This window comes from Athene noctua, chromosome 7 (genome assembly GCF_965140245.1).
Source record: "Athene noctua chromosome 7, bAthNoc1.hap1.1, whole genome shotgun sequence".
Lineage (NCBI taxonomy): Eukaryota > Metazoa > Chordata > Aves > Strigiformes > Strigidae > Athene > Athene noctua.
Window position 1 is genome coordinate 34,856,083 of NC_134043.1, and position 124,228 is coordinate 34,980,310.

At 37.1% G+C, this 124,228-nt stretch overlaps 1 protein-coding gene across 2 annotated transcripts; it reads left to right on the forward strand.

Moving 5' to 3' along the window:
• Nucleotides 1-67,596: 67,596 nt before the first annotated feature.
• On the forward strand, nucleotides 67,597-120,512 carry COL3A1 (collagen type III alpha 1 chain). Of its 2 annotated transcripts, XM_074910862.1 has the most exons (52): nucleotides 67,623-67,701; nucleotides 67,825-67,827; nucleotides 85,354-85,559; nucleotides 87,367-87,405; nucleotides 88,015-88,131; nucleotides 90,226-90,297; nucleotides 93,784-93,849; nucleotides 94,477-94,530; nucleotides 95,072-95,125; nucleotides 95,910-95,963; nucleotides 96,111-96,164; nucleotides 96,597-96,650; nucleotides 97,148-97,192; nucleotides 97,396-97,449; nucleotides 98,453-98,497; nucleotides 99,197-99,250; nucleotides 99,753-99,851; nucleotides 99,975-100,019; nucleotides 100,142-100,240; nucleotides 101,033-101,086; nucleotides 101,227-101,334; nucleotides 102,442-102,495; nucleotides 102,618-102,716; nucleotides 103,857-103,910; nucleotides 104,265-104,363; nucleotides 104,519-104,572; nucleotides 104,705-104,758; nucleotides 105,227-105,280; nucleotides 105,658-105,711; nucleotides 105,916-105,960; nucleotides 106,052-106,150; nucleotides 106,248-106,355; nucleotides 106,901-106,954; nucleotides 107,949-108,002; nucleotides 108,107-108,160; nucleotides 108,769-108,822; nucleotides 109,159-109,266; nucleotides 109,449-109,502; nucleotides 110,019-110,072; nucleotides 111,472-111,633; nucleotides 111,760-111,867; nucleotides 112,661-112,768; nucleotides 113,161-113,214; nucleotides 113,387-113,494; nucleotides 114,130-114,183; nucleotides 114,294-114,401; nucleotides 115,665-115,718; nucleotides 115,954-116,061; nucleotides 116,963-117,233; nucleotides 117,708-117,895; nucleotides 118,082-118,324; nucleotides 119,345-120,512. In XM_074910862.1, exons 1-52 carry the CDS (start codon nucleotides 67,623-67,625, stop codon nucleotides 119,489-119,491), a joined length of 4,374 nt encoding a protein of 1,457 aa, XP_074766963.1. In that variant the 3' UTR covers nucleotides 119,492-120,512. The 2 variants fall into 2 exon arrangements, with proteins under 2 accessions (XP_074766962.1, XP_074766963.1); XM_074910861.1 differs by lacking the exon at nucleotides 67,825-67,827 and having other exon boundaries at nucleotides 67,597-67,701.
• The last annotated feature ends 3,716 nt before the right edge of the window (nucleotides 120,513-124,228 follow it).

The following is a 124,228-nucleotide window of genomic DNA, read 5'->3' on the forward strand; positions in this document are numbered from 1 at the left end:
AACCTTTAAAAGTTTTTAAAATAGTCTATTCATATTAAATTAATATTGATGTGAATTATAATAGCAGACAATCATAGCATTTTGTAGCAAATGACAAGGTGGTTTCTTCAGAGATTTCACTGCTTACTGAAGGCTGCCTCATTAGACAGACATCCTACTGCCTGATTAACCCTGAGTGCTGAGCTGCTTTAGTAGGTGCAGAAGAGCTGAAATTGTCACTTGGCCTTGAGAGGGAGTCAGCCTTTGGTTATGGTGGAAATCCCTTATGCTTTGAAGCCTTCCTTATATGCATAATCAAATACCTATTTAAAAAAGAAAGTAAAATCCCGTTTTCGATTTTAATATAAGCAGAATGACTGTACAGCTTGAGTAAGAGTTTGTTTTATAAAATTTGATTGCTTACCTCACTTGAAGCCAGTTGTGCTGATGTCTTCCATGGTGTTAGTATTGACTGATGCACCTGTGAGATCAGGGTTTGTCCCTATGTCAAAACAGTTTTGAGGCCCAACAATGAAATGCCATGGCCACAAGGTGGCCTTCAAAACTGCCAGGAAAAGAATTCCGTTCAGAAAGCTAACACCTGTGTGCAAATTTTGGTTTTAGAAAAATAATAAATGAAAAATTAACAATCATATACAGTGTCCCATTGTAATGACTGGTATGCTTGTTTACTTCAGAGCACCAGACACCTTTCTCAAGGTCACCTTTTTTTTCCTTCTTCCCCTTTAATTTTTTTAAAGGACTACTCTATACACGATGAGCAGTACTGAGTCCTGGTACAAATGGTTTTTGGAAGGACTCTTAGGAACATAAAGTGTTATTTAACCTGAATAAATCCATCTGACTTGGGCCCACAGAGATAAAAAATGATGTCATGATAAATATATGATGTATTTCTATTGCATTTGAAAAAAGTCGCTTCAGTAACTCTAAAAAATAAATCAGATAGTATGAGTCATTACATTGCCAGGTGCCAATCTACCATCATATTTAATGCCATCTTTGTGTCATCTTCTGCAGTTGTATTCATCTCTGATTTGCACTGTCCCATTGCTGAGGTGCCTTTCCTTTTTCCACAAGTCAAATAGCAGAGGAAAAGAGAAATCAGCCACATTGCTTCAAAATTCAGCTTTTCTCTCTTTCCCAAGAGTTTTAACAGTATTGTATTATTTGATATTAGCATGTTATAAATCATTCGTAAGTTCAAAGGCTTTGTTAACAGAAGTAACTAAAACTCTTTTCAGATGCTTCTAGTCGGTTTTGCTGTCTGGCTTTAAAACCTTTATACTTCATATTCAGCAAATAGTCTGAGCAGGAAAATTCATCTTTGATCTCAGAAATCACGGAGAAAAACATTTTTTACAGTACTTAGCTTGATTCACACTGGAAAAAAAACCTGCCTGTTCACTTTTTTCTCTCAAGCAAACTGAACTTAAATTTAAGCTGTGAAAAAGATTACATTGTAAAGTTTTCTCGTAATTCGGTAATGTGAAATGTATCCTTACACTTCTGTTCAGGTAGCATTTGTGTGGAACAGGTAGTCTACAGACAGTAGACAGACTTCCAAAATAAGAAATACTATGAATTCCAAGGCATTACAGCATCAAATTAACCTAGAAATTAGCAAAATGAACTAATTTATTTTGAAAGATCCATTCTAAGAGCATCAACAGCATTAATCCAACTTATTCAGCATTTATGAATGTTGACATGTGAGTAATAAGGAATACATGACTAAATATCATCATGCATGAACACCTGATGTGATGTGAGCTCTTCTTAATGCATACATTTCTCTGAACTTACTTATGTGAGCTACTCTTGGAAATACAATATGAATTCTTCCACTGCAGCTAATCACAGCATAGAATATGTGTGGTTTAACTGTTAACTGGGACATCCAGAAATATTTCAGTGAATCTTATAAGTATTTGTTTAACTTCAGTATTTAGCTTGTTAGCTTCAGAGTTTTCTTTGTGGATGTCAGTGCTAGGTTGATACATGTTTTCAGAGGAATCAGGTGCATCACTATGGCTCAATAAGTTTATTTTTCTCATGCTTTCAGGGGAAAGAAAAGCCAAAGAAATCAGTAGGAATGAAGTGATGAGAACAAAATATAGAATTACTTATTTTTTAAATTAACCCTTGTAAAAATACGTATTATAGAGAAAATGTATCCTTCTATTTTATCTAACTTAGTGAACTTCTGGATGGTAATAGTAAACATGAAGATGTTACTATTGAACTCACTGAATTCTGAGATCATATATATATTATGTTTGTATAATTGGTATGTGAATTGCTTAGTTTATCCCTAATAATGTCTAATATTTAATATTTTTATATCCTTTTCTTAATGACATTATTATTATTTATACTGAATGTGAAGTACCTTACTTAGTTTTCAGTACAAAATAATATTTATGGGTTTTGTGACATATTGATAAACTGCAATACTACTGTGTTAACTCAATTCGCTTGTCCTCTAAATTATCTTTTCTCTCCCCATATAATCTCAAATACTTGCTTATTCTGTTTATTATCACAGTTCTTTTCCTTATATTTGACAAAATAATGTCAGCTACACTTATGGTTCAAAAAAAACAACCAAAGAACAAAAAAAAGGAGATAATAATTCTAGCTTGTCTTGTACATTATTTGCTGCATTAAAGATAATGATGTCTTAATAACCTCAAATTATTTAGGATTTACACTGGTACAAAGTAAATCAGACTCAAATTTCAAGCATATGTCTTCAAATCAAACTTTAAAGAGATTTAGTAATTTGAGATTTAGTAATTTAGAAATGTAGTAGAGAATCAAGTCACGGGATTCTCTTTTAATAGAAAATGACCCAATCTTTCACTAGTAACTGTTCAGGAGACTAGTCTTGAACCCCCAAGTCCACCAAACCAAACCAAAACCTGTATAATATTGCATAAATAGTGAGGTGTAAAACTGGAACGCCAGTTTTGTCCAGGTCGCTTTCTAAATATACAGAAATAATTTATTTTTTAAAAAAAATGTTTTAAAGCATGTAATAAGAGAAATCTAGTTTGAGTGCACTTGTAAATCAAAACTGCTCATACAAATAACACTGATTCCTCCAGCAACTTTATAGCTGAAAAGGTAGAGGTTTAGTCCCACACATTGAAGAAGGAAAACCTGCCTGCATATCGCCTGATTTTATTCTTGGTTTTACTCTTCCATTTTTATATATATATCAATTATAGTTCTAAGTTTTTAGATAATAATTTATTCTTTCCTTGTCACCCACTCTGTTCAGTAGTTCAAAACTTAATTTTTCTTTTAATGCATTAGCAAGCTCCTTGTCCCTTCGATTATTTTTTCTCCATGCGTTAAGATTACCTTTCTTGTCCTTGAGGAAAATATGTCTTTTAATTAAAAAGGGTTATTCAAACTGGCAACACCTCAGTAATATTAGATTTTGTGAGTAATTTTGGATGCATGATATAATAATGTATATTAAAACTGATAAAAGTGGAAAAAAATGTGACAAGGAGGCAACCCATTAATCAACAAACTTTTTAGTTCAGGGCAGAAATCTCCACACTAAGGGAAAAAACAATCAGTGTTTTAATGTGAAACCCCTCTCTCCTGAAACCAAATATCTGGTATTCCAGATGTCATCTCGTTGGGCATGGAGTCTGTTTATTTATTTCTGATGAAGTTTTGACTGATGAAAGCTCTAAAAAGGAAAGAACAGATCTGCAGCATTTGCACACTATTAATGTGTCCAACACAGCCAACTCCAAGGTCAGATTGTTGTATTGTTAGAGCTGACTGTGCTCCAGCAAGCTCTCTGTTCCACCCCAAGGTCGATTCAAGACTGGATTATGGTTATGTCAGCTTTGTAACTGCATTGCACAACCACTGAAGTTGGAGTAATGCAACCATATATCTGCTTTCCCTTCGTGGGTAGTCTTTCCTACCGAGATACTGAATCTCGAGAATTTCAATGTGTGCTACGCGTGCACTTCCCACTCTGCTGTAGGAGCAGAGCTTCAACTTCAATAGAGGTGCAAGACAATTTTGAAAAGAGGTGTACATAAGCCATGAGGATACTCATGAAATACAGTTCATCTTACATTGCAAATACATTCTGCAAGGACTGTAAAAGTATTGTGTTGCACAAATTTCATTCTGTTCAGAAAAGCCAAGATTAAAAAATTTACAGTATTAAGCAGAGGCTTGCACTCTATGAAGAATATGATGCGATATACCACCATATATTCAATATGTTTGTGTTGGGTGTTTATGCAGAAGGGATTCTGTGTACAGGAGTTCTTCCTCCTCTGCATAAGGCAGAAGCTGAACCATATAATCTTGTCATCTCGCCTTGCTTTGGTGTTCATTGTCTATGCTCCTCTGCCTATGTGGGAGAAAGGGTAAAAACTGGAAGAAGGCAAGGGAGAAACATCTTGCAGCAAATACTTACCACCTAAACCTTAGCTTACCTGCCTTAGCATTTTGGTGAAGTATTTTATTCTGAGAGGCCTGGCACAACTGAGGTTTTGTGCTACAGTGGCCCCAGTGCAGTTATGAAATAATGGTCAGGGAAGTCAAAGTCAGAGAAGTGGGTTTAGCTTCCTGAGTGCAAGAGATACTACACTTTTTTTTTTTTTTTTTTTTTTTACACAAGTAAAAATAAGAGGTCAAGGAGAAAAATACTTAAGAAGTGTTATCTATATTTCTTTGAAGATAAATCTGTGATAGCCAAAGAGTACCTTGGTAACTTAGAAAGTTATGATAAATAATCAATATCATTCTACAGAATAAGGTGAATTCTAATGTAAATAACTGGGATCATATTTTTGTGCAAACATAGAAGTTGACAGAGGTAAAAATAAAACAAAATATTCTATACAGAGAAGTAATTATGCCCTATTTGGCATATTTAACACAAAGTTATGCTGTAAAAATACAGAAGGTTTAAAGAAAACAAATATAGGAAGATGTGATGTTTCTGGAAAATACTGGATTTTTAAACTCTGATTAAAAAATAGAGAATAGAAGAAATTTTCTGTTTATTTCATTAACATTTTGTTTACTGTTTTGGAAGCCACTAGAAGAAGGTATGCAGAATTTTTTTTTTTTAACAATTGATTATAGATGACACTTAATTTTCAGTGGACTGCAGTGCAGGACTTGACGGTCAGAAAGCTTTCTAATACTGTTCACGGGCAATCCTCTGGGATGTGAGGCTCCACACTGGTATACTGTAGTACTTTACAACTTTTTACAGGAAGGATTTTCTTTTTCTTTGGAGGGGTTATCAGCAAACTATTCTTTGTCCATTGCAGATAATGGAGAATGACTGTTACGGTGACTAACATAAGTAAGTCTTGAGAATACATCCTTGTTTTCACAGTTACATTTTAATGCCAGAATTTTAATTTCAGATACTAACTCAGCAGGAAACTTGTTTCTGAAGTAGCAGTGTAATTCTTGTGTCTATTAGGACTCAGCACCTTGATTAATGGAATTGAATGATCATATGAGCAGTATTACCAAAAATGTAACACACATAAACTCTGTGAATCCTGTTTAGGCTTCAGTTTATCCATGTTAATATTCTAGTCTCTCATGTGTTCAGAATTGCATAATAGTATCCTAGTCCACCCTATTGGCAACATTCAAGAAACATTTATTAGTAGTCTTAGAGAAACCCCAAAAGATTGTGCAATATAGACAATAGTCTATATAATAAAGGAACCTACTATTCTAGTTAAGACATTGTATGAAAGTGAGTAGCCAAAGATTTTTCTTTGCTTAGAAAATTACGCTTAAGCTCATACACAGCTGCCTAAGCAGCCCAGAAGTATACAGCTGTCTTTTAACCTACTAAGGATGAGTTCTTAAGCCTCACTCCTCTCCCTGTTCTAAGGCAAACATTTTCTAATGTTTCAGATCTTTAGTCATGTTGTTGTTGATGTGGCGTTTTATTGTGCATCCACCAACAGCTGCAGGATAGTATTAATGCAGTCATTTCCATTAATGGCTCAAAAATACATAAATTATGAGTGCTGTCCTCACATGAAGTAGTTAATGACTCACTGTTTATAGAAGTAACTAACTGCATATTACTAGTTCAGAGAGAGATAATAAATAAATAAACAAAAAATGGGGCAATCATTTTGAATGTACTGCCTTCCACCACATTAAACATTTGGTTTCTTTCATGTCATGTAACCCTGATTTGGAAACAAACCACAGACTAAACTCCAGAGGTCCTAAAATCTTTATAGTTGCTTTCTCTCATGTTTTACACTTTAGTAGAGTTCACTGGTGTTGACTGAAGCAAAACATAGGTGCTAGTCTGTCTAAAATTCCTTCATGTATGCCCTGCAAGACTGAAAGCATGACTAGCATAAATCAAGGTATCCATTTCTGGCTTTGAGTTTTGCCCCTTAAATTGACCATCATGGCAAATGCTCATCTTCCATTCCTTATAGTGTTTTCATCCCCAAGTGGAATTTTGAGGCTCTTGCACAAAATTTACATGAAGTCCCCAAATCAGGAGAGTTCTGAAGGCATGAACCAGGTCAATTAGCCTTAAGAACAGTATACTGGAAGTATTTGCTAGGTTGGGCGAGTACTATCACTTCTTGGCTGTCACTTCTCTGGTAGTTACACAGAAGTCCTCTGGCTGTGCTGTCCTCAGGCTCAGTACCAAAATAACCTCTCACTCCCATTACAAACAAGTCAAAGATGCTGCTTTCATGAGTACTAAATGTTAGTATGCTTTTCCAATTGCTTTAGGAATTTCACTTTCCAGTAGTATTGATCATTATCAAATGTAATTTGTTTAGTGTACTCAAATTATTTTAGAGTAGTCAGAAGATTAGACTGAGGAGAAGGAATACTTTTGAATTAAGTGAATGCGGTTGTAGTTTTCACACCTCATGTGACTGGAAAAAACAATAAATTAAGTCATTGCTATGAGTGAGTAGTGCCACCAGTCACGTACCACTCTGGGAGATGCCTGCATCATTGATACCCTTTTCTTAAGACACTGACTGATTATTAATGTAAATACACTCTTTTAAAAAAAAGATCCAAATACTTGGTGATACAGTCCAGTGCAGAAATAGTCATTGATCTATTCCTTCACTTCAGTGTTATCTGACTTCAGAATAGCTTCTATTAATTGGTAGAACTGGCATACCTCCCAAGAGGAAGGGGTTGAGAAGTAGGAGCACATTATTAAAGACTATTGTTATGCTTTCTAACTGCAAAAATAATAAAAATTAAATAATTGTGTGGTTACTGGGCTTATATAGAGACGATTGGAGAAAATTTGTTACCTCTTGAAGACTACATATCTGTGAAATAGTATAGGATCACATTATTTGTTAGAAAAGAAAAAAGTACTATGCATGTTTGTAGGACAGACAGTAAAGTGATACCTCCAGTTCCTAGGAAAAGCTGGCCTAAAAACTGCTCAGTTGATGCCAGCATTATTGGGAAAAGCTGACCATTATGGAATCAGATAGCAGCTGCATTTTTAAAAATATTTATTTTTGAAATAGGACAGCATCTGAGTTTCTCTGGACTACCTAAGAAACAGTAACTGGACTAATGTAATGTCAGTCATTGAGTTCTAAGTAATGAAAATACATCTTGAGGTGTGGAGAAGTAGTTGATCTTAAAAAAAAAAAAAAAAAATAGCCTTAATGAGAAAAAGAACAGGTAAACAAACAGAAAACAGTTGCCAATGGCACAGGATAAACAGAGAAAGAATAGACTTTCTATTATAAGACTCACCTTTGTGTTATTCAGTATAGTCTTATAATAGAAGCACTTGCTGTGGGCTTAGTTTGATTTTTGACGAAGTCATTGTCTTCCAGTGACTTCTGATGGGAGAAGAATTAAGTCAACACTAAGAGCTTGGGGAATTGCTGCTTTGTTAATTGTTATGCTTAGGCACTTTGATTTCCATTTATGGCTTTGCAGGATTCTGCCTCAAAATAAAATTGTGCTTGGTTTTCTGCCTCATAATAAAATTGTGTTTGGTTTTCACCCATCATCCAAGACAGAAAATCTTCAGATTTTCCATGTAAACATAGATGAAAATAATAGAAGGCTAAAAATAAAGAGGATATGCAATTAACACTTTAAGACAGAAAGTGGGAAGATATTTTAGTCGGGAATAGAGAACAAATGTGAATGGTTTACTCTGAAAAAGTAGCTTGATGTTCTATAATTATACATATTAATCTTTCTTATGATGATTGGATCTTTAGTCAGAGTAAGTTAAGAGTGATTTATTGACTTCATCATAACAAGGGTCATATATAATAACAAAGAATCTGGCAAGTAATATTCAGCATAATGACTCAGTTTCTTCAGCCTCCCAAATCCAAAATGAAGTGTTTGCTTTCCTATATGCATTGCCCTTCTGAGTTAATTAACCCAATATGCTGTGGTCACTTTGTGAACCAGCAGTAATATAATCTTGTTATTTAGTTAGTCAAATAATTTTTTCAGCTGAAATCAGTAAAAATTAATATTCTGTAAATTAACAAGTTTAGCTTCTTACGACTACAGTGATCAATACAATAACCTCAATTTTGTCATCTCACTAATCCAAATGTAGAAGAGATTCATTGTGTGAAAGTTGGTTAAACTGTTTGCAAGGTGTCATTTCATGGTTTGATCCTGACCGTCATCATAAATCCTGAGATGTGTTTGGCCTTTTTATTTAGAGGTTTGCCTAGTAAAGCTAAAGCTAGCCAAAATATCTTCAATATACTTTCACTTTAGTAAAATACTCTGCTTTTGTCAAATCTGTGTTCTGCAAAGAAAACTGTTTACATTAATAATTCATTTTAGAAGATACTTAGTCTGGGAGGTACAAAATTCCTCTGGAGATTTATGATTTAGCATGTATAAAAAGTGATCTGGAACACAAGAGTCACAGACTTAAGCATCTGCCAACACTGGAATAAGACTAAAAGGAACTTTCCTGATCAACCAAACCAGAAAACTTACCTTTACCTTCCTCATTCCTGTTCTCAGGACCTCTTCCTAATTTGAAAACTCACATATTTGTTATAAAACTGTGCAGTCCTTTGTGCTGCTGTTCACATGTAGCAGAGGACTAGAAAAGCACTCCAGTCAGTGAGTTCAACTGCCATGAATAAAATGGAATGAATGGTTCCCAAATGGATGAAATTTCGCCTCCCTCTCCCTTAATGATTATAAATCTTCAGGAATTGATAGGTAACATTTTTTCATGGCAATTTCCACCTATTTCCTCTTGTTAGAGCTTTAACCTGTACTTTATATCTAAAGAGATCTTTGGTTTTTAATAATTTCCACCCCCTGCTAAGTAATCCCTTTGATAAACTTCTAGATGGCAATTACAGCCTTTGTAATCTTTATTTTATCAGGCTGAACAAGCAAAATTTTGTTTCATTTTGTAAGATAGTGGACTGCTTTCCTATAATTCTAAAATCTTTCAATCTATCCTTATTTGAATTCATCCTTCTTAAACAAGAACAATCCACACTTGTCTAATATTATGAGGAAGTTTCCAACACTGCATCAACTGGTGTTGATGGATGTTCCTACTGTGATTGACTATTGCATCCAGGTTTTAATCCTCCACTGGTTTTAATTAATAAGATCATTCTTGTTATGGCTGAAGTGCATGGGTTTACATTTTCTTATATTTAGATTAGTCCCATTTCTATTGTACCTATTGTTGAGATATCAGATTTGATAGGTCACTTTGCATATTTGCTGGCAATGTTCCCAGCTTTAACTCATTGAGTTCCATAGTTTACTTAGTGCTAACATTACAAAAATGTGCCTCATAACTAACTATTTTAGGGAGTCCAGTTTCCTTGTTTAACAGTACTGCTATTTACTTCCCATTTAGCCAAACTTCCCTCCTCCTAACTACTTTTGTATATGAAATCAAGGACAACTGGCAATATACTATATGATGCAATATTAAATATTTCAGTAGAATCTAGAAAGAGTAGATCTATTTATTTTCATTTCTTTTGAATAGCATTTTTCTTATGAAAGATAACCGCTTAATTTGGTGCAATATATCTTTGTGAGGTCTATGTTTCATTCTACCTCATTTGGCATTCATGCCAGCATATTAAAATATTATCTTAAAATGTGTCCCGAGTCCTGCATATTGCTGATGTCAGTCTAATAAGACTGTAGGTGTCTGTTGGAGCAATCTTTTTTCCATTCTAAATGGAAGAATAATATTCTAGGTTTGGAAATTTATTATTCTTGTATGTCTGGTGCAAAACTCTGGAAAGTTTAGTCATGCTGTTTAAAAAAAAAAAACAAAAAAAAAACAAAAAAAAACCAAACAAAAAAAACACCCCAAACAACCAAAACAGCAACAAAACCCACGTTTTGTGGCATTACCATGTTGGGAAAAACCAAGCAGTGGCTCTTGGAAAAAATGGGGGAGTTTCATCATCTTTATTGGGTTTTGTGTCAAATATTTTATTCTCTAGTCAGTTTGCTGGTACACCCCATATCATCCTATATGGAGACACAACGTTGCTCATTGTTGCTTTAACTTTTTCTACGTCAGGTTAGTCAAACTATTGCTGACAGAACACACATTTCTTTTGCTAGAAAGAATAAGCATGTATTTTGAAGATCCCATTCCGTTTAGAGAGGTAGACCTGAGTGGCTTATTTATCTTTCTTCTTTTCTCAAACTTTAGTATAGTTATATGAAGCACAGGCTTTGACACGAGTTTTCATGAAAATAGTACAAGCAATTAAGCCATTAAATGCAGAAATGAAAATTACATAGACTGAGAGGACAATAGAAAGAAATGGAAGAAAACTGATAACTGGAGTCAAACAAGTTCTCTACGTTTATTTTTCATGGATAGTGAGTTGTTGAAGCCACCACACTTCTTTTTTCTGAACCCAAGTCTATCCCCTGTAAGAGGTATTTTATTTATTAGGACTGTAACTTCTTTTACATTTTATGGAACTTGCTTATCTCTATAAAGCCAAAATTTATTTTTTAATCAGATAAAAAATGTTCCACTGCTGTATATCACTATGATACTGCTGCCTTCTGGTTTTCTTTCTGTCCCTGTAAAAACACAAGACTTTTTAACAGAATTAAATAATTAAATTAATATTCTATTTCAGTGGAGCTTGTTGAGATTGCTGTGCTGAGAAAAACATGACAAGAAAAATGTCCTTAAAGCAATAAAAATGCAGGCCAAAAATCTTGGTGGTTGAGTGGGTTTGGGTACATATTTTTCTTTTGTTAAATAGTTGCTTTATATAAGTAAAGACTGTTCTAGTCCTTGTTTTGGAAGTTTACTTTTGCTGGAGAAAATGAAAAATGGTTTTGATGTGGGTCGCAACTAGATATAGTAGTGCAACAATAAAAAATGTCTTGTTACTCACTTTCTGGTAGTATTATACAGACTCGGTGAGTCATCTTTCATTTACAAAAGAGGGGAGAGTAAGTCTTTCCAGTGTAAACAGTGAAATTCTGTGGTTTGAGTAGTGCAGTTGATGAGACTTTAGCTTGTTTTATGGAAATCAGTAGAATCCAGAGGGGGAATAAAAGATTCTTCTTAATGTAGCTAGCTTTGTGTGGAAATATTTAGGACAGCTATGGATGACTCAGTGATTGGTGGAGGATTAGTGGTCATGAACTGCAACATCTTAAATCCTCTTGCAGATGATCCTATTTGGAACTTGAATATGCTTTAACTTATGCTCATTAGCTTCACGCAGCTAATTGTGTGTTTCCTGAACATCTCTGCATAAGCAAGCCCAGATGTTCTTTCAAAAGATCATGAGAAAAGTCTTTTAAAAGACCATGAGAAAATCTTTATAGTACTTGACATGTTTGACACTATTATGCAGCAGTCATCCAATGTTTGTCCTAACCGCAGTCTTAACATACAGAACAAAATGAGGCTATTTTGCAAATAACACCTCTGCCAATAACAAACAAAGAGTTTGTGTCACTTTCTATATATTTGTAAAAGCCATCACATTTAATATTTCATTTTACCTGATTTTCACTCTTGCTCTGCACTATTAAGTAGAGATGTAACTGAGTCTTAGGAGTTCTGTATAAGCTTTGGTACATATTTGGGGAGAAAAAATTATTTTGGTAGTATTGTTGAAAGAAAATAAGTCATAAACATGCTGCCCAATGTAAATGTGGGTCATACATCAGAGGTGGGACAAAGGTAGAGAGAAAAGGAAGAAAATAGAAGAAAAGAGATTCAGTATGGACATATCTTGAAGTGAATATTGACATTCTTATTTCCATAATACTTTAGGTCTCCTTACCGAGAAGCAGCCCAGCATGGTTTTAAGGTACCCATTCAAATAACATTTCACATATTCTGAGCTTTCTTTGAAAATTCTGCACAGAGATAGGAGGATAGAAGTATTCCACAGGTTAAAAAAGTGTTAGAAGACTTGTTATGCCAGGCACAGGGATGTCAGCGCTAGCAAATACAGGCATGAATTCCTTTGTCCTTACTCAAATTGGCTGTCAGAGCTTGTCTTTGGCCAGAAGCCTGTCTGGTGTTGTGTGATGCTCCTGGCAGGTGACCTTAACTCAAATATAGCATTATGCTAATGCAGCTATAGAGCTTCTGGATTGGGGTTCCTTGCAGAGCATCAGCCAGCTTGCTGTGTGGATTAACATACACATATAGGACAAGAATCTAATCCTGTGCCAGATACTGTCTTTCCTGGCAGTGCTTACCAAAGATAATGTGATTGTGATACTACTGTACCATACCAGCAATTTCCTGCAAACAGCCCCAACATGGCACAATGCGAGGATAACAATTAATTGGAGTGAGGATAACACCATTTAAACAGATTTACAATAAGATTTCTGATATAGAATTTCTCCTGCATGAGGCAGAATTGAGATCAATGTAAAGATAGTACCAAGGTTGTTGCATAGATCATATTGCACAACTTTTCTAATACTTGTTGATTCAGGAGAACAGGTTCTCTGTATCTTTTTTGCTAATGACTTAGATCATAGGCACCTCTTATTATTAATGTAGGCTTTGAGGACTTTTATAAATTCCATCACTGAGACTTTGCACTGAATGTTTGCTTGGAATGGTTGAATAAGTTGTAGTTTGGTTTGTTAGTTCCATGCTGAAAGTTGCCAAGTGCAACTTGGAAGTTCCTCCTCTTCCTATGTTTCTCGGGAAAGCAAAGGGGCAGCTGCCTAGCTGAGAGTTTTGCTGATGATGTTCAATTTACTTTTCTGTAGAAGCATTGTCTTTAACATCAAGCAAACTATGGCTTTTGTCAAGAAAGAAAACAGCTACAAACTACAAGTTAGTTGAAGTATTGGGGAAAGAGCAACTTTGCCATCAGGTTTTTTTAATGCATCTAAATTTAAAGTCACCCATTATGGTAATAACTGTTCAGAAGGAATGGCTGCCAAGACTGTAAACAATTTAGACTTTCTTTGTGAAAACCTGAAATGGTGTTCTGCATCACTAAAATAAGACCCAAGTTCAAGACTTCAAGGCTCAGGATTTTGCTGGGAAAATATGCCAGCTATTCCTGTAGGCTTCCTGCAGAGATGAAAACACAATGGGCTCAATAGATATAGGACTTAACACTGTAGTTCAAGAGGATTTATAGATTTAATTGACCTTTTCTAAATAACAAATATAACTGTCCCTTGTCCCCAAAAGATGACAACATAAATAGAATGAAAAGCCAGTCTTCCTCATGGGATTGAACATGGAAATTAATGTTACAAAACCTCATCATGAGGAAAAGAAACATAAACAGAAGACAAGCATGATACCTTTTTCTGTGTACTTTCAGTATTTGTCAGACAGGTAGTTTTCAGCAGTCAAAAATAAAGACTAAGGGAAGAATAATTAGGATTTGGTAAAAGAATAAAGTGTTGTTTGGTAAAGTGAAGTATGCTTGAGAGAGGTGTAGCTGATCATCACTACTGCAGTAATTCCTATGTATGTGTCCAAATGAATGCTGAATTCTACAGAGTCAAATTATATCTCACAGTACCCTGGCAAGGAATTTTTATAGAAAAGCTGCCAAATAAAGAACAGATTAACCAAAACAATAGACTTCTAAAGCAAATATGAAATGAGATGGTTAATGCAAAATATGAACAACTTGAAATTGTAAACTGATAGATTAATGTTAATATTTCAGAAGTGCGGTAATGAATGCTGTAATGAGAAAGTGGCATGTTCCACATGCTCTGTATACAAGCATAAGAAGCTTAACTCTGGAGTCGAAATACATAAGGTAATGGATTTAGAAAAAGACAAATGTTAACAATGTTGAGACAGAAAAATGAATTTTAGTAGTTTCCTCTTGGACATTCTGCAGAGGCTTAGTTTGCAATGAGACTGAAAAGCTATTTGTAATCAGAGGAAAAGGTGGCTTACAAACTGGCAGAGATTTAGAGAGTGAAGACAGTGAGAAATGCATGAAGATTAAAGAATATGTTCGGTTTACAAGGAAAGAGAAAGGGAGAAGACTCCTCGGTTCCACCAAAATTATGGTCCTGGGAACAAGGAAAAGTAGGGAAGGGGGTGGGGGTTTTGAGGTCAGGGGGTGGAGTGTGTTTGTTTAGTTTTAAAAATCTCTAGTTTCTAAAAAGGTGGGTGTGGATTTACTGAAATATTGGAAACTCATTTTCTCTCTACAAATTTTCTCTCTCTACAAATGAGCTCTAAATTAGCTAGGAACTGAACTGCTAGATAGAAATATAAGAAAGTCAGTAACAGACATCAGAAACACTAGTACTAAAAGGTGTTCCTGAAATTACTAAAGATTTTAAGGTGAGAAAGACCCGGTGGTTCCTAAATTCGGTGGCAAAACTCTCACTAAAACCACTAGGGCCAAGTCATATTCTGGGGGCAGAAAAGGAAAGGAACAGCAAGGAAATGGTGAGGATGGTGATAAGAGGATTACCCATATACAACAGGGGTAGTGTCATGTGTATAAAACATTAAATTTGTATTAGCAATTTATGCCTTCTGAAGGCAGCAGTTTGTTCTGTTCAAACCATGCTATAGAAATATTTTTGTCCAGTCAAGATTGCTTTTAACATCTCTTTGCAAGCTTTCGGACTCTTTTTTTCTAAATCTAGTACTTCTGATGTTTTTCTGTGAAGTTGCTACACAATTGCTCAAGTAACATCTGTGGTACAAACTTAGATTTACACAGAATTATTGTGCTTGTTTCCCTGAAAACCAACTGTATTCCAAATAGCAAACCACTATTAGTGTTATCAGTTGGACATTTTAAAACCACATTGCTCTTTCATAGTCAGGAAAATATTTTAGTGACTAATTGTGGTTGTCTTTTCTAGGGAACACCTCATTCGTTCTGTCAGATAGTCCCTTTCTGGCAGTGGAAAGGACTGCAAACCCTTTCATATCCCAAATGGGTATATGGCTAGCTCCTGTGTTTTCCAATAACTCTTTGGGGAGTACAGCTTCTTGCTTCAGACTCTCTCATTTGATGTAATGGGTTGTCTGCAATTTGGTAACTACATTGTATATTTATTATTTAAAAAAATGAATTTAACAGTTTTCCAACAGTTCTTGAAAGCACCTTCTAATTACAAAGTTACTGTAGGGGTTGTGTTCTCCAAAAAAATAAAAAATAGAAAAAGTGTAAAAGGAAAAATATATTTAAGCATTTGGGGAGATTTGAGTTGTTTCTCTGCCTTGGATTTGTGCAGAATGGACATTGCAGTATTTTGTCTAAAACTGAAATTGTTCACTTACACTCAAATTCTCAGTTACGTGAATCCATGCTGTGAGCTTTTCAGGATGGTATTTTAGGGCTTGTCTAGTGCTTGGCATAAGACACTAATCTTACCTGGGGTTCTACACTGTAACCATTCAGCAGCATCTAAAGGGATTTGTAAGTGAGATAATGCCTTCTTATATTGTTATTCCTCTTGTGTTCTCTCTGTGCCAGCACAACTTTTACTTATGTTAAGGTTCTGTGCATAAAATTTTTCTCTTTTTTTTTTTTTAAAAAAAAAAAAGGGTTTAAAATATCCTGTAGCATTACCCAGTCTTCTATGTCGTCACTATTTTTTTTTCTCCCATGATCTGTACTTGTCCTAACTAATCTAGTGACCTGGAGTCCCAAATACAGATAAAGTTGAAGAGGAAAAAGCATATATTCATTAATTTATTTTCTAAATGAATGTGTAATTCCTTTTTATTCTTATTTTTAAACATCTAATTTTGGAACTAAATGATAGACTTTCCATATTTCTGAATTTCTGAAATCTTGAGGGACTAATTTAAATTTAAAACCCCTTATTCCAAAAACCCCTCAGTTCTTCCTAAGCCATGAAATCTGCATCCCTACATAAAAAACGCGAATAGAACTTTTATCTATTTCTTCACTGGGATAGGCATTGGATGACAGGAGAAGGCAGTTATATTCACCAGAATGAACCCAATGCTTCATCCCGTAAACAGAATAACATCATTAAGAGTTCATTGTGTCCAGCTGTGGTGATAACAATCTGATGATGGTGATTTTGCCTAAAATGGATACAGACCAATAAATGAAAGTCTGCAAAATTTCATTGCTTTGGAAATTATAAGCACAAATAGTGAACAAATAGACTAGTGTGTGATTTCTTATGCTCAACTAAAATGAGCAGATTTAAACACTGTTGATAACCATTACAAATATATTAAAAGCAGGAAAATTTAGATTCTTTTTCCAATATTCTCATATAATAGAGAGGTCATTGTCTGAAAACTAATGTGATTGCATAGCCTTTGTGTCTTACTGCAGGCACTAAGTAATGGTGGTCATATGCTTGCTGAGAACCCAGTGGGACACATCTTGTGGGACGTGCTCAGGGTGGGACTAGGCACATTATCCATAAGAATACCCTGCCCAGAGAGGACATTTGCCATTTAATTACCTGGTCCAATTTTGAAACACATTCTGAATCCTCTGAAGACCATTTTGTGAATCTCTTGTTTCAAACCGTTGCAGATTTGTCAAATTGGGCAAATACTTGCCTGAGGCCTTAGGATTTATGCCTGTGGCATTAAGCACAGGCTCTGTAGTAGAACTGTTCTTAAGACAGTGCCACAAAACATTGCAGACTATCTGCTGGTAAGACGCTTGCAGCTAGTAAAACATACTGTCTTCCCTTTAATGTTGCAGAATACATCTATAGCTCCAGAATGACAGTGATCTTTCATGATTACACTGATAACTCCTGATTCCACTGAGCTATAGTTTTTCCTCTTGGGAGCTATTCAGTGATGAATCATTACCAGGAAAGAATGCAGCTGTATTTTGCATTTCAGATGAACAAGACTTTGTGGTCGTAATCATCAGGAATATACAGAGAGAGGCACTAAATTATCATTACTTATTATGACTTAAATTATTTAGTACAGTTTTATGAAAAAGTACGTGTGTTGGTACTTAATAAAATTACTGCTTTTATGCTGGCTGGCCAGTCAGATGGAGTGATGGTATTTTCCTGAGTCAAAAAGTGAACAGAGAATCACTGAAACCCTTTAATATAGCTCTTGCTCAAAGGCCAAAGGAAATTCTCCTTCTTTGTGGAACCACCGTGAGTCAAAAACATTTCTCTTGTATGTACATATGAAATATTTTACTACTCTATCTGGCATGAGTAAACAAAGCGAGCCTCAATTTTCTTGTTTACCTACCTTTAAAATCAATAGTGTGTAGTTATATAAATCTCATCTGTCTAATCCTTTCAAAACCTGTTTGAAACTAACATTTTCTAAAAAGGAAAAAAATTACCTCACTGTAACACTTGATGTCAAAAATTTCTGACAAATATTCCTTACAAAGCAGCCAAAAGCAGGGAAAACAATTTTAAAAAAAAAAAAAGTTTACATATAACTTGTACAATTTTGAAAAGAAAATGTAAGCATGGCTCATTTAAAATTATGCTTAAATTTCAGAGTTTGTAAGCATGACAAATCTAATCACAATCTTTCTACAGTACAATAGTACACGTAATAAAGAAGCTCTCCAAAATGGGGGGGAAAAAAAAAAGTGTTTAGTTTGGAGAGAAAAGTCAGAAGTAGGGAAGATGAGTTATGGAAACTGGGAGAAAACAAAATAATTCATCTCTCCTTGTGCGTTGTCCACTTGGCCACCATTGTGACTAAAAAACCCTATCTATTCATACTTTTCACTACACAGGTAGCTGAAATTTGTATCTTCTGATAATGCCTAAGATGAATTCTGTGTACTTATAAATACACATGCAGCATGTCCGTGACTGCATAACATGTGTCCCAACACAGCGAGGCCTCAGTTGGATCCTGTGTACAAATAGAATTGCATGACATTTATGTTTTTGCCCGACCAAATTTGTACATTTCTAAACAAAATTTGTAAAAGCCAATCACAAATTTTTATTCAAGCAAGGGAAATTATCTGGAACCAAAGTTTTATAGGCATCAGCCAAGCTGAGGACAATTTTCCTTCTCTGTGATTGCAGTAAAAGATGTGTTCTCAGGCCAGCTGTGGTGTGCTAGGCCAGAGTATTTGAATTAAAAAAATGTGTGCTGTGACCTGGGCAGAGTCATCACGCAGCTGATAAAGAATAACAAGTAATTCATAGAAACAGCTGCTATGCTGAGTGAGGGCTCTAACCTCTCCAGTTGCATCGTTAGGCCCCATTGATTTAAAGAGACCTTATCGTCATGAAAACTGCAACACTTCTCCCTTACTCAGGGCTTCATCCAGACAGATTTTGAAAACTTCCAATGATAGAGACTGTGTAACCAGTCTAGACACCATGTTCCAATGTTTCCATCCTCATGATGAAAAAGCTTTTCCTTTTACCCAATCTGACCTCTCTCTCAACTTATACCCATTGCCCTTCATCCTCCCACCATATACCACTGCTAAAGAGCATGGCTCCATTTTCTGAATTATCTGAAACTGCTCCTTCTCCAGGCTAAACAAACCCAATTCCCTCGGCCTCTCCTGACAGGGCAAGTGGTTCTGTTCCTGACCATTGTGTTGGCCCTCTGCTGAACTCACTCAATTTTACCAATGTCTTTCCTAAATGGAAGGGCCCAAAACCGAATGTAGTTTTCTAGATGTGGTCTAATAAAAGCTGAATAAAGGGAAATAATCACCTCCCTTGACCTACTGGCTATGCGTCCTGATCCAGTGTCAGGGGAGGTTTCGATACGATCCCAAGAGCAAGATTAAGACACAAATAAGGTCAAAGGCTGTACAACCTTTCAAACTTTATTCCTGTAAAAAGAGGTAATAGAGATAGGACAGAGGGAAGCAGAAAAGGTCAGAACAGCTAAGAAAGGAAATGGAAGAGATGCAGCAAGCTCAGTTACCACCACCACAAATCCAGCCGTGTCTCATTGGTTCAGTCTCGGTGCGGGTGATGGGGGAATCCCCCCGAGAGAAGAGTATGCAGTCCTTTTATCATCCCAGTCCTCACAATTAGTCTGCCCATTTCCACAGAGCTCATTATCATATTTGCCCCTCCATGTTCCTCCATGCGTGCATGCCCAGATGTTCATGGTGGTCGTATGAGGATGGGGGGGTTGGCCAGCAATGCCTTTAGCCTCCACATGTCCTCCTCGTTCTGACTTCTTCCCCAGCCCTGCATGCAAGCACAGCTTGGTAGATGTTACAAAAGATGTAGTTGTTCCAGCTTTGGGCAGACACTGTGTTTTTCTCAAGGAAATTTCAGGGCATAATTCTTCATGGCAATGGAAGATTAAGGCCTGGTTTAGGCAGTGGTGCAGTGTCAAAACAGGCAGTTGACACTGTCCAACAGTCTTACACCACCCCATGGCTCAGGAGATGGTAATAGTGCAACAGCAGTGCCGAGACAAAACAACTGACACAGTCCCTTACTCTATGCTTTTGTTGATACAGAGCAGTGAGCCCATTCTCCAGCCTGTCTAGATCTGTTTCTTTGTTATTCAGACCAACAGCTTTGCCCTTAAGTGTGTCAGCAGGCCCCCTCAGTTTGCACTGGAATCTGCTGGATGGCACAGGTGCAAGTTATGGCAGATCAAGACTCTTATTTTTAACTTTAATAGTTAGAACTGGAGCTACTGTGTTCTCACACATTCAGCAAAATGGGAAATGCTACATTTCTAGAGGATATAAGCAAGTGTTGCCAAGTAATTTGTGAATAAAAGCTTCATGATTTAACAACTTTTAGCAAACTCTTCTTACCAAAACTACCAAGCCACTTTCTGTACAAAGATGTTAATTTTCAAACTCTCTGATTTAAGTAGCTTGGCTTAGTTCTAATTTTCTCCAAAACAGTTCCACTACTGCTGCAGAGTATACAGGGTTTTTTGTGGTGTTTTGTGTGTATGTGTTAAAATATATCTCCATGGGAAAATCAAGACAAGTTAGATATAAGAGATTAGACTGGAATGGAAATCTTAGTGTCATGACTCTGATTCCACACTGAGGGATTAGGGTAGAAATAGAGCCTAAGTACTGTGAGGCTTTAGCATGCATGGAGTCTCTTTTCTCTGGTGATAATACCAGGAAGTTCTGCACTGTCCCTGAAAGTGGCCTATCAGGTGTTTTGTCTGTAGATGTTCTAACTGCAGCAGAAAACATGATGAAAGAGTCTTGCTTAGATGTTAGGTGAGTGTTTCAGATGTAAGGAGCATCTATGTTGTTAGTATTCTGCAAGGATACTGTTCTTGCTAAACAGCATGTCACTTGAAAAAGCTATGTGCTCCATTCAAGGGAATTTGAACTGGAAAAAGATTACATATTAAATACTTAGCAGAAAATTAAGATGGAGAGTAAGAGGAATAAACTGTAAAAAGGTAAGAAGAGAATACTGGGAATATTTAGAAGGACTATAGAGTTCATCTACTGTTTGGAAGGCAAGTAATATATGTTACTGCTACAAATACATTCATAAAGGATAAACCTTGATAATGTATTGTACAGATATGTTATCTGATTCAGTTATATCAGACATGTCTGGGCTACATCACCTACCTTTGTCTTGAACCAGAGGAATCTGCCTGATTCTTGTCAATAAAATGTTAAGATTTAAGATATCAATATTTGTTTATCAACTCTCATAAAGACCAATTGTTGCAAACAGAACAAAAGTTCAGAATATGGTTACTATTGCAAGTATTTCTAAGCCCAAAATACAGAAAAAAGAAAATTAAGTTAATGTCTTATGCAAGCTGACCTTCAAGGAGGCAGTATCTCCTGTAAACATGTCAGCTTTGGCACCTAACATGATCAGTTAGTTTGGAATATCTTGGCAATGTAGCATTGACTTATGTGTTTTCTCTAAAGCTTGAAAAGAAAAATCTTGTACTATATCCAATGTGCTTTTTATTAATTATTTTTAAAATGCAAATAATGCATGTTTTGGATCAACAATTCAGCTATATAGGATTACTCACCCTGCTTCCTCTGTAGCTTGCTGCTGTATAAAAAATATTCAAACATTTCATCCCTAGCCATCTGTAACTACCAGGCTATATAATGTGAATGGAGCTACACAGATATATCTTGTATACCCCTCTATTGAGAATGGTACATCCCGTCTCTGCATGTGAATGACCCAATTTTCATGGCAAACCAAAGTCTGTAGCTATATGCTGATATGTTGTAGGAATGAGTTGATTTCTTGACCTGTCAGTAAGCAAATTTTTAAGTACCTCAAACTTTCCTTCTTTTGCAATGTCCTGCATAATGGTAGTTGACATCAATAACTATTATTTATAGTTTTCAGTAACATTTGGTACGGAAATTTTGCTACCTAGAATGTTAGTCTGTTGCTTTCTAGCCCATTATGTATGTGATACTACATAAATTTCTCTTTTTTTTTTTTTTTTTTGGTCATCTATTTACTGTGATTATTACACAAAATACTTTATTAACTGGGGAGATGTATGAGCATTTCAAAGCAAGTGAAGGCTGATGATCCATCAGATGGTGAGCCATTTTGACTCTTGCTGTGTATGAGGATAGCAGTTTCTCCACTACACAGTATTTGGTATTTTCTACTGAGCAAATGTCTTCTAACTTTAACTTGGTCACTTTCTAGTTAAATTTTATTCTTTTTCCCTTCCTGTGCATTTCTATCCAAAACCTTTATTCCTGTGATTCTCATCAAGTGTAACCTCATCAAGGTGATGAAATTTCAGGTTTTATCCATTTCTTTTTCCTAATGAATTTTCCCTTCCCCCCATGCTCCCCCTGCACCACCACCACCCCCCCCCCCCTCAAGAAAAAAGGTTCTAAGGTGTAGTCTATTTTACTTAGTTTTGCTTTACCCATTTCTGTTCTTGAACAATGTCTCTGGATTTTGAAAACTGGGCAAATACTATTTAAAAGAACTAAACGAAGGCATTTTGCAATACCCATTATTAAACCAGTGAGGTTTTTTGCATGAAACACACAAATCTGGAGATGCCATTAAGCTTTTCCCTCCCCCCGTTGCCCCACCCTCCCATTGATGTACTGCTCAATGGAAACTCATTCTGGCAAAGACAAAAAACTGTGGCTAAACATTAGTGGATGAGTCACTTAAAGAGAACTGGAAAGAAATGGGGTAAAAAACCTCTGCTGCTTGATAAGAACCAATATAGGTTCAGATGCTCTAGGTAAATCTTTTCATACTTGCATGAAGAACAGCGGACAGAAACATCCAGGGCTAAGCTTACACTTTCAGTAGTTCTTATTATCTTATTTTACTTTTAAGCACATGGGAACCCTCTTTATCAGGCTTCTGCACAGACTAAGATCAGTTAGGTGAAGCTGAGCACCACCTTACTTGCAGAGGTGTTGATAACAGTGTAATAGGATTATAACTATAATTATTAGGAATAACAGGTCAATGACTAGAGACTAATACTAATAACTGAAAATACAGGAGTGAGGGAACTTCCTTCCAGTGCCACGACTTTGAAGAGACCAGTGCAACCCAGGACTCCTGTTCCAGAATCGCTGTTGAATGCTTGGCCAGATTCCAGGACAGATGGAGTCTCTGGAGTAATGACGATGAGACAAATCCCAGTAAGAATGTGCAGGCTTAGTATTTCAGATGTTTATGTGTTCAGCAGGTTTTGGTGTATTTTCACAAGAAAAGCTTCACAAGTTTCTAACATATTTTTCAAGAAATATATTACGCCATGACCTGTCCAATTTCAGCACTTTGCCTCCCTTGCTTGGAGATGCAAAAGGTTTTCAAACAAAAAGTGTTATTCTTCTCCTTTGCACTGTTTTCAGAAGCGACAGAACTGTTCTGGAGAAGATAATTCTAATTCCACTGCTTCCATATCAGCGTAAGAGAGAGAGTTTTGTCTTGGATAATTTCAGTGTAAGGAACTAGAGCTGTACAAAGCTCCAGAAGTGGAATTTTGTGATGACACACTTGGGGCAAATGTGATAAAGATTATGCTACCGTTATGGTGTACAGTGTGTGTATGTTTGTGAGTCTGTGTTCAGACAGTATGTATACATCTGCATCAGCATCGTAAATGCATTATGCTTTTCACTGCTTATTTACTACTATTATATTGTCAGGAAAATATCCTTGAACAAAGGAGATAAGAATGTTCACCAAACTGTGTGGTGTTACATATATAATTCTAATGTACATAAATAGGAGCTTCTGAAAGCTGTTGACTGATGATTAAAACTCTGTCAAACAAGACCCTTCAAGTTTAACTTGCCACTCTGCATAGCCATTGGCTGCTGTGGTCGTCAGGCATCACTTACCATTTACTTATCTGTCCATTGAAATTCAGTACAAAAGCAAAGTGAGCTGGAATACATTTTCAAAGAACAATAGCATTAAGGAACATAACTTTCTTTCAGAAGCCATTGTGTAAACACAAGCGTAAATCACCTTTGAAGTAGCTCAAGGCAAGAGGTCTGGGCCTGAATTTCTTGGCTGGAATATTTCTTGCAGATTGGTATGAAAAAGTGATTATGATTAGGTGTGGGCCAGAATGAAATAAAACTGCTGGCAGCTGGTCTTTGAATTCATCCTACTGAGGCTGGATGATGAAAACTGATATTGCAAGACACTGTTTCAGCTCATCGGGGGGGGGGGGGGGGGGGGAACAACTGAAAAAGAAGCCCTACTATTAACTGGGGAAGGTGTCTATATGAGCACAGCTGCCTAACCTTTGCAAGGCAAAACACATAAAACTTCTTTGATTTGTCCCATTGTGGTGAACTCTGGATTCTAACCTTTGGCCGCCCACTTTCTCCTTGCCACTCACACAAGAAACTGACCCCGCCACAGCTCTGCCAGGGAGGTGGGAAGATCTGTGACATGGGCGACACTGTATGAGGGGTTGCAGTGAGACGCTGGCACTCTCCTGCATTTTGTCCTCACTGTGCTGAGGCTGGGGGTGGGAGCAGTGAAGTCGAACTTGCTTCCCCATCACAGAGATCTGCCAGCTAATATTCTCTAGTGGTCAGCACAGCCAGCTTCAGTTTTTCAAAGGGCAGCACAGTAATGGTGTGCCTTGTTGGAACAGTTATTCTGATAGATTTTTCTTTTGATTTAGTCAGACATTTTGATTTCAAAATACAAAGAAATTTCCCATAGACGTAGTGTGAAATAGGAGAAAAATAGTTCCAGACAGCCTTTAGAAACTGGAGCATAAGTATTTCATTCAACTTGTGTTGTGAGGAGCATCACAGAGGGAAACGGGTACTAAATTGACCTTTAAACCTGACTTTAGGTGTGGACATCTGGGGTTTTTTGTTGTTGTTTGGGGGTTTTGTTTTAACTTGATATAGGAGAAAAACTTAGATGCAAAAGAGGCTTTTGCTTAAAAAAAACCTTCCTTGTTCTAGGAGAAAATCTTGTAGGGGAAAAAACAAATGGAAGGCTGTCAACAAAATGCCATATACATGTTTGACATTAATCAAGTTCATTTTATATGTTTATGGTGTTTATGTTTAGATTTGAGATGTTTGTCAAAACTGGTGTTTATGCACAATTATTTTTTTATAACAGTAGAGAAGCACATCAATTAACACTTATGATATTCTACTATAACTCAGCTGCATGAAATAAAAGTTTCTTTAGTATGAACTTCATTTCCAGGTTAGTTGTTTTTTGCTTGTTTTGAAAAATTCTACTATGCTTTCTTGATTGCTTCCTTAGTTATCACAGTATTGCTATGCTTCTTGGAATGTAGTTTGTCAAAGGAAAGACAAGAGTAGAAATAGGCTAAACTTTAATCTTCACAAGGCCAGCCAAAACCATATTCTGTAAGTTCTTTTCTGGTTGCTGCAAGGGTAAAATGAGTGCTATGGAAGTGTGGTGAGCATTCATGCTCAATCAATGATTCAGTCTCAGGAATCAAATACAAATGTTACAAACGACAAACTGATTTTTATACCTTTTTAAAGCACACTTTGGGTTGTTTTTGTGATGGTGGAATAGTCATCAGAAAGTGATGGAATGATCATGATTTGGGATATTTAAAGAATGAAAAAAAAGCTGATTAATGTACTGATGAGAATAATCCAGCCCTGGATTTGGCTACCTATAGTATTCCATCAACAGTATTTGTTCCCTGATCAAGAGAAAGTACTTTTTGTGTCCATTGACTGCTTGTAATAGATTCCAACAAGGAAGCATGAGACGCAGAAATGCATTCTTTACATAACTCAAATGCTGCTAAGAAACAACGCTGTCATTAAAGTCAGTGTAGATTGCAAATACCACAAGCAGCAAAATCTTCCCTTGCTTAACATTTTTTCTGAAGAGTATTGTTGCGACACATTATAAATGGTAAGAGAAATATCTATGAGATACAGGGCAAATTAGGTTAAGAAATATAAATTAAAAACCATGAGTGACTTATTTAAACTGAGCCACTCTAATTTTATACAGAGGTAGACATGGAGCACCTGCAAGATGTTCTCACATTGTGGATAGATGATGGTTTACTTCTAGCTGACAGTCAACATACTGCTGACCTCATACAGCCTCTCCACATGTAAAATGCAAGTTTTTTAAAGCTAGGTCAGTCTGACTGCTGGCTGCTGTGCTTCTGCTCTTATCCCTATTTCCAAGAAATCCATCCTCTGAGATTTCTCACAAGCTAGTTGGATTTTGTACTTAGTGAAGAAAGACTTGCACCTTGTCAGCAAGGATCCAGAGAGCTGAGAGGTAGCAGGACCGTGAAGCCACGAGCAGGACAGCAGTCAGAAAATAGATACAAGTGCCTGTAGACTTATTCTTCTGTATGTGTCTGTGTCACTCAGCAAAGCACTTTGATCCTGTCTCAGAATTCATCAGATGGGATTAAAATAAACCAAAATTTTTACCTTTCCCAAAGAACTTTAAAATGAGATAATGTCGTTGCCCTGTGTTTAAGAACTTTTATCACACAAGAGATTGGCAGGCATCACAACCTCTCTACGGGTGTAGCCTGCAGACAGTGCTGAGGAGGAGAGACAAATACAGAGGGAAGGGAGAATAGATGTAAAACTCAGTAAATAATACTAGAATGACAACCTGTAGAAACCTGTTATGCAGGTTCATCAAAAGATAGGTGGCAAGAGTGGAGGAATGAGTCAAGTTTTCAAAACTTACCACTATTTAAGTTTTTAAAAATGGTCAAAAAAATGCACAACAACATGGTTTTCTAAAGAGGATAATCAAACGGGCACAGCTTCTGCAATAACGAAAGTTATGATACATTGATCTGAAGGAAAGTCTAATGAAAGTTTAGAAGGAAATAATTATTTAAAAGAAAACATATACAGATCTTCTGAGAAGGTTTCATGAAAGACAGCTGGGGAGGGTATTATGTAAAGATGAGTCAGAAATTCCATTTATTTGGCACCCAAGAAAGGACAAATAATACAAATGTGATGGGACTGTGGCATCCATGCAAAGAAGCAGAGCATAGCTGTTTCCAACATTAGAAGAGTTCGTCTTGCACCTAACAATGGCTGGAAGCCATTAAATCCAACTAAGAACAAAGCATTGGTGCTGCTGCTAATTAGTTCTGAAAAGATGACAGTATCTTAACTAAGCCATGTATTAGTCAGTGCTCTGGCTCATTTCTGCCTAAGCCAAAAGCAGCTGAAGTAGTTTTGTGATGAGCTCATTTCAGATAATCAACCATTAGGAATTTTGAGTATTTCCAAACAACTGGTCTTACACATACATATGCATTGGCATGGTTTATGTTACCATCATACACAAGTGCTGTGCAAGCATAAAATGAAGAAAATGAGATGTTTAAAATCCCTGCCTCCACTTTATTTGTTGTGGTACACATCTTTGGAATTCAGGGCTTCATCCTCCTCAGACAGTCATGGCTGTCTATCTACAGGTGTTTGGATATACAACAACCTTCTCATGCTCACAATTACACATTGCTACCCAAAAAAAAAATTAAAAAAATCACAAAATTAGTAAAAGAAAATTATAGTAACAATGACAAACCATTAAATTTTTCATAATGAAACTAGAATATAACAATGTAGAATCTAAATAGTCTATAACAGCCTTGAATGGAAAGAGTGGACCAAAACAGTCATATGTATGCAAAGAAAGCAGAGTACTTCAGCAAAACTGAATACTCATCCTAGTCTCTTTAAAAACAAAAGCTTATGAGAATGCAGCCAGTGATGCTTAGAAACTAAATGAAAGAAAAATTAAATCCCAACCATCTACTGGGCAGCATGAATCACATCAATATCTACAAGTACAATAAGCAACCACCACTCTACATAAGTATAAATCCAGAATGCAAAAGATCTAATAGACAGTTGTTTGTTTTTATCCTACCTGGTATGATTCTTATTGCTCAGATGGAATGGAGACTTTTATTTGTGTATGAGAAGGTACACTGATATGATTCTCCAGCACAAAAGTTCAAATTTGGAAAAGAAAAACCAACTGTGCAGATGTTGATATGTCAGTGTTACACATTTAAATCCAAATTGTCCAGACTTTTTAATTATTATTCTTTTATTCTGGGTTACTTTATTTCTCTCTATCATAGAAAACAAGCAGCGTTTATTTTTAAGCAGCTATAAAAATAGATAAGTCCTAAAATAGGCAGAGCATAAATTTAACAATGTCTCATACTGATAGGAAAATGCTACTGTACCAAACATGCAACTCTTCTGCAATATAAACATTTATCTTTTCCTGGGGACTCTGTTTTTGCTTTTACATCAAATCTAGTGCTTCTGTGGCACCATAATTTATTAATAAAAATATATTCAAACTTTCAAAAAAAAAAATCATATGCAAAGGACAATATCTACCTTTTTAGAAGAGGAAATTAATCTTCTCATATTGTATTCCCTTGAAGTCAATGGAATTAGCCCATCAGCCAGTGTGGGTGACTGATTCCATTTATATGTTCCAGTTCAACTCTGAAAGTGGTATTATGTAACTATTGGATAAAATTCACTTTCAAGAGGTCTATCAGTGTCTCCATTTTTTTGTTAGTTAAATTTGGAGACTGTTAAGAATGTTTAAAATTGATAAAAAAGCCTCTGCAAATTTTTCTGCTTTAATCATAAAAACAATTTCCTAGAATAGTTGAGAAAAACAATTTGTTTCACATGGCAAAGCAGAAACACTATTCAGAATTCATCTTCTTTCCTTGAAGAGATGAAAGTTCTCATGATCTCCATGACTTAACATTTAACTGTGCATACTGTAGCAGCAATCATAGTTCACTGCAATATATGTGGATAAATACATAATCTCTGGATTCTAAGAAGAACAAGTCCACTAAAGAAAAAAAGGAAGCACTGATCACCAAAATATTGTGAGTGGGGATCCAAAACCACTTAGATTAGAAGCTTTCTGACAGGCCGGACCGTTGAGTGAGTGCTGTTTACACTCCTGTACTACAAGCAATGAGATGTTTCATTCCGAAGAACAGGGAAACAAGGGCAAAAACACAAGATCCAGCTGAAAACTTTAACATAAATTTTTAGGGAGAAGTGCAGAAGAGTTTTGTATTAAGAAAGAGTGTTTTGAGAGATTTAGAAGAGAGTGTGAATATTAAACCATAGGAAATAAGTGAAGAAGCATCTTGGATTTAATATCCCTAAGAATTACGAGGGGAGGAAGAATGGAGCCTGTTTCTCTCCAGTCACTACATGATGCATACTGGCTGCCTCTCAAGGATACTGTGATAAAAGCATAGACTGGATGACCTGTCATTGGGACACTTCCCTTCTGGTGAGCTTCTATGTGTATTCCCTGCTTCTCCAGACACTTTCCTTACAACTCCATTTTAGCCTAAACAGTTTGGCAAAGAAAGAAGCGTTGGAATATCTAGGGCCGAGGTTAGAGCATCGGTAGAGAGGATGTTTATAGCATTTTTGCATTAATGAGAAAAATACTGAATTTGATAGAAAAAAAATGAAGAAAAAGGACCCAATCAAAGAAAAGAAAGGCCACAACATGTGAACAAAGAAAGATGACACTGTATAGAAAAATATTTTTAAAGAGAGAATCAGTGACTTCACAAGAGTAAAACCAAACTTTTTATATTTTATCCCATAAGTTTATGTTGAAAGAAAAACAAAGTACCACTCAGATTTCTATCACTAAGAGCTTCTGAGTTTCAAAATTACTGTAGCTAACCATTATGCCATTGCAGTGAGTCATCCTTTTTCCCTGAATACCTATCTCTTAACTACTGCAGATTATTCAGATTTCTTTCTGAATGAAGGAATACCCATTAGAAATGTCATGATTTTTTTACTTTAAAAGATCTCAGTGTGCTGTGCAGCTTTAGTAATATAAATCTATCCATATATTTCTGTAGCTTTCAACTATTTTAAGCAGTAGGGTACCTGTGGTACTGATTCGGACCAGACCCAGAATGAGTATCTGGAACTCAGGGTGGCTCATCTTTGAGGTCTGCAGTTTTGTGAGAAGATATTCTGCAGTGAATATTACACCCGTTCCTTTCTTTACTATCAAATTACCTGCCTGCTAAGTGAGTCCTTGGCCCAAATGTTTCTATGACAAAATTGATGGTACAACTTTTAGGTCAGGAATTGGCTTGAAGCATGCAGGTATGTAAATCTGATAGCCTCCATAGGTTCCTTGGGATGTTTAACTCCAAAAGTAAATTAGTTTAGTCAGTGTGTTGTGCTGTTACATACAGAGGTAGATATGCACTGCTGTACTCTTCAACTAGTCAATTTTTATTTCTTTTTTATCCTTTCCTGTGGTATGTAAAATTTCACCAGGTTTGATGTGCCTGAATTTGAAAGAATTGAATTTGCTTTCATGAAATTTTGTTGTGCTTGACATACTTGCATGCAGAATTTATTCACTGTTGTCCACCATGGCTGTGTAAACGAGTATTGCAACAGTATCTTTCTCTGTTACAGAATAAGAAGTTTGAGGAAATTAATTTTTACATATAACTGGAGGAACTATTACATTGTGGATCCTAACATCTTTTGTGCAAGTGACAGGACAGAGCCCTCTCTGGAGTGCACGCTGAAGGCAGTGGATTATAACTGAGGTGGAGAGAGTGGAGTTAAAACCAACATGTTTGCTCTGCTTATTGTAATAGAAGAGAAGCAGTAGAAAGCAGTTGACCTGGGAATTTTAGAGGGTTGATAAATATTACATTGTCATTGAGAATTGTCTATTTACAAAAATTAAATTATTAATATTTTTACCTTTTGTAGTCTTAAATGCATGCTCTAAACATTGTTCTTAGTGAATGAATTGCCTTGCTTAATGTAGTAACAAGCAATGCTTGAAATGGAAGTTAGGAGCACCCACATCCTTGCTGTTAAGCTATATAAGCATGGCACGCAAGAAAAACCACTAATGGCATTTCCAAGATGCTGAATTTAAAATTATTTGCTTCCCAGAATACTTTAAAATTTGATAACAATGCATACTGCAAAATCATAAACAGAAGCAAGTTACAGATATCAAAATATTTACAGTACGGCACAAAAGAACCAAAGTTTTGAAGGTATTATATATAGTTGTGTATAAACAAAGCCTTGGTGATGATAGATCAGGAGGAAGGATTAATTTTATGGTTTGTAATTCTGTAGCTGCTCTGCAAGAATGTTTTATGCTTTCCTTGGAAGCAAGTGATACCAGCTACTATGGGAGATGGAAGTCTGAATATTCAGAGTTCTGATCTAATACAGCGGTTTATTGTGTGATTGAAACCCTTTCTTCCCCATTTTTTCATATCTTGGATACAATGTTTAGTTGTGACCCACTGGCCAAATGTACAATCTCTGCAAGAGTACAACAGGAGGGCAATATATCTTCATGAATGAAATGTAAAGCTTATATTACACAAAAAGTCAGATGGTTACCACTTAACCCAAATTAATTCATTAAATAAAAATAGGGAAATCTTAAGCCTGTTTAATTTTTATCATTAAAAAACCTCCAAAGATCTTCTTGAATATGTAGATTTCTAGAATGAGGGAAGATCCCCTACGGTTTGTGACTAATCCATAGACTGATTAGTTGCAGAATGAAAAGTAAACACAATCTAAGCTTGGAACAACTTCTGCCATCACAACTGGATGTTTGCAGAAGCTGCCTGAGAAAATATAAACAGTCCTGAGATATAGAGGAGGAAAATGTCTTTCTGTGAGGCCATGTGAGATTAAATCCTAAAAGGTATCAGCATGCTTAACACTTGCTTGCCAATCTTTGAGGCTGGGTTATATGCTTACATTTCAAAATATGTGCCAGGAAAGACCAAAGAGTAATGTCACGTCAAATCTTTTCTCTGAAAATAACCTTGAGTGTTTACAGATTCCATTTTAGTATGTAAAAATATAACTCTTAAATACTCTTTCTAGTGATTTCAAAGGATAGCACCTTTTGTGTAATGACTTTGGGTGTGATTTAGGCTGGTCTTCCCAGTTATGACCCTTCTTCCTTAGCTTCCCATTTTTTGAATATTTAAATTTAAATTAAGGTCTAAGTGGAGATAGGATGGATAGTCTATTTGAGCTCCTGAGGGGCATTCATTCAGGGTTTTGCTGGGCAGGATTTGTTTTAAATATATTTAAGCTAAATATATATGACTGAATTGCACAGACCTGGTGTTGAGCATTATTCAAATAAGCAATTTTAATGTAAAAATCCTTTGTCTTGAAGAGTTTAATTTTCTTTTGCTTAGTTAAGGCAAAAGTAGGGACTTCATACAGTCAGTTTTAGCAGCTTGTGGGTAACTCTGTTTAGATAACCATAAATTTATTTTAACACTGTTAAAGTAATATGTAAATACTCTAGGGTAAGTCCCTCTGAAACTGAAAATTGATAGATCTCTTTAAAGAATATATTAATTATTTTTTTTCAGAAGTAATAAATTTGTTAATAGGCCTATTTTATTGTGGAGCTTGGGGTATCTTAATTGTGGGTTTGGTTATTTTTTCCATTCTCATGCATTTATGAGTTGGGTTTCAGTTGAAAGTTCAGCTTATAGTTCACTGACCTATAGTTATCATGCCATATGGATTTTTAATCTGGGTGCTTCACCATGTCTTAGTTACTGTCTCTCCTAAATACTGTGTGGCTTTACCATTATCTTAAACACTTTTCACATCCTTGCTGATAGTATGAGTCATCTGAGTCCCTCCTGAGATTAATAGAGCCTTCACATTTGTGGCAAGTGCTATGCTTGAGATGATCCACAGCATCTTCAGCCTCCGGGTGTAATGCATACTTGGTTAAATCCTGTCTTTCCCTCACCTGGAACAGCTGTAGGAACATCTGTTGCACTGTACACATTGCTCACATTTGTATGCAGTTGAAGGTGATAACCTGTGGCAGGTTTTCACTTTTCAGAACAATTCTGAAACATCACTCAAATTTCTTAGCCTGCAGCTACTGTCCTTGGCATAAAGAGATTAAAGGTGTACTTCTATGCCCCTTGCTTTAAATGAAGCATCTTTGATACTTAAGTGGAACTGCTTGACCTTGGGGTTGCATTTCCTAATAGGTGTCTACCAGGCCAGAGGGAGAGGCTGTTATAGCCTGAGTATAGCTGCTATACTATAGCTACTGAGTCCAAGAGGTGCCTGATGTACTGTGGAAAAGTTGACACTCCCTAGACCTTGTTCAGCCAAAATCCTATTTTTTTTGTGCTTCGAGCCAGTACAGTACGATGTCTGTGGAGCTCACTTTGCAACCTGTTCTGGGCCTCCATCCCCTTCTGAAAGTGCATGAACATGTAGTGCATGAAATAGAATGAAAATTGCATTTTGTCTTGAATCATAGGGAAGTTTGCCATGGTACTGTGCCCATCTCAAAGAGAGCTTTGTGCACTGTGGGAGCCCTGACTGCTGGAGGGCCGGAATATGCTTTGGGGGCAGCTTAGACCCAGCCCTGCCACCTTTGGTAGTGGCAGGAGGTGGAGGGCAAGCAACCGCAATGTGCTTTTGGGAGTCCAGCAAAGCTGAGGCTGCCTGGTCCTCACCTCCAAATTCCCTGCTAAAAGTAGTAAGTGTTTTTTCATACCAGAAAGATTTTCAGGTAGTCTTAACCAGCTGTGATGGTTGCTGTTTTTCAGATGATATGCCGTATCTTGGGCCTCGAGGCTCTAGGTTTAGATAATGTCCATCGCTCCCCGTTGTGCATGTTTTAATGTTGATGTTGGGTGCTGTAGTCTACCTTCTCAGAACTGTTTTTGAAGCAGTTTTCAAATCCCTGTTCCTTTTATGTCTTCCATTATTTTAAAATTGATCCTCTGATAATTGCATGTAAGCACAGAAGCACTATAAAAATCACTGAAAGCTAAGATCTATCTGTGTTATTTAATGTTAAATACTGATGTCATGTTAGGCACAAGCCAAATAGGGTAAATCCTCATTAATTCATTCAGATTTTCCAACTTAAGGTCTTATTTTACTTCAAGAAGACACTGATTAAACTCAGACTGAATCAAAACCAAATAATAGCAGGGGGTAGGGGTGTTTACTTTGACTTTAATGGAGCTGAGGCTCCAGTTTTCTTCAAAGACAGCTAAAAAGTATCAACACATTATGTTGTAGAAGTAACGGAAGGTACTAAAAACATTAACAAACCTGTCTCCAATGTTCTGATGGATATAGAGAATTTTATCTAATAGGCAAAGATTGATTTAGCTTTTATACTTATTTCACTACTAATTCTGCTGTTGTTTGCATTTTATCCATCGTTATTATAAGCCTTTGGCAAAAGAAACCAAAATCATTGGAATGATTTGGCAAAACCAAAATCATTCCCCACCCAGTATATTCCTTGTTCTTGAAGCAAGAGAAATGAAATAGCCTTGCGTTTGCACAGTGATAGTAAAGGTTGTATGGGGTAACACGCTTAAATCTTCAACGTTATAATCAGTATGCCTTGACAGTGTTAGACATATACATAAACAATATTATTAGTATCTTTAAATGAAGTACAGTTAGGTTAAGCATGCTGAGAAAGCCACCGCTGTAACCCTTTGAACTACTTAACATGAGTAATTTTCCTTTCTTTTCTATAAAATATATTCTGGACATGATATTATGTTCATCTAAATGTACAGCTTGACTCATTGAAAGAAAGTAATGTAAATGAAATCTGAATTACAGCTGTGTTGTGTTATAATGAATAACGTCTGCTTACTAAGACAGAATCAAGAACCTAGTTCTCTTTGGAAGGAAAATATTTGTGTGTTGCACTGGAAAAGCTGACAGGCTTACATCTGTGCTGTGCTTCACATGCTGAACACTGGAAGTAATGCAAATTGTTGATTTGGCTAGGAGTAGTAAAAACATAGTTCAAGAATCATACCACTTTCTGCATGAATCATTTTGAGAAGCAAATGCAGTCTTGAGCACTTTTTTTTTAAGTCTGTTGAGTTTGCATTTCATATTTTGTATTAGTTGTGGTATTAGCTTCAGTCTGGAATGTCTTAAGCAAAGTTCAACAAGTAAATCAACACTTATTTTTATCCAACATAGATAACTGATTAGCAAAGCAAGATATAAAGTAGGGTATTTTATTATGTTTTGAATTTTTCATGTATGTGCATGCACCTTTAAATAAACACTTTAGCTTCCTGAACAAGCAACTCTTGTAACAGATTTTGAGAGGGCTGTATGATTTACGGGGGCTGTTCTAATAGAAACTTGTCTGTTTTTCAATTTCACTGCAAGGTCTGGTCTGAGTACGAGCATCACTTAAGCGTGACACTGGACTTTCCTCTGTCCGTGTGTTCCAGCTGCACAAGCTATTTGGAGTATTCAGAGTCATATGATAATAGCACATGAAAATTTCTGAAAAATCATAAGCATAGATTGTTTTTTCTCTTTCATTTGTGTATTATATATATGCTCATGTATCTAATATTTCAAAATTGCAAGGAGAATTTAGAAGACGTTTGAAAAAGCATGCAAAAATATCGAAAACCTATATGACCCTGTAACAGACAGTGATGCAATTAATTTTCTAGTGCTCAGATTGAAAAATGGGAGTTTTGTATGAAATAGGAAGGAAATACTTATCCATTAGGAACAGTTGCACAGTACCTAGCCTGCTGCTGTCAGGACAATGGAAGACTTCGGGGTACTGAATCCTGCTGGCTGGCAGGACCTGAGGAGGCCAAACTTTCATTAAATCAGCTAAATAGAAACAGTGCCAGAAATTCAAGTTGCTGCTACTTCTCCTGGTGCTATACTTTTTTCAAGCATTGCTTGACTGACTGTGCTGATGGCTCACAGTCATATGCATCAAAATGTAAGTCTTACCGTTAAGTAGTGCTTAGCACCCCAAGAAAGGCTGAGGTAAACTGAGCCTTGTAGGACCAAAACTCTATTTAAAAAAACAGCTATCACGTAAGTTAGCTTCCAGTTTGACATTACAAATCCTTATGTACCCAGTGCATTGCTCGCATGCATGTCCAGAACTGCCTTTATCTGGTAAATCAGAGCCTATTTTCTACCTGGACTTGATTTTGATCCAGGAACTAAGACAGCTGAACAGCTAAACTCAAGGCAACTCCATGCAGCACACGCTCTCTGAGCATATATAACACGTTCTTGGAAGTTGAGAACTTTCCAGTTTTAATAGTTGTGGTAACTTAAACAAGGCCAAAAGAGTTACCTATCCCTATATGGAACGTGCGTGCAGGAGTACACATACATACTGCTGGGGAACAGTCTTGACTTCTGTTCATACAGGTTTATTTTTTAAAGCTCTAAGGAAAGTTCCACTGTAAGTGTTAGGTAGGCTATTGTAGTTGTGATTACCATTTCCTTATCAGCCTGAAAGGGCTCATGTTTTTATCTCCTCAGGGGGAAACTTTTACCATTGGTTGCCTTGGGCCTTCTCAGTCCTTTCATCAGCATCATTATACACCAAAAGTTCTTGGATGATTCCTACTACAGTCTCCACAACTTTGCTATTTGTGCAAGTAGGAAACCTTTGTTGAGACACTAATGTCCATTAGCGTAAAAAGGTTTTTTTGTTTGTAGTCCTCTCTGCACTGTAGATCTGAAAAAGTAATGCACTATGTATATAACATTTATAGAAAGAACATTAAGTCACTGCAACGTCATCTTAAGTTATATAGTTATTATTTAAAACAAAAGCATTAAAATTGTTATGATCCACCTGTCAGGCATTTAAAATGGCAATAGTCCAAATCAGTCTTAATAAACAAATTCAGCTTTGTGAGTGAATTCGATTTTCAGAAAATTTGTTTGCTTTAAAAGAAATATTTATGCAGTCCCTATAAAGCAATCCTTTCTGTAAATGATATTGCCATTGAAATTCAATGATAATCATTTGTTTGCTACAGGTCTTAAGCTCTTACATGTTTTTTGTTTGCACACTATGCCTTTTGTCCAATTTTGGCCTCAGTGGTGTCCATGGACACTAATGAAATCTTTTATGAGTGTCAGAAGTAAAATTTATGTTAAAAAAAGTGCCTAGGACCTGATTTCCCAATGATACAAACAGTTTCATGGAGAGTTTTTCTTACCCAGCAGTGAGAGAAGTGACTGCCTAGATCCTTTGTAGCTCTTTGTGTTACTTGATCTGAGTTGCAGCATCAACTCATTTCCCTCAAGCAATGTATGTTCTGTTTCTGCGCTTTTTTGATGCTTTTGCTAGATTTTTTTTAAGTCTATGTTAAGTAAATCAAGCCATGAGAAGAAAACACCAATTCTTTTTATGTATCAGTTTGGAAAAGATCTCATCAGGGGCACAAAACAAAATTCTTGTATTTATTCCTGGAACTAATAATATTTTATATCTGTTTAGGTTTTTTCATTATTTATTCCCCTTGAAGTGAGCTCTTTCTGTTGTAAGTATGTGTTTCAAAGCTGCCATGTAGGACATGGGTTCATTCTCACAATCTGCAAGCTTTTAATAAATCAGAATAATTTCTTATTTGTTTACATTTAAATATTTCATATCCTTCTACTTGGAACAAAAGTCAATTTTACTAAATAATTTTAAGTGTACTTCATTCATACATAAGGGTTTATCATTTCAGGTGTAAAACATGTATATCTACCATTTAATTTAGGTCATTGTTTAGGTGTACCTAGTGTCTAAGTGTGACTAAATGTTCTTCCTTCCTCTCTGTCTTAATGTCTTCTTTTTCTTTTGCCTATTTATACAATATGATGTTGACAGTTACATTGTCTCAGTAATTTTGTTCAGTTGTGGATTTTTGGTGTATATACTGGTGTATTTGGACACTGTGATCAAGCTTCTCTCTCATTTTCACTCTATCTTTTCTTGATAAGTAGTTGAGAAAAGAATAAACGGGTTTTGATTTGCATCCTTTCAGTACTTCCATCCTATTTAGGTGGTCAGATTTGAGTGAAACCAGAAAGGCTTCATGTCCTAATACTCAGAGCTTATATCCACTAAAACCCAATTGAAAATTTTATTTTCTCTGAGAATCTGCCTTTTTTTTTTTTTTTTTTAATACACACTAACAACTGTACTTTTTTGCAATAGCTAGTCTCCCTTGATATTACAATGACACTTAGGCTTCTTGACTTATGTTTGGCTCTAGGCAGCCCTATGAAATTCCTCTGAAGCAAGATGGAAGATGAGCAAAGACGGAGCAACAATTTTAAAGTATCTGAGTGAAAATAGGCATCTGGGAAGAAAAAAAAAAGAATACTCTGAAGTTCTGTTAATTTAAAAACATTCTTTCTTCAGAGAATATCCCAAACAAATCAAGATTTCATACTACTGTTTTCAGTTGTCACCACCCCCAGTTTACATCAGAAGTAAACATGAGGAGAAACCAGGCTATTTTAATAGAGCTGCCTCATGACAACATAATTCTGTCAGATCTGATGTTCTGAGGCAGTTTTTCACTTCCACGTAAGTGGGAATGGACAGATGTGAACATTAACTTCACCCTTCACAATGCCTTCATGCTTAGCAGCACCACTTTGGTTTGCATTAAGCTTTTTCACTGCAAGATAGAAGAGATCAAACTCTAGTTTTCATCTTCATGTAGACTGTTGTGTTGTGAGCTGAAAGTTGTGGCTCTCCTCTGCTTCATGAGCTGAATCACAGAACTAAATATTCTCAAATTTGTATGGGAAGGAACTGAAATATAGTACAGGCATGAATCCCGTGGCTTAAGTCCACTTCTACACGTGATTTCTCAGTCATTGCATCTCTTATTGCTTTTTTGCTATTAAAAGTGACCATTGCAAAGCTATAGGAAAGCTCTTACATCAGCCAAAATAACCATCAGCTTTATTCTCTGGTTTTTTAACCTTTAAGAGTTATCGTGATTGGAGAATGACAGACACATTTGGCCAAGCAACCTAAATGTAAAAAACACACTTTTACAGCACAGAGTTGTAATCTGGCAAGCTGAGTCTCTATAACGTGTAGGCCAAATGGAAGTGAGACAGAAACAGCAGCACTTGCAGAAGAGCAGTCATCTAGGTTTATGCCAGAAAGAGAGGGCTACCAGGGCAGGCATACGTTACTTTAGCAGCCCTTGGCAGTACGGCCACAGGGAGCATGAACCTCATTCAGCCACACACCCAGAACACTCTGGATACTGTCCAGAGCATGAAGACATGTAAGTACTCTTTGCTTTATCTCTAAGAGGTGAACTTCAGCTCTTACACAGTAGCCATTTCTGCTTCAAAGTGGTCTACTCAGCATGACACTTAAGCTGTTGTGAAGAATCAGGGTCTCCATGAATGACAAAAGTGTCATAGCTTCCAGGCAAGTATTTGGATTGACCCAGGTATTTATCCAAGGAACGTGCAAGGATCTGTGCAACAGAAGCAGCTCTCAGAACCAGATTCTAGTTATCTCCTAGTGTTTTTTCTCTCTTTCCTTCTAGATGTACAGCCATAATGGAAATGTATCATTAGTTTTACTGCTCACTAATTTCCTACTTTTAATTATCAGTGTCAGTGAGAAACCAGAAGCACTCTGTGGTGATAATCCACTAGAGCAGAAATGAAGCACTCAAAGAAAATACTTTGGAAGCATCCTACCCTTCAAAATAATAAATCAGGATCAAATGCAAAATACTCAGGAATGTAAAACTGGTCAAATCTTCAAAAGCAAACATTTCTATTCTCTTTTCTGTCATTAGGACATGCTATCTGCAAGTAAATAGAAGGAAGCATGCCTGAAGGGTGGCTGTTAATCGGTTTTTTTTGGTTGCACTTTTTTTAAAGCGTAAATGATATACAAAGGTTTCTTGATACCTTATTTTGTCATTTAGAAGACTAATTTCCAAATTTATGGAAATCGTAATGAATTATTGTTTTAAAATACCATTTTCTTTTAATACTGCTTATAATTATCATCTATCATCGCATGAATCTCTCTTTTCTAAATACTTAAATACAGTATATAATTTAAGTATGAGCCACATCTCTGTAAATGCCATCAAATAACCTGGACTTCTATAACTAACTTTCCAAGTAGCACATTCTGATTTACTGCTTTACTAGAAACACAGCAAGGAACAACGGCACTAGAATTTCTGTCAGGGCTGCCTTTTAACAGAGATGGTGAAACCTAGGTATTCAAACAGCCTTTGTAGTGATTATCATTGCTCTTCAACTTGTGGGTTTTTTTAAGTCTAAATCTGAATTTAGTTCTTTGTGTTTATGTATTTGTCTTCCTTTACATATGTTGCAAGATTTCAGTAGGTATAGGATAAAGCCAAAATCTTGCTTCACAAAGTGTGACTGTCAGAAAATCTTGCCCTCTCCGGCATTTTCCATCCCAAGAAATCAGCAGTCAGTTGGAGAGAAGAATGAGAAGGGAAAATTTCTGGGGACTGAGCAGCAAAGTTTAATATCCAAAACTGAAAAGACTCCCAGATGAATAGAGTAAACCAGACAACCCAGCAGACTGGCCTATAACTCGCAGATAAATCTGTTTGCATGGACAATTACCTATGCAGTCCAATGATGTCAGTGGAAATCCATGCAGAGGTAAGGATTTGCAGGCAGAAGCTTGGCTCTGCTCAGGTTAGGAAAGCCATGCAGGTATTCCATTTCATTGTAAAGTGAGACAGACATTAGATGCTCACTGCCATTACATACTTTTACAGTAAACTATGGTTCAGTTCGAGCCACTCAGAATTGCTGGCTGTCAGGCTGAGATGGGTACTGCATTCATCCTTCCTTACTGGGAAGTTAGCTCTGTATCTTAAGCAAGGACATGAGTGTAAATAAGATTTTTTTATCCTATCACGATCTCCTTTTTCTTGGCATGCAACAAAGTTTTATTTATTTTCTCCCAGTTTTTGGTCATGCACGAGGAGATGCAGACTAAGAAAAGGTGAAATTGGACTTCCAGCAGAGTTTCATGGGACAGTTGACTATTATGTTACTACCTCAAAATAACGATGCTGTAATTTTTGTACTTTCATGAGAAAATTCTTTTCATGACTAAATTCTTTAAGGCAGTTTATAAATGATAAATGTATCTTCTATGCATACTTTGTTATGGTCCACTCATCACCTATAAAATACAGAAGAAATGTGTTTTATTAATTTATTCCACAGTGTTGTTATTTCAAACTTAGATACATATTTTGTGAACTTTTTTAGTTCTGTTTCCTCTTATTGTCTCTACTTGCTTTCTGCTGTCCTGATTTTGTATATTCTCAGCCAAAAAGTAACAGGTGTCCCATTGATTACTAATGTAGAAGACTGTATTTACTCTTGGAAGTCTTTAAAGGAAAAAAGACGTCCTCTGAATAATTCAGGCTTCCTTGTCTCTTTTCCTTTGCTCTATCTTTGTTTCTGGTTTGGGGGTTTTTTTAGACATCTGTCCTCCTTAAAATTACCTTTTTCTCCTTATGTTTAGAAAGCTCTCCTGAAAGTGTTTTCTTTCAGGAACCTAAGCTAACTTAGGCTAGTTTTTGATGGACCATACTTTTGAGGTATGTATCTGTCAGGTTCAGACTCTAGTTATTAACTTGGGAAGCTAACTCTCTTGTTAAATGTAATTCTGAAAGAGTCTTGACAGAGTTCTAGCTGAGAAAACCGCCTTACTTAGTAAAGTGTAGAAGGAATTGCCTGTTTTTCTGAAATAAATTATTTTTATTTATAAATCTCCTTCTGGTATTCTGAAAAAAAATTTGAGTTTTTGAAGTTGTTCAGGAGGTACATAAGCTTTGTCTTTCAAATGCTTTAAGAATCCGTATATGTATATACTTTATATTTTCCAAGCTTGCAAAGACAAAATTCATACTGTGTGCAAATTGAAGAGCAAGGTATACTTGAGATATTACAGTGAAGTCACATTGAAAGACAATGCAAGATCACTATGGCAGTTCTAGCCTTTCCACTTTAGCCTCTAATAAAACATAGAAGGCTAATGATACTGCAGAGCTTTCAGTTCATTATTAAAATATATTTTTGACTTATTTAATTTTAGCTGTTACCTTCACTGCATAAAAATGGAGCATCACTATAGGGAATAAGGATAGTAGCTCAACATCATTTGGAGCACTGCTGTAGTGGCTAGAGTTTCCCATATCACAGCCTTGTGGTTCTGTATGAATGAGGCTATAAAGGGCTCTTAGCCTGTCCAATAGGTATTTCACTGCTCTATTCACTTAAAAAAATACAGACTCCTCTGATTTTGGCTATTGCTTTTCTCTGGCATAGCTGAATTATTTTATAGGACACAAACCTTCCCACACTTTAGCTCACGTCTCTGGCAAGTCAACCAACCCTTGTTCCTACAGAGCCAGAATGTATGGAAGGCAGCCATGCAGCTGACATAGGTTGATTTAAAAGACTGTGATCGAGAGAGCAGAGTAATGAGTCCTCCAAAACAGGAGGCTCTCAGAAGAAACTATTGCTGCTGCACATTACTGACCTTTCCATTCATTCCTTCTGGTCTCTGCAAATAGCATCTAGGCCTTCACAAAACATGCTTCCAAAAAACCTTGGACTAAGTGAAGAGGAAAAATATTTTGTCTGCTTCTAGCAAGCTTTGTACTTCAGGTGTTCGTTTGCCATTCAGAAATCCACAGGGTTTAATGTTTTTGCCACTAATTGTTTTTCTCTTTCACGTACTTATTAAACCGGAACACGGGGAAATCCTTAAGACCTTTAGACCATGCAGTCCACTGTGCATTTATGAATTACCATACTGATAGTTATCACAGTCCCTTTTCCTAGACTTCTTTTTAGTCTCTTGTTGTTACAGTACACAGTAAATGATAATGTGAGAAGACATCTTTTACTGGTTAGATTATGTGCTTTCCTGTTAACTGTGTCATACATAGCAAACAATGTCTGCATGAACTCAAAGGGATAATTTTCTTGATAATGTTGTAGTCCAGCACTGTTGCCTGGTAAGTGCTATCTACACACAAAAAGCAGAGTAATCCTGTGGGCTACTGTGTTTCTTCTTGCAGGTTTTGTCACTGATACATCTAATAATATTTAGTGAAACCACATCATGACACCAGTATTTTAATCCCATTCTTTCAGTACATATTGGGGTTTTTTGCATAGAACGGTTCACATTCTAACACAAATTCAATTTAGAGTATTAAATTTAGCATAACAGGTTATGTTAAATTTAGCCTAAATAGTTTAGGTGAAAATCCAGAAGGTAAGGATTTAGACTATGCAGAGCACTTGTGAAAGATTGTCCTGACCTAACTGGGATTATTCAGGTATTTTAATATTGAGTGTAAAAACTTTGTTGAACTAGGACCTTGTTTAACCATAACACCTCTCTTGCTTTTACAGAATTAGGGGGAAATATGGGAAAGCTAAACAAGACAACCACAAACAAGATCTGTGCAACTTCCCTGCTATGTTAATCTGTAGACAGAGAAGAGGAACAAAACCAGGAGCTATACCTGAGAAATAGAATTCAAGATGAATGTGAGTAAAAGGCTTCTCCTGAAAGTTAACACAGAAAACTTTTGAATGTATTTATGCCAGAGACATTTTTCATGTTCATTATTAACATTAAATTCCAATAGCCCATATAGAATAAAGAGATGGTTTAAAATTTTTTTGGACTATTTTAGTATTACAAGCTTCAAAAGTTTCCCTGCCCCTATTTACCCACATTGCAACTAAGGCTTAAACCTGTAAGGCTAAACTTCCTTGCAGCTACAGAGTAAGTGTCTCTATAAAAAGTGGGAGTTAAGGCTGCCACAGTACCCTGTGGTGATGGGCTCTCCATTTTCATATAATGTATAGTAATCCTGAATATTCTTTTTGCTCCTGCAAATAAATTCCCTGTGTTTAAGACACACAAAACTGGAAGACTTGTGTTATGATGCCTTTCCTGTGGGGGTCTTCTGTACATTTTCTTTCCTGTATCATTTTTTGTAGTATTGTAATCTTTTATTTCCAATTTTGGAAGGCAAGGCTCAAGGCTTCTTTCTGTCAGATTCCCATAGCATCTTTTCCTAATCTCAGCTATAATAATTTCCTATCCTATTTTTCAGTTTTGAGAACAATAAGCATAGTTTTCTGTTGCATTTTCTGTAGGCAATCTCATTACAAAATGCAGGAGCACTGGCTCATTTAAACAACTTTGAACTTTTGACAACCTTGAAAGAACAAGCAATTCTAAAGCTACACATCTTAATGTTTAAGATATAATTAAAAAACCCCATGTACCAACAGATATATGAGCCTGATTATTCTTTGAGCATTTTGAAATCCTTCTTCCTGTGTATCCTAATTTCTAATTTGCCAAATGTAGAAAAATCTAGCACAAGTGATGTGGGGCTGGCTGACTTGTTTGTGTTAAGTCATGCCTTTGCAGCCTGTGATGATTCGCTGCTTCCTTAAAATTGGCCATTTTTTGGCATTAATGGCATTAATATCATTTTGGTGTTTAAATCTCTCAGAAAACAGTTAGCCAGCATATGCAGTACAGCCTGAAATGGGGAACAGAGTTAAAGCAGATGAGGCTTGGATCTGAAATCTCTATATCCCTTTATGAACACAGCACTTTAATGGATGAAGTATAGCTGAGGCAATGCACAAACAGAAGGGATGACAACCCAGCTTTGTCATTCAGTATTAGTGCAGTTTCCTGAAGCTCTAGCTCATAGCTGGTCTGAAGTTTAAATGTTGAGCAAAAAATTAAAAATTAGGAAGTATTCTGAAAGAACAGAATGAAAGAATTGGTTATATGATGCTGAAATAAACAGCAGGCAACAATTAAATGTATCTTGTTATGTTTACTTTTCAGAAAATTATTGTGTTTTGGTATCTTCTGATGAGTGTGTCAGATGATTCCTTTTCAGCCCAATTATTTCCAACAACCATAACCAAACCTGCTAATTTTTGCAAAAGAAAATATTTGGGACAGTCTAGTAATTAGAATTAGTAATTGTCCATCTGCTTACTCTGTTTTTTAAAGGCTTAGAACCATTGTGCAACATAAAGATTTCAAATAGTCATGGTTATGCAATTGTACATTCTAATTTTTAAATATTTTTATTTAAAAAAAAAAAACAAAACCAGACAAAAACCCAAATTAAAACAAAACAAAACAAAAACAGTCACAAGGAACTATTGAAATGATTCTGAAAAGAACAAGTTCAGGTATGATTTACATTAAATATTGTGGCACTTCTGTGTTCATTTCTGATCCAGCCCTCACTGTTGCTTTGGATAAATTCTAAGTTTATTTCAAAAGTTGGAGGGTAATTCTCATTCCTAGCATGATGATCAATCTTCTGTCCACCAAGCAGTGACCATGGTGACAAGCTGGATTCTTTTGGGGAAAAGGAAGGGGGACATTCTGTCTCTCTAGGTCCCTGTTGCCTGAGCACAGAGCAATTTCTTACCTTTGTCTCCCAGTTGCCAGAGGAGGCTTTGAGATCACACATTGTCTAGAGAACAACGATCAGACCAACACTCCTCACCCTGAAAGGCAACTACTTGGAGGAAGTTTTTGTAGTGTTTTATAAAATAATGAGAACAATGGAAGAGATAAATAAGGAATGATTCTGTGCTGCCCTGAGCTAGAGGGCACCGAATGAAGATAGCAAATAGCAGTATCAGACTACACAAAAGGATTATTTCTTCACACAACACATCACAGTTCAAATTGCCAAGGCCATGGGCCTTGCAATGAGATGCTCCGAATGCTGTTTGTATGGGATTGAATACTCCTGGAGGACTTGGGGGGGGGAATATAAAATTACATTTGGAAGCTATTAAACACAAAGCACCACTTGTGGCTTAGGAAATCCCTTAGCTGTAAATCACCAGAAGCAATCAGTTCGTAACTGCGCTGCTCTAACACTCTTTGCAAGGGATCTGCTGTTGGTCACTGCTCAGACTAGATTGTGGGGCTGGAAAGGCCTTTAGTCTGACCCGATATGGGGAAAATAACGTTCCTAAGTTCTAAGTAAGTGATGCAACCGTATTTTGTAGACAATTCCTATTGATACACAGTGATTCATCATTAAATGGGCAGTGTTAAGTGAAGTTAAATGTGTTTCTAACCACATAACATATTCAATGAAGGAAAGAACATGGGGTATGCCAGCAGTCAGACTAATTAACTCAGTGCTAAATCACAACTGCCTGATAATTCTGTAGAAACACCTCTTACCATAATGCATCAGCTGGATGTATCACATCACATATGACCAATGCTGTTTTGCCTAGGAGAGTGACAGTTTTCTTATCTGTGACCTGGATTCCCTGTTATGTTTGTTTCTCCATGAAATAAGGTCACACTGAGAATGCTAGTCTATATGTTAACCTTAATTGGCTAGAGATACTTATCAATCAGGTGATTTCTCTTGTAAATCTCCAGGCATCTAGTATTTACAGCTCATTTAAATTTATAAGTGTTAATAACCTCACTGGCCAACTATAGGACTACATCAAAATATAAATAATAATCAATAGTTACTGCAACAAGCATTCAAGATTTTAGATGTCTGTCAAGCACAGTGAAGAAGTCCCTCCTGTTACTGAGTTCTTAAAATTGAAATCAAAGTGTCATGGCAGCAGATTGTTTCAGGGAATACTGGGAGGGAAACGCAGACAAAAAAATATTTCTATACCATAGAACGTAACTATATAATGTAGTAACCATATATCTATGATTGCAAAAATAAAGCATGCACTGAATTCATAGGTTTTGTAGGGCTTTGTGTACATCACAATTAACAGTGAGAAGAACAAGACCAGGGCATTTAAAAGGTTGCTCCTACTGTTATCAGTGTGCTTAGATGGGGATAACACATGGTATTTTTTTTCACAATTATAGGAATTTTCAGAAATCAGAACAAGTAAAAAGAGAAAATTGAAGCTCTTTCTCTTGGAGAAAATAGGAGACTCATTTTTAATAATGACTTTGTGTCATCAGTTTAGGACATGAAGTAGTTTGCCTGCATAGAAGCCAACAGCAGACAAAATTTGCTATGGAGACAGAGGGAGCGAGACGCAGACCACATAAATATGCACAGTATGTTATTTTAATTCATTCCAAAGTCTGTAATTCAGAAAAAAATTTCAGCCTGTTCTTTTAATTTATTTGAATAGACCCATTTCATACTCTTCTTCATTCTGTACAGGACTAAAGGGCTAATGATGATTTGCTTTATTTGTTTTCTTTGTTTCTAACCAAGTCTTTGGTTAAATGATGTGCAGTTGAGATTATGGAAATATTAAGCCCCTGCATTTTTCACAGTAGAGTAATCCTGCTCCAAAATGTAGTTAAGCTAGTAGTCAACCACTCATAGGACTCATATCCTTTGCTTTTCAAGCTAGTTAAGAGTCCTCTTCTGTTTCTTTACCAATTAACTGATGGGTATATTTTGCTTTAAAACTGGTATCCAAACTGCCTGAGGAGAAGGCACTGAATTGGGCATTTTTATTGATTATGTCATGCATGAGTTTTAAAATTAGGTCCATTTCTTTTGATAGACAGACATAAGCTTAATAACTAGTTAATACTGAGTTGTGACAACAGCTGTTTTTTAAGGCAATGGGTTTTGCATACTCTGACGTTCCCTACTGGTTACATATTCTCTTCTCCCACTGTAAAATTGCCATTCCACCATCACCTCTGGTTTAAAGTTGCTTAAATCTACTCCCAAAGTACCCACATGTACTGTAATGCTGGTTGGAGTCAAGCATCAGAAGTGACATGAGGTATTTCCTTTCATTTTCTGTTATACTGATATTCAGTTTAATGCTTTGCAGTATCACCCATTGGATTAGTTCATGTCTTTTCACCCCATTATGGAAATATAGGTACATAAGTACCCATGTAATAATGTGTAACAATGTTCATTTACTTCATTTACTGTTCTATAAACAACTCTTACATCCTAAGTGATCATAAAGAAATACTGAGATGGTGTCTGGTGTAAAACATACACTTACTAAAATCTTATTCCTTAACCATCCTTGTGGAGAATTATTCTCTAACAAAGAAAGTAATACAAATTCAAGGAGCAGTACTGTCTAGCAAAGCTAAGAGTTGTATGTTTTTTACTGGCTTCTACAACACAGCTTTACGAAAGGTTCAATATAAAATCTAATGTTACCCACGCCATCAGGAAATATGTTTTCCCTTAGGTAGTATCTCACATCCCCTAAGAAAACATGTGGTCTAAGAACTACAATCCTTTAAGACCACATCATGTTGCCTTAAATTCATCAAGAGCAGCCATAATTTAACTGTTTATATTTATAGGATACATGAGTTTATAACATAGTCCTACTACTTTGAAACTTTGAGCCTTGATTTCTAAATCAACATCTTTTAGAAATCTTTTAAGTTAGTAAATGTGTTTCTTGCCAGACCAAGCAGCAGCGGCCGCTTCTTTCATAGTATTCAATGTTGAAAACCCACCCCTCAGTCTACATGGAGGATACTTCCACACTGTGCATTGTCATCATCTGTAGCTGCTCACAGCTGCAGAACGGCCCCATCTGAGAAGACTGGCTTTAAATAGACCTCTTCCAATCCAGATTCTGTTCCACAGGGCCCAATGATGGCACAGAAACTAAAAAACCAGGCAGTTGTGTGTTAGGATCTGAAAAAAAAAATAAAAGGAACCCATTCGTTGTCACTGGTGAAGATTATTGTTCTTGCCAGCAGCATATGGTGCTGTAATTGAATGTCATAAAGCTTGCATGTGAAAAATGCTACCAGACTTTTGGTTTACAGTATTGTGGGAAAAAAGTAGCAAGGAGGAAATGGAAATGATAGTGCTGGATAATTTATTCACTCACTTATTTGAGCCAAATCATGTACAGAATGAGTTCTAGCATATCCTAACATTAGTAGCTCTTCTTTTGCCCAGTCTTTGAGGAAAGATCTGACTGTTGGAGTACCATTACATCCAGTTCATATTTAAAGTACTTCATAGGCAGTAGAAAGTGGAAGTATTATCAGTGGAACGTAATGGACACAAGCAGATTTTAAGCATCCCTTTTTAGTAAAACGCTGGACATTTGGAACAAGAATTGTTGCACTATTTCCTCAGCAGCCATGCAGTCCAGGCAGGAAGCAGGTAGGAAGTCTTCAGAGAAACAAAACATCTATGGCACAAAGTCTGACTGAACTAGTGCATGTTTACCTAAAGAAACATTATCATTCTCACAGTATGGTAACACTGTTCACATTTTTCTGTGGCCTGCTCATGTCCATCAAACTTTCACTGATTTCACTCAGTGCTGTGCCTCCACTTCACGTAGAGACGTGTGCCGGGCAGAGCCTTCCTTAAGTGTTAGCAAGCTCACATTGGCACATGATAATGGTTGAAACTACTCAGAAATCAGGGGACACACAAAGACAGAAGGAATTTTATTTAAGAAAGTTTCAAAATTATTTAACAAAAATTTCCACATCACTATTTGCAATGAAAAACATCTAAAGTAAACATTAGCCAAGTTCCAGGTAAGCTACATTTCTTTTGAGGAGCAAAATATGTTCCATGCAAGAAACAGACTTGCATCTACCAAGTAATAGTTCCTGAAATGATTAAATCAGTGGATTCTAACCCAGGCCATAAGAACACAACCAGCAGCCATCCTGAGTGGAGATGTCAGTCAGAATAGTATAGTTGCTCAAGAACTCCAGTAAAACAATTAAGCTAATATCGTCACATAGTTTAATTTGATTTTACACTCCAAATATAAATAGTCCACAAATCCCTGAAAGGTCTTCTGATACTTTTTCATTTTCATCTTGCTAGCGTGCTACAAAGAAGAGATGTAGAAAGCAACATTTTAATAGAATTTTTCAAGTAGTTTAGCAAGGATTATTTTGACTGGTCTTCACATGTAACAGTATGCTAAAAGTCTATATTTATAATAAAAAGTATTAAAGTGAAGGAGAGCATTGCATTTACATTAAATATTATGTGAACCATTACAAAATATTACCCAGATTACTGAATACTGAAAAAGTTGATGTGTCATGCTGTTCTCTGTTATTCCATCCCTGGCATAGAGAGAGGAAATATTTATTAGGTTTGCTAAATGCTGTAGTCAAAACAGCTCTCTGGTTTGGTCTGCCTGTTGTAGACATTGCCTACTACTCTGGATGCCATCAAGTGCTGTGTCAACAGGTCACAAGCCTTCATGGAGAATTATTCCTCTCTCTTACAAAAAGTAATAATTTTCCAAACAAGCTCATCTGCAGGTGTCATTTTAATAAAAAGACTACTGTCTTGGGTATACTCAAATAATCTTGGAGACTACAAGTGGAAAAGGCTTATTAGGTCATCTAGTTTACCCGTCTGCCAGCTTATGATTGTGCACTGTAGTTCACAATCTAAAATGGCTATCAGTGTTTTGTGCCATGTACAAAACAAAGCAGGATTTATCAGTTTAGACAAAAATTCTCTGGAGAAAGGTGTCTCGTTTGCAGATTCTGCATGTTTTGTTCAGCTTAGCCAATATAAAGACTGGGAGATTTTGCATGCTCTCCTTTCAGACTGAGGCCACAACCATTATTTATGGCTTAAAATTACATTGAAACCGAAAAATTTTTTGCTAAGGTTATTCTTCAATTTGTCATCAAATTCATTTGCACTAGAACTTTCATAGTTCATTCTCTAGGTGGTAGAACACGGTAAAGGGTGAAATTAACAATTTATACTGTTCAGAAACATGAAGATATCTCTCTCTCTCTCTCTCTCCTGCTTGTTGTTTTGTTAGGTTTTTCTCCTCTTTTTCCAGAGCTTTGTCTTTATTGACATAGTCCCAAGACCAGAGATTTCTTGTCTTCAAGAAGTCATAACAATGTGATGAGGTTCTATGGGCCATCTCCTACACTATCTCAATCATGATTAAGCTCTCATTTCCTGCACAAGAACTTTTTGAAGCTTTTTGGATTTTGACTGATTTATAATTACTATGTTTCTCTCTCTAGAATCTTAATGAGATTTGTTCCTCAAAACCAGGCTCTGGTAAACCTTTCACAAGTGTATTGAGGTACAAGGTACTTAAGGATTCTCAGAAGATCTGTAAGTACTATCATAAAAATGGTAGTTTGCTACTTAAAATCCTTTTGAGCATAAGGTTTCTAGATAATCAAAGATTAATGTCTTTTCCTAGCTGGAAGCACATAGTAGGTCCAAAGTTTTTGCTGCTATGCTCACAAAGTTGTAGAGGAAACAAATGCTTTAGTATATTAATATCTGCGTAGGTATCCAGGGTCTGCTCTTTCATCTTTACTGCATCTTTTAAGGTATTTGCAAACAAACTGCAACTGATATCTTCTGAAATATAGAAAACATTAAATTAGTTCTCTAGCTGTTCAGTGTCTGGGGATTCTGAGCCACTTTTCCTTATTTCCAGACTCGGTAAAGATACAAGAGCTCAGAAATTGTTCTCCTCTACGTTTTGCTGTTTATCCACCAAATCAGTTGCCTAACACGGATACATACTGTGTCCTATTAACACCTTGTATCTTCCATTTCAGTTCTGTTTAACTATTGTAAAAGCCCTAGAGGAAAAAAAGAAAAAGCCCCATCATAAGTGTGTAATAACGTAAAGCACAGTTACAGAATTGAACACAGTTTCTACACACAGTTAGACAACCCCCAGCAGCGCTACAGGCTTGGGGAGGAGTGGATGGAGAGCTGCCAGTCAGAGAGGGACCTGGGGGTGTTGATTGACAGCCGGCTGAACAGGAGCCAGCAGTGTACCCAGGGGGCCAAGAAGGCCAATGGCATCCTGGCTTGTGTCAGCAGTAGCATGGCCAGCAGGGACAGGGAAGGGATCTCACCCCCGTACTCGGCACGGGTGAGGCCGCACTTCGATGACCGGGTTCAGTTTTGGGCCCCTCACTACAAAAAGGACATTGAATGACTCGAGCGTGTCCAGAGAAGGGCAACGGAGCTGGTGCAGGGTCTGGAGCACAGGTCGTACGGGGAGCGGCTGAGGGAACTGGGGGGGTTTAGTCTGGAGGAGGCTGAGGGGAGACCTCATCGCCCTCTACAGCTCCCTGAAAGGAGGGTGCAGAGAGCTGGGCATGAGTCTCTTGAACCAAGTAATAAGCGATAGGACAAGAGGGAATGGCCTCAAGTTGAGCCATTGAAGGTTTAGACTGGATATTAGGAATTAGGTCTTTTCAAACTTAGACGATTCTGTGATTCTGTAAATGTCAAAAGATATTTATGCTGAAATAAACTTTATACACAGAAATAATTGTTTGCGACATATATAAACACAGTATTTCTACAGTTACATTTTTAATTCAGTTGCTCGTAACCTCACCTAACACTAATTGCTATGTTGCCTTGACTGCTTGTTCTCCATGAGAGCAAGTGAAACAGATTCAAGAGGAACCAAGACGTACTTCAAAATACCTTGAAGGATGTTTACCCAGAAAATGGGAGACTAAGTTCAAATCATTGCACTGAATCAAGAAAGTAATTTTGAACTCTGATCTTCTAATATATTAGTTATAATAATAAACAATTCTCATGTTATATTTGAGATAGGACATAAATCTATGAATCAAATTGCAATTTCTAGTCCAATTTTTCAGGCTCTGTGGAAAGGGGAGAGAGCTCTTCTGGATGTGACTACCTTAAAAAGAATACCCTATAGCTGAAAAAAAAACAAAAAACAAAACCCTCAAAAAACCCAAAGTGATTAATTCTGAACTGATTTAGTTTGGCAGCTGCAACTTGTTTGCCTCACCTTATTTATAACAGACATTCAGTAGTCATTACAATATTGAAAGTTACTGACAATTTAAACGTTTTCTAGAAATAAGAAGCCAACTGTTCATTTTTTTCCCAGGCTTTTAAAGATCTTATTGCTATCTAATCTAATGTCCACAAATCCATTGTAAACACAGACTGATATAAACACTGAGGCCTCAGCAGCAGATAAACAGAACACTGAAGGTTCAAATTTTTTTCTGCACAAGTCTTCACAACTTAATTTGCAGCACACTTTCCATGTGTATCAATTTTCATGGGACTTTATAAATTGCATTGTTTTCTTTGATGAAGTCTACAGTTTTGCTGACTATGCCGGGGCTTTGATGATAGTTTCAGTAGATGTGAACCCAGACAGTAAAGGGGGTGCTGTGTACAATAACAAAATGCATATTATTTAATACAGAGGTCAAGAAGAAAATATTTTTCACTTCTTCCAGAAAAAGAAAAAAATATGTTTTAAGAGAAATGTCTTATTTTTTGTGAGAGTTTTTATATGACTTTGTAACATTTTCATGATTCTCTGAAATTAAGATTTCCAGAAAAGAGAGGAGCGTTAGTGGGGAAGTTTGTAGACATGCAGAAAGAGTTGTGTCTAAACCTTGCTTTTTTGCTTAATTTCACAGAAGCTAGGAAAAAAGCCTGGAAAGTAGTTTTTAATGAGCTAGATAAGGGTACTAAAAGGAGCATTTTATAATTAACACTGTAGAGGAAGGCAGTGAAATGTTTTGTAAGAAAAAAAATGCTTGTCCAGTTGAAGATTACGGTATTAGGGAAGATCAAAGTGATGAAGTATGAAAACAAACTGAGGAGTTATGGCTAACTTTATGTCCACATACTACTATGAGTGTTTTTAGGAAAAAAGAATTTTTAAGCATAGTAATTAAAATCCTAGTTTTATATATGCCAGCATAGTCAGAAGCTTATTTTGCAGATGCAATGTAGATATCTAGTTACCTGGATTTTTTAACTGGCTCAGAAAACTCAGTCAACCATAGTCTGAAATTTTCTGATTAGAAAATACCAGGGATATTTTTATTGAAAAGGTTGCAGGAAATGGTGCATTAGTAGTATTTTCTTGAAAAATATCAGTTACATTTTTGTTTCGGTTATTTGAATAGAAAATATAAAATAGGAACATTGAAGACAGAAATAAAACAGTGCAGGACAGTGAACAGGGCAGAGGTGTAAAGCTCAGCCCAGAATGGAAAAGGCAGATGTGGCTGGGATCAAGGAACTGCAATCCAAACATTCCAGAGAAATGTGCAACCACTTTTGCAAACACTCCCCTACATAATTAGTGTTCAGCTTTGTGTGCTCTTATCAGATGGATTTTCAATATTGAGAATTCAAAGATATTGAATCCAATTCAAATTCCTATCCTGCTTTCACCCTGATTTTAGTAAGGCACTCTGTAACTAATCAGCCAATGTATTTGTTTTCGGATGAACTAACATCCATCCATTGCACAACAGAAAAGATTCTCCACATTACTGAACATGCATATGTCTGCAGCTCCAAAAATATCCATTTATCCAGGTGAGTTAGAGTAATGCCTGAGTTTATGTACGTTATTTCTGTTCTAGTTAAATTTATGAAGAAATGTTGCAAAAAATACATGCCCAATAAAAGAAATCTTCAGGCAGTTTTTCAGTCAAGACATCAGCCATAAATTTTCCCAAATCATCAAAATAGCTTTTAAATAACCATGTGTCCTTCAGGAAGATCACATGCAGAAAAACGTACAGATTCACTGTAAAGTCATTTTGTTCCTAGACTTGTCAGAAATTTGCTTATATGAGTGGAACAGTGAAAGGTTAGCAGACAGATCAATATCTCTCTGCTTTTGCTGCAGCAATGTCTGAAGTAACTGGCTGGTCATTTTGTGGGTGGTTCTTTTGCTTTTCAAAATCTCAGCTGAATAGCTACGACTCTGTCCAGGCCCTGTACTTCCCAAAGTACACAGAGATTGGGGAATGGATAACTAGCAACTGTGAAAGTAACAGACAGCTAAATATGCTTTTTGAGGCAGCCATCTCATGAAACAGACCAAACCTTTGAAAAGTAAGGCCAGTTTATAATAAAATATATGACTATATTGTGTTAAAATATGTTATGTATAAAAAGATTTTTTAAAAACAGAAAGGACAGGTACACCTTAAGCTGAATTTTTGTAAAAGTTCGTTTGTGAGATAAACTGGGTGGGAGCTAATGTTTTTCAGATAAAGAATTTTAGGTTCAGGTAGATGAGTCAAAGACAATTAAGAAAAAAAATCTAGTCCAAGAGAATATGCTAAAAACATAAAATGATACAAATAGACTTGCAAGATTGCAGAAAAATAAAACAGTTATTGTCCTGTTCATTAAGAAAATAAGTTCCTCGTCCGATATTCAAATATATAATTTTATTGTTATAAAAATCAATGGAATTAAAAACCACACTTGATTTCCAAGGTCTTTTTATTACGAAAACTTTTCAAAGATCAAAACTTGCACACCCTTAAACTTCTGGATGCACTAAATTGCAAAGGCTAAAGGTCCATTAAGTGTTTTTGTTGTAGGGTTATCTCATTCCAGAGTGTGTTCTGGAGCATGAATGGTCAGTTCTTACATTAATTTATTTCAGATGTCATACTTTTCATTTATTAACTAGTCAAAATGTCTGACTGCAGCTCATTTCATTGGGTGGAGATTGTCATGTGCTAAAGAAAATCTGCTGCTCTGTTGTGGCTAGCTGTGCCCCATAGTTGAGAGACAGGAGACAGCAGCCGAGCTGCTCCGGCCCTCCTGCACGCTCCCACCATGCCTCCGCTTGGAGAGCAGGAAGGCTCTGGGGGGGTGGCAGGTCCGTGGGTCAAATGTCAACCTCTGCCCGCATACCTGCCTGGCCTGGTTCCTACCAAAACGTAAGAATGCTTCACCCCTTTTCCTGGTCACTCCAGCAGTTCCTATCCTACACACCTTGACAGTTTGCTCCTTGAATAGCTGACACTCTCTGTATGTTTTTAAAGTTATCTGTTTTGACAGGTAGTTGTTCTGATGGTTATCATTAGTTATGTTTGAAGGGAGAACAAAAAGGCAGAATAGCCCATTTAAATCAACAAACATGCTTTCATGGAAATAGAGCTAAAGATCACTAATACAAATATTGAGAATATTTGTATTAATGTATGAATATATCATATGTGAGAGGAGCATTTTACAATACTTATTTTACAATCTCACACATGTGAAGACCATTTTACAACGTTACGGCTTAAAAAGTACAAGGTGTCCTTAAAAATGCAGATTAATTTCTTAATCTTATAAGAAATTAATTTCTTAATTTCTTATATCTGAAATTACCTTAATTTCTTATATCTGAAATTAACTCTACAAACATGAAACTTAAAGTAGTTAACGAAACGAAAGTAGTTGAAACAAAAGTAGTCAATTTGAATTTGACCTAATTGTCAAAGCAAAGGACAGAGAAGAAATGCTATAAACTCTTTGGGGCAAACTTTTCTTGCTACAAGTGTACTTGGAGTGAAATAGCAGCACACAAGGAAGAGCCAATTTGGACGTTCTTAAATTTTTATTGTGTTAAGTGGTTAAAAAAAAAAAATCATTAGTGTGATGACTGTGAAACTCTGAAATGTTGAAAGAAAGAGCAGCTTCTAGCTCTTGATTCCCTTGAGATAGCTGAGCGACTGCAGGGTCAGCCAAGTAGTGACTTACTGATGCAAAGTGTCTAGATTGTGCCTTGCTGGCTGACTTTATAGCTCTCCTGGGACAGGGGCTGAAGGGTTTGGAGAGCAGGCTCTTCAGCTATCACAGGTCTGAATAGCTCATCTTAAACCTCATTGTTGGGGTTTTTCCTTGGGTCCAGCTTGACTCCAGATACTAGTGGTGCTCTTTGTTAATCAAATGATGTGTAATTAGAATGAGAACCAGATAAGAAGCTCCAAAAAAGAAAATGCAGTAAGTGAAAATGGCAGGTTACATACACCACTAAAATGCTGTTGGGAGCCTTGTCTTTTAGAGGTGGCCACAGATTCCCACTGTTGGAAATAAGGCAATATATAGGGGTCCTATTTCTACCTCCTAGCAGATGCTCTCTTGAGACAAATTGATAGTGATTTTTAAAAAAATCTTATTCTGTGACTGGCAAGACACGGTTTGAATGGGTTTGAACCTGGATTCCCAAGGAGATCAAGCCAGCCTAGATGTGGTAAGTGTAACTTTTGTGAAGTCAAAAGTGCTTCAATGGTAAGGAATGTGGTAAGTGTCTTTACATTGACTTGATAGGGCTATGATGTTTATACTGTGTTTGACGTATTCAGGGGTCTGGCTTATGTGTTATTCAGCTCAATGAAAAAAATACACTGCATTTAAAAATTGCAGAACACAGTATCTTCTCATTTTCTTCTACATCCAATATCTTTTCCCACAACCATTCCTGAACTGGTAGAAATAGCTCTACAGTAAGAGAATATTATTTCTTTCATGTGCTATTTTTGCCTGACTCTGACCCAGAAAGAGAAAATAGAGTAAGATTCTTGCTTGTTTATACTTTCTATCGACTATGCAGTTCATTAAAAGGACCTCGAGGTGTCTATAAATGTAACTCATATCTACTTTAACACTTGCATAATGAGCGTCTATGTGTTTTGGACTTCTGATTTATTCTAAAAAGAATCATCAAAATTTCCTTTCAGCTTGAGACCTATCAGAATGTCAGACCTCAATATCAATTCCAGAAAGAACCAGGTGCAGTGTTTCTGGGAAGGACTAATTGTTATTTTTCCCTTTGGAGGGGTTATTAGCTCTGCATGAATAGATTACAACTGGCTTGCTCACTGTATTCCAAAATAGCCAGCACACTAGGTCCAGAGGAAAACTAGTGCACATTGTTAGATTGCTAAGATTAGAAGTTATTTAAGGTCAAATTTTAATTCTTATAGTTTGAGAAGTTTTTTACTCTTTGCTTAGCAGAAATTGCAATCCACACCACTTGTGTACTTTTACAAGTACCACATTAGAAACATCTCATGAATGTTAAAGTATTGCTGCTGGCAGTGTTGCAGCTTTTGAGGGATACCGATCAGGTAAATTTTCCCAACTATCATTTGTTTGAAAACAGTGTTTCATAAGGTTTTGAAGAAAAGCTATGAAAAGACATCTCATTCTAACTTTGAAAAGGTTTTAAAAAAAAATAAAATAGAAAAGACCCCATTCCCCTCTCCTTTCATGCTTGGATATGTGAGATGTTTGTTTTAAATATATTTTGCTCTTTCACCTACATGACATTTTATTCACAGGTTAACAAAAAAGAATATGACTAAAATCCATTGTCAAAATTTTTAATGCTGTCTGTTCATCATTAGAAAGCTGCTTTAAGCTAGAATTTAAAAATCCTCTGATCACTAAAATGGTCATGCCATAAATTTGCACTTAACATGCACGTCCCTTGTACAACAGGGCATAGCTAAGTCAGATTGTGCATACTTTTCTTCATCATGAGTATGTTGACTAATGCCTGTATGCTCCAACTCTATTTGCAGAGTCATGTTCAGATCATATGTCACTTTATATAGTTTGCCGCTTTACCAGATGGCAAGTTCTCTGGGGTCTTGGTAGCTACCTCAGCACAAACAAAAATAATGCTGTAAGTAGTGTTTTATTTGTATCATGAGACCATCTGCACTGAGGGGTAGGAACACTCAGGTTTTATTATGACATAATTTGTGAGATTTTATTTTAAGTGGGAGGTACTGACATTCAAAACTTTTTTATGGTAAGATCCCCAGGCGTCCTTTTTCAGACTATACAGTGTAGCCGTTATAAATTCTTACCAAATATATATCATGCAACTTCCATTTTCTTGACATTTCTTGAGGATTTGTGCCCTTGCAGTTGTCTCTGCCGAAGTGCGTGACCCCTGTGGCAGCCAGGAGCCTGGTGTGGCTGGGATGGGTATCTGCCTCGGAGGCAGCTGCTGACACGGAAAGCAGGGGCAGCTCTAGCTTTGAAGATAGTTGGGATCTATCCCAGCAGAAGTTCATAAACCTTTCCGTGATCTTTCTTTGTCATTAATTTTTAACAGTGACACGCAGTAGTAGCATAACACACACACACGCTTCTCATAATTTTAAACAGAAGATGACTGTAAAAGTGTGTACAAAAGTCTCACAACAGTGCTGTACCATGTGACAACCTGTTGCAACATGTGGCAAATTGGCTGCTTCTTTTTCTGCTAATGTTTCAAGGTGCCATTGTGCATTCCTACAGCCACGCAGCAGCCCACAGTGGGTCTTTTGCTTTCCAGCACCCAGGTCCCAGAGCTGGGCACCTTGCCACGTGGCTGGGTGTGTGAAGGGTGTGTAAGAGGAAGCTGCGAGGCTGTTTAAGAGGGAATGATCTTCTATTCTGTTTTGTGAGCTGGAACAAGTAAATATGCCTGTCAGTGTTTGGGGTTTTTTTCGTAATTAATAACCCTACAGGGTGCTTGTTTTGTATCATACTGTTCTCTGAAATCTGTGTTGCACCCAGGAAAATGTGCATGCATTCACCTACAGAAGACTACTATAAAACTTCATCTTGAGGTTGCCTCAGGCTAAAAATCAAGAGAGCAGACACTGATATAAAGCATCAGGCAAGATCCTTCTGGTTTTGTTGTTACCCTAAGGCAGCGACCTTGAATCATGAAAATGGAAGGAACTTCGCTTACTGAGAAGAACAAGGATGGTGCAAAAAATCAATTACCATTTGTATTGAAATGTTCTGTATCAGTCAGTGAAATCTATTAGTTTGTTGATAGTTTTTGCATTGCAATGCCTGATTTAACTCAGAACGTAAACATCAACAGCAGTACAGCTCTCTGTACTCATGCAGATTTTTAGAGATTATGAAAATGTTAATTAAATGCATCCTCAGAAATTTGTTCTACACTGTGCCTGTATTTAAGAAATGTCTTTTATTTTTCTCTTCAGAAGTGCAGCCAAAAGGTCTGAATTTGGTGATCTTCACTATCTAGACATTGGTAGAGGACTAACTGATCTGCAGCATAAAGCTTCAAAAGGATTTACTGTTTCACTCACTGGTGCACAACTCTGGTTCCAAAGGTACCAAGAATTTGACAGGAATGCCAGTTATGTTTCTGAGGAACAATGGTGAGTGTCATTTGGCTGGCGAGGACCAAATTTGAGGTACATGACAACCTCTATAAACTGTAGTTCATTAAATATGGTGCTGGACCAGGACCAGGATTCTGCTCATATCTTTATTTTGTATTTTTAGAAAATACTTTCTTTTTGTTGTAGTTTCCCATTTGCTTAACACAAAGATGACACTTGATAAAGTTCTTGGAAATCTAGATATGGTATATGTAAAGCAATTAATAATTTTGAAATTTCATTATTCTTCCAAAGGAAAACCTTTCCTCCACTTTCTGAGCAGTTAAAATGGTCATAGATGATATCTGGGGAGCTGGAAAAATAACAGTATACAGTGGTTTTGTTCACAATGGCAAAACATGAAGAGGCACCGTAAGGCAGCCTATGGGAAACATAGTACAATAACAACACTGACCTCCTGACCTTTATAAATTAGGAAGTGCAATTTCTAAATCAAAAACAGCACCAGAAGCTCTGGGAATGGAAACAAGCTTAGTTCTCTGTTGTGCAAGGAACCCAAGATTTCCGTAACAGCAGGTCAGATTTTCAGTCCTGTGTACATGTCCACTCATTTAATAAATTCCCAACAGCTGTGCATTCTGCTGGCCTTGGGAATGAGCAGGGGCCAGCGGGGGAGATGCAGGGTGGGTGGCTGGGGATTGGCACTCTTTCCGTGCCAATGAGGGACAGAGTTGCCCAGAAGAGGGGGGGATTTGAATACTCCTCGGTTCCCACTGGAGGATGTGTTTGTAGTTGAGACCCTCCTTCTCTCCTGTAATGGCTACTGAATAAAAAACACACCGCTGCCATCAGGAAAGAATGACCCCGAGCAGATCTCTAATCTTAAAATAAATACTAATCAGATATAGTGGCATTCACTGAGAGATTCTTTCCACTGCTGCTTTGTTTAATTTTCTGCATGCAGGATTTCTTCAATAGTGTGAGTCCTGGAGCTTGACTGGTTTCTAGCAAGAGTTTAGTGGAATATCCCTTTAAGGACAGGGAGTTCAGCTGGGGTGGGAAGGTGGGGTTACATCTATTTTCATTTAAAAGCATGCTCTTAATTCTTTGCTCTCAAAATCGTGACTATGATACTCTTCTGTAATCACAGTACTTGCTTTGTAGTCTTGTTTTTCAGTATATTCGTATCAGGCTATTCACTGTCCTGCCATCTGAAAAAAAGGATGTTTGATACCTTCAAATAGGGATTTAATTCATTGTAGTAGACACTTTTCTGAGTTTTCTATGTATGCAGAAAATGATCTGTTGAGATGAATACATTCTTATATTACAGAGTAAGAAGATTTCACACCTCAAGATGTTTATTTAAAAAAAAAAAAGTTATACTCTTCCAATAAAAAAAAATATTTATTCTATTATATTTATTTTCACTTTTCAGAGTAAATGGATCTCGAATGAGGCATAACCATTTTTTGTTTCACAGAGTAGTTTAAATCCAATTAATTACCGTAAGTGTTTCAAGTAAAAATATAAAAATAATCATATTATTACCCCTCTTCATGCCAGAGACTTTGCAGGGATGAAAAAGAACGAATGTGTGGCATTTTCATTCTGTTCTCCAGATGATTCTTCCTAACTATTTAACTTGGTCACCAGAGTCCACCGCAACTTTGTTTTTACTACTTTGGGGTGGTTTTGCGGTATCTTTTTACTCAGAGTATCTAACAAAACTTTCCCAGACTTGCCTATCATAGCCCAAACAGTTTTTACCAACATACAGTTGATATATTTGATCTAGGGTTCTCTGTTCTGTAATATTAAAACAAAAACTGCAAGCCCATATAGAGCTTAGGCATAAAATGAGTTCAGGTCTGTAGTATAACTGTGTACCTATTTATAATGTCTTTTTTTTACTCTATCTGCCATTATACCTCATGATGTTAGTACAGACTTTGAGTCTCTCAAATACAAGGTGGCCATTTAATGTTTTTAGGACAGAATTCATCTTGAAAGGAAAGGTACTTTTAAAATTGCCTTTGAAAAGCCGAATATACCAACCCATGTATCTAAAGTCCCGAGTTGTTCTTCTATGCATGTCATTAGATAGGTTAATTTATAAGTGCTGCCACTTTCCTATAGCAGATGTATGATGGGCTCTATGACAATATATTGGAGTTAACAGCAGGGAAAAGAATGGGGCCAGAGGTCACAGATCAGAAGAAATCCCATAATATAGATGTCGAGCGAATCCTTGACATCAGTCTCCTAGGCTGGCCACCCACCCACCGGCATGAGCAGCAGCAGCAGGGCTGGCCCCAGCGTGGTACACTTCCCCTCCTTCCAGAAAAACAGCTGGATGCTGTTTGTCCATTCTAAGAAATCAGTGTGCTCCCTGGGACACGTGGAGCACTTACAGTCCAGAAGAGAACGTCATACCTGCTTCATACCATCAGCCAGGGAAAACTGGTCTGACACTACTCCTTAAGACTGCTATTTCTTTTTTTTTTTTTTAGACTGGGATTTCATTTTTAGTGGAAGACTCTCATATTGCCATGTTCTGTGACCCACTTGCACATTTGCAGTGGCCTTCATTTAGACTAGGGGTTTTTTTAAAATATTCAGTTGTTTTGCCTTGGTAATTTCTTTTGCTTCTAGTCACCTTAATACTGAACAGATCAGGAGTTAAAACATTGAATCCTGTGTTCTTCTGTTTTCTGTTTTTTCTAAAGGATGAGTCATATGAGTATGGATGGCCTTTTGTTATTCTTTAGCAAATTCAAACAAGAATATTTATTCCCTCATTAGAAAAACAATAAATCAGCAAACAAAAAAAACCCACCCTTGGCTGTATCTTACAGTTATTGTTTTTTTGTTATTTAAAAAAGACACCCAAAAAAAAGTGTTCCTAAAATGTGCTGGATTGCTAGTGCTAAAACCTGGAACCTTCCTATGCTGAGGTCCCATATGAACCAATAGCTGAAGTACAGTACACTTGAGCCTTCTGGGAACTACATGTGCTGTCTGGAGCAACGGTGATTTGAGCAGAGACAGCAGCCAGTCCCTAAGCAGAGCCAACCAAGTGACTGTCTGATTTGCATGATGCACCCCCACATTCTGCACAAACCCTGTGGTAGAAAGGATAACCTACTTATTATAATAATTTGTTCTTGAACTGCTCTTCTGATAGATTTAACAGGTTTTTGTTACTTAGAGATATAGCAAAACACAATTTTTTTAATTGTGTAAAACTAAACATAGACACAACTTCACAGCCAAGTTTGTTCTTAAAATTCTAAATATTTTCTGCCATTTTATATTATTTTGACATCCAACAACCACAAGTTGTAGAGCACTTGTAAAGTTGTAAAGCATTTACAAGTCACTTTCCTCCCACAAAGTCTTGTAGCCATTGCATTAATTACTTCCTTAGGTGGATAGGTCTGTGATATTGCTTTAAGAAGTAAAGGTCTGTTTTTTTTCAGTTGTACAGTGGAAATCTAAATTAAAGACAAGAGGAAAGGGTTCCTTGCAAAATAATTCTGACACCTCAGTTAAAAGGAGGAGCATCCTCACAAAGACATTGGGCCAATGTTCTAAATTAACAGATTCCATCATTGGCGACAAGAGTAGGTGCGTGTTCAGTACAGAAAAACCACGCCCTGGCCATAGCTTTTGAGTTTCCCAGCAGTCGGTACACCCAAAGGTCATTAAACTAGTTTGGCTGGTGTCCCTCCTGCTGTGAAGAGAAAATGCTGTGGGTGCTGTCTGCTTCACCCGTATGCAGTCATAATGTTGGCTCTGCCTTAAGAGCCTTCACAGCTGTGCTGTAACACATTTAGTTCCCAACATGACTCAGATGAAGTATTTTATTTAATCTGCACAGAACTTTTGCAAAAAAGAGAATTTGCATTTGTGAAAACCATTGAAGCTGTGCAAAGCTCAAACCAGAGTGCATGTGAACAAGAGGCTGCATCTCAAAAGCTGTTTTCCCATTGTCTTAGGAAATAATTTCAGTGAAAATGGAAAGATGGGAGAAGAATGAAACAATTTCATTGACTTGGCCACATTATAACTGTCTGTTAAGACATCAGTCATAATTTGCATTACTTCTAGCTAATAAGCAGGAACGTTTAAATAAGTGCATGGGGATTTTTTTGTTTAGTGGTTCTAGATTCAGCTTTTCTTGAAGGTCAAATGTTCTTAAAAAGTGAGCTTTAAGAGAAAATAATGTCATAGATGCATCTTAGCAGCATATGTTGTTTCACTATGAACATTTTTAAAAAAAAAAAAAAAAGTTTCTTTACACTTACCTAAATTGCAGCATTTTTTGTTTTTCCTTCCTCTCTTGTGCTTTTGGTCACTATTTGGGCTGGGTTTTTTCTGTGAAACTATACATTGCTTTTAAATTTGAATTCTTTACTGTCATTAAAATCCACACAGAACAAAATAAATATCTTGTTCCTGACATAAGGGTAATTACAATGACAAAAACTGAAGATTCTCAGTACAGATTAAGTTCTCTTGGAAACAAGGGATAGCTGCCAGCCTGTTCTACCGGTCCAAACTTCAAGAACTTTTAAAGTAATACTTAGATTATTTACTTAAGGACCGAAATTTTGGGGAGGTGGACCTGAGGTCACCTGTTAAATATGTAAGAGCTTGTCTCTCACTTGTCTTTTTGAGGCAGAATGTCACAAACCACAAGACTCAAACATACACAAGGAATCCCAAATTGCAGGAGCAGCATGAATACTCCAGTCATCTGACGTACAGGTTTGTCAATACTTTTGGTCTACACATCCTTCATGATATCTGCAGTAAAGTGCAAATACATTCAATAACTTTTTCAAGTATTTATTCCAGGTCCCCCAATGCAAAAATGCTTCGATTCTGATATGAGTACCTTTTGCCAGTTTAGTCCAGATGCCTAGATATTACCTCCCTGGGAAAATAATTGTTAACCAAGGGCTACTTACTAACTACCCCAAAACTGCCTGCAAGACTCAAGGATTAAGACCACTGAGTTTCTAGGGGACTTGCTTCTGTGCAGAGGATCTGAGAAGGAAGCCATAAAGTGTCCATGGATGTTCAAGAGAAGTTGTTGTGCCACAGCCTGTTCAGATCAGGTAATTAAAAAAAAGGTGAATGGCCAGTCAAAAGGAATTGACTCATCATAGTAAATGGCAATTGCTTTGTGGTTTTACACTAGAATTATAAAATCAATTCTACAACCACTGCTATGTGAAGGGAGCACTAATGAGAAATTTCAGTGTAGCTGAGCATTGCCATTCATTATTTGCTGAACCACAGCAAATATACTGCAGAATCCAAGGAAGATAAGGTTCAGAGGTTATTTTGCTTTTTATGGGATGTAATCAGTAAATTATATTGGTTATGCTTCTATACAGAAACCTCAGGATTCATTACTGTACAAATTCAGGCATACAGATTGATACTCCAGTGCCTAGGGGAAACAGTAGGTGTTGTGGATAAATCTGCATTCGTAATCTAGTTAGAGACTTATTTAATATCCAAGGTGAACAGTCCAGAACTGTTGTTAGAATTTGAATTTTACTTGAACAATCAAGTGTTCTGTAAAAACTGAAGAGTTTGTTAGTGAAAATAAGGGAGTCATCAAAGGTGTTCTCTTTTTTTGAAAGGATAAACTGAAGAAATGTTTGTTGTGGTCAAATGAGCTGAAAAAATTCGTAGAATTCAATATGAAAGTGGTTTCAAGTCAAAGACTGTGATCAAATTTCTCTTATTTGTTCCTTGGCTATTTAAATATAATCACTCACTATGTAACATTCATTAAGTTTCTTGTAAATTAAACAATTACTGTGACAAACATATAGGCCTTAAAACAGAGAGGTAATAAAAAGCCTGATCTGTATGCAGTTCTGATAAACAGTTAATTTAGTTTCATTCTCATTCCATAGAGAGAATGGTTTGAATCCAGTGTCTGGTCTGTTTATACATTTCTGTCAGAGCGCCAAACAAACCAATCCAGGTATTATTAGATATTGTGGTTCTAATTTATGTCCTGAGTATAACTACAAAAGAGAAGAAAACCTTACAGGCTCAAGGATTTTGTCTTACATTCTAGAATAGCTCAACAGGAGGTGATTGTCTGTTTGCTGATTGTAGCTACCTGAAGTTTATAAACCAAATAACCTAACCTGTTAAGTAATATGATACTGGATATGAAAAACCAAAACACAGACAATGTGGAAAATTGGGAGGTATTTAACTCATGCAAAAAAAAAGTGGTGTGCAATTCCTTTGAAATATATCAAGCCATTCATAACTTTGAGTGTATAAGACACAGAAGAGACCCTTGGGGCATGTTGAAAGTGGCATCCAATTATCTAAGATCTCTTCATACTTGCTTCAATGTCTTCCACCTCAGGTGACCCCGGCAGTTTAAGTGCAAATGTATTTCAGATAAATAGGTTTTGAAATGAGACGCAATACCTATTGGATGAAAAGGTAACCTCAAGCTGCTCTTATTTTGTTATGCACACAGAGATATTGGTCCCTAACAGTTCATGACATGAATGAATTATTGATAGGAGGGATGGTTCCCTGGGTCACTACAGTCTCAGCAACATTTAAGAACAAATGAATGAGAACTTCTGCACTTAATGACCTGAATCAAATTAATCGACTGAGTAGCAATTAATTAGGTCTTTGTTTTACAGATATGCACACCTGTGACAGTTTTCTGCATTCACTTTGGAGTCTTCCAAACCTGTACTTAAAGCTACATGTCCAGCAAAACTATATTCCTAACAAAACCCGCATAAACCAGCTTATTTGCAGAATAAGTTTGTGTGTTCTGATCCTATTCTCAGTAAAGTTTTGCATGGAATAAAGAACTAGCATTAAAAGGGATTAGGAGTCTCAAGATTTCTTTTTTCTTGTCTGCTATACCTTCTTGTTTGAGGAGCAAACAGTAAAGGAAAAGGTGGTACTTGTTCTGCATTCTTTTCAAAAGTTGTAACAACAGCATTGAACTGAATTGTTTGAACAGTTTTATTCTGGGAAATTGATGCTTCTGATTTGGGGATCTTGTTTTCTTCATAACTCGTTTTTAATGTTTGCTTTCACCCCAGGTCATGCAAAATCATGGTGTGAGGCAGAGATGGTGAGAGAAGCCCTGGAACTCAAGTGTTGCAATTTTCAGTCCTCCCTTTCATTAACTCTGATCAGCAGCAGCAGTACCCAGGTTTGCTCCGCCACTTCTGGGATTCTTTCAGTTTGTGCAGCTGCATCAGGTACTTACCTTTTATCTTTGTTAGGGAGCATTAAGGATTAAAAATCGTCTTTGGGCTGTACCCATTGACTCCTAATTAACATGAATAAATGCTTTACCACAGAGGCTTTACCACAGGACTTCTTTTTTCACATGCATATATCTCACATACAGCTCACACTAACTATTCACATACAGTCTCAGTGTGCATTCCATATGCACACAAAAGTTCCAGATGTGCTGTGTATCTTGTTTAGTTGACTTTATTCTTCTGTAAAGCCAAGAGAAATATTAATCATTCATTTACTGTTAGGGGATGGGTCTTCTTCTCATGTTTCAGTAAAGGGGTTGGAAAAGTAAAGTAAGCCAATTTTTTTCCTATTTAAGGCCAAAGCTGGGGAATGCCTGTGGCTGAGTTCTGTACATGGCCCGGTGCTGGAAGGGCAGGGAAAAACCGATGTTGCTATTTTGAATAGATTTTTCTTCCCCCCCCCCATTTTTATTTTTGCACAGAGAGTCTCATGTCTAATATTTAGACATGATGAGCTTTGTGCAAAAAGTAACTTTGCTCATTCTTGCCGTGTTTCAACCCTCAGTTATTTTGGCACAACAAGACGGTGAGTAATTCAAGTTTCTTATGATTTAATGTTTTTATTTTTATTTTCACCACTGATTTTAATAGCTTGTAAGAAATGCGTATTCATGAATCTCACCAGAACACTATTCCTTCACTAATTCAGCAAGTCAGATATTTAATGCTGAAGCTGAAAGCTGCAGGAGTTTGCATTACCATCCCAAAGGTTTCTCTTTGCTTTACTTTCTTCTGCGGTTAAAAGTGCTGTACAGTGTTTTCTGCCTTAGCTGCGTTTGTTCTTGTTCTTACTTGTTTTCCTACTACAGACACTGGAGAGTTTTTAAACTATTTCTTTTAACTCTTGGAATAACATTTTAACTATTAGCTCTGTGCTGCCTGGAAGTTATTTGTCCCAAGCAATAAGTCTTTGATTCCAGCTTTTTTATTTTGAGTTCTCTTTTGTACTTGTGTGTTTTCCACTGGCAGTGTGGGGGTTTGTTTAAACAATTTGAGTGTGGAAAACAGCCTTAAAATTCTAACCAGTTTTGATGAAACAGTTGTTAAGAGCAATATATGAATATATTGCAGCTTATGGGATTTTTACTTTGGTATGAAGCGGGAGGGTAAATTAAGTCCCTCAGCTGAAATAGTTTGAATTGTGCATCTGCAGGCTGCTTTGGTCCCTCATGAGACTGATTTACAGCTGATGGTATCTGGGAGTCTGTGTGAGTATGCGTGTGCATGTTTACAGAGCGCAAGAACACCAAAAATCAAATTACATTGAAATTTAGAGGGGGAGGGGAAATTACTTTGTATACAATAATTCAACTTAGAGTGAAGATAAGTGTGGTATGAGTATTTAAGTTAAACAAATGACATTCCACAAGTACAGCTGACCTTTTTTGGATGTGCTCTGTTCCTGCTTGCCAGGCACTGTAAGCCAGACCTTCCTTAAGATAAAACATTTTTCTTTGTTTTAAATATAAAAGATCTGCAATGTATTTATTCCTGCATTGAGGCAATGAATAACTTTAGAAATAACTTGATAAGCAGCAGCCAAATAAACTGCAGTGCCATAAAGGAAAGCCAAATACCTTTAATACCACATCCAACCCAACTCTATGTGATATGTCTCATGAATACGATTACTTTAGCATTTCGTGGCAAACCTCTCTGCCTCTGCATACCTGGCAAGGCACCTCTGCTGCTGAGGCAGTGACAGTGAGTCCATCAGCAGGCTGCTGGCAGTGGAGCAGTTTGAGCTCAGGGGTCTCTGTGCATGAGCAAATTAGGTATCATCTGCAACAGCAGCATGCCCAAATAACAGCCTCCCTCACCAAGCACAGGCACAGGCTAAGCCTTGTAAAGTCTCTTAAAAAAACCCAGTGCATATAAAGATGTTCTGTGGAGAATAAACATAATATGTCTTGAACTGATGCTTTCCTGTTTCTGCTTTTCCAGTATATAATCTGTCTCTTCAGTAATCCTCAATGAAGAAGATATTATAAAATTTGAGCAAACATATGCTGTGAGTTTTCTCTGCTGAGAGCAGCAAATAATATACAGATTGTATATATTTAATATGCATTTTATATATTTTATATATACATATATATTTTCAGAGGGATAAGGACTAAGGGACCGTACAATATAAAAAGAAGGAATATCAATTCTATCTTTCTCAATAAACAAATCCCCCCTGAGTGCCAGGTCTCTTTCCCTCACTCTGGTCGTATTCCTGGACATTTCTGAGACGCATCATATATTTGACTCAAGAAATGGTAAATTTTGGGTAGAAGAACAATATACAAACGAAGTGTGAGGGAGTATTCTCATTTCTCTGCCACATTCCTGCTTCATGGTGTAGTAACATTTCCTTACTGGGCTAACTTCCATACTACTTACAGGGATGAGTTTACACAGAGAGACTGATAGAACACTAGTTATCCCTGGCAGTATTGACTTCTATCCTCTCTTCAGAATGTTCCTTTCCACACATTTGAATATGCTTTTCTCACAGAATATAATAATTGAAGAAGTTATTAACATCACTAATTCATGTCCAGGGCAGTGATGGACTGGGAAACGAAATTTTCCATGATTCAAAAGAGAATTTCCAGACATGCTAAAATGCTCTGTCAAGAAAAATGTTTATATGGTTTGTATCAAATGTAAGTCAATATAAAATTTTCCTTGGGAAAGCCTGCCAGGAGACAAGACTTGGCAAGATACTAAGGAAACTGCTCAGTATACACTAAGTTTAGGATAGTCAGATGTACCTCTGGGCTATATGTTTCTTTGTCTTGCTGTAATGGTTAGGAATGGAGATTTGAGTACAGCCTCAGGCTGAACCTCTTCAACAGCTTGGGATCGGGATATTGCAGAACAAAGAATTTTCTGTGACTTCATGAACAGAAACTGGTAACCCACCAGGATGCTTTCAGCCTGCAGATGAAATCACCTTGACACAATTCAGGTTTTCTGATGGGTGTTGAGTTGGTGTAAGGCATTTGCAAGCCCCATGTTCAAGATGAAATGCCTCCTGGTGGCTGACATGACATGAAGCTGGTGCTTCAGACACAGATGATTCAGATTCCAGCAATGTATATTCATTTCCACCAGCTGAAGGCACCTTTACATTCTGTATATAAAACTACCATAAAGTGTAAGAACTTAGGGAAGAAATCCATCCTCTAGCCAGCCAGCACAATTTGTGCAAGCATTTGTTAGCCTTACAGCCTACATTTATCCCATTTATCTTGAGTTTGTAGAGTCAATCATGACAGCTATTTCCAGAACACAGCATAAATTTTAACTAGACAGACTGGAGGTATTTGGCAGTTTCCACTGACTACAAGGGAAGCACATGCACAGCTCCACTCAAATCGGTGCCAAAAGGAAAGTCAGATGGATTTGAGCTTGTCTCAGCTGCATCTGGGATGGTTAAAGGACATCTCAGTCACCTGCAGTGTGACATTTCTCATACATACACCTCATAGTTTTTGATGAACTTCACTGAGATCATCAGGAAAACTCTACTGCTCTAAAAGCAGTGTGAGAACAGAGCCAGAAACCCTTTGTTATTATTCCAAATAATTTTTTGCTCTAGTGTAATTTAGTGTTTTTCTTGTAATGTAAGTGTTATCTTGGATGTTTGGTCAGGAAGCTCTTTTCTGAGGTAATGACTGAATCCTAAAATGATCTCTGAGAAGACATATTGACCTTTCATATTACTTTTAGTCACAAATTACAGTTTTAAGATTAAATATAACCATTACATGCAGGTTTCAGGAGGCAGCATGCAGACAATTTTTTATGCCAAGCACCCACTTCTAATCCCCCAGAAAAGAAGGATGATATTTTAGAAAAACTTGTAAACACCTTGATTTAGCCATTTTGCTTTCTTATTTTACTATTTGGAAAGGATTACATGATTATTGCGGATGCAGTGTATTTGCAAGACTGCCAGACTGATATTTTTAGCACTTACCTGTATGCAACATTGCACATATGCATTCTTTGTTGATAAATTAGCTAGTTTAAGGGTAATGCTGATGACAGTCAGAACTATCTTTCCTCAAAGGTTTTGGTAATATGGAAAAGTCCTCCTCCAAAGTTTTGAAGATAAAACCAAACGATGCATGTCTGTGTGCCAACAGATAATTACACCATCATAAGTAACTTGGACTGTGTGAAGGTATGAAAGATCCGGGTCTACTGCTCTTCTTCCATTTTTCCTAACTGTTTTTCACCAAGCATACAGCAGGAGAGGTTATGCTTAGTAAAATTGAAACATTCCTTTCTGGTCTGGAAAAATCATGCTAAATGAAAGCCTGGGGAATCCACCCCCTCTAAACATTATATATATGTTCTTGGAAATATGTCAAATTTCATAAACACATTTTAGATCACACATTCCTGGAAGACATTAGCCTTAGGAAAACGAGACCAGTATATATCCCTTTCATTATTTTCCAGATTTGTTTTTGATTTCAGACCAAATCTTTGTAGACTGATTTTTTTAAAACAGGAGATGGAGCTGGAAACATCCACTGCCTAATTACAGGGGGAAGAAGCAGAGGTAGAAGGGTGTTGCCTCTGGCACAAATATTACTGTTGATGCCTCATTTAGAGTCATTACCTTTGCTTCGTTCTTAGTGCTGCAGATTACAAGCAGATCCTATTTCCTCTTCCAGCTTCTGCCAAAGTTGCGAGGTTTGAAATACTCAGACAGGTGTTACTTGCAAAATCTTAGCTGATGCCAACCTTACACAACAGCTGGGTGTTATTTTTAATTAATGCTATTCAAGAGAAAGAAAGGAGTGAATTACTATCACTTTTTGCTTTCACAGACTGGCTGGTAAACCAGGCCAACATGGACCTATTAGTCATTGTCCCAGTTATGTGCTAATGCTGTTCAAACCTTGTTTTAATCAAAAATGTGCAGAAAATTGAACATGCCTTCCTTCATAATTGGGAAAGTATGCTGTAGGTCAGTAATAGAAATGATGCAGACTGTCATTTATAATTTTGGATTAAAAATTCTCTTCAGAATTGAAAGGTTCAGCCTACCAGTAAGGGGAAACAATAACAAAGCATCCTTTCCTGGTCTACAAGGCACCCTGAAAACTATATTGCTCTGGATGTTTTTATGGTAGGTTAACAATCTGGTGAAGAGCACAAGCCGTAACTGCTGCAACAGTTGCAGGTTTTTGTTGGTTTGATATCAAAACCCACAGCAGTGGAAATTAGTGCAATGGTCATGTCCATTAATACTCCAGATTATGCTGTCCTTTAGTCATGCTTGTTTAAGAAACTAGGGAAAAGATCTCAGCTGGGAAAAGGCAATGGAAAGATAAGTTGTTAACAAAATGAGGTTTTTTGGTCTTGAAGTAACTGGATTAGATTCCCATATCATTGCAGAAATTCAATGTGATGGAAGAAAATTCAATTTTTTATTGGTAACACCCCAAAAAAACCCTCAAACTTGAAAAGGGTATGATAAAATCTTTTATGATTCAACATGACAACTGTTAGCTCATTCTCCTTGTGGTACCTTGGTAAATTGTAAATTGCACAACTAATATGGTTTAAAGTTCAGTACCTACCATCTGTTTGTCTATAGTTTTACGACATTCCGATTTTGGGTTTTGGCAGATGTAAATAACGTTCAACCCAAAATGGAACAAAACTGTCAGCATTTTACCTGCAATACTTTACCAGCCTACCCCTCCTTCAAAGTCTCCCTGATAATATACCCTGTAGAGAAGCAGAACTGGTCACAGATGTGATTCTTTCTCCAGGAGTGATGCAAGAAGTGTTATTTTGCTTCTGTACCTTCAGGTCAGGCTGTTGAGGGGAGCGTGGATGGGTGCAGAAGAATGCTGCAGCCTCTGGCCCTCAGCATACTGCCCATCTCCAGCGCAGGGGACCCAGTGGATTCCTCCTGGAGAGAAGGCTGTTTGGGGCTGTGCTGCTCATGGTGATGTTCCCTCTGTTACAGAGATGCTCTACAGTGACTCACTGCTGTTAGCTTCCCATGGCCAGGCTGCTACTAGATAGGGGAGCCTTAGTTACTGCTGCAGGACAGATACTCTTCTATGGAGTTTCTTTCTTCCATTGAATCTTTCAATGCACAACATTTATGAAGCTTTACTTTCTGTCCTCTCTGTGGGTTCCCTAAACACAGCCAGATATTTTTTGTTTCAAGGAAATAAGATTCTTATATTTTTGTGTAGGGACCATGTCATTAATATCTTTCACATTGCTTTGAGACTGTATTTGAAGGATTAACCTTTACATTGCTCCTGGCTGTTGCTAATGAACTGATAATCTCCAGAGACAGTAAAAAATTACATATTACAGGAGTCAGAAAGTATCTTCTGTAAGTATAATAGAGAGAGAGAGGTGTGCTTATCCTGTCTTGAATGCCAGAAGGGTCTGAGGAGGAGTGCGTTCCATTACTGACTGTAGAGCAATACATCTTTCACAGAGAGGCACAGTAAATTATATTTTTAATTTATATTTTCAAACAGTTATTATTTTTTCTCATCTTGTATTTCATAGGAAATTTTGCTTTGAGAAAACCTAACCTGCTTTCCAACCACTTATTTATTTATTTATTTTCACTTCAGAGCCTTTCTTCTTGCCTCTGAATTTGAAAAGTGGAAGCTTCTGCCTGTTTCATGTCAAAATGACAATGGAAAACATGATATAACCCCCTCCAACAACAAACCATTTGTTGGCTTTAGTTTGGATAAACTTCAACTCTGGGACTTCTGGCTTTGTTTAGTTTAGCAGAAGATTCCTTTCAGATTAGCTAAGAGACTACTTCCATTTTCCCTCATTTACGTCAAACCCTTCATTTAAACATGAACTATCAGAATGAGAATGAAAATGGTACCTCCTTTAACAATGTCTGTATATTTTTTTTTTTGCTTTGATTCACACAAGTACTCCATGAAGAGATGTCTGCCAAGGAGGAGAAAGCATGCACAGGACATTGAACAGGAAGAATGTGATGATAATGGGAAGATACAGATTTTTAAGGCTGAATGTGTTTGGGTGTTGGTTTTTTTTTTTATTTTGAAAGGCTAGGCCTTATCTTACAGCTGAATGGGCACCCAAATGACTCTCAAGAAATGGGAGATGTGACTTGTAAATTTAAGACTTTAGCAGGGTTTGTACTAGAATGGTCTTCAGTGTAATACAAAGCTATCCACAGCCACAGGAGACCCATCCCTTTCGGCTGCTGTTTGTCTCTTTCAGTCACTGTGCATCCCATCCTGGAGGGTGGCACAGGCACCTCTGCTCTTCTGCCAGGCAGTAAAATATTTCCTTCCATGTGCAAATCTTCTGTTGGCTGCCATGGTGGCATCAGGCTCCAATTTATTCCCAGCCCCAGCACTGCAAAGGGCAGCAGAAGTTCAGGAACACCCTGTGCACGTTTGCAGCAGGAGATATGAAAGGATGATCTGTGTCTGGAAACTACTTCCCACAGCAGTTCGACACTGGTGGTTCTTGGAAAACTTCTGGACATAATTAGTTCCCACTGAAATTCCCCACAATTCACACCCAGTGACCAGCGGGTGCATTAGCAGGCTGTCTGCTGCAAACATCTCTTTACCTCTATTCTTTCTCTTTGCACTGCTTCTTCTCTTTTTTCCTTCTTTCCATTTTCCTTTAGGAAAAGAGGCAAGGGCAAAACTGTAGCTCCTTTTTCAGACACAAGCGAAACAATTGCTCACCTGAACACAACTAATGAAAAATATGGGAAGCATCACTCATTGTTCCTTTGATGTTCAGTGTAGTAGCCACACTGAGAATCAAAGGACAATCAACTATATCCCTATACTTTCCTTCGGCTCTAAGCAGTGAAAATATAATTAATATTATCTTGGAAAGCACTTCTATGTTCATGAGAGGCTCTTTTAAGAAAATATAGATTCTTTCTGTATTTGGCTTTAAATCTACTGTATAGTGTTTGCTTGTTTCCCTACAGAGTGGTAGTCATTCTGTGCCAGCTGTTTAAGAGAAGAATGTCCTAGTGAAAGCAAACAATAGGCTGTGTAGTGGGAATTGAAAATCTTTGAAAAGAGTAATTGAAATCTGCTCAGACATTTTGAAGATTCTTTGCACAATATTCTAAGCCTGTTGGTGGCTTAGTCATTGGCAGGGTGGTCCTCTTTGTAGATCCCTCTTTTTGTATGAGCAGAACAGCATAAATATGGAGGGGAAAACCAACAAGAAAAAAGGAAAAAAGAGAGGCATTCAAGTCCATCTGATTATTTTCCTGTCAGAGCAGCTGATGAACTGACAAAAAACATTGTAAACTTCTTTCAGTGAAGAATCAAAGAAAGTCCAGAGCCTCTTCATTTATCAGGTGTTCTCCTGCCCAGTCTCTTTCACTCATACCTTTTAAGGACTCCAGCAGATAAACTCTGGTGCATCTGGCTGTGTCTGCTGAAGATGTTCTAGCCTTCCTCTGCTACATGGCATATTTATTCTCACCCTGCGCCAGCAGGCATTGTTGCTACACAGAGCAGGGAGAGCTACATGTGTGCCAGGCTTCAGGCAGCCACTTCGGTAGCAATGCTTCTGACCTCTGATATTAATAAAAAGTCAGCTCTCTGCTTGCAGGCTCTTCACTGCACCAGAAGTGTGGATTTTCATCTGATGAGGGAATGAGTTCGGAAGATCCTTAGGTCTTCGTGCCTGAAAAATAGGCATAGAACTTGATACTTAAAAGTGGCTCCAAAATTAAGAAAGCTATCTTTGGTCCCCTTGAGAAAACCCTCACAATACTCACTTTAGTAGCCTTAGGAAGTTGACAATAAGAACGTTGTATACAGTGTACAAATAGCCATTTAATATTCTCTATGAGGCAGATTAAGAAGAATTTCAAATACTGCCATCTGTATCCAACAAACTGTCCAAAATGGATGTGGGTGAATTAGTACAAACTGGAATGAATGAATGAATACGAACTGTTTTGCAGATGATGCTCTATGCATTCAGAATCTCCCTTCTGACCTTCTGAATTACAAATACCTTTAATTTATTGGCATCCAAAGATATGATTACTTTCTTTAGATAGTATGCCAGAGTTCTTTAATCCATCACTGGAATATGAAGTACAGGAAACAAACACTTCGTTTACTTCCAAATTCCAAAATTACAGGGAAAACAATAAAATTGTACAGGGAGTTATGTTAGTGTAGAATTTGACCCCCTGCTGCTTTACTCATCTCTGATGTAAACTCACTATGGCCGTGTAGTTATATTGGGACTGACTTTGTCTAACGTATCTGAAAATATAAATTATATTACCATATGTACTATACTGCATTGTAACATTTCCCATCTGTTTCAGTCTCAGGAGAGAAGCATTGAATCAAGCTGATTTCTTCCAAGGCAGACCACAGAAACAGCACTGCATAAAATTTTTAGCCCTCTCACTGAGCTAAGGGGAAAGAGAAGATTATGTCCTATGTGGAACTTTAACCACCTGATAAAAAATTGTCTTAATTACAAAGTTAGGCAATGAAAAACAAAAATCATAAGTTTCTTTTCCCCACACAGCCTTTGGGTTTTATCTTGAAAGTATTCTGAATTAAGTAGTTATAGTTCAGTGTTTTAGGTGAGGTGCTATGTAGAGCAAGCTGTAACAATTAGTTTCCAACAGTTCCCTTTCACTTAGCAGCTTGTAAGTGGAATCTCACTTTCATGATGCTTTGGACCTGTCAAACTGTTTGTACAGGCTGGGAAACCTGCTTGTACACAATTACTTTTCCAGTTTTTCTCTATTCTTGCCAGGAGAGACCCACTGCAAGAAATGTTGCAAAGAACACTCCAGTGTTATAAACTATTCCCTATCCTAGCTAAAATCACAAATGCAGAAGTATGTCTTTGAGATATACCTTGGAGGTGATCTTTTTTTTGAAAGTTCTGACAGAATTTTGTACTGAATTTTGGTAAATTTTTCCATTTACTTGATCCTAACAATGTTGAGGATGAAGCTGTTGCTTTAGCTGTATGTTAGACCAGCTTCTTATGGAATAAAACTGGAATCATTCATGTGTTCAAAATTAAGGTTACCCTGACACTTGGACTCTGACTGTAGGAGTCTTCATTGACTGCATAAGTAGTGGGCAAGATATATGTTTAAAGAAGCTAATACATCCATAAAATCATCAGTGATCACATCAGACCCTGAGTTTATGTCAGTTTCTGCTTAGTTTAAGACAAGAGTCTTTGTGCCATTTGGCGTCATTCACTCTAAAGACAAGAAGCACATTAAAATCGGATTACGGAGTAGTGAGAATTTATGCCAGCATTACAACTAAATAGCCACAAATAAAGTGATTGCAGCCTGCTGCTTATTTTTAGAGTGACACACCAAATGGCACAAAAGGTGATGTGCCAAAAAATATTGTAATGTAAGAACAGAGGGGATGGAAAAATCTCATAGGCATTTTACCAATAATTGGAAGAGTCACTGAAAAATTATGCAATGGTCCCTCTAAAAGGCATTGAATGCACTGAATTAAGATGAAATTCTTACTTACTGTGTGTCCTGCTCTAATGCAAATGGTTCCCCTTATTTAAATGTTTGATCTGTCAGGCACTGAAGACCTTCAGTTCCCACCAGAATAACTAGAAGTTGATATTCAGGTCTGATCCAAAGCCCAATAAAATCAAGGGAGGTTCTGGTCTGGTAGTATTTACCCTTAATCAGGAATAAATGTTACACATTTTGCAGATTATAGCAAAAGAGGTCTATCTCTACTAAAAAGACAGAAGTATAAATATAGATGTCTGAGTTACAGAGTCAGCCTGTTGAGAGAGGACTTTGGAGATGAAATCCCCAAATAACATTTCAGTACAAATAGCCATTCAGCAATATCGTCCTCCCTTACGAAAACAACTTAGGCCATGATGCTGTCAAGGAATAGCTAACAACAAAAGGAATATAATCATCTTGCATCCATCAGAGGTTGTTCTCAAAATGACTTTTATAAGTTCAGAAATAAGTATAACAATTCTCTGGGCAATCCCCAAAAAAAAGCAAGGGGACAGATATACAGCAGTCTGCTCTATCCTGCCCTTTATATGACTCAGTATGAAAGGACAGTTCTGCCAAAAACAATCCCCACCAACTAAACAAACAAAAATTCCTTCTTGCACTTTGTTTTCCTATTAGCAGTTTTGAAACAAGAAAACTCTTCTGCCAATTGTTTTTCATGCTGGACACCAACTTGAAACCACCGGGACTGTTGTGTAACAATGGGATATCACTGGTCCCTATTTCAAAGCAACGCTTATGTGGCAGGATGACCTTTAGAAGTTGCATGAAGAACATCATTCAAGGATGTCAACGTGTGTGCCTGAATAGATCAATTTGTGAAACATAAATATTGAGACAGAACAATGTGACAGATTCTGCCACTTTAGACCACATGTTACCTTTGAGAAGAACAATAACCCTCTGAAGATAAAGGAGAAAAATTACAGTTCTTAACATAAATCACACTTTGAAAGATTAGGAAAAAATTAATAATCTGCAAGTAAAATAGACATTTTGTGTTTTACTTGGTAGCAAATATGCCATGAGGATATTTTAAAATCCTGATATTCCTAAAATTTCTAAAAGCTGCAGAAATTCTGCAGCATTTGGAGCTTATAAAGACAAATGAAGTGAACGAGAAATGAGTTGAATGCAAATACTTGTTTGTACCAGTGCAAGCCTGGGTTTGGGGTTTTTTTTCCCATTTGGTAATCTGAAGGACAGATTGGGTGGGTCTCAGAGCAAGGACAGTTTGGGTATGTGACATAATAATCCTTTGCCTGAGAATCCAGCCTCTTCTATACATTACCAGTGAAACAGTGCATGTCTCCTTTCTGGACTACCTCTGACAGACAAGTACAGTATTATGGTTAACCAAGCACTCTTTTATGCTGCACTCTCTTTCTTGCTCTGCATCTGAGTAAAGAGGAAAGTGTCTGGGACTGGCGCAGTGGCAGAACTGTTCAAACGCCAGCTTATTTGGCAGACGGGCATCCCTAGGAGTAAGAAAGCTTCGGTTTCAGTCTGAAAGCACAGGATGTAGCTGTCTTTTTTGGTGTGAAACTTGGGAAATCTGTGAACCGTTCATTCATGCGCCTTTTCCATTCTACCCGATGACAGTTCTTCCTCCTACAGGACATGGAACAGGAAAGGATTTTTAAGATGGACCTGCTCTGATTTTCCACAGCCTGCATTTTAGTGTTTTTTTCCACTGATGTTTCATTTCTGATATCTCCAGTCACATGGTGGACAAGGCTTACAAAATATTCATCAGTACATTAAATCTGAAAATGTCCTAATGGGTAGGTAGGCAGGTAGGTGGGAGGCCCTTATGTCCTTTTGAACCATGTGAAATGGATTCAGTTAATTAGCTGGTTGTTTTAAGACAATTCCAGCCAAGAGAATGTCTGTAGGCCTTGCAGTTGAAAAAAAAAAAATCTTCTTAAACCATTTATTTTCTTATATTTCCACTTCTTTTCCTGACTTCTATGAAACAGACACTATTTCTGGCTTTTCGAGTATTCAGCACTTACATGAGAGGAGAACATGTGGACAAACCAAGCTGTTCTCGCTCAGCAAGCTAATTAGTTCATTTTGAGAGTCCGTTTGTTTCCATTACTGATCATGGAATGGAATGAGTATGTTTGATTTTCTTATAAACATCATCATAATACCAGACAGGGAGCCGAAACCATTTGCTTTGAGATAGACACCATGGCATTCTTTCCTGCTCAGTAAATGGAAAGCAGTGATGCTGCAGACACTGGGATGGATTCTTCCATCTACTCCGGTGTAGGGGAGAATTATAGCATTTCCATTGAACGTGAACAATATATCTCCTTTCTACTTTGTCCTTTGGTTAAACAATGAGCAAAACAGTGCTGGAATACAATAAATAGATGTATTTAATATAGAAGAAATGTAAAAACACTTTTTGAAGTAGCCATCCTTTAAAGCAAATGATCAAAACCAGGTCAGAGTAAGGAAGCACAGGCTTTGTACAGTTAAAAGTTCATAAAAAGTGACAGAGAGACACTTGTAGCTTCAGCAGACTTTGGATCCAGTAAAAGTCAGAGGCAATGCCTCTTTTATCTCAGTGCCTTTAGCCAGATTCCCATTAAAAAACAGCAAAAACTGTTTGCTTGACTCACTGTGATCAGATTCTCACAGATCAAAGTTCATTGTTTTTGCTTCCCAAGCCATCGTTGAGCAGCTGCTGGAGGATCGTGAGTCACCTCTGTGTGGACTATTGCCCTTTCTAAGGCAGAAGCAGACAAGTTCAAGATGTTCTTTAGTTTCTAAGCATTTAGTCACATCTCTGCAAATGGGATATGTGAGTCTGCTACTAATGCAATAGCAAAAGTAGGAAAGCCTGTGGTTTTTGAGGCTACTATTAGGAGATTTTTTCCTTTTGCCATATAAATGTGATTAAGTCATCGATCATGGTGCTAGCACACGTGCAAAGCCAAAAGCAACTACAAAACAGGTCAGCTTCTCAGGTCATAGCACTCGATAACAAATTCACTTCACTGGAATCACCTCATATGGGAATGTCCCATGTGACATCTGTCTTCCTTCAGGCCTACATTGACCATGTTTGTTTTCCCCTGTACACATTTGGGCTCTTTTATGTACCACAGTTATAGGTCCTTTGAAACTAAATGCTGATTTTCCTGACAGCTTTCCCTATTAGTCTGCTTACATCCAGCTTCTAGGCTGCTTAGAAAATGGAAAACAATTCAAAACCAGCATATGCTGAAGATTGTGTTGCCTTTTTAAATTTTCTTCACTTTCTAGGCTGGCCCAGGGAAGTGCTACTCAGAAAGATCTTCAAAGATGTGAATGCTCAGTGAACAGCATAAATGCAAAATTATTAATGCTTTCAAATATTAATGTTTTGTACAACGAATCAGAGATTGACACAGCTCCCAACAAACCACTGCAGTAACTGCCATAGAAGTGCTGTGTAGCCACCATATTTAGGGCTTTGGGAAGCAGAATAGTAATTTGCATTGCCATAGGCAAATACTGTTTCATTTTCTTTTTTTTTTTTTTTTTTTAAATCTTAGGCTAATACATATGTTTAGGAATCAATAAGAAAAGCTGGCTGAGGCAAGTATGTGACTGTTTTACCACAAGTCTAGAAGTAGTCAAGTCAGCTTTTTTTTAACCTTATTATTCCTTGCCAGTGCTTTAGCACAAATCAGCTTTCCAAAGGATTTTTGGAACTAACGGTTAATCTTTACGAGCAATGCAAAAGGCATTATGTCATAACATGCTGACACACAGATCTACATCTGAGCACAGAGGGGGTGTCTTGAACAGACTAAGTCTTCCCAGATGTAAGTTTCCTTTGGAAACCTATTTAATTCTTCCATTCTGCCAAAGGCCGCAATAATTTTCATTGCAGCTCTCCTAGCTTATTTCTTAATTTGTTTAACAATGTCCAGAAAGTTAGAAGCAAATATGAATGTCATTATATCCATATGTCTTCAATATTTGTCTGTCTTTCTGTTAAATGATGCCATCTACTGTAGAATAACTGAATGACAACCTCGTAAAAATGCAGAGAAATCTGCTTTATTTCCTTACTACTGTAAAATTATGTTAATTGTTTTGTGACACATTTTAAATTTAGATCTGAATTTTTATCAGTATTGTTGATTAAAATATGGAAAAGTGATTATTCTCAGAGTGAAATATTGGTCACTGAGAAAAATCTCTGCTTCAGAAAAGAGCTGATGTCTTGAAAACAGAATCTTTCTAACCAGCAGTGTAAAATATGGGAAAGATGGCCCTTTTCTGCTCCCCATCGAGCTGTCATCTTCACTGTAAGGCAGCAGGATCACATCTCTGGAAATAACAAAACAAAACAAATCCATGAGAATGAAGTAAGGATAAAGAAAAAACTGACATATGAAAATGCAAATTCTTGGATATGAGTTTCCTAGGGAGTAAGATCCTTGTTATCTTAAACACATAGTTTAAAAAAAAAATCTCAATATTAAAAATAATCAAACATGTCTTATGGGTACAGAAGTGTGCGTACACTAAGCATTTTTTTATATGTGTATGCAATTCATATAAGTGTACATTACATGTGCACACAGTAACAGTATTAAGTTCTTTTAGATCTGTATCATATTTTTAACAATTATGTACAAACTATGTTTTGACCTAAACTAAAGAAAAATAATCTCTTTCCTTACCCATTGTGTTTGTAAACAAGAAGGATGTTTTAACCTGTGGAGCTAGGAAGTGCTTATGTGAAGAGACAGCCGAGTACATCACTCTTGGGTGCAGTGGATCTATGCTCACCATGCTCTCTAGGGTGTATCCAACCAGCTCCTCTTGGACAGATAACAAGTTCTATCTTCCCCAGTAGCTTTGATGGTATTCTGCCTCCCACAGTACACTGCTTTTGAGGTCTTCTTATATACAGCAAACCTCTCATACGCTGAGCTACTCAGATTTTGCCACTTTATAATTCTGGTTTTTTTCATGAGTCATTAAAGAGACCGTAAAGAAGATTTCATTTATAATGATGCACTTCTCATTTTTAAAATAGATTTCAGCCTTCTTGTTTTCCAGGAAACATTGTGATTACTCTTGTCAAGGCTGACCGGTTTGTTTTTTCCCTAAGTGCCACATAGTAAAATCCTGGTTTGTTGAAGGAGGAAAATGCTTCTCACAGAAACAGCCATCAATTAATTAAGCAGAGAATCAGCTTATGTACCTGGGATTCACTGACATGATTCTGTGGCGTGAGAGCTGGGAAACCAAGCAGTATTTTTAGAAACTAAATCTATCTTGGCAGACTAAGGAAGGGTGTCTGGATCCTTTTCAGAGGTAGTGGTTGTTAGTCAGTGTCCTTTGAAGCAGCTTCCTCTGATGCTGTGAACCTGTGTCATGGTCAATGTCAGGAAGATGTTTTTCTGGAAGTAATCAGTTGTTCTCCACCTCTGTTGTGCAGGATCTGAAGTTTCTGGTGAGGCTCAAGGGGTGGAGAATCCAAGGGAAGAGGAAAAAGTGAATTTCTAAGTGATAGAAAATGTCTGAGGGGGATTAGTTTTCATATGCAGTTGGAATGCTTTAGATTTTAAGATATTCTGTGTTGCCAAAGGAAAATAAAATACTGGCTTCTAGCCCAATATCAGGCAAAGAAAAAAACTATTGGCCTGAAAATATCTGAAAAGTTTTTTTGAAGTTTTTTGCATCTTCTTGCTGGTCTAATCAAGTTGGTGGTCAAAACCAACACTTAACTGTAAGTAGTGTCAGCCTTGACAAGCCAGTATTTTCCTGTTTGCTTCTTTTATAATTGCAGAAATAACATAAGTTGCTGTATGCACAAAGACTATAGTGGGTTGAAATTGGGAAAAGAAACCTCCTGTCCCATGCAGTGCCCTGCTCTGAGATCCCCACTCTGGTTCTCCACTCAGTGAGCCAGTGGGTCTTGGTTGTATTCCCCTACAGAGCTCATACAAGGTGTTGGATTTCATGGGTGACATAGAGGAAAATGTTAGTTTAATATGAACAAGGAAAAGCAGCTGAGTGAGACACTGGGAAGGGAGCAGAGTCTGAAAAACTAAGCTCAGTTGAGTACATGATAAAAAAGAAAGTGAACTGTTTGGTACAAAAGACAAAAGGATTCAGGGAAGATGGAAAGAGAACTTACATGTTATGGGAAAGATGAAACCGAATAGAGAGAAAAGGAACTGAAGCAGAAGCATGAGAAGGAAACATGCCCAAGTGTGCACCTTGCCAAAGAGCATGGGTATGGGTATGGAAACAGATACCCACAAATAGAGAAAGAAAACCAAAGAATGTAAAGAGAAAAAAGAGACCAATGTACTAACGTGGTAGTGGAAAAGAAAAAATAGATTAGAGGAGGTGGCTGTGAAAAAAGAAGGGGCTTCATAACCCAAAGGAATGGACTGCACTATAAATTTGACTCAGTTTCGTACTACATAGTTATGACAGTTACAACAATTTGATGGCATTAAGAATTTTCTGTCTGGAGCCAGTGGTAATTTTAATGTCAGAGTTTTGAATTACATCTTTTGGCTTTTTTTTTTTTTTTCTTTTTGGAAGGGTGATGTGTAGTAGGTAACTTATACTGATATTAAAGTTTTAAGGATGATGTAGGTACACAAATAGCTCTTTCTCCAAAGTTTCACATTTGTAAACTGAATCATTTTGAATTGTTTATGGAAAAAATCTTACTCCATTATTCAAGACATTCACTGATAAATTAAATTTGCAATCTGAGACTTCCAATAACTTCTACAAAACTTACAAGGAACTTGTCTAACTGTGGTGTTATTTTCATATTTGTTTCTTAAATGACTGGGCTTTCTGGATTTTGTTTCTCTCGGAAACGACAAACCCAGAATTTAATGATTAAAGCTGATTTTCATCAGTATCTTCAAATTCATTATCTACAACAAATTTGGTCAGTAGAGTAGCAGTTGGAAGAAATTCACAAAGCAATGAATATTATAGATGAACAATGTTTTTTCTGAACATACAGACACTTGTAACATTTGAGTGGGCCAGATGACACATTAATTCCAAACCATTCGGGCAATTAATGTGAACATTCTTTTAGATCTACTGCATGCATTGGCTTTCAAAAAACATTTGAAAACACTTGGTGTTAGCTATTAATGCAAGATGCTTGTGACAAGAGTTCATGCTGGACAGACGGCTTATTCCGCATCCATGTGTAAGTGCTCATGTTGGCACATGGGAGCAAATGATACACTTGTTTGAGAGATTTGGCTCGTTTCCTTTTTCGCTGCCACAGAGATTTCAATTGCTAATTACACAATAACTCAGTCTGATGCTAAAATTACTTGACACGGAAAATTATCACAGATTTAATTGGGCTTTGGATCAGCTCCAGGAGGTTTCCATTGATGGCTATTTATAGAATCAGAGCAGACTGCAATTAATGTAGCAGACCCTCCCAGTGTCTGAAGAGAAGTATTTAGTGGTTTACTTCACACACAAAAACTATATTACAGTAGGAAACAAAACAGACTATCCGGGAGCTTTCATGTTATTCATCTTTGATTTGGAAAACACATCTGAAATAATGTTGAATGCTATTTTATTTTTTTTTTCCAGTTGCGGGATGTACCCATCTTGGGCAAGTTTATGCTGACAGGGATGTTTGGAAACCAGAGCCATGCCAAATCTGTGTGTGCGACTCGGGATCTGTTCTCTGCGATGACATCATCTGTGACGATCAGGAGCTGGACTGTCCCAACCCAGAGATTCCCTTTGGAGAGTGCTGTCCCGTTTGTCCGCAAACAACACCACAACCTACAAGAGTAAGTTTGTCCTCAGTATTGTTACTTTAGCGTTTCCGCCTTTGTGATCCATGTCAACCTCAATTCATTTTGAGACGCTCTTAAACCTTTTTCTTTCAAATGCTAAGCTTGTCACTTTCTGAATCCAGGAAAATACTTAAGATGGGCAAATTTTGCCAAAGTAAATAAAAAAAGCAGCTTGAACTTTCAGAGTTTTATCTTTTTTGTTAAATTCAATAATACTTCTGTATTCTGTCAGATAATTGGTACCAGAGCTGATAAAATACTTGTTAGTGCTTTGAGCTATGCAACTGAAAGCATGAAGTCCTTCAACCCAGATTTACATGGAAAACAGGCACAGATAAATAGTGGGAAGAGACAGAGGGCAACAATTAGCCACCACATTTTTCATTTTACAGAGAAGCATAGGAATAACTCAAACAGCTTATTTGTCGACTGTATGCTCAGTCTATATCCATGAAACTAATGCCAACACAGAGTTAAAATGCGTTAAACAATTTTCACAGCATACTGTAAGTCTGCATTTCTTATCAACTCAATTTTACATCATCAGGGAGCAAATTTCCTTTTGCAGAGTTATTGCTGACTTAATGCCCTGTAAAGGAAAGGTAATTCAAGCCCTACATCCCTCATTTATCATCATCTTGTTTATATACACCAACATTATCTAAACCAGTTGCAGCAGCTTATCCTCAGGAAAATAAAAAATGTTAATGCATGCCGAGTCGCCTGCCTAAACCGCTTTGGTGAGTGAGCCAGCTATACTGAGCTCTGAGGTTATGTGAACGTTTCATCCTTGTTTAAGATCCATAAGATTCTGTTAAAGCACATAGAGTTCCTCAAGCACATTGAAGTTTCTTATCCAGAACAAGAGAGTGAAAGAGACGTCTGTACAGAAGAGAAAGGGAGATGTATTTCTGCAGCTCTATAATTTATCTGCTTAAACATGAAATGTCATATACAAATACAACACCTAATGTTAGTTGCACCATGCTAATGCAACTGCACTGCTTCCAGTACTACTAGAGCTACTCCACTGAACAGTTTGAGAGGTGTAAAAGAGAGGTACATACAAGCATGCTGGAGATTTAAATAGAGCTCCCTCTCTTGTTGAGTCTAGAGATTATCAGTTCTGTGGTTCCTGGTAATAAAGGACATGTGGACTACTTCCTCCAGTCTCTGTCTTCAGTATGTAAGAGTTTGATCAGACTGCTGGAAGCCATCCTTCTGACCTTTGATGGTTTATAGAGAAAGGCCACCTTGGAAGATCCAAGATAGTTCTAGCTGAATATCCGTTGCTACTGGTAACAGCTGAATACATAAAAACTGTTCTGAGCTATTAATTGAGAATCCAGATAGTAATGTGTAACTGAATTATTAATGGAAAAATAAATAAATTGGAGGAGCAGACCTAAGAAATTAAAATTAGCTACATTATCACACTTAACATACTGGACTGAGAAGGATACAGGAGAACTGTCCCTTAACAGCTTTCTGCAATGGTCTTCTGTCCCCATTGTACTCAATGGCAAGGCTCTACTGACTTCATTAGTGCCGTGTTTTTGCCTACAGGAGAGGTGTAGATTTATGGATGAACCATGAAAATGCAGACTGACCCAAAACCTCACAGCTTTTAAATATACTGAATAAGAATAAATGGAATTAATTTGATAAAACAATACTCCCATTTTTAAATGTGTTTTCCTTTTGTTTGTATACATATATATACAAATACCTGTTTTCAGGTTTTGGTTTTATTTTAATTTTATGTCTTAATTTAATTACTATTCCTTTTTTTTTTTTTTAGACTCCTGGAGTAATCAGCCGAGGCCCCAAAGGAGATCCTGTAAGTGCAGGGTTGTTTGTTTGTTTGTTTGTTTGTTTTCCCAAGGAAATGAACAAAATCAAGAGCCAGTTCCTATAATGCTATATATTCCATTCAAGCTGCTGAGATATCAGTCTTTCATTGATGTCTGCACTGTCTGCAGGACTGTGCCATATAGTTATTTTGAAGTAGCCCTTTAGCTTCAGCAAAACTCTCAAAAATTTAAACTGGAAAAACAGAGAGTGGGAGAGAGTTTAGTCCAAACTGTATTACATTTGTTATGTTTTGGTATATGTCTTTCCAGTAGGAAAAAAAAAGCCAACCTGTGGAATCTACTAGCAATATTAATTTTAGATTCAGGAATTGACCTGTTTAATACTTCTAGTGTGTCTGATCAAATACCAGTTCTGATAAGGCCCCACCAACTAGGAAATATTTCCGTGTGTGAATTTTGTCTACCGTCTATGTCTTTCCTGAATGTTCAGTTGTGGCCTTAGTTATGTTTAATAGAGAAAGCTTCCCACCACAATCACACAGACTTTGTTACAAATAGAAGAATTTTTCCCACAATGCCCTTGCAGTTGGAGCCAAGCGCTGACATCTGTATCTGTTCTGTTTGTGTCTTTGCAGGGTTCTCCTGGAGTTCCAGGCAGAAACGGTCCCCCTGGTCCTCCGGGACAGCCAGGGAGTCCTGGAGCTCCTGGACCCCCTGGAATCTGCCAGTCATGTCCCAGTATAAACGGAGGCGTAAGTCATCATTATGTTTAGCTTTTACCTCGTTGCTCATAAGCATGCAAAGCAATACCACAGGCATCTATCCCTTGCACCTTTACATGTACTTTGTTTTCAATGGCATCTGTCTCTCATTTGAGCCTTTGAAAAACACAGCTGAGTGGTAGGTGGGTTTTTTGTTGTTGTTTTGGGGTTTTGTCCACAAAATTTGGTTGGAATGCAATTGAATCTCTGCCTTATCTTATTTTTTAAAACTTTTCAATCACGATCCGATGAAGGACTTACATAACTCAGAAAGAATCTGACCAGAAAAAAAGTGTACAGGAGGAAGTATGTATCCTCAAGCTTAAGGGAACTCTCTTACTTTCCTATATTTTATCCAATGCATGTTTAATAAAGACACATTGCCAGAAGGCTAGACTGAAGCACAGGTCCTCTGCTTGCAGGGAAGTACCATGTAAGTACTATTTGTCATGCTCTCTCTTTATTTCTGGCCTACTGAATCTTGAATTCTCTTCTAAAGAGTTGAGCAGACTCAGCAAGAGAGCTAATTTTAACTAAAGTTTCTGTGCAGTTGAATTTGTTAAGGGAGCTGAGCCACAGCTAGCACTTTTTTAGACGATAACATTGGCCCCCATGCAATCAATCAAGCCTAGCTTTACAAGTTGAGATTTCTTTAGCACAAAACTGTTAAAAATTGAATGTTGAAACAATTGCTACTTTTGAACATAGGCCACTGCTTATAGCTTCCACGTACACTTCCAACTCCCAGGTAAGCCAAAAACTGAGGAAAGAAGTCTTGGTTTCATTTAATTCTGAAAGGGATTGCATCTGACGGACTGAGTTTCTGGGAGAGGTACCCATGGATCAGTTAACCAGTCTCAATGGACATCACAATAATATACCAAGAGAGCTACTGGGTTGGGGCTGGCAGATGCAGACACAGGAGACGATGATAGGCTGAATTAGTCACCCATTCCAATCCTATATTAAAGATGTGCTGTTGAATCCTAAAAAGAAGGGTTGATGTCAGTCGCACAGAAGTCGTCTTGTACCTGGTCAGCAAAGGAGCTGGGTCCACAGGGGTGTGGCTTATCAGGCAGAACACTGCATGTATTCGACTTTTCCTCATCAACCACCTATGTGCCATTAATCCATAAATTGCACTAATGCCATATTATTCAACTAAGCTTGCTAATATTTGCATAATAAAATCAACATATAAATAAGTGGCTTACATGGGAATTTCTTGAGAAACTCACTGTAGAATTTATAGGGGTTTTTTAAGCAGTATTTTATATAAATGTGTGAGTAAAAGATGCTATCTACTCTCAGAAAGGCACAGAGGATGTGTTTTAACTCCATGCCTTGGACTGAGCTTCCTTTTATTACAAGATAAATTCTCAGAAGCAGTGAGGCTTGGCTTCTTGGGCTCAGAAGTGATGACTGAATTATTTGGAGTGACATAGCAAACAGGAAGGGAGAAAGGGAAAGATGGAAAATGGCATTAGGAAAAAAGTGTAAAACTCAGTTTTCTGCAACGTGTAAGTTCCCACGTACGAGGGAAAAAAAATTATTTGTAATTCAGGGAAGGAGAGACATATGCATAGGTAAGAGATTTTTTTTCTACAAAATACTTAGAAATAAGATGTTAATTAGTCACAGGTAAAAGAAACTGGGAAAATAGTAATAAGCTGTTGCACCCTTTAGTGCAATAGAAAATATCAACTCCCTTGAGTGACAACTAAGTCCAACAGAAAAGAAAATGGTGGAAAAAGCTTAAAAGGAATCAAAGAAGTATAAGAGGAGAGAGAATGGTAATGTTTTGGTTCAGCTGAGACCCAGCTATCCAGATGAAAACTGAATGCACACAGCATAAGGCGCTAACCTTACTGTGATCTCAAAAGAAAGATATTGGCCAGACCTCTCTTATGGATGATCTAAATATATGGCAGCTACATGTCATACAAGTACTACTCAATTGGTTCAAATGACTTATTTTCATACATTTGCCATACCAATGTAAGAAGAGTCTTATCTGATTTGTAACATTCACTTTTTTCGTCTTTTTTCTTTCTTTCTTTCTTTTTTTCTCTATTTCTTTTACAGAGTTTTTCTCCACAGTATGACTCCTATGATGTGAAGGCCGGTTCAATTGGTGTTGGTTTCCCACAGCCCATTGTAAGATGATATACCCTTTTTTCTGTCCTTTCTTCTTTTTTAAAGAACAAATTTTCTGCTCATAGATTACACCTTGGATGTGTATGTATCCTGATTTTTATTTAACAACATAAGTTTTAATTTAATTGTTGCCTGCAAGTGGAATGTGATGTAAGGCAGCAGTTTGCCTGACGATATTATTCTAGAAAGTACCTATAGATTATCTGGGGTGTTGCCTTTTCTCTTTTTCTTCCCTTTCTTCCCTTCTTTTTCCTAATCTCTCTCTGATTCACTTTCTTACACTATCTAAACAATTATCCTTTTCTCCCTTCTTCATTTATCTGCTTTGGTATTTTTCTACTAATTGCTTCCCTCCCTTCCACCACTTTTTTTCCTCTTCCACTGTCCCTAATCTTTGTTTAGCCATTCAGCTGCATTCTGTCTTTGCTCAGTATGTTATTTCATTCTTGTTTACTTTTCCACAACTCAAATTTGCTTGATAACAACTGAATAAACACCTTTATGGTCTTTTTTTTTGTCCCAGAAGAAGTCAAAAGCTTTTCACTTTTTCTTTTTACAATTACCGTTTTTTCACCGACAGCTGTTCAGACTGTGTACTAAGGATGCTGTATCTGCCAGCTAGGCCTGGCCCAAGCTTCTCAATTTTTTTAGTGAGATAAAGCATGGATTGCCTGAAAGAGTTACGCATGAGCTATGCTTCCTGTATAAAATAACTTTAAATGTTGCACCTCATGATTTTCCTTTTAGGCACTGGGATTTAGACATATTCACCACTGATGACATGGAGTACTCTTGATTCAGGCAATCGGCTATAGAGAGGATGCAGTGAATTGGTATTATTTGAAATTGACTGCTTCTTCATTAAGCATAATCATTATTTTCAGTCCAGTGCTGCATAACAAGGTTTGGGTATCACATGTTGTAACATATCAAGGCAGTTCCAAGTGAATGTGTTATTTCTCAGGCTTCCATCAGATCATCTTGTCAATACAAATTGTCATGACAGTTGTTCTTCCTGAAATATACTTCATTATTTTCTTACCTTTATTTTACCTCATTCATTTGCTAATATGATCATCTATGCATTGGTCTTCTTCAACCATCCATTTTTGTATTTGTTTATTCATTTATTCATATTGAGCTCCTTACAGTTTTTGCCCACAGCTTATCATATCGTCTACATTTTGCTACTTGTTGTCTTAATATGGGATGTGCTGAACCAGGCAGGTAAATCAGCAACCTTTCAGCTAACAACTATGGTTAGTCCTCGCTATTTTGGCATTTTTCCTTGAGGCTCTTAGCGATTTCTTGTCCTCTGACTTCTGCATTTGGATTAAAAAAAAAAAAAAAACAACAAACAGACAAACTTAATCGGGCACCCCAGAATGTCTTCAGTCAGAATTGTCTGTATACTTTCGGGTCATATGGCCTTTGCCTCATGCAATACATGACTGCAAAGTAACAGAGCAGTTGTGACTAAAATCACTAGAACTAAATCATATTTATAATTAACATTACGTAGATTCACCTATTTATTAATTTATAAATTTAGTTTATCAGTTTTCAACTTCAACACTCAGTTTGAATAAATATCCAAACTGAAAGAATTTGGAGAGTAATAAAATAAAAAAATGCCAGGTTTAGCATCAACATTTGTCCATGAGTGGTAACCATGCCTGGTATTTCCTCAGTCACACATCTCTCCATTACTGTCTTCCTGGTGGCTTTCCACTGCTTGTAGACTGATTTTGTATTTTACATCACGATTTCTCTTTACTTGTTTGTATAACCTCCACGTATTGTCTTTGTATCTTTCCACCAGTGCACATATTCTAACTAAAATATGTTCATTTGTTCACAGTCTGGAGATGCTGACAGCAAGCAAATGTCATACCTAACTATCAGTTTATCTTCTCAGTGTGCCTTGAAAAAAATGTCCTGTTTATTTATATTTGTATGTCTAATCAATTGCTTGCAAATGATGAGTTGATGGCTCCAGTGCATGTTGAATCCAGAGTTATTTTATACCAAATGAGTTCTAACAATTGACAGCAAGGGACTGCTCGCTTTATTCACACATTGAAGACAACCCAATTTACCCAGACACTACCTGCTCTGTCACTTGGTGTACTTCTTGTCCTAGAAAATAGCAAAGATTACAATGATTCTCTTTTTCAAACAAAAGACAATCTGTGGACTAATATTAACATAGTATATTTGGAGTAGAGCAGTGTAGTATATTATACTAGGTATACTAGTATAGTATAACAATACTGTTAATCTTGTATTATGAAAATCAGATTCTTATAACATCTGTAATATATGACAATATCCCATGAAACACATTATGTGCAATATGAAGGTATAGAATATACTGCCGGTACTGCAGCACACAGTGATTCTCATGTAATTCGTATACTTTAACTGTTTTGGCTGTATCAGATTCATGAAGAGTTTAATTTAACAAAAGCTTTTTTTAAAGAACCATATATAGCTGCAATAAACCACAGTGCTAATTTTCAAATGATTTCTGTTTTGCAGTATCAAATGCTTTTGTGGTTGTTGATACAGGAAGTAGAAATATTCGCACTCTTCTCAAATTGAGACTTCCTTAGAAATATTTTACTTCCTTTTTACCAGTTAAAATAAGGAACAGTATTACTGATTTGAGTTAAACTATATGTATATTGAGATTTCATCTTTTGAGTCCTTTGGTTAGTCTTCACATCATTTATTTCTTATGGCTTAGTACTGTTAAAAGTTCAGAAAATATTTCATTGATGAAAATGCTTGCGTTACTGACAATAACAAAAACATGACCCTAATTCAACATATCTGTAAGTCCTAACAAGTCAAGGGTCATCATAAACATAGTTTATCATACAAGTTCTTTTAATGCGTTGTATAGGTATATGTAATATAGCTCCTGAATGCAGGTGAGAAATTTTAAAGTTAGGTTTAGAAAGGAAAATCTAGCATCAGCAGACTAGCAAGCAAGTTTATTAATACCCTTTGGCTTCACCACTGAAGATGTAGTGTTAGGCTAATAAAGCTCAGTCACATGGCAGAGAAGCTGAAGGTCATTTACTCTGTTTAACAAGTCAAGAGTTCCAGTTATATACTCTTCCAGTGTAGGCAGCTGAACAGCTGAGCTGCGAGCATCCTTCTGGGGGTCTAGAGAAGGGGAATAGTGACTCAAAAGAAAAAAATTACAGCTTTGAAAATATCTTGTGGACTGTGTTAGCTAAGGCTGCAAAGAAAATCTTAGTGATCCCTTTTCTGAAGTGATGTAGGTACTAGACAATGTATTTAACAATCTGTATATATAATGCTTCTTTTTTACTTCATCAAGTGCATGTCACTGTGGATTTTTATCTGTACTAATATGCAAACATTTCTTTCAATTATTGGTGACTATTGCAACTACATTAAGCTTTATAGCTATGTTACATTAATATTACAACTATTTTTTAATCTACACTATAGACCGGCTATCCAGGACCCCCTGGCCCCAGTGGCCCCCCTGGCCCACCTGGTCATGCAGGTCCCCCTGTAAGTAAAATTAATCTTTTCATTATCATCTCATTTTCTTTTATATGAGCTTCCGCTTTTCTTTGTCATAAATATTAGATATATTTTTGACTGATAAATCCAGATACTATGTTGAAGAATTTTATGGGTAAATGTTATCTTTTATTAATTGGGTTGTACCATCTATGCACCAACAAGATTCAAATGTTTTGAGGGCGGTGTACTGTGCTTGCTTAAGTCCATGTGTTTCCCTGAGCTTTCTGCAAATCTGTGGGGTGTCAGCTAAGGTTATCTTAAGACATGTCACTGCCTGTCATCCTCTGTTAATGTTCCTAAATATTTATTCATACAAAAATTTAACAGGAATAAAGGAAAGTGGAAATCCTAATACACATTCAGCAAATACACAAAGGGTCTGAATTTTTTTATATACATCTCCTTTTAGAGGAGTAGTTTTAACTGTTTTTTCACGGAGGCATATTCATCTTGATTCTGTTAATTTGACCTTTGGGCATTTGTTGACAATTCTGATTAGCATTTTCCTTACAGTTATGAGATTATTAAAAAATATAACATATTAAAAAATAGCACCATGGAATGCTGCATTTAATTGTTCACATCTTAACTCTTTTTTTTGCTGCGTTATAGGGCTCTGCTGGATACCAAGGTTCCCCTGGTGAACCAGGACAACCTGGCCCTCCTGTACGTATACTTTACCTATCATTATATATCATAGAATGGTTGGGTTGGAAGGGTCATTTTAAAGATCATCTAGCTCCAACCCCCCCTGCCATGGGCAGGGACACCTTCCACTAGCCCAGGTTGCTCACAGCCCCGTCCAACCTGGCCTGGAACACTGCCAGGGAGGGGGCAGCCACAGCTGCTCTGGGCAACCTGTGCCAGGGCCTCACCACCCTCACAGGGAAGAATTTCTTCCTTAGATCTAATGTAAATCTGCCCTCCGTCAGTTTAAAACCATCAACCCTCATCCTATCCCTACAGTCCCTGATAAAGTGTCCCTCCCCATCTTTCCTGTAGGCCTCTTATATTAAGTCCTGTATAGGTTAAATGCCAGCAGGAATATGTGTCATCACTGGGGTGAATTGAAATTTTACAGTTCACTCTGTCTGTTTACTATGATGTATGTCAAATATACAAGTATTTTATGCCACATAATGCATTTTTAATTTGAAAGAGACAATATTTTTTATTATTATAGTTAATATTAATTGCTTTTCTACAGGGACCTCCAGGCCCTCTTGGAATGATAGGCCCAGTTGGTCCCCCAGGAAAAGATGTAAGTTCATTATTATTCATCCAGTCATTAATAAATGGGAAGAAAGAAGTTCATTAAATGGTAAGACAGCAGAGCACATTGATAAAATTGCTTTTAAGAATTTTTAATATCTCCCTATTTCTCAATTTGACAAAATGACTGTAAAAATGTAGATTTAGCTTACATTAGGTATAAATGTCCACTCAAAAAAATGTTGAATTTTTGCAGGCAATCTGATTGACACAATTTAAAAATTAAAAAAAAAAAAGGGGGGGGAGAGGGAGGGGGAGGGTGTGTGGAGAGAAAACCTAAGCATGAAATATGCTATTTTGATCTAGTGCAAAATAAATTAGCAGTTATAAAGAAAAGCAGACAGTAGTGGTAGTTGTCTGATCCCTTCAAATCTTGCTTTGAGAGTTAAGGCCATTGAAACTATCTTTTGTGTCACGCCTGGGAGTCCTGAATAGACATAGTACAAGGTGAGACAAGCAGCTGAAGTTTTTCTTCATTTTGAGTGTTTCACCATGAAAAATAAGCTTTCTGTGATCATCTCTTCCTAAAAGCTGGCTTGAAATAAATTAGATGTTAACAAAAATCTTGTTAAAAAATGAGTTTATAAATTCTGGCAACTGTTTTTCAGAAGGCAGTCATATAGTGAACTGTTACCCTGCTATAATTTTACCCATTGCCTTGGGTGGAAGTTTCACCTGCGTCTTCTGACTTGGCTTGACCTACTAGGACAGTTTCTTTGCCAGTAACTGAAGCAATAGTAAAACAGTCATAAAAATTTTCTTTCTTTCATTAGGGAGAACCAGGAAGACCAGGCAGAAATGGAGAGCGTGGAATGCCTGGAATACCGGTATGGAAAATCCCCAATCACAATGGTCTTCTAATCAAAGATTTTGTTTTCCCATTTTAAGTTAGTCAAGTGAACATGACACACAATGAACAGCCCTTCATATAGTAAGTATGTGATTTATTTATCCTTACATATTTGTGTGTTTAGGGTCACAAAGGACACCCTGGAATGCCTGGAGCGCCTGGGATGAAAGGTCAACGAGTAAGTATTGAATATATTGAATATAGGTGAGTCTGTTACTCTACTTGAATTATGGCGTTGCACTATTGTCCTCTTTCAGTCATCAACTCCCATCCAAAGAGACTGAATCATAGAATTAAAGATCAATTTCTGGACAATGTTATCTAACCTTCTGTAATAAAGACTGTTAAATTTTATCTAGTTACCTCAAATCTTGAATGCTGGACTGAAGCATGCTTTACAGAACAGTATCCACTCTTAACTAATGGCCATGGAGAGATGGACGATTCAGAATTTTCTTTCAAAAAGTGTTCCAATAGCTGATAGCACTCATTATTAAAAATATGCCCCTTTATATGAGTTTGTCCTGAAAAGTAGTATTTTACCAAGAGGAATCCCGTTTTCGAACACAAGGGGAATGCTATTCACAGTTATGGTTTTCCTTTCCCACAGGGTTTTGATGGAAAAGATGGTGCAAAAGGTGACAGCGGTGCTCCTGGTCCAAAGGTAAAAAACTATAATGTCATCTTTGTAATAGGTAGAGTAATACCCCCCATGATTTGTATACAGCTATGCTTTACATATTGCACAATTATAAAAATTTATTAAACATTAAATAAACTCATTGAATATCTCCATGAAAAGAATGGGAATCATTCCAAAGGAGTTAGAATTTCTGAACTATATCATGTCCTGATTTACCTGCTGTAATGAAGCTGAGGCTCCAAAATGAAGGGACATGACTGGATCAGCTGACTTTATTGCGTAATATTGAAGGACTGAGTCTTTCTGATTTTTTTTTTTTCTGTTTAAATATTTTGTTCCGGCACTTGTTCAGACTTCTCAGACCTCACAGACCCCAGTTCATGCCGAGGACACCCATGACCATGCAGAAAGGGGCAATGGATTGGGTTGTCTAGTTTCTATGTCTCTTCCCCTTGAATAAACAAAAAAGTGTTCTCACCGAAGTTCATGCTGTCATTGGTGTTTTCTTTCCATAACAGGGTGAACCTGGTCTTCCTGGAGCAAATGGATCACCCGGCCAACCGGTAAATATGTGTATCCTGTAGTATTTAAATGGAAGTGCCACTGGCACTTCCTGATAACTGAGTTACTCATCTTTCTTTTAACTTTAATTATGCCACTACATGCACTGAACAGTGCTGAGATATGCAAATAAGAACAATGTCTCTTTGCTTAGCCATATTATTTTAGAAGCCATTATACAGACTAATTTTCTCACATTTTCTAGGGACCAAGAGGTCCATCTGGCGAAAGAGGAAGACCTGGGAATCCTGGTGGCCCTGTAAGTAGCTGCAGCTGTTGTTCTTATCTAGAAACAGCACATATTTTGTTTCAATATGTTGAGAATTCCCTACTTCATAGATTGACTTTAAAACAGTTGTAGTGCAAAGGATTAGAAAACTATATAGCATCTATAAAATCATACATGATAACTTTTCAGTCCCAAATTAAAGACATAACACTTCTAACTCACGTGTTCACCATCTTATTTTCTGTTTCCTTTTTTAAATGAATAGATTACACACTGAGGGAGTGTTCAGTGTTTCAGCATAAACTTGGGGTCAGCCAAGAGGATTAGATAGGAGTAGAAGCAAAAGACAGCAGCAGAAGGCAGAGAGAAAAAAAAAAAAAAAAAAAAAAAGTTATCTCAGAAGTAACATGCAGGATGAAGATACTAGTCTCTGACTGAGATTGGGGGTACATTATTTGCTCATAGGAAGTCATAGTTCATAGCATCCAGCACGATCAACAATGCACAGCTAAAATATAATACCCAGCACCTTGTTCATACAAACACTACATAACCTGAGTAGCAGATCTGGTCTGAAATGTCTACGAGACAGGCAGCAGGATTTAAACCATACCACTGTTTGTTAGGTTTTTGGAGTGAAATTTTAGTCTTTTATGCAAATTAGAAATAACTGTTACTTTGAAATATACATCTAGTACGATCTTTTTATTTAACCTTAAGAACTGTCCACACAAATGATGCTTTGTAACTGTTATTTCCTTAAGAAATGTAGTAAGAATACATTTTTGCATCTTGCTGTCTCTTCATTACAGTAAAAGTCACATAAAGAGTTGGATATTCCTTCACAAAATATTTAGTTAATTATTATTTTTAAATTTCATAGTTGAGAAATCCTTGGGTCTTGGTCAAATAAGTGGGAATGTACAGACACAAAAAGATGGCCTGTGAGTGATGGGCATTAAAGCATTAAAAATAAAGTGGGTTCTGTGTCCAGGGTAGTGTTCTGTATCCAACGCCTCTCTTCTTTCTGTAGGGTTCCCATGGAAAAGATGGATCTCCAGGAGCAGCAGGCCCACCTGTAAGACAACTTACAGATCTTTGACTTTAAGTATTTGAGTTGCTCAGGTCTAGTTACTTCTACTTGATGTTCTCCAATGCCAGCTAGCCCAAGACTGAAGATGCACTGGTTTAAAGATGAGCATTTTATTTAATTATATTTCATATCTGTGATGGTTAAGATACTTGAAGCATACAATGTAATAGGAAAGCTTTAACACTCTAAATCAGAAAATGCATAGATCCAAAACCAGATTATTCTCAGAGAACATACAGATGGATAGAATTGCTGTTATCTATGAAGATCAAATTTTGAATGGTCAAAAATTTTTCTTTCCCATCTGCCTAGAAACCTGTGCATGTTCACCTGTATGTCTAACAGCTATATTGGCTTTTTTTTTTTTCTCCTACACCTATTTAATAATTAAAACAAATTTTAAACATTTTTTATAACTTAATATCTCTAATGATAGCTTTCATGTTTTTTAAATTTACAACACAGAAATTTAGCTGAAACTGTAAAAATCAGGGTAACTAAGATGTAGGTGCGATTTTTTAGGACTAGCCAAACTTCATCTTCTGCAGCATGATGTATATTTGTTATTTTGCCGGGTATTTCCTTACTTAGAGAAAAATCCCCTAATCAGACATTTTTAAAATTTAAGATTAATTCCATATTACTTTTACCTTTTGCATTAATAGTATTTCTCTCACTTTCAAGGGTCCCCCAGGTCCCCCTGGAACTGCAGGATTTCCAGGCTCTCCAGGTTTTAAGGTATTTGTTGAAGATGCATATTAATCCAGTATTTGGTCCTTTCTCTAGTTAGCCATCTTATGTCACTATACATCTTTCTTTTGTGAGTCTTCCTTTTTCTGGCTGCTATTACACTGTTTGCAAGCCTAGAACTGATGTGTTTTTATATGCAGCACAAGACAAACCCTATCCTCATCACCTTCACAAATACCTGCTCCAAAACACCATTAAGTGGTAGACCCAATGCTTTATGTAGTGTTATGTAGTGAGGGAGGGACTCAAGTGAACTTCTACAACAAGAGGAGCTGTACATATGCCAGCTGGAGTGCATGGGTACCTTGTACCCCAGCACCAGGGTCACCATGCTAATTTGGCTCTTGAATTCAGGTGATGATGGTGGTAACCTTCTTCCCAAATCATGCAAAGATGCCACAGCAGAGGAAGAAACCATGAAGCTAATACTGATTGCCCTGGAAATAAGACTAAAATGCATTCATTTTCTCCTTTTACTATTTTTCCATAGGGTGAAGCCGGTCCACCTGGTCCTGCTGGTTCTAGTGGCAGTCCTGGAGAGAGAGGAGAACCTGGTCCTCAGGGTCATGCTGGGCCACCTGGGCCTCAGGTACATAAATACCACATGGGAACTGAGAAGTGTTGTGCCACCTACTCTTCACAAAGCCCTACATGTCCTTTGGTTTAGTCCTAGCTTAGCAGTATTGGTTATTTATATGTTTATTTTTTTCAGGGCCCTCCTGGAAGAGCTGGAAGCCCTGGCAACAAGGGTGAAATGGTGGGTACTTTTCATATCAATCTCTTTTGCCGCACTGTCTTGGTGAGGGTCACTGTTTGGACTTGACAGAGTCCAACAGTGCCATGCTGTCTTCATTCCTGTCTGCTGTTCACTCTCTACAGGGACCTTCTGGTATTCCTGGTGCTCCTGGTCTGCCAGGAGGCCGTGGGCTTCCTGGTCCTCCAGGTACAAGTGGAAACCCTGGAGCAAAAGGCACTCCGGTGAGTTACTGATAATCATTACACTGGCTGTATGAACAAATATGGTGGAAGTAGTTCTGGTACCATTAAAGAAAACACAATTGAATTTGTCCTATTCACTTGAGATGGTCTAATAAATTATCATAACAATAAGCAATTCTTTTTATAAATATATATTTATCTTTCACACATTATATATAGCTATATAAATTATACATAAATATTATGATAATGTTTATTTGCTTTCCTAAATTATCAATTCAGAAACACACAACAAAAAATAGCTTGTCTAAAATGGTTACATTAGGTAAAATCTATTGCTTTGAAATCCCAGTTTCACCTGTTTAAATTCCCACAGTCTGAGTCCACAGTCCACTAAACCTAGTGAGTTGTACCTACTCTTACAGTGTCATTTACCCCAGCAGTCTCTTTCCTGTCAGGCTTACATGCCACACAGTTCTTTGTCAGAGAAAATACTCACAGACTTCTATCAAAAGTCTCAATGATGTCTGAGATCGGTCAGAAAGAGACATAAGATTTTACTCAGTGTTTGAGTTTAAGGTTGTTAACTCAGTGTTACTTGTTTAGGGTTGTATCACTACTTTCCTTTACTGAGTTTTTAAGAGCTCCCATGCATTCTGTATCCAGGTTCAACCAGTGCATGCTAATTCCTTTGCAGAATATAAAATAATAAAAATGAGTCAATAGTTTGGAAGATATCATGTCTAATTCGTAGTATTCTAGTACATCTAGTAGCACTAGAATAATACCCTGTTGCAACCCATAATTTTATTGGGATTTTCTTCTGTTTAGGGAGAACCTGGTAAGAACGGTGCAAAAGGAGATCCAGGCCCAAAAGGCGAGCGTGTAAGTGATTTTAAAATGCGTTTAGAGACTTCTTCCAAGGACTTGGGAACCCTAAATCATTTCCCATACAAAAGATGGGGTTTGTTTTTGTATGCTTCTAATTTTACTGATGGGCTCTTTTTTTGTTTTGTTTTTGCCAGGGTGAAAATGGCACCCCAGGTGCTCCTGGACCTCCTGGTGAGGAAGGCAAAAGAGGTGCAAATGGTGAACCCGGCCAGAATGGCGTACCTGGTACACCTGGAGAAAGGGTAAGCTGCTGTAGATGACCATGCACATGAGGTACATTTTGAGTTAATAGACAGAAAAATCTGGTGTTCAAAACACTTTGAGGAGAAATTCAGCTCCATATCTGTTCTCAACAAATTCCAGATGTGAATGTGGCTTATGAAACTGGGAAGAATTCTTATCTAGTTCTTCATCTGAATTGCAGCACTTGGATCTATCTCAGCCTGATTTTTTTTTTTTTTTTTCAATATTGAAAAAGCAGTGATCTTATAAACCTGGAAGTTAACAAAAATAAACAATCACAAAATTTCAGCTCTGGAAAGTGAAATTAATGCTAATTCTTCTACATTCAGCATATGTCTCTAAATCAACATCTTTATCATCAATAGACCTTAAATGTCAATAATGCCGATAAAACCAATATTGACAGGATGCCTTCTATCATCTAATATCTTCACTAGATTTTTTGCTGGTAGATTTGATAGCTTTCCAAAGAGCATTCTCACAAAGGAGTTTCTGAATTAATTTTTACAACAAAATAATTAGCAACATCCTTACAAACTTTAGACTTCTGTTCCCATCCGAACCAAAGAAAATTGTGCTGATCTATTTATAAATCCTAATTTAATGATTAATTGCAGTATTTGCTGAAGCTACTAGGAAACCAAAGATACACAGTGAATAAACTAATCATATTAAATATATAAATGGAGTTACAAATTAAACTTTATAATTCAAATTTCTTGTAAGCAATGAAGATAGTAGTAAATATAAATATTAATACAATAGAGCTCTTCTCAGTATTGAAGGAGAAGAAAATAATTGTTCAAGACAATGTGTTGGTTTATTTTTTCATATGAATTCAGAAAACTCATAAATAAAGTAACTATTATAGGGCTGGTTAAAACTAATGGAGGACAGGCTGTGATTTCAACAGGAGGGTTATTTATATCCAAAGAGACAATAATTCTGTAGGCTTTCTTGCTACAGGGAAATGTAATTTCTATCTATTTCTTTTATTAATTTTCATAATTATATGTCTAATGATAACAGTTTAGAAAAAAATAATAGTTGTCATTGCCTAAGCCATATTGCCTATGATCCATATTTTTTATTTTTTTATTTGTCAGGGCTCCCCTGGTTTCCGTGGCTTACCCGGTAGCAATGGACTTCCAGGTGAAAAGGTATGTCTTCCTCTAAAAAAACCCACCAAAATTCTGGAGAATCCATGTGCATTTGTATAGACAACTTCAGATTCAATATGATGCCGATTTCCTTGATGTGAATTTTAACATTTCTTTTTTAGGGTCCTGCAGGTGAACGTGGTAGCCCAGGTCCTCCTGGCCCCAGTGGACCTGCAGGAGAGCGCGGACAAGATGGAGGCCCGGGTCTTCCTGGATTGAGAGTAAGACAGGACATCTCCAGGAAGATCAAATAAACTCTATCTCAAATATATCTCATATATCAGATGGCTCATCTGAGCTGATACAATTTAGAAATATTTTCTACTTATTCTTTTAAGCAGAGTTATGTATTCATAGTGCAATAGATAACCACGCAGAGACATTTGGCATTCAGACATCTGCCACAAGTGAATGAGGAAGCTTAGACGAGCTGAGCATGCTCCCCAGTTCTTGGAGTATACCATGCACTATCTCGAGATATGGCATTAGTATGAATTAGCATTGGATGATTTTCTGTATTATCTATTTACATTTCAGTAGATTTTATAATTTACTATAAAAAGCATTGTTTATTATATTTAATATGATTTGGGGTTACTGCATTTAAATATTTTTCTAGTTAAATTATTATTTAAATAGGCTTAAATTTAACATTTAAATAATTAAATTATACATTAATTTTTATATGTTGATATATTTTATTACATATATTGCTTATTTTCAATTAAAGTAAATAAGCTGTTGGTCAGATTTTCATAGTACATATCAAAAAGATTTTCAGAGATAACCTATTGTGTAATATGTATAGAATGTAACAACATTCTGTGAGCTATACTGAGATCTGGCAACTGCTGACAACAAAGACATTGAAATTCAAAAGTGAACCTTGCTGCAGGCTTCTGGAAGCTAAACAAGATTTTATTGGGAATGAAATTTCATTACTTAAATATAACAAAAATATTTAAAAATATAAAGCAAGTTAAAATATATTATAAATTGTGTTGCTTTTGAGTAGAGGTACATGGTCAAAATTGTTTTATTCCTTGATTTTTACCATCTGAAATTAGTTTTCTTCCCAAATAATGAAAGAATACAATTTTTGTGCATGTTGATTATTGTCCGATGCCTTGATTATATACGACTCACAGAGAAAGTGACAAACTCCTAACAAAAGAATTTGTTACCTTTCTCTGGTTTTTTCCCTTAATGGGATGGGAGGAAATGGGAAGAGTTTTAATCCTTATTAGAGAGCTTAAAATCAAGTAGTTTAAAATGTATTTTTATATATTTATGTTTATGTATTGTAACTTAATACTACATATTTTAAACTGAAGAATAACACTTTTTTCCTTCAATTGCAGGGTATGCCCGGACTTCCAGGAAGCGCAGGAAGCGATGGGAAACCTGGCCCTCCAGTATGTACATTGTGCAAATATTTTATACTAGTCCTCCTACTGACCTTATTCTCATCCCACAGTATCTACAACAGGTTGTTACCACAGTCAGATTGTCTTTTTATGTGTATGTTAATTATCAGAGCACTTTACATGCTGTCTCATTGTAGTAACATTCTGTAAATATTGTCATTTAATACTATTTAAAATACAGAGTATGCAGAAGCTTAGTTGAAATAGAAAACACATAATAAGTTTTGAATGACAATGCCTCTACCCTGATCGCATCCTCTCTCACTACTTAATAAGTCATGGATATTCATTTATTTCACCTAACAGACGCCATGTCTTCATTTCTTTTTTTGCTTATTCCAGGGTAATCAGGGTGAAACTGGCCGTGCTGGTCCACCAGGCCCTTCAGGCCCACGCGGTCAACCAGGTGTAATGGGTTTCCCTGGTCCTAAGGGCAATGAGGTGAGTGGGATTTTTCCACTTTGCCTGTGCTTATGCTTGATCAGTCAAATGTTAAAATAAATTGCTCCATAGCGGGGCTGTCTCACACTGCAGCTTTAGGTTATTGTATACTGGCCAGAACAAGTATTTCAAATGTGATCTTTCTCTTTCATAAGGGTGCACCAGGCAAGAATGGAGAAAGAGGCCCTGGTGGACCACCTGGAACACCTGTAAGCTTAATAAACATTTTGTTTAATAATGACATAATGACATAATGACATAATATTAATTAATAATAATTTGGCAAGTCTTATAAAAATTATATCAACTCATAACCATAGCCTAATTTTATCTTCGTATAGGGTCCTGCTGGGAAGAATGGTGATGTTGGCCTCCCGGGTCCTCCTGGACCTACTGTAAGTGTGATAGTCCATTATCAATTATTGACAAGGTGGTCTGGCATCTACAGATGGAGACTGAGAATGTAGGAGATGCAAAATAAGGATATAAAGAAATCTCCTTTTATGAAGACAAATAAAAGAGCTCTTCTTTGCCATTAATTAATTAATACTCAAAACTTTGTTAGGAGAAACCTGAGTTGGGTATACCTGGTATAAGTTGAAATGAAAAGTTCATTTAGAGTTCTTGGGGATCTAGCGCTATTTCAGACTAGTATCAGTTATAAATGTGTCTGCTGAATTACATGTAATGGTTGGAGTGAAAAGAGCAAATAACAGAACACCAAGATAGATTACTCTTTGGGATTGTGCAATGGCATAATCAGATCACGATAAGGAGGCATAGATTTGAGGTGGTGCGGAGGTGTTTATATGTTGAAATGTTCTCAGACAATTTCATTTTTTTTCTCTTTTGTTTGATTCTAGGGTGCTTCTGGGGAAAGAGGAGAACCAGGACCATCAGGTCCACCCGGCCTCCAGGTGCTGTGTTTACTGTTTTTTGGTTTCTGATTTTTTTAATAGACTAGCACACACACACACACACAGAGTCACCAAAAAAAAAAAGAAAAAGAAAAAAGGAGGCCCCTAAAAATTTTCATTAGGGTACATGTCATCATATTTGAAGTAAGACAGTTCAGCCACTTGATAAAATGCTTAGCATTTCATGATTGCAAACCAGATGGATAGCTCCGTAGATTATGTCACATAAAACCTCTAGCTATGAAATTCGCACCTCTTCCTTTCTAAAGGTTTGGAATGAGTTCAGTACACATCTTTGTGTCCAAAAAAAGTTGCTAGATAGGAAAACGCACAATTTATCTATGTAATATGGATGATGATACTGTTCCTTCATATAGGGTTTGCCTGGTGGACCAGGACCTGCTGGAGAGAATGGAAAGCCTGGAGAACCAGTAAGTAGTAATTACTTTTATTTAAGTAACAAAAAATACATGAGAAGTTCTTCCTAGATTACATTTCCAAATTCAGGCAGCTATTTACAGAGCAGAGAAGTCTGATATTAGGGATAATAGGTGAGAGAAACAGAATTGTGGTGCCAGCCACAATGCAGATTTACTAAGTGTATGGATAACTTGCATTTATTTTCTCATTAACAGGGGCCAAAAGGTGATATTGGAGGACCTGGATTCCCAGGCCCTAAGGTAAATTATACAGCAACATTTCTATAATGGCATGAATGGATTAACAAAATATGCACTTGAAAACAAAGAATAACACATTTCTTTGTCACAGGGTGAAAATGGTATCCCAGGTGAACGTGGTGCACAGGGTCCTCCAGGATCTCCTGGAGCAAGAGGTGGGCCAGGTCCTGCTGGCCCAGAAGGTGGCAAGGTACCCACAAAATTGCTTCCTTTCCTGCTAGTATGTCTAGCATTCAGGTTATTTTTTTTTTTTCCTTTTTCCTAATTATTTTTTCGTAACTCTTTAGGGTCCTCCAGGACCTTCTGGTTCCCCAGGAGGCACAGGGCCACCTGGCTTACAGGGAATGCCAGGAGAAAGAGGAGCTTCTGGAAGTCCTGGACCAAAAGGGGATAAGGTAACACACACACACATACACACACACTCTGCCGATTTTATGCTAATTTAATGTTGACTTCCCACAAGGCGCTGGGTTTGTTCATGTCTTCACTTCTGCCCTCATTTCAGAGGTGCTGACTGTGTAGCAGTACTATTGATTTAGCAGTGTGGCACGGGTCCTATATGCTAAAAAATATAGGACTTTTCACCTGGTTTTATATGTGCTACATATTTTGCTGTGCTAAATCACTTGGGGGAGGAGTACATCAAAACAGTTTTAATGAAGCTAATAAACAATGAGAATAGTTCATACCATGGGCAAACAGTTTGGCATAGACTCCATTTTGAATCAATTTTGGTTCTTTTCCATCGAAGTATTCAGTATCTGATGCTGAATACTGGGCAGAATGTCATCCTCAATTTTAGATTTCTATGATCTGGTTATTGAGGTACCCTCAGTATGAGATCCATTCCTCAGTAATGTTTTCATCCTCCCCCCCTCCCCCTTATGTTCATCTTATGCTTGCTTTTTTGCTTATGCTTTCTATGTCTTATGCTTGCCAGGGAGAACCTGGTGGCAAAGGTGCTGATGGCCTGCCTGGTGCAAGAGGAGAGCGAGTGAGTAGTCCTTAAATATCTAACAATTTTTACAAATTAGTTTCATATAGTCTATGCTTAGAGCATGAGTAAGCTTACAGTGAATAAATACTGTCTAGGAGAGGTAAAGTAATAGTCCCACCATATTTCATTCCAGCAGTGCAAGTATGATTTCACAAACTAAATTAGACTTAATGCTAATTTTTGTGTTTACAGCTGCTTGTGCAGCTATAATAGAATTTTTTGCAAGCAGAACATTACTCTTAATTGGGACAATGTTTTGGGGGGAAAGTAACAATACAAAAATAGAGAAAATGTTACTAGCTTCTTAAATTTAGAGGACTGGTGAGGAAAATTCTGGTTATAATGAAGCACAAAAAGACATCATGATATTAAGTATTCTCATACATAATTCTGCTACAAGTTACTATATATGATATACATCTCTCTAGCATATACACATAAAATAGACACTTGAAATATATGCATATATCTAATGAGTACATGCAAGCAGTATATACATCAAAATAATGAGGGATGATAAGTATAAAACTGCAGCTTGTATGAGTTGAAGGAAATATAAAGGAATTATTTCATTCCATAAGGTACGCATTAAATTCTCAAGAAAGAAAAGGTCAGGGAACTAATCAAGAGATGTTGAATATGTACTGAAGAAATGTAGCCAAATTATATATCTGAAAAGTTAGGGCAATGGATAACTTTTATTGTCTACCCTTGAAAAAGACCTATTAACTTCAGGTGGTTTTGGATTAGGTTTAGATGGTGGGGAAAAACCAAAGGAGGATCAATCAATTCTCTCACATCACAAAATAGTGTGATCTCAAAGTGTCAATCCAAAACATAGTGTACAAAAATACACTTGCTTTATAGACTTACTTCCACTGAAGTCTCTTTAGCAACCTGTTTACAATGAAACATAAATGTTATTGATCAAAACAGAGGAATTAACATTGTCGTATTTTGATATAAAATATACTATTTTCTATTTGTTTAGGGTAATGTAGGTCCCATCGGTCCTCCGGGTCCTGCCGGCCCGCCTGGAGATAAGGTAAAGCATCCTCTGCAATGATGTTTGATACCGTAAAGAGTCACACAAGTGACTGTCTCACGGGAAGAAGAAAACCACCTAGTAATCATTCTTGTTTGTTACAGGGAGAGACTGGTCCAGCAGGTGCCCCAGGTCCAATGGGCTCCCGTGGTGGTCCTGTAAGTGATAACACTTTTCTTCCAGTAGAACTTTACCATGTCTCCTCTAGCCTGGTATAGACATTGGTGTTGTACCTACCCTATCAGGAACACATGTGGCTTGAGTTTAAAATGAACTAAGCACATTTGCCTCCTGCTGACTCTTGGGATTTACAGGTGCAAAGGACTTCAGAAAAATCAGTGCTTTTAACACTGTAAAGGGGTCGGAGGGCTGCAGTGACAGGTCAGGGGAAGAGTGTGAGCAATAGTTGTTTCCATCTTGTCTTACAGTTAAGTAAACTTTTTAAAATACTCTTGTATTTATTTTTTAGATGGATAAAACAGCATATTTGGACTTCAGTTGGATCTGGGGAACATCATTGATTGTGCTCAGGGTTTATACAAGTGTAACAGATCAGTTTGTCACATTTTATATGATTATCAGATAATTCCTGAACAGTTGTTTTAAGAGCTCAGGAGCAACTGTCGTTTTGGGGTGGGATTTTTTTTTCCTCCACAGGCAGATGAGACAAAGAATCTCTGGTGGTATTCATGGGCATGTTCTCTAATTTATGAAGTGAAGCCTATCTTTCCAACAACTTTAATTACTGGCATATTGTTTTCTACAGGGTGAACGAGGAGAACAAGGTCTTCCTGGACCTGCTGGCTTCCCTGGAGCTCCAGTAAGTATAAGTACTTAAAAGCAATTGAATGTGATTCTTAGTTTTTAGTTTCTCGAAGTTCATCCACATCTTAGAAAGGCTTGCTGTCACCTCTTTAATATACCTGATACATACATTTGATTCGTTTGCTACTCTTTCTGTACTCAGTCACACATAGAGCAATATTTCTTTATCCTTCCCTTCCTATACTGGTAGACCAATAGAGTTCAACTGCATTCACATTTAATTTAATATTTAAATTCCCTTCAGAAGAATATCTGAACTGAATAGGGTTTCTCATCACAGTGATACCTATCTGCATTTTTTGGGTTGTAATATAATAAAATTTTTCTGCAGGGCCAAAATGGGGAACCTGGTGGGAAAGGAGAGAGAGGTCCACCTGGTCTAAGAGGAGAGGCTGGACCCCCTGGAGTTGCAGGTCCACAAGGTGGTCCTGGTGCACCAGTAAGTTTTTGCCGTTCCTTATGCTCCAAAGAGAGGTTTCTTCAGTTCTCCCTCAGCTTCAAGGTGGCTGGGCCCCAGTGCAAGCATCTGAACTGCCTGAAACTTAATGACACTTTGTATATTTTTTTAATAGGAATCTGTTTATCAAATCATTTGCTTTTTTTCTAATTCCTTCCATGTAGGGTCCACCTGGTCCCCAAGGAACCAAAGGAGAACGTGGATCTCCTGGAGGCCCTGTGAGTATCTCTTTGACCTAGTCACAGATAAATTACTCTATTACAACAAATATGATATAAATGTGAATAATAAATGTGGATAAATGATTCCTTCAATGACTTTAATTATTCTGGAACTACAGATATTTAAGTGTTCCAGAAGGAGTAATTAAAGTTGAGGTGTTTAGTGATCTAGATTACATTGATTTTAATATAAGAAAGGTGCCAAAATAGCTTTTGGCACAAGGACCCAAAGTTATAAAATGGCTTATCTCCGCAGTTATTAGATTTACATGCCATCTTTGCCAAGTGTCTCAGAGCCCATTAGTTCACTTTTGAGGAATATATGGGATCTTCCCTTGGAGGAAAAAAAAAAAAAAAAGAAGTTAACTTCTTGTTCAGTTTCAGGACATTTTATTCAGGTTTTAAGCAAGGCAGCTGAATATTATTCAAAGTTGGCAGTTGTATAAAAAATCAATTTGTTTACGTTTTTCCAATTTTCAGAAAATGACAACTAAAAGTATTGATCTCTTATAGGGTGCTGCTGGTTTCCCTGGTGCTCGTGGTCTACCCGGTCCCCCTGGTAGCAACGTAAGTTGTCTAATACCCCTTTTCTTATTTTCTTACCTTGTGGATATATTTAGACATATATTAGTATATTAAACTGTATTAAGCTGTATGTACCTTGACATGAATATAGCATAAGCAAAAACATTCTGAATATGATGTTTGAACTTAGGGAAAAAGTTCTGCAAAAGACTTTACTCTCCTCTTATTTCCTGTGGAATAGCAATTCATTCACTTCCTGTCTTGATACTCCTTCTTCTGCTGCGGTTTGCTTTCCAAAGCCCATCAGAGTTAGTGGAGTCCTTCTCCTGGATCAGGTCCTTGAGTATTTCTGTTGGTGGCAGGCATCCTGTCCTCTCTATTGCTCTTTTATTATGCAAGAAATATTCAATACTGGATCTTTAATTGGTATGCATTTTGAAAACCACCTTTTGCACATCACTGTGAAGAATTTTTTTAGTTGCCTGTAGAATGGAAAGGCATAAGATTTAATTGTCTTGGGACAGAGGAGTTTGGAAAGATTCTTGTGGCAAAGTTTCTCTTTTACAGTATGGCCTACATCTGAAGTTTAATCTACCAGTCTGCAGCATCCTATTATAGAAATATATGTTGATGCATCAGTTAATTCCAGTATTTTATACAATATCTGTGTGAAGAAAAGCTGTTTCAAAATATCCTTGTATGTTCAACATGCACCTACTTTTTACTCACATAGTAAAAATTAGATCCTGATTTTTCAATTCTTTAAAACTTAAGAAATTTTAATTAAGAATACAATGGTTTACCAATTTTAAAATCAAAATTATAAGTTAGTCTGTTGTATGGTATAAATTAAGATGGATGCTTTTATATTTGAATAAACAGTTTTTTATTTTCTGTATTAAAGTTACAGACAGATGCAAATTAGAATATTGCTGAATAAAAAGTAGGATTTTATTTAAGGTAGTATTAAAGTCAATGTAATTCTTTCCATTGATTGGCTAAACTAAGAGTTTTAATGAAAGACATTTCTGCATGTGTCCAAGACACCAACTTGAAGGTATATGGGTTGATTGATTCAAGAAATTAGCAGGGTCTGCTACTATTTCAAATTTCTGTGGCAGAGTTGTGGGTAAGGAACATGTATCCTGTGCTGGATGCATTACAACCACTCGGCATCCAAAACGTGCAGGTATTGCATTATGCAAACTGTATGTCCAGATAGTAGGGAGGAAAAAAAAAATCAGTATTGAAAGTGGTAGGTGAAAGGGTTCTCTTTATAAGACCAGATCAGATTTAGGTACATTAAAGTTGGATTCTAAATCTGCCCTTAGGCAATGACTCAAATCTGGTTGGTTTCCATGAAGAAAGATCCATGCCAGTAAGCGTGTGCCACTGTTCCAGATAACATAGCTCACTTTCTTCTTTTTAAAATGATTTTTAGGGTAATCCAGGTCCCCCTGGTAACGCAGGACCTGCAGGCAAGGATGGGCTTCCTGGACCCCCTGGCAATGCCGGTTCTCCTGGCAGCCCAGGACCTTCTGGAATAAGAGGTGAACCTGGCCCACCAGGTGAAAAAGGGTCACCAGGCTCACAAGGAGAAAAGGTAGGTACATGTTCAGTCAGGGACTGTTACACCAGTAGACAAGGATTATGTCTATTAAGAATAAGAAGCTGTCTATTGAATCTTAAAGGTGCTCAGTATTAATTGATCTGACCTTTTCTTAAACAGGGATTACCAGGTTTACCAGGTCCTCAAGGTGTTATTGGTACCCGTGGTAACACAGGTTTGCCAGGTCCACGTGGCCCAAGTGGTCCAGCCGGTATGGTCGGTCCCAAGGTGAGACCGCGTTCAATGCAGCAGTAGCCTCAAAGCTAACACAACTGTAATTCAGCTGCTAAAAATATCTTAGAGATACAAAAAGTAATGAACGTGTTGTATTTTTAAAAACACATTTTAGCCCAACAACTATGGAATTTGTAGTTATTTGTGTTTACATCCTTAAGATTGGGCTTTAAAATGTCCAGTAACCAGCAGGTGTGGGTAATGAGGTTGTCTTTAATCTCTATTACCAAGAGTCCTGAATCAGATTATCTAGATGTATATAACTAACTTCACACACTTAAGGAGGGTCATGGGCTATAAACTCTCCTTGAGACAAGATTTGAGTCAAAGTTTCACCTGCTGCAAGTTGTTTATCTTTGCCTAATTCTTAATATGTTTCTTGCTTACATATTATGACCCAAACAGAAAAACATTTTCACCTCCCTCCAGCAAAGGTGGTGTGAGGTTTGGTTTGTAATTTATCACTAGTATATCACATTTTCTTGTTAACTGCTTTGCCCATTGCTTTTGGCACATTAAGAAGAGACTTACCCATTTATTATTTCTCAGTTGACAAAACAATAAGGTACTTGGAGTCCTGGCCTTGCATGAGTATTACCAGCATGAAAATAAACTAATTTGGCCAAGTTTTTATCTTTCTTATTTTGAGTATTCACGATCACCAGTCACACTGACCCTTCACTTTATTAGGTCTCCTTCATAATCACTACATATTTAATTAAAGAAGTGTAATACAATGGTATTTAAGTACATTATCTGCAATGAAATCCTGTCCATTTTTGTTCAGGGTGAAGATGGTAAACCAGGCAGCAATGGTGTCCCAGGAGAACGCGGTGCTCCTGGTCCACAAGGCCCTATTGGACAAAGAGGCTTACCTGGAGAGCCTGGCAGAGATGTGAGTGGATGTGTTAGACCTTCCTGCTAGCTTGTGAGTTACAAACAGGAGACTCTGGGAGTAAATATGTTTTAAGGTTAACAAAGCCTCCCTCAAGTTCCTGGTGCACAGGGTTCTACGTGATTATATTCTCATGTAAGGTGGTGTAGCCTGCTGTCCTTGCTATACCTTTTACTACCCACAAATCTGTCTCACTTGGAACTGAACAAGAGACTGCATTGCCTGTACATCTGAAAAATAATGCAGGTCTTACAGATGTTCCTCCACCTCCAGAAACTCTTCCTCTTGAAAACCCTCTTTCTTTGAGCATTATTTAAGCTTACTGGAAAACAAGCTGTTTATTTGTCATCCAGTTCATAAACAAACTGCACCACTCTTCTTTTTTTTTCCAGGGTAACCCTGGCTCAGATGGCTCGCCTGGACGTGATGGATCCCCAGGAGGCAAAGTAAGGAATCCCCAGTATCTTTAGATTGTCAAATAAATGTTATGTAGATACGACAATATACATAGTTTTTGCTATGTAACCGATTCCTTGAACCTCATATGCTCTACTGAAATTACACTATCATTCTGTAAAACTTTAAATTTATTATCGTGTCAACTGTTACTATCTGCAGGGTGACCGTGGTGAAAGTGGCTCTCCTGGCCTTCCGGGACCTCCTGGTCACCCTGGACCTGCAGGTAGCAATGGTGCACCTGGAAAAGCTGGTGAAAGAGGATTTCAGGTAAGACCAAAGTAGTTTACTGCTTATTTGCATACTTATTCTATGCAAAGTACATTTCATGCAGTAATAAAGTAGAAAGTTGGAAGAGTCATACATTTGTTACTGTCATAGTTTCTTGGCATTGAGGACGTCTTTTATAAGAATATCAAAGGGAAAAACATCACAGTTTGTTCCTCATAACTGTATATAAATTAAAATCAAAACCAAAAGGCACATCATCCCACCAAGCCCTATGTTGATTTCCATCCCATCTGGTGCTCATGTAGCACAAGCGATGTTATTTATTTAAATTAAGGGAGTAACTCTGGAAGCCTTCAAGTTATTTCTGAGAAGTGCTGACACCAGCACAGTTTGAGCACTGAGTATCTTGCAAAATGAAAAGGAGTCTAGTGCATGTGGTACGTATCAGTGCCTACAAGCTGCTGAGTAAGACTAACGTTGGTAGAAAAAGGAACTGGCCAAAATTCTTGCTTTTATATATATATATATATATATATATATATATATAGTGTGTGTGTGTGTAGCTTCCCCTTGTTTCCAAACAGCTGCTGGCTTTGAAATGCTTTTCTGGAAATATAAAGGTGGTCTAGTCAACTCCAAGTGATCCATATCATCTTATTCTTATTGTGTCACAGGGTCCACCTGGCCCTCCTGGTTCTGCTGGTGCTGCTGGTGCTCGTGGTCCTGCTGTAAGTCACATTTAAAGTATTTGTTATATCATACATTCACTATTTCCTGTTATTTGGCTATTTCTCTTATTTCTTTATCTATTCCTTTTATTGTAAATCTACTCTTAAAGGGTCCTCAAGGTCCTCGTGGTGATAAAGGTGAACCTGGTGAACGAGGCAGCAATGGTATAAAGGGTCACAGAGGTTTTCCTGGTACCCCCGGTCTCCCTGGTCCTCCTGTGAGTATTTTACATTGTATTGGGAATTATAGCTGTTCTTAGTTTCTGTGGTTTAGGTCCCAGGTACCTTGTTAGCCTTAACTAATTTACTGAGGAAACAAACAAAAAACCCAACCAACCAACCAAAAAAACCTGTGTAATTTGATTGTAAAATGTGTTCAAAAGCCCAGATCCCTTGAAGCTGAAATAAGTATTCATAAAGAACTGGAAGAAGCTGATAGGAGCTAAAGCTGGGTTTTCTATAATCCATTTCAGCTATGTGTCTGCCTTTGTCTGCAACAAACACTTTTTGCATTCATTTATATAGGCTATTCCTGATTAAATTTTAAAATATAGAAATAGGAGTTGAAATATCAAGGTCTATTAGAAATCTATGATAGACTAACAACTATCCATGAAAATCCATGAAAAAGCTACTTGGAGTCCAAATACCTCTCTTCTGCCGTGCATCTTTTGCAGTAATTAATATTAGGATGAAATGGGCATGAAACTGTAAACTACTGAATTATAAACATGCGTTACCATTTTGTACAGTTCTTAATAGCTAAAAGAATCAAAGGGTAATAGACAGGCATACCCTGGGTATTTATGTCAAGTAAAAATTTTAAAAAAGATGTACTGTGAAAAGAACTATTAATAGCACTCATGACACAGGTAGAATCAAGAAACAAAAATTCACTCCATCTATCAATGATGACAAAAAGAAGTGTTAACCATAAATGCCACCAGTGCCAACCTGTTTAACACAATATAACTTGTTCTCTGATGTATAACATGAGTAAAAAAAAAAGTGATAAATTCTCATTTACACTACAATAGCAAGATGATCAATAATTTTTAAACATATGGCTTAGTTCTTTGTGGTGTATAAATAGAGCAAATTTTTAATGCATTTGAAAACATTAGTGTTTGTCAAATTATTTAAATAACTTTACCAGTAATATAATTAAAACTGCAGCATTTTGAGCCTATAGTTATGTATTTTTATGAATACAAAATTTCATCCAAAGCTCTTTGATGTATATTGGCTTTCTTGCATTTTGGATATCACATCATTAATATTTTTTCATATAGAGAACATCTGATTATTTTTTTTTTGGTTAAAGAATGGCAACCATTCTCTCTCATACTTGACATAGTCTTTTTACAAGGATATGTTTCATATAATCTTAAAGATGTTTTCAATTTCTTTATTTAAGGTACATCCAGCTCATTGCAAAATGTTAGTGGGAGGTGTATGACTTACTTTTCTCTTCTTCATAGGGTCCCCTGGGTCCACAAGGTGCACTTGGAAGTCCAGGACCTTCAGGTGCAAGGGTAAGAAAAACTTACCTAGCATAACTGGAAGGAAAATTCAGACTGTTTTTAGAAAAAATAAATTTCTTAAAATATTTTTTTTAAATTGGCCATCTTAACAGGCAGCAGCTGAAGAGAGAGAAAACACCTGATAAATCATACAGAAATGTTTGAAATATTTCACAAAGTATTTCTGAATTTGAGATTATCTGGTAAACTATTTTGACCATATTATTTGTGTTCAACATTGTTCTAGGGTCTTCCAGGACCAGCTGGGCCACCTGGGAAAGATGGTACTAGTGGCTATCCAGGTCCAATTGGTCCTCCTGGCCCCCGTGGTAGCAAAGGTGAAAGTGGCCCTGCAGTAAGTAAATTGTGCACACTCAAACAAACAAATCTTTATAGATTATTCATGAAACATAGGGCCCTCTCCCATTTAAATATCTCCCTTAGAAAATTCTGTGTGTGATGGACTGAGCTTGTGGTAGGAGGTATCTAGCTATCAAGGCTAAATAAAACAAACAAACAAAAAAAAGGGATACAGATCATTTGTAGTAACTATTGATATACTGTGCATTGTGTTAGTCTCAGATAATCATTGACTTTTCTACACATAACAGGAAGGCAGGATCTCCTCTTTAGAGCACAGACACCCTTTGTGTCTTGGAAGCCATAAAATGGGTTTCCTAAACTCTTCTATGGCCTCAAGTTGCACCAGGGAAAGTTCAGACTGGATATTAGGAAGCATTTCTTTCCAGAAGGGGTTGTTAGGCGTTGGAATGGGCTGCCCAGGGAGGTGGTTGGAGTCCCCATCCCTGAAGGTGTTCAAGAGATGGGTCGATTTAGAGCTTAAGGATATGCTGTAGGTGGGAACTGTGCTAGGCAAACAGCTGGACTACATGATCTCCAGGGTCCTTTCCAACCTAGATGGTTCTGTGATTCTAGAGAGGCCAGTGCTGCAAAGGTCACTAGCTTAGTTACTTCTAAAGCCAAGAAATGGTTATTCTCTGAATTTTGGTTCCTTCTCAAAGCTCAGACAGAAGAAGGACAGTCACAGCTTGACAAAATTAGGAAAATTCCAATTTTAGGAAAATAAAGGCCTGGAAAGCATAACAGGTATTTATAAGTAGCAAGTGCCATTGTTAATAAGTAAATTAAATATTTACATGAGAATTCTCATTTTTTTTAAGATTAAGGTTCACACAGACTCGTAGTTTTAACCTGTGATCCCTACTCCGTGCTGTGTTTGCTTTTTTTTTTTTTAGGGCCCACCAGGCCAGCCTGGTCTTCCTGGTCCTGCTGGTCTTCCTGGTCCATGTTGTGGTAATGGTCCTAGTAGTGAAAAAGGTCCAGTGGGCTATGGGTATGCATATCGAGATGAGTCAAAAGCAGATGATATCGATCTGGATGACATCATAGCTTCAATGAAATCAATTAACAATCAGATTGAAAACATCATTAGTCCTGATGGGTCACGTAAGAATCCAGCTCGTAACTGCAGAGATCTGAAATTCTGCCATCCTGAGCTCAAGAGTGGTACGTTAGGTTTTTCTTTTCACCAATGGTAGCAGGTCTTGATTTATTTATTTTTTTATGAATTCTATTGTCTTTGAGTGTTTAAATGCAGAGATCTGCTATAAAAATTGATTTTTTTTAAACAAATGTAATGATAAAGATGTTAAGTGTAATAATAATTTTAAACTTTAATTTACTATGAATTTATACAGTATATAAACTGACTTCAAATCCACTCCTTATGTGCTTATAAGTGAACTTCTATGGAAAAAAACCCACAAGTCTAACTTCTACATTTATTTCAAATGTCAGTCATATTACGGTATTCACATGAACTCAGCATATTTTATATCATCATATTTTCTGTGGCATCTCATTTGTCAAAATTAATATGTTTCCCAACTTGCCTCAGAAATCTAGCATCGAAATAAACTTCACCATCATGCAGGCAAATTCTTCTCCAAACATAATAAGCTTTTGGGTTTTTACCTCTAGGAGAATACTGGATTGATCCTAACCAAGGCTGCAAGATGGATGCTATTAAAGTATACTGTAATATGGAAACTGGTGAGACATGCCTCAATGCTAACCCTAGCACTGTGCCAAGGAAAAACTGGTGGACCAGTGAAAGCAGTGGAAGGAAACACGTTTGGTTTGGAGAATCTATGAATGGAGGCTTCCAGGTAAGAAATTACCACAGTTAACAGCCCAAAAGGTAGTATAGATTGTACTCACATACATCACAGCATACTAAAAAATAATCCTGAAATTAAACTCAGCTGAACATTTGGTGGGTGAAATAATAGCTATATAGACTGCCCCTAGACATGATTAAACGAAAAACATTGCTTATGTGTTGTACTCTGCAGTTCAGCTATGGAGATCCTGAGCTTCCAGAGGATGTCTCAGAAGTTCAGCTGGCCTTCCTCCGCATCCTCTCCAGCCGTGCCTCCCAGAACATCACCTACCACTGCAAGAACAGCATTGCCTACATGGATCAAGCCAGTGGAAATGTTAAAAAAGCTCTGAAACTGATGAGCTCTGTGGAAAGTGAGATCAAGGCTGAAGGAAACAGCAAATTCACATATGCTGTTCTGGAAGATGGCTGTACCGTAAGTTAACATGACTTTAGTATGGTAGTTTAATAAATAATTCCCTCTAGGGAAGAGAGAATTTTGCATGACATGGGTAAAGAAAGGACACTGCTGCACCTGACTGAGGAAATTTAGATTCTGTATGCCAGAAGTGTCACTCCTGCAGCAACTGTAGAAAGTGAGGTGCACTCCCATTTAAATGTGTGCTTAACTGGTATCTTCTTGCTTTAGAGTCAAAGTCAAGGAAGTCACAGTGAACAAGTTTTGATTCATCCCATGTCAACTCTAAGAGTAGTAGAAAACATCTTAGTCACACACAAAAAAAAAAAAAAATCAAGGCTAGCTGATTCAAGCCATGGGCCATGATTATGGGAAGGGGCAAGCACAGTCATTTTGCAGGTGCAACACTGCTTCAGCCTGCCTTGTTCACTGCAGCAGAAAGTACTGGAGAGTCTATGAGCACCTGCAGCCTTTTCAGTAACAAGTATAAACCAGTGAAACACCATCCACAGTTTCTCCCTCCTGCTGGTTAAGGTCCCAAAAACATAACAAACACTGACATATGTGGTAAACCTGCCATTTAAAGATGCATGAACACATCTATGCTGCAGCCATGTCGTGTGTAATTCTTTAACATAAAGAGCTACCTCATTACTGCTGTCACTTTTTGCTGAGGCCAAAACCACATTTACAAACAGAGTAGCCATTTGTACCATCTGCCTGCATGTAGAGGACATTTCATTCCTAAGTCAGGGCACTGGCACTACTCCAGAGTACTCTAACATCTATCAGGGATCCCGTCCCTTCTGAGATGCAAGGTCTACAACCCCACAAGACCTCTTATCAAAGGTCCAGAAATGAAGAATGTCTATTTAATTGTCCATTTCTACACAGACTGCAACCAGTTTTCATGGTGTTGAGAGGGACACGTTAATATGGAAGGAGAAAGTACAAAATCCAGTAAACTGGGGGGTAATTTTCACATAGCCCAACTCTGATTTCTCTAACATGTTCGTTTTTTTCTTTTCAACTTCACAGAAACACACTGGTGAATGGGCTAAAACAGTCTTTGAATACAGAACGCGCAAGACAATGAGATTGCCTGTGGTTGATATTGCACCCATAGATATTGGTGGTCCTGATCAGGAATTTGGCGTGGACATTGGCCCGGTTTGCTTCTTATAAATCAAAGATCCTGCTCGTTCTGAAACCCCAGCAAACAGATTCACACTCCAACTGTGCTCCTTTGTTTTAGCCTTGTCAACCAGTACAGATGACCATCTGTATCCCAGTTATTTATTAACAAAATTTCTGGGGGAAAAAATCAATTTGATATTAAGGGTTATTTTTTTTTGCTATTACACAAAGTACAGTAAAAATGCTTTTTTGCTCTATTTTTTTTTTACCGAATTCCATCTTCAAAACATGTCTCCGTGGTGCTATAATACAACTTCAACACTTAGTAAAACCACACTGTGTTCTATCAGTTGAATGTTAGCCAATTTACAAAGCACTGATTGCTCCCAGTACCAAAGTTTACCCTTCTTTCTAAGATGCAGTCCATAAAGCTAGAAAGACCTCCCTGTTTCAACTACCTCAACATGGACAGAAACTGGGATGTGTCTGATGAGTCAAACCAAAAATCAATCAAATAAATCAATCAAAACACATTGGACCTATTGGTCAATTCAATGGAAACATTTGGTACAAAATTGTCTATTTCTGTACTGATTAGCTGTGAAAAAGTACAGTGTATTTTAAGAGTTTAATACCTTAATGTCAGTAGTCACCATAATTTTATTGTTGGATTGTATTCTGTTATCAAAGGTGCTTCTCTACTTTCCTGTCATTGCTGGTCAAGACCACTAAAATTAGGGAAGTGTAAAAGACTAATATGATGGTGCTAATGTATTTTTCACTCCTAACTCTGCAAGTCAGGGTTATTGACTTGCTTAAAAAAAAAAAAAAGGTAAAGGATTTAAAGCAATTGTAAATGTCTCCTGTCAAAGATTGTCATTGGCATGTCATAGATGAGAACTTTCTCCCTTCACTCTGTAAAAGTCAATAAAGATGCAAAATTGTGAACTTCTGTCATGTTAACACATTTATAGTGTTGAAGGTTAACCATCTTTGTAAGCTTTTATATGGTTGTTGGTCTATTCCTTACAGAGACACATAATAAAATATCTTAATAAAACTCCTTGTTGTTTCATAAAACTGACTCTTTTTTTTTAATTTTACTATTTGTATCTCTTTCTTCAAACAAATTCATAAGGCAGGATACAACTCTAGTACCACTTTAACTGATATTTCAAAGATAACTTGAAGGAAAACTCAGTAATCCTAAGGGATGCAGTTTACAGCATCATAGTGTGAAATTTTCTGTCTGTCTTTTTCCACTCCTCTCCATCCAGTGGCTCATATTTGCAAGCATGGTGAGTTCTCTGACTATCAGCATGGAGTCAGCTCTGATAGCAAGATCCAAACCAGTGCCCATGCACCTAGGCAGATCAGTTTGGAGAAAATAGGAGAGCTTAATCCTCCCTTCTCCCCCCCAAAAAACTGCTTCAGCCTAAATAATTAGGCAGTGATAGGCTACTATCCTTTGAGATGGCAGCTTGAGTAAATGGCCTAAGGGTCTCCTACAGTGCAGGCTAGAGGCACTAGCAGTTTGATGAAGCTGACAATCTATGCATCTTGATATTTTTTACAGACGCTGGAGCTGTACAACTGTATTTTTTATGGACATTGGAGCTGTACAACTAAGACATCCCCACATTTTAGCAAAACTTCAAGGAGATGCAATTACCACAGTAGTTCAGTGGCGCCTGAGCTTCAGGCCAGAAGGTGGCATTTAGCCATACATCAGAATCTGGGAAGTGAAACCTCTCCCAGATGTAGATGCTGATAGATGCTACTTCAACCTTTCCTGTGAAAGGATACAGAGTCATCACATCATTACCACAGTACCATGTGTTGCTCCACAGCTCAGGTTGAGTTAAGAAGCCTCTACAACGAGGTCAGACAACAAAAATTAGGGAAAAAAACCCCCCAAACAATCAGATTCTTAAAGGTTCTTATTGATGATTATGGCTCATGCATCCTCTAGAATACTTTCTCAATTGGACCAAGCAGGAAAAATAGACAGAGAAATGCTGGGTTTTTTAAGAAACGTACCAGATCTGGGTTTGCACCAAGACACTGCACTGCTCTGGCATCATGGAATTTGGCCATGCCTGTGCAGAACCAAAATAGAGAGGGTCTGCAGGGGGAGAACTTAGCAGCACAAATGTAGTATCAACACAGGCACAACTCAATGCCACATAAATGAATAGTGCCAACAATTAATAAAAAATATTGGGTCTTGTAGGAAACCTTATTTTATGAAACATATTTTGTGAAAACATCTGCCATTTATGGAAGACTGTAATTACACGTATGTAGTAATATTAATCTTACATAAATTACATGGCAGGAAATCTTTTGATGGGAGTTGAAATTTTATGAAAGCAGCTGGTAAGAATGCTGTCTGGTAGAAAAATGCATTGGAGAAACCTGTTCTTAACCCAGCTGAAAAAATAGCCTCTCTAATCTCCAGTACTACTGTGGCTGAGTGAATGGCTGGTAACAATCACTCAACCTTAAATCAAGGTTTGGTTTTTGGTTGGTTTTTTTTTTTTTTTTTCTAAAGAAAACATATAGTCGTCAAGTCTTTGATTAATAATTTCTACTAATTAAAGGTGATTACTGGAAAATTTGTAGAAAAGACAGAGAAATAGCTGAGACCACCATAAAATAATTTACTTGATCCAAATACCTTAATTTTTTTCAGAGGGTCACTTTTATTAAGCCACCATGATTCTGATAGTCCTGCACTTTTATAAAAAGGTCTTTGAGATAATAGAAATATTAAATAGATCAGGTTAATAAACAAGAATTTGCTTAGAAAAAAAGGCTAGCCTCTGGAAGATTTAGATGTAATCCTATTTTTTTTATACTGTGATTTACTGTGTTAGCCTGCAAGAGGCTCTAGCTTTTCTTTTACATGGGAAATGTAATAAAAAAAAAAAAAAATAAAAAAAAATCACCTGACACTTTCAGGCTAGCAGCACCATTACTCACTGTTACAGGGCAGCATATCAAGTTCATAGATTACAGCACTTCTGGGAATAACCCCTTTCACACAGGTAACTAATAGAAGACTTTCGAGGCTGTATGGAAACAACACCACCTGCTTTCAAGCTCTAAACCAAGTTGATTTTTAAGCACATATTCAAGTGCATCTTCCTGTAGCGTATAAAGTTGTATTGGAGAAAAGAAAAATAATAATACTGTAGTCTACATAGTTGAAAGAGAGGCATAAAGTTGAATGAGAGGCATTTAAAAACAAGGAAATATGTGGCCCACACTGTAATAAGACTGATGTAAGAAATTTCTCATTCTGATCCACAGCTTCAGATTCAGTCATATGTTACTTCAGTTCATATTCATACACTTCACAGCACCACAATACTACAGCTCTTTAGGGAAAACAGGTAAAGCAACACAAAAATAAACCCCAATCACAAAAAGATTTACCTCAAACAATTTCCCAGATCTTACCAACTGCTTTAAGATATCACTAATTTAAATGTTACTATTTCCTTAGACCTTTACCTTTCCAATTAATTGCAGGTTATCACCTAAAGGTGTAGCTGTTTTGCAGGACACCCAAGTTTTTCTTCTGGTGGACATGGACTCCTCGACTATTGTCTGTGGCATAGGGGCATATTTCAACACCTTCTTTATACATTCTTTAAAAAAATTATGTTTTAAAAAACCCAAAACATGCTAACAATCCCGAAAACCCTTGTCTAAGAGAAAAACCTTACTATCTCATTAGGCCTTAATTTTAAACAATTTACAAACACCTGTGAATCAGTCACACAGCCTTACCTCCCTTTGGGTGATAGGTAATTCTCCATGACCATCATCTCTAGCAGCTGCATGGCTCCAGGCACTGCTTTAAAAAACCCCACAAGTCTCCTTTCAAAACCTTTGATGGGGCAGGGGGGCAGCATGAGAAATTGCTGCAGAAACAGTTTGGCTTCAGCAGTCTTCCCTGCTGGTGGTAACCACCTAGGGCCAGCTACTGGCAATAGAGGAGCCATTCAGCGAGTTTGTCTCTGCAGCTTTTCACCTCGGTGTAAGTTTGCAGTGAGAACCAGGCCAGGACAAACAATCACTTATAATGGGGTTGTGATGGTTTCTGAATTTGAATAGCTACTAGGATTATTTTTCTTTACTGGAAGCTAGCTAATTATCAACAACTTTCCTTGCTAAAAAAAGAAGCTAGACATTTAAATAATCAGCAGTGTGATTTGTAACCCTCACTTTGCTGTGACATCAGCTAAATGGTCTTAAACCTCTATTTGCAGGCAGTAACTTAGAGGAAGAAGAGCTGTCTACAAAAATTTTGAATTCATAAAGGGGAAAGATCTTCCCAAGACACACTTTGCCATGCTATGGCTGTCTTGATAGCTTTAGTAGAGAAATCTAATTTCTAGTGTTGTCAGCTGAGTATTATTTATATAAGATGGAAAATGTGTTATTTTAGAGGACTGATTATTAATTATGATGATAATGCAGCCTCACTTTAGTCCCCAAATTAGAATGTATTTCTTATTACAGATAACAAACCCATTTCAACCAAGACTGAAATCCTTATGGTTCTTTGAATAATCAAATCCATTTCTTTTCATCAGGAAAGAAGTCAGGTCTGGCAGGCTCTGATTTTTAAACCAAGTGCCTCTCTTCTGGAAATGTGAGTAATGAGGCATTTGTTGCACAAATCTTAAGCTACAGTAATGTATGAAATATTTTTATGATGATGTAGCATTTTAATTCATGGTCTTGTAATCAGATGTCCTTGACTATATCTTG

What these genes read in the sequence shown, in the direction of transcription:
- COL3A1 (XM_074910862.1), top strand. Translation starts at nt 67,623, where the DNA reads ATGATGAGCTTTGTGCAAAAAGTAACTTTGCTCATTCTTGCCGTGTTT. An exon ending in CTGGGAATCCTGGTGGCCCT is followed by an intron (nt 97,450 to 98,452) that starts GTAAGTAGCTGC and finishes TTCTTTCTGTAG; the next exon opens with GGTTCCCATGGAAAAGATGG. An exon ending in CGGGTCCTCCTGGACCTACT is followed by an intron (nt 104,759 to 105,226) that starts GTAAGTGTGATA and finishes GTTTGATTCTAG; the next exon opens with GGTGCTTCTGGGGAAAGAGG.